At 42.3% G+C, this 144,179-nt stretch overlaps 1 protein-coding gene across 2 annotated transcripts; it reads left to right on the top strand.

The window, feature by feature from the left end:
• Positions 1-22,931: 22,931 nt before the first annotated feature.
• Positions 22,932-135,982, top strand: LOC146075007 (bone morphogenetic protein 7-like). Of its 2 annotated transcripts, none has more exons than XM_083183804.1 (2): positions 22,932-23,017; positions 133,458-135,982. In XM_083183804.1, the coding sequence occupies exon 2, from the start codon at positions 133,473-133,475 to the stop codon at positions 134,745-134,747; it is 1,275 nt and encodes a 424-aa protein (XP_083039930.1). In that variant the 5' UTR covers positions 22,932-23,017; positions 133,458-133,472; the 3' UTR covers positions 134,748-135,982. The 2 variants fall into 2 exon arrangements, with proteins under 2 accessions (XP_083039930.1, XP_083039931.1); XM_083183805.1 differs by lacking the exon at positions 22,932-23,017 and adding an exon at positions 90,961-91,061.
• Positions 135,983-144,179: the final 8,197 nt, after the last annotated feature.

The raw sequence follows: 144,179 nt of genomic DNA, 5'->3' as shown, positions 1-144,179 counted from the left end.
AATCAGTGTGTGTGTATAAAAGGTCAGTGAGTTGCTTGTCTCCTGAAAGACCCTTGCGTCTTTCATCAAGTGCTTCACTGACGTGTCTGGAGTCATGAGGAAAGCAAAAGAATTGTCAAAGGATCTGTGGGAAAAGGTAATTGAACTGTATAAAACAGGAAATGGATATAAAAATACTCCAAACAGCACAGAGACAAGCCTCAAAACTTCTGGAACAAAGTCATTTGGAGTGATGAGACCAAAATTTATCTTTTTGGCCACAACCATAAACTTTACATTTGGAGAGGAGTCAACAACGCCTATGATGAAAGGTACACCATTCCTACTGTGAAACACGGAGGTGGATCCCTGATATTTTGGGGATGTGTGAGCTACAAAGGCACTGGAAACTTGGTCAAAATTGATGGCGAGATGAATTCAACATGTTATCAGAAAATACTGGAGGAAAATTTGCAATCATCACTCTGGAAGCTGCGCATGGGACATGGGACATGGCAATGATCCAAAAACACAAGGCCAAGTCGACCTGTCATTGGCTAAAGCAGAATAAAGTGAAGGTTCTGTAGTGGCCATCTCAGTCTCCTGACATCAATATCATTGAGCCACTCTGGGGATGATCTCAAACATGCAGTTCATGCAAGACAGCCCAAGAATTTAGAGGAACTGGAGGCTTTTTGCTTAACTAGAAATGATCGCAAAATCAGAGAACATATTAAATTAATGGACTTACAGTGTCATCGCATGATCCAATAAGCCTCACATTGTAACACATTGTAACAAGCGTAAAACTCTATCACCCTCTCTCAAGGATGTGGATACATTGTCAATCGTCCTATACCAAATTGATGCAATGCTATGACGAGCCTCTAGGGAGTGCTACGCAACAGGTTGATAGCTTTTACCTGAATTGATCACAATTTTGATTGCTCACCAATGGGTGGCCATACGCTCGCTCAGTCTTACCTATATAGGTAAGCCCACAATGGCAAAAGATCTGGTAGATGGTAAATTTTGTATTACACGTTAGTGCATATCTAATACTTAGCGAATGCCCAGTATAAGGATAGTAGAAAACCACTCCCGGTATGAGGTAGGGGCTTAGGGGCATACAGCGCTGCAGCCCCTCTGGCAGCCACAGCACTAAGCACAGGCTCTAGCGCTACAACTCATGGTCGGCATTACTGCTGGTGGGCAGGCACTGGGCAGGCAGTTCATTTAAGCTCAGGAGCGCTAACAAATGGCTGTTGCTTCACTGATCATAAATGTTAAAGGAGGCTTCCCCAATGTTAACGGAGGCTTCCCCATTTGCTTAGTGTTCCTAGTACAGTATGTATGGGTGGGTCGATTCCATGCTTGGGGCAGGTGGCTAACATCACATGATGTCAGCACCTGCCTGCCATCCCCAGAGGAAATAAGGGGGAAATACTATAGGATGAGATATTCAGAAAGTGAGAGATTTACACTGCAAAACCAGCTGAAGATTTCTTACCAAATTTCACCCTATTGATTTATCTCCCCTTTGGCCACATGAGAGGGGATGTGTTCTCATATACATCCCCTTGCATGCTAGCGAGGGGATGCGGGCGGCTCATTGTGACATCTAAAATGCAGGCCTTTCACCAAACCTGCAGTAGGCGCATACAGTATTCCCAAATATGCCATGTATGGAGAAAAATAATTGACTATATGTTTCTCTTGCATTATGCAGAGAAAATGCTTGTTCTTTCTCCAGGCAAATTTAAATTGTTTCACTGTGGTTTCTACCGGATTTGTTTTTTAACATAATCTTTCAGCAAAATAATAGTTGTTCTATTTCACTTTCTACAATCTAATTTTGCACTTGACATTTCTAAAAAAGATTATTATAAATTATGAGTTTAACTCTTTATATAATATATACTTTATGAGTATTTGGTATTTTCTATAAGTTGATTTCTCCATTCTGCAGATAGTAAATATACAACATTTGCTTTCAAATACAGTTTATATCGCATATAAAAACTAGTTAACAACAATTAAATATTACAGGGATTTACATAGTTATGTATGTTTTGTGATAGCAGGTGGGATGTATGAGCACATCACAGCCCCATAGAATAGTAGTGAATACCGTACCCTTGGAGCACTGTAATACATTTGCGGAAACATGTATGTATTATGGCAAACTGAACATCCGTAAACTGCATTTTTCTGAGCTTTGATGATCACATTATGTTGCTTGGTCCATCCACCCATATTGGCAAAAAAACAAAACACTAAAAATATATTTAATGATGAAATAAACAGAGAACAGGTTTAGGGAGGTATTCAGTGTCTGGGATTCCGACTGTAGGATCGTACAGACAGTCGGAATCACGTCCAGTTTTTTTTTTTCGCTCGACAGAAACTTGACAGTCAGAATTCAGTTTTCAGACAGTTGAGTGTTGGAAAGTGGGTTCGTCGGCGAAAACGGTGACGGATTATTGAAAATCGGCAGTGACTTCAACAATCCATTGCTGTTTTCGTCAAAACCGCATTTACTTGTTTTGAAGTCGGATCTGTTTTGACGAAATCTGCCTTCAATGCTGTCGGAAGCTGCAACATTGAATAAACGGGGGCCTCTATCTCCCCTGTCGCAAATAGTGGCCGGGATTGAATACTGCCCTTAAAAATTATTTTTCATTAAAGAAAATGGATATAAACTAACATTGAGAGGAGAGAAATATATATATATATATATATATATATATATATATATATATATATATATATATATATAACAGCAGAAATACTGGCACTCTGATGCAAAAGTAGTAAGGGTACAAGCGTGGAACAGGAAACAGGATGAGGCGGCACTCGACAGACTGAAATGATGAAGTTCTTTATTCCGACATGTTTTGGGGTTGCCCCCCGTCGTCAGGGACAGAACAGCTTGACAAACATGTGCAATACAAAACACCATATATACCCAACCAAGACCGGAAGTTCGGCTGGGAACATAGACCGCAAGGACGGCAGAGAATGGTTGTCATAACAACCAGATAACACAAAGCACGTAATTAAACAGTGCTAGGTCCAATATGATTACATTAGAGTGCATGGACATAATAAGTCACATATATACATAAGAACCTTCACATAAAGACAAACCTATAGAAAAAAAAACGTAAAAAAGACAAGAAAAAAGACATGAAAAAATAGTAGAAAAACCCACCAGGCATTATGTTTGATAAATATGGGAGACTACATGTTATATCCCATATCATAAATCTCACACACATCGAAACATTAATATTACTGCACTAAGGCATGCATAAACCCAGGAAACAACAAAACCATTAGAAAAAAAGCACAGTATTAGAAGACTAATAGGGAAAACCCAACCTGTCGACAACTTAGTGTCGACAGTGGACAACAGGCCAATAAACCCAATTATAGGTAACACTGGAGCCCCAAGGTCTCGTTGAGGCCATTGGGTGCCAGTGTCCCCAACATGTAAATCCACCTACTCTCCCTTTGAAGAAGAGCCTTATTCCTGTTCCCTCCCCTGAGAGACTTAGGGATATGATCTATAATGAGGGACCGGATTTTATCCACAGGATGTCGATGGCTCATGCAGTGCCTAGCCAGTGGTTGGTCACTGTAACCGGACTGTAAAGCCTGGTTAATGGCTGTCCTATGTAGGGCCATGCGCTCCTTGAATTGGCGCTGGGTCTTCCCCACATAGGACAGCCCACAAGGGCAAGTTAAAAGATACACTACATACATGGAGCTGCATGTAAGGGGAAAGTTGATGGAAAAAGTTTTGTTATTATTGTTGGGGTGTTTAAAACTATCCCCCACTACCAATGTCTTGCAGGTAATACACCCCAAACACCTGTAGCAACCGTTCTTCCTGGTAAGGAAGTGGGATGGTGCTACCTTGTCCCAACCGGTGATGTCCAGCTTAACCAGGTGGTCTTTCAAATTGGCCTGCCTGGAATAGCTGGGCATCAAATTGGTGTTATGTAATAAGGGAAGATCCCTGTCAGTAGAGACTATGGGCCACCACCTCTTAGCTTGTGCGGTGGTGTATCTGCTATCCATGGTGAATTTGTTAACCCAGGGAAATTTCTTAGAAGCCTCTACCTGGGTCTGTCTAGGCTTACTGGTCAGGGTGTCATCCCTTTTAATCTTTAAAACTTTATCCCTGATGGGGGTAAGCAAAGTACGGGGATAGCCCCTCTCAATAAATTTCTCCACCATAATGTCAAGGGCGGCTGGCACCTGTGCGTCATCCGAGGTAATACGACGCACCCGCAATAATTGCGAGTACGGTAACCCTCGTGTGACCGCAACAGGGTGTAGACTGTTATGGCGTAAAAGGGTGTTCCTGTCTGTAGACTTAGTATACAGGGCTGTTGTAATGGTGCCTGAACTAATGGAAATGTTAACATCTAGGAACTGTACTTGATTAACATCGATGGTGGACGTGAATTGGATGACACTACCTGTGGTGTTATGATCTAACAACAAACAATTAAGTAATTCAGGGTTTTTGGACCAAAAAATCAGAAGATCATCGATGTATCGGTAGTAGAGTACTACCCCATACACCAATACATCGCCTTGGAAAAACAAAGATTGTTCTACCCCATACATAAAAGTGTTGGCGTAGGCCGGGGCCACAGCAGACCCCATGGCCACGCCCAACCGCTGAATATAAAACCTGCCATTATGTAAAAAAAAAAAATTCTAGTTAAAACTAGTTGAAGTAGTTGAATAAACAGCTCAATAGAGGGTCCAAGGTACAAAGAATTGTCCGTGAGCAACTGTCTGACTGCCTCTACACCTGCATCATGGGGGATACAGGTGTAGAGGCTAGTCACATCCGCGGTACATAAACATGTTACTTGAGTCAGGTCCTGGGTAAGATGTAAGTCTCTTAGAATGACTAAAAGTAAAGTAGTGTCCTTCAGGTACGAGGGCAAGGCTTGAACACAAGGATTAAGCAGGCTGTCTAAAAAGACCAAAACCGGGTGATATAGGGACCCCCTGGCCAAAATAATAGGTCGACCAGGCGGGTCCCTAAGAGGGACCCTAGGAGGGACAGCTATAGCAGCGGGACCTTCCTGTCCACGCTGCATTGTATGGCTTGGACCCTTTTGCCCGGAAGGTGCAGGGAATTGGTATGTAATTGCTCAGACTGGGGGTGGGGTCTGTTTGTATGTGTTGGTATATATGGTGTTTTGTATTGCACATGTTTGTCAAGCTGTTCTGTCCCTGATGACGGGGGGCAACCCCGAAACATGTCGGAATAAAGAACTTCATAATTTCAGTCTGTCGAGTGCCGCCTCATCCGGTTTCATATATATATATAGAGAGAGAGAGAGAGAGAGAGAGAGAGAGAGAGAGAGAGAGACCTGGTACTCCTCCAGCAGCATAAGTGACCCAGGTGCCTTCCGGAACAGAAGTACAGATCGGTGGAGAGACAACAGCGGCACTCTGGGATTTTTTTGAAAAAGTATATTTCAGCAAACAAAGCTTCCAACGTTTCGGGGTATATGACACCCCTTTGTCAAGGTTAATTGTGCAGTAATAACAAAGGTTCATGTGCTTACCTTTATCATAAAAGTGAGGAGGGCGAGCAAATCACGCTTCACCGGCACGCTGGCATCAAACAGGAAATGGACACAGATGGGAAGTGCTGGGCGGCGGATATCCTGCCGCTGGAACGCGGCGTGGAGCGCAAGCTGATGGTCTCCTAGGAGACTGATTGTGTGCTCAGCGTGGGTGTCCGGTATACTAAGATGCCAGTGTTGCCTGGCGTGACTGGTTCACCCTAGAGTGAACAATACAATATTTAGTGTACATCTGATAATAAAAACAGTGTTGTATCTAAACGAAGATGCATTCTGCAAAATGCAATTGGGTGCAAAAGGAATGTGAAAAAACAATAACATGCAGTGGATATCTAATGTTCTAAATTATCATAATGGTACATATAACATAGACAAAAGGCACCTCGTTGTCCAGGCATCTCGACATAAATTCTGTCAGGTTCATTGATAATGTGGTCTCCCGTGCTGTTTTTTGTTACAGTTTTAGAATAGTGGGAGTCAACACTCAACTGCGTCGACATATCAAGGAGGTAACTGAATATATATAATGAAGGACAAATTAATGAAATAGAATGGGAAAAGGATAGTAAGATCAGAGCAAGAGGAAGAAAAAGCACACTACGGTCTCCCGTGCTGTTTTAAGTTACAGCATTAAATTAGCGAGAGTCCATAGACGCATATGTCGACATATCAAGGAGGTAACTGAATATATATAATGAAGGACATATTAATGAAATAGAATGGGAAAAGGATAGTAAGATAAGAGCAAGAGGAAGAAAAAGGACACTACGGTCTCCCGTGCTGTAATTTGTTACAGCTTCAAACTAGCGAGAGTCAACAGCTGCATCTGTCGACATATCAAGGAAGTAACTGAATCTATATAAGGAGGGACAAATTAATAAAATAGAATGGGAAAAGGATAGTAAGATAAGAGCAAGAGGAAGAAAAAGCACACTTATATTGTCTGAATACGTTCTTTTATAATATACCTGTCTCCTGGTAAGGAAAACTAAGAATAACTAATGGGACAACTCAAGTCTAATCGGAAAGGGGTAAAGGGACAGAAAGATAAGCGGAGAAGAAAAGAAAGCACACGTTTAGGTTGAAGGTGACTCTCATGGATGTCGACTGCAAATGTGTACCATGAGGGACTCGAGTCTTACCTATTGGAGAAAGGATACTAGACTATATGAGCAGTGTCAAGAGGAAATCTATACGTGTCTAATACGTCTATTAAGGCGTGTTATAGGGGACAACTAAAAGTATCTAATGTGGGACAACGAAACATAATAGAAATGGGTAAAGTGATAGTAAGATAAGTGGAGAGAAGAAAAAGCACACATGTTCCCTAAACCAGGGCAATATTCTTCAGATATAACATATCTATCTGTATGACTCCCGGAGTTGCTGGATCAGGCATTCAGAAATGTAAAGGGATAGAGAGAAAAGCGGAGGAAAGTAAAGCACACTGGAATAGACCATATCTAAAGGCAAATGAGTCAATTAATGGATTGATTGGTCAATTATAAGAAAATCGCATAGCTGAACTTGTCATTAAGTCCATTAGGTTTGACACTGTTCAATCTGTGGATCCATGATGCCTCTCTTTTTAGCAGAAGTCCATCTCTGTCACCTCGACGTAAAGATTCTGGAATGTGGTCCACAATCATGTGCTTAAGGTCATTCAGGCTGTGACCCATCTGTGCAAAATGTTTGGCCACTGGCTGTTCGTTATCTTTGCCACTAAGAGCTTTGTTGATTGAGGACCTGTGAAGGGCCATCCTAGTACGTAGTGACCTGATAGTTTTACCCACGTACAATAACTTGCACGGGCACTGGATGACATATATTAGATGGGTGGTAGTACAGGTGACGACATGCCTGATGGGAAACGATCTACCATCTACTGGATGGTTGAATTTAGAACCTGTCAACATGTGTTGGCAGGTGGTACAATGTAGACATTTGTAACACCCATTGGGGCGCTGTAGGAATCCGTTCTCATTTGCTGTAATCTTCTTAGAGAAGCCTGTAATGTCTCTATGTACAATCTTGTCACAGATGTTTCTACCCCTTGTGTGGCAAATTAAGTTTTTTTTTTCTCACAGACTGGTAAGACTGGCGTCACTTTTAACGATGGGCCACAAGGCTCTGGATGCTCTCGGTAAAACATATGAAGCCGTGTTGAATCTTGATACAAAAGGTAATGCATGGTCATGCTTTGATTTTTTTGTGTAATTTGTAGACAGCAAGGTTCTTCTGGACATCTTTAGCAATTTTTTGGGACTGTAGAATATCGCTTTTATAGCCTCTTTTCTCAAATTTTACTACCATGTAATCTAGAACTTAAGGTAGCTCTTGGGCGTTACTCACGATTCTGGCCGCTCTCATCATTTGCGACCTTGGCAATGCTTTCTTCAATGAAGTAGGATGGAAACTATTGCCTCTTAGTACATTATTTTTGTCAGTTGGTTTGACGTATAGGCCGGTGGTGATATGCCCATCAGCAAGGTTAATTTGGACATCCAAGTAGTTGATAGTACTAGATGATGACTGGTAAGTAAACTTTATGGGGGAATCCCTTTTGTTGATGTTCTCCATTAAGAGACCAAATTCGTCGCTATTGCCATTCCATAACATAAATAGGTAATCTATGTAGCGTGTTATGTTATTAGTATAATTTTACCACTTGCTTCCGGGTTGTCTGAGAACATCGACGTTTCTTGAAACATAAAAATGTTTGCGAATGAAGGGGAAACATTGCTCCCCATCGAGCAACCCGATAGTTGCTTGTAGAAGCCACCGTTAAATAAGAAGTAGTTTTGAGTAAGAGTTAATCTCAACAGCTCCAAAAAGAAGTCATGGTCAAGCGTTTGCATCTTCGTGGATTGTAAGAAAGACTTAATGGCTTTCAGGCCATCATTGTGGGGATGCAAGTATACAAACTGCTGACGTCCATGACGCATAGCAGAGTATTTTGGAGTACGACCTGGAATTCATTGAGAGTATTCAAAAAGTCGGTGGTGTCCTGTATGTAGGTAGGTTGTGTTCTGATTAGCGGTTGTAGTATCCCTTCTAGAAACTGGGAGATAGGTTTAAAAATCGAGTTACGGGCTGATATAATTGGACGCCCGGGTGGATCCTGAAGATTTTTATGGATCTTAGGCAACGTGAAGAAGATTGGAACAGTGGGGTGCGGTTATTCTTAGTTTTCCTTACCAGGAGACAGGTATATTATAAAAGAACGTATTCAGACAATATAAGTGTGCTTTTTCTTCCTCTTGCTCTTATCTTACTATCCTTTTCCCATTCTATTTTATTAATTTGTCCCTCCTTATATATATTCAGTTACTTCCTTGATATGTCGACAGATGCAGCTGTTGACTCTCGCTAGTTTGAAGCTGTAACTTAAAACAGCACGGGAGACCGTAGTGTGCTTTTTCTTCCTCTTGCTCTGATCTTACTATTCTTTTCCCATTCTATTTCATTAATTTGTCCTTCATTATATATTTTCAGTTACCTCCTTGATATGTCGACGCAGTTGAGTGTTGACTCCCACTATTCTAAAACTGTAACAAAAAACAGCACGGGAGACCACATTATCAATGAACCTGACAGAATTAATGTCGAGATGCCTGGACAACGAGGTGCCTTTTGTCTATGTTATATGTACCATTATGATAATTTAGAACATTAGATATCCACTGCATGTTATTGTTTTTTCACATTCCGTTTGCACCTAATTGCATTTTGCAGAATGCATCTTCGTTTAGATACAACACTGTTTTTATTATCAGATGTACACTAAATATTGTATTGTTCACTCTAGGGTGAACCAGTCACGCCAGGCAACGCTGGCATCTTAGTATACCGGACACACACGCTGAGCACACAATCAGTCTCCTAGGAGACCATCAGCTTGCGCTCCACGCCGCGTTCCAGCGGCAGGATATCCGCCGCCCAGCACTTCATATCTGTGTCCATTTCCTGTTTGATGCCAGCGCGCCGGTGAAGCGTGATTTGCTCGCCCTCCTCACTTTTATGATAAAGGTAAGCACATGAACCTATGTTATTACTGCACAATTAACCTTGACAAAGGGATGTCATATACCCCGAAACGTTGGAAGCTTTGTTTGCTGAAATATACTTTTTTTAAAAAATTCCCAGAGTGCCGCTGTTGTCTCTCCACCGATCTATATATATATACATACATATACTTATATTTATTTATTTAAAATGCTGCAATCTCATCTAGAACTAAAGGGGTTCCATTTACTACCTAAACATCAGTCACTTTTTCATAAAGTGCCAGAACATACAATTAGTTGGATGCAAATATTTAGCATTTTAGCCAACTCATTTTGCTTGTCAGGATAACAGATGACTTGCATTCCATATTCATCTAATCTAAATAGCTGAAGGCACTACAATGATTCATCAATTCAGAAAATGCTGCAGGGGTAAGAAAATAAAACATGTCTTATTAATTCTGTGAAACGACAAGACTCTGAAGAGATAAATACTTTATTGCTTAGCTTTTTCATCATCCTTAATATTAGTGGTATTAGCATGAAGATCATATTTTAAATTATCTTCACTGTTACAATTATTATTTTAGAGTTTCAGCTCTGGTTTCAATATCACAAAGTAGGATGGTTGAAGAGCTGGAGAGTCACACAACTTTTATTTCTTGCTGAATACAATATGCTGTAGAATACAGTATAAAATAGAAACAACTCACATCTCTAAACTAAAGTATTATATGTGTTTGAGAGAAACCGCGAAATGTGTTACATTCAAGAATGCGTGACTCCTCATATCTCCTCATATCTCATAAACCAAGATACGAGGAGTCACGCATTCTCAAATGTACCGTATATACTCGAGTATATGTCGACCCGAATATAAGCCGAGGCACCTAATTACCACAACAAAAAACTGGGAAAACTTATTGACTCAAGTGGGACCCTCACTCGAGTATAAGCCGAGGGGGGCTTTTTCAGCTTAAAAAATGCTCTGAAAAAGTAGGCTTATACTTGAGTATATATGGTAAGCATACAAGTAAGCATATCAAGTATAAAGAAACCTTGATGTGTTTTATCGTCATTTTCCACATGTAAGCATACATATACGAATACCTTATCTTTGGTGACACGTGGTGAACCCATAGAATCCACCTATCTGAAGCAGGCACATAAGGAAAGAGGAAAGAAGGAAACCATAAAGGGATTTTTTTCTACCCTGAGTGACCCCATGAAATTTTAACTATTTTAGTATTTACTCTGTTCTCGTTTTTGTCGATTCTGTAAAGTTTTTAAATCTACACTGCAGTTCAAAAGTTTGGGGTCACTTAGAAATGACCTTATTTTTTAAAGAAAAGCACTGATAACATTACATTAATCAGAAATACACTCTATACATTGTTAATGTGGTAAATCCTAGCTATAAATGTCTAGTTTTTATAGGAATATCTACATAGGTGTATAGAGGCCCATTTCCAGCAACCATAAATCCAGTGTTCTAATGGTAAATTTTGTTTGCTAATCACATTAGAAGAATAATAGCTGATTAGAAAACATTTAAAAAACCCTTGTGCCATTATGTTAGTACAGCTGAAAAAGGGTTTGCTCTTTAGAGAAGCTAAAAAAATGGTCCTTCATTGAGCTAGGTGAGTATCTGTAGCATCACAATCGTGGGTTCGATTAAACTCTCAGAAAAAGAGAACTTTCATGTGAAACTCGACAGTCTATTCATGTTCTTTGAAATGAAGGCTATTCCATGCGAGAAATTGCCAAGAAACTGAACATTTCCTACAATGGTGTGCACTACTCCCTTCAGAGAACAGCACAAACAGGCTCTAACCACAATAGATAGAGAATTGTTGGAGATAATTTCCTCCTCCAACAGGACAATGACCCAAAGCACACTTTTAAATTATGGAAGAACTATGGAAGAACTATTTAGGGAAGAAATAGGTAGCTTGTATTCTGTCTGTAATGGAGTGGCCAGTGCAGCCACCAGATCTCACCCCCATTGAGCTGTTGTGGGAGCTGCTTGACCGAATGGTATGCCAGAAGTGTCTATAAATCAATCCAACTTGCGGGATGTGCTTCAGGAAGTGTGGGGTGACATTTCTTCAGATTACCTCAACACATTAGCAGCCAGAATGCCAAAGGTCTGCAATGCTGTAACTGCTACAAAAGGAGCATTCATTGACCAAAGCAAAGTTTGAAGGACAAAATTATTATTTAAAATAAAAATCATTATTTCTAACCTTGCCAATGTCTTGACTCTATGTTCTATCCATTTTGCAACTCATTTGATAAATAAAAGTCAGTTTTCATGTAAAATGTGAAATTGTCTGGGTGACCCCTAAATATTGAACAATAGTGTACATAGTTATGTCACTTAAAGTATATGTGATGTAACATTAAGATGTATTTTCCCATCGATGAGGGTTGGAGGGCTTTAGTGGTAAAGCTCTATATGTTTGTATATGTGAAATATGTTTAGGATTAAAGATGTATGTTGTATATGTATCGACAGAGTCTAAGTTACTAGATGAAGGGATTAAAGGAGTGGGAGGGCAAGAGGAAATTAGTAGAAAAGGGGGAAAGATACCCGGATGATAAACCTAATAACCATTAACGCTAAGGGATTAAATTCCCCTCAGAAAAGGAAAAAATTATGGAAATATTTATATAAGTACGAAGTGGATATAGCGGCAATACAAGAGACACATCTACCCAGAGTTGCCTCGCCCTCCTTACTTGATAATAGATATACGAAGGCATATTATTCAAATGCAATTAAAAAGAAAGCAGGTGTTGCGGTGATATTTAGTAGAAAAGTGGACTTCGACCTCAAAGCACAATACACAGATAAAGAGGGGAGATATATAATTTTAATAGGTACCCTGAATGGCAAAAAAACTACCATCGCTTCAGTATACGCCCCAAATACGTCCCAGGTAAACTTTATTAGAAAAGTATTGAAAGAACTCCAGAAAGTTGCAGTTGGCAGAATACTAGTCCTTGGCGACTTTAACTTAGTTAGAGACATCAGTCTCGATAAAACAGGAACTAGTAAACCAAAAAATCGACACATACTGACGAAAGCCGCAGAAGAATTTAATAAAGCACTGTTTAGCGCAGGAATTTATGACATTTGGAGAATTAAAAATCCAACGACAAGAGATTACACTTTTTTTTCGAATGTACATAAAACATACTCACGCATTGATTTTGCTTTTACTGATAGAAGTACCCTACAAAATATTAAAAAGGCCGAAATCCTTCCAAGAACATGGTCAGACCACTCACCCTTACTTATTAAATGGGAAGAAAATAATCCATGTCTAATCCCCAGAATATGGAGATGCCCGAATTACATTTTTGCATCCCCAGACACAAAGAAGGTAATAAAAGAGGCAATTGAAGAGTTTTTACTCTTCAATGACCCCCATCAAACTAACGCAATAAACTGCTGGTGTGCTCTGAAAGCTGTTCTAAGGGGTAAAATAATCCAAACTGTCGCGATATTAAAAAAACAAGAGCAAAAGGAAATGGAAGATTTAGAAGGTAAAATTAAGAAATTAGAAAAGGAACATAAGTTACATCCCCTTAATGAACAAACTTTAAAAGAACTGAATAAACTAAGAGAGGATCTAGAAACAATAATTATTAAACAAATTAATAGAGAGACAGATGCATTTAAACAAAGATATTATATAGAGGGGAATAAAGCATCTCGACTATTGGTTAAAAGGATCAAAGGCATAAAATATAGAAATTTGGTTAAAAGTCTGTACAATGAAAAGGGCACAAAGATAATAAACCCAGCAGAAATCCCATATATCTTTGCGGATTATCTGAAACATTTATACAATTTAAGAGAAGACGGTAACATAGCACAACCTACATCAGAAGAAATAGACGCCTTTTTAAGTAAAATAAACCTCCCAAAGATTAACCAAACAAGGGTAGATAAGCTCAACGAGCCATGGAGCCTACAAGAAGTAATTGAAGCAATAAAAACCCTAAAAATAAATAAAGCCCCTGGCCCAGATGGCTACATAAATAACTTTTATATTTCATACCAAAAGGAGATTGCGCCAATATTACTTCAGGTATTCCAAGAAGGAAGTCAGAAGGGAAAATTCGCAGAAGAAATGTTAGAAGCCCGAATAGTGCAGATAGGCAAGGAAGGTAAAGACCTAACTTCTCCAACTAACTATCGACCCATAGCACTCTTAAATAGTGATATAAAAATATACGCCAAAATGATAGTAAATAGATTAACACCAGATCTGATGGAATTAATTAAAGTCGAACAGACAGGATTTATACCAAACAGACAAGGACCGGACAATGTCCGCAAAGCACTAGATATCATGAGAAATGCAGCAGTAAGGGGAGTTCCGCTAATGGCCCTATCGTTAGACGGGGAGAAAGCCTTTGACTGCCTACATTGGATTTATATGGAAAAAGTGCTTCAAAAGTTTGGAATTAGAGACAGCTGCCTGAGAGCCATTATGGCACTATATAAGGGACCTTCGGCGCATGTATCTTGTAATGGATTTGTCTCAGACAAGTTCAATATTACAAATGGAACAAGACAGGGGTGTCCCCTGTCCCCATTAATGTATGTACTGGCGATAGAGCCATTGGCGGAACATATCAGACAAAACATAAAAATAACGGGCCCAATTATTGACAAGACTCAGAATAAAATTTTATTATATGCGGATGACGTCCTACTTCTTCTAACAGATCCAAAAAATTCAGCTATAGAGGTATTAAAAATCCTGGATACATTTTCAAAAGTTTCTTATTCTAAATTAAATAGAAGTAAAACGGAGGCGATAACAATAAATGTTAATAATTCGGATCTGTCGGCATTGAAATCAGAGTTCAAATTTAGCTGGAAAGCCACATCTCTTAAATACCTGGGGATCCAATTAGTTACAAATGATAAAGAAGTAATAGACTGCAATTACGGACCTTTACTACACCACATAAACCAAAAGATAAATGACTGGATGAGGACAGAATTATCTTTATTTGGTAGGATTGCAGTAGTTAAAATGTTCTTACTGCCTAAAATCCTTTACCTTTTTAGAGCAATACCAAGATGGCTCCCTAAGTACTGGTTATATAGATTTAATATGATATTTAATAAGTTTATATGGTGTAATAAAAAAGCTAGAATCCCCAAAAAATATTTGATGCTACCAAAAAACAGAGGGGGCCTCACCCTCCCGAGTCTGGAAGACTACCAACTAGCGGCTCTATTAGACCAGATAAGCCACTGGGAAGGATATATAAGTGAAGTAATGGAGGCAGGAGCGCAACATGGAGAAATAGGGAACATACCGTTGAAAGATATAATTTGGTTTCCCCCTTCCTTTTTGGAGCCATATAAGCCTTTATTAAGATCAATAGAAGTGGTGTTAAAAGCATGGTATAAATTCCTGGGACAAATTAATAAACTGGGAGCCCCGATTGGACATCTACCCATTGATTCCATAGCTAAAAGTATATCAAATTTAAACCTAAATAGCTGGAAGAATAAAGGAATTAATATGCTATCTGATTTATTTTATAACAAACAATTAATGTCCTTCACACAACTTAATGAAAAATTTGGTGTTTTCAACACAGATTTTCACAAATATTTACAATTAAGACACTGGATGCAATCCAATATTTTTCAGTCTAGAGAAATGGAGTTACTCCCAAGAGAGATGGTGACCCAAATATTGGGTGCAAGAAAGAGGGGGGGGGGGACTTCCCTCTGGTATAAAACTTTAATGCAAGGGAAAGAAGTAGAGAAAACTAACTGGCAAATGAAATGGGAACAGGAGCTAAGTTTCTCCCTAGAGTTGAAACAGTGGGATCATCTATTTGGAATGGTGCACCAAATGTCAAAAGCTGCTATACACACAGAAAGATATTTTAAACTATTCTATCATGCATACTGTATTATACACCAGTTAAGATTCATAAAATATTCAGGGAACAAACAGATGTGTGCTGGAGGTGCTCCATGGAAAGAGGAGACCTCATACACATCTTTTGGTCCTGTAAGAAATTAGAAGGACTCTGGAGAGATATCGAGAATTTTATATGTGAGGCAGTGGGGATGAGGCTCCAGTTAAATGCTCCATTGGCCCTCTTACATATGGGAATTTTCGATCTTGATCCACCAAAGAGGTACCTAATAAATCAAATCCTAAGCACTACTAGAACAGCTATAGCCCAGTTATGGAAACAAGAACAGCCTCCGTCCTTGCAGATGGTTATAAACAAAATAAAGTTTAACTTTAAAATGGAAACCCTAAATAGACCAGGAAACTCCAAGATACGTAAGCTGTGGAAGGAATGGGAGAACTTCCAGATAATAATATAACATTAGAACAACACAGATAAAACACACAGAGAGTAAGAGAAACTAGACAATAGGGATACTAAGAAGGTCCACTTAACTCTCGCCTTTTCCTCTTTTTCCCCTTCCCCTCTTTTTTTTTTTCCCCCTATAATATAGAGATAAAGCTAGAGATATGTATAGAACTGATTATACTTATCAAGTAAATTTGATCTGACTGTCGAAAATTGTAAGTCTTGTATGTATGTATGTATTGTCTTGTCTAAAATGTATATAAGGGAGAATATATCCCTATTGTATGTAATGATGTTTTGAAAACTGAAATAAAAAAAAAAAAAAGATGTATTTTTCTGCACACTCCCATTGAGGTGATGTAATTAAGTGAATCTGAGTGATGTATTGCTGCCATTTTAAGCACTTATACACCTTTCCAGTGCCAAATCATGAGCAATGCTCCAACATGTTGAATTAAATTGCCCTTTGATTCTGCACCTCCAATAAGTCATTGTCAATTGCTAGTGACACACTGGATCCATTCACATATACTTTATTGATATCTTCTGCTGCCTGGGTCTCATTGAAGCTTATTGAAGCTTGTACAACAAAAGTTTATTGTCAGACTGCAAATGTGCTGCAGTCCCAATGCCACTGCAATCCTGCTCGCAACGAGGATTTCATGGAAAAGGTAGTGACCATTTGGAGGTGTTAGAGAGTTTACAGAGAGAGGCGACAACCACGCAGGTGTGTCATTGGCATCTTGGGACATGTACTGTATACATCTGCCCCACCTGCAGGGGACATGGTTTTGCCCATTTTGAGAACAAATTTGTATTGCGATCAGATCTGAATAAGGGCCTACGTACGCAGAGAGACATGCATCCAGTCTGTATAGCCATATGGCTACCTTAGCAGTCAACGTTCTCCATTATTGCCTGTAAGCTGTGGATGTGTACACAACTGTAAATAAGTTACCTCTTTTGGATGTCTCTGTTCATTCCTTAATGGCAGCTCCACTTGCTAACATTAGCAGCTCCGTAGCCGAGAAAATAGCATTTGCAAATGCATTTGTGTACAAACATGAATTAAGCCCTCTGTGACAGTTTATACGTCATGGAATCTGCTAGCAAAGTAATTGCTTACTTTGGATAATCATCGTGTGGAGATGCAGGGACAATTAAAACCAAATCATCAAGATAGTACTAGATATGTATACCCATTTTGCTTTGCTACATCTGTAGAAATGCAGTTTCAAGGGTGCTAGCTGTGCATTATGTCTTTGCCACCATATCATCATGGGCTCAAAAGGAGTTTCCACAACCTTGGAAGCTTTAGAAGGGAGGCCGGTACTTGTGGATTATCACGGCTCCCATTTCATGTCATCGCATGCCATATATAGTGGCATGCGATGGAATGCGATTGGATGCGATTTTTGCCATTTTTACAGGTTTTTACAAAATCGCATGCGATCGCATCGCATGCGATCGCATGCGGGTTTTTTAACAGAAAAGCATCCAAATGCATTGAAATTAGTATGAAACATGTTCAATGGCCCCCAAATGTCATTTTTGAGGCTGTACCACCCCCACTATCAACGCGAACCCGAAGCGTGGCGAGCGCAGCGAGCCCGCGAAGGGCGGCGGTACGCGTCCTACGACCTTTTCATACCCCCACTATCCACGTCGGCGTGGAGGTGAGAATAGAAAGTGTGGCGAGCGCACGCGGACACCTGTGAAGCCCGCAAGGGGACGCGTATACCTGTGAAGGTATCCGTGTCCGCTCGCCACGCTTCGGGATCGTTGGCTCACTGCGCTCGCCACACTTTCTATTCTCAACTCCACGCCGACGTGGATAGTGGGGATATGAAAAGGTCGTAGGGCGCGTACCGCCGCCCCTCGCGGGCTCGGGTTTGCTTTGATAGTGGGGGTGGTACAGCCTCAAAAATGACATTTGGGGGCCATTGAACATGTTTCATACTAATTTCAATGCATTTGGATGCTTTTCAGTTAAAAATCGCATGCGATTTGATCGCATGCGATCGCATGCGATGTGATGCGATTTTTTTCCCCCCCATGCGATGGCCATCGTGGGAGCCGTGATACTCCACAAGTACCGGGAAGCCTTACTTTTTTTTTCAGTCTTTTCGGGAATAATGGCTTACACAAAAGAAATATGGCAGTATACAGTAAGTTATGCTCAGATCAGTTTATATACATCAGACACCATTTGCAGTCTCAAGTCCTATGAAAGGCTGGTGAACTTTTGTCTGCCTTACTTATACCATATATTGGATGTTGGCTGCCAGACAGTAACCCATATAAAGATGTAACAGCCACTGGCTAGTACCAGTGCTTATCTCTCACACACGCTCAGTAAGTTCTAGCAAATAACCATGCCTTTCTAAAGCCCTTTATGTAATGCTTAGGTGTCTAATGGTCATTCTTGGAATATAGCTAAATGTCTCCTAACACCATATACAGATGTCACAGGATTCATCTTATGCAGCTATTTGCTGCAGGTTAGCTGCGAATAGTGTGCCTACGGCTATGCGGGGGCAAATACATACACACCAGTTTCCGTAAGAATGCATGGTGTGTATACCCATTGTGACTAGTTGCAGCAAGAAACATATAATTGCTGATACAATGTGTATGCATACGGCAAACAATTATACTGTATATTAGATGAACCCTGTCACAGCTGTAAGTACTTCCTATTAGATGCCATAAATGCCAATGAAGGGTAGAACTAGGCCTCTCAGTTTATGTCTGTTTGACCCGAAAGGTTACAACCGTCTTGATCATGCATATAATTATCTTAAGCCTCAAGGGGCCCTACATGGGTATTAGAACTCTATGATACAAATGTGTCCTCTAACATTGTTGGGCTAACGAGTGGGGGAGCCATAGGACATACTGTAGCAGACAGTGGTATTGGCTCTGCCTGATCAAGAAGGGAGTCGGCACAGGGTAATAACTATGGTAACGGGAGATTGTGCTTACACTACTATTTAATGGTGCAGTGGGAGGGCAGGCTCCCACTAACAAAAAAACAGACAATGGGAAACCTAAGGCTGTGGGAGACTACACTATGCAGTGCAGCAATGCCATGATATGCAGCAAAGATGTTACACATCAGTATAATGAAGTCAAATAATTAACCCCACTGGTTACTATCTAGTAATTCACAAGTTTTAACCAAAATATGACCAAATCATAAATAATGGGGTTGCTATGAAACAATAAAGATTCCAGTTCATTAAACATAAATATAAGTCAAATTGAAAAATATAATGCAACAACTTTCACATACTTTTTCAGAAAACTATCTAATAGCTAACACTGAATACGAGTTAAAAGTTGATTTTTATTATTTAAGAACATCAAGCATAAACTTCAAAATATAGAGAAGAAAACAATAAAATAGCAAACAGAGGATATGAAGTATAATAATGCGTTATGATACATTACAGTGAAACAAGTCTTTCAAAAAAATTTTTATGAGTAATGTATTTCCTCTACAATGAAAGTTTGAAGATTGGCTTGCCAGAGCCGTGAAGTAATGTTGCATATCACAACTTAACAGAAATCTCTGGAAATTAGTGAACCTTGTTATTTTATGTTTAAAAAAAACTTCTGTTATGAAAAACACATTAAGTTGTAAAAAAGTGTTATTGTTGTATAGCTGTAAGAAGCTTGTATTCTGCCTTTGGGGACTATTTATATTATTAACCATTTTAAGTAAGGAGAAAACAGTTACATACTGTAGCTTCAGCGTGGACTTGGTATCCTGGAATGCCATGGTCGGCATAAATTAAACATAACTGCAGCATTATACGAGCGATACACCAAAGTGAAACAGAAGGACTGAAAACAACAGCAACTCAGAAAACCAAAGACTGCTTTGAGTGAGCTCACTTCATACTAACAGCATAATCCTCCTGGCCGCTTAATCTGGCAATTCAGCCAGTGTTATCACCATGTCTACATCGGCTAAAACTTTGAATATCACTCTTAAGGGCCTTATTTTGGTTCATTCTTTCTGACAAAATCCTTCTTAGATGGACAAACCATGTGCACTGCAGGGGGGGCAGATGTAACATGTGCAGAGAGAATTAGATTTGGGTGAGTAATTTTGTTTCTGTGCAGGGAAAATACTGACTGCTTTATTTTTACACTGCAATATAGATCTCACTTTGAAGTAAAACCCCACCCAAATCTAATTCTCTCTGCACATGTTACATCTGCCCCACCTGCAGTGCACATGGTTTTGCCCATCTAAGAAGGATTTTGTCAGAAAGAATGAACCAAATAAGGCCCTTAATGCTTGTATTTGCACTGTCGTTTTTCAAAATGCCCAGCTGTACCTCTAATGACTTCACCTCTCCTGCTCTTCCATTGATAGTAGGTGTCCTCCAACATTTTATTCTTGGTCCTCTTCTTCTCTATCTCTATATGTCCTCTCTGGGTGAGCTCATTTGCTCACTCGACTTCCACTATCACCTCTATGCTGATAATACTAAAATCTACCGCTCCTTTCCTGATCACTCTCCCTCTATCCTTACTCATATTTCCAACTGTCTCTCTGCTATCTACTCTTGGATGACCCAGCACTTTTTTAGACTTAAAATATCAAAGACTAAGCTGACCAATTCCCACCCTCCAGCATAAAACCTGACCATCTCTCATCCTAACCTTCTGTTTATGCTCGCTTCAACCCCTTCTGTGTCACCGCTGTCTGTCTAGAATGTAGCTAGAATGTAAGCTCTCACAAGCAGGACCCTCTCTCCTCACAAGCCTTTCTTAGAATATATACAACACTGCCACCCTGATGATTGCTTCAGTGTCCTGTCCCCTGATGCAATGATCCATATTTACCATGGACTTGTCCTAAATTGTCATGTACTGTAATTCGGTATGTGTTTTTGCTCATTTGTGTATTGTTAGGTGCTGCGGAACCTTTGTGGCGCCATATAATTAAATTATGATAATAATAATAAATGAACCGGATGGCCCCTGGTTTGACTTAGAAAAGAGTAGTCATTATTGTTAATATTTTTGGTACTTGTGTATTATAGCGGCGCCCCCGATGTACATCGTACGATGAACGTATCGCATCGCATCGCATGCCATGTACCCGATGGCATGCGATGCGATGCGATTTTGACCCCCTATACGATTAAAAATCGTATAAGCACCCTAAAGGGTGCTTTTGAGCACCCTAATGGGTGCTTACAACGTTAAATGCACCCCCACGCCACCCCCCCACTATAAACGTGAACCCGAAGCGTGGCGAGCGCAGCGGTACGCGTCCTACGACCTTTTCATACCCCCACTATCCACATCGGCGTGGAGTTGAGAATAGATTAGTGTGGCGAGCGCAGCGAGCCACCGTGCCCGAAGCGTGGCGAGGGGACACGGATACCTTCACAGGTAAACGCGTCCCTTCACAGGCTTCACAGGTATCCGCGTGCGCTCGCCACGCTTCGGGCTCGGTGGCTCGCTGCGCTCGCCACACTAATTTGTTCTCAACTCCACGCCGACGTGGATAGTGGGGGTATGAAAAGGTCGTAGGACGCGTACCGCCGCCCCTCGCGGGCTCGCTGCGCTCGCCACGCTTCGGGTTCACGTTTATAGTGGGGGGGTGGCGTGGGGGTGCATTTAACATTGTAAGCACCCATTAGGGTGCTTAACATTGTATAAGCACCCATTAGGGTGCTTATACAATGTTTAATCGCATCGCATCGTATGGCATTGTATGGCATGTACAATGGCATACAATTTGAAAATTGTATGCCATCGTACACTAACCAACGAAATCGCGTCGCATCGCATACCATCGCATGATTATGGTATGCGATGCGATGGGCGCCGCCAAAATACACAAGTATCATATTTTTTGTTTAACCCCTTCAGTGTCAATCTCGAGAATTTTCTGGGCTGTGCCTCAGTGTCCAGTCTGGCAAGCCCGGAAAATTCTCGGGATTGCCACTGTTTAGAGCCGCGCAGCGCTGCTGAGTTCAATCACTGAACTGAGGCAGCTTCGGCGCTGCCCGGCTCCCTCCCCTCTGCTGCGCCTCCTCCTCCCTCCTTCTTCCCCCTCCCCTCCGGGTTTTCTATTGAAGTCCCCGGCGCCGGCTTATGACAAGCCGGCTGCCGGGGACAGAGACGGGGTGCGGGTGCACAGGCCCGGGCAGCGGCTGATTGACAGTTCAGCGGCTATGCCCGGACCCAGGGAGGCAAAATAAAAAGCACCACTGAATATATATATATATATATATATCAATCATACTTGCCTACCTGACCCTCTCCATGATGGAGAAAATGCTCTGTTTCTGGACTTCCCTGGTAATGTATGATTGCCATCACCTGTGGGGAGCTAGGTAAAGGTGTTTCACCACAGGTGCTGGCAATCACACATTACCAGGAAAGTCCAGGAGCAGAGCATTTTCTCCCTCATGGAGGGGTCAGGTAGGCAAGTATGATACATATACTCCTTGAATACATATGTTGCTAAAAAGATTTGGGCTTTTTGTACAACAGTTAAAATGGTACTTATGTAATATCTGGGCTCCCATTTTTCTTATGAGACCGCGTCCGCTCGCCACGCTTCGGGCACGGTGGCTCGCTGTGCTCGCCACACTATATAAAATCAACTCCATGCGTAGTTGGATAGTGGGGGTATGAAAAAATGGGGTGCATTTAACATGGGAGCCCAGATAATACATAAGTACCGTTAAAATTATTTAATGTGTATACTTAAACCTTGATCATGAAGCTATTTCATTTTTTATAAATGTTATGTATTTTTCCTATTGTGTGAGTGGATATTAACAAGGATAACTATTTTACTTAGCATGCACTTCACAAGAAAAGTTACAATGCAAGTGTATGCAGCTGAGACCTTTAGGTGTCATGTGCTTCTGATTTTGCTAATTTGATGCCCCTGATGCACCTGTGTGACAAGTGGATTTCTGGGAGGTTTTTTTATCTGTGGCTGTTAGAGCTGGAGGCATATAGTGTGGTCTGCTGGAATTATGTTTATGCTGTCTAAAAGTAAGTACATGGGCTTTCTGTATACTTATGTTAATGTGTTACATTAGCCTTTTGTTATGCTAAATTCATTTACAAACTTCTGTACATTTTATGTTTTCATCTGGTTATAAATGGCAAATAAATGTCTGAATTTCTAACAAATAAATACGGTACATTATATATACTTAATTAAAGTTGATATTACAATTTGTCTCCAGTTCATTAAATATATGATTGACTCACCTTCTACTTTTAATTAACCATGGAGACCTAATGAAATCACACGCGGCATTCTGTGTAAAGTGTATGCTGATGCAGTTTAAATGTCGCTCTGCAGTCTGTGTATAATTATATATAGGTAAAGCCCCGTACACACGGGCGAGATATATTGCTGAGCAATATATTGCTCTGTGTCTCCTGTTCATCGGCGTCCAGAGATGTTCGCTGATGTAAAAGAAACTGCCTGGGGGAGCCCAGCAGTGGAAATCAGCTGATCGCATGTTCCTGTGACCAGCGATCACTACAGGGGTAAAAATGGGAGCGCGCACCCGGCGATATATCGCCGGTGCACACTCACATCGCGGGCACGACCATATTTCCCGAGATATTACACAATCGCCCCCGTGTGTACGCACCTGAAGACAGAATATTTAGCTGGCTTGGTAACCTTTGTGCTTTTTGACATCATTTCTGTGTTTTTTGCAAAGTGAACCTAACACTACTGTATAGTAAATTTTACACTGTAGCTTGATGCTGCGCCCCCATTAAAGGGGCATACACAAGGTGCGATGTGAACTACCGATATGGACTATATAAAACATATATTACCATGTGTATGCATCTTGCGATGCTGAGCAGCTCATTTTTGACTACAAAGTGTTCAACATCTAGTATAGTCAAAATAGCACCATGTGTATAGTCCATATCGTGGTTCTGGGCTCAATGTTATGCGTATGCGCAGCTGCATTTCTGCGCATGTGCATATGCCAGGTGTGTGCGGCCATGGCGAAAAGACTTAAACATTCATTCACAGCCTGTGCGTATGAATGTGGCATGTGAGGGGGAGTGTGCATATTGGCATTCGCGGGGCGGCATCTGCAAATCAACCAGAATAAGATCCATAGTTTCATACATTATATCAGACAGTACCGCTAATTGGAAACTGTCCCACCCGCTGGTCACAGTGTCCTACAGGCTGGGGGACGGTTTGGGGTGCAGGTCATCTACATTGCTCTGCAAAGCAGATGCTGATCGCTGAATAGATGTGCATGGCTAAATGCAAGGAGGGGAGCCGGGAGCTGCTCATAGAACGCTAGTTGCACCCACAAAATGCTGAAAACAAGGATCTTGGCACTAGGACACACTTAGTCAGAGGTTGGGAGGTATGTGTATATTTAGAAATATTATAGTAAGCGAGAGATTTTGCTTTGGTATTCCTTTTGTGTGTATAGTATAACTATAGTAAAACCAATCATACAATTACACTAGCCAGTATGATATTAAAGGCCCATTCACACTGGGCGACTTTGAGCTGAAAGCTGCTCAAAACATCAGGTTTGAGCGGCTTTCAGAAGCCGCCCAATGTGTATGCCCCAGCGATGAGCGGTGAGCGCTGCTGCTCGCTCCAGCATCATCGCTGGTAATACCAGCAGATGGATGGCTTTGCATAGCTGCCGGGCAGGGGGAAAGCCGCTCAGTGTGTGTGCACTGAGCGGCTTTTCCCGCAGCAGTGATTGTCATCATCGCTGTCCATACACACTGGGCATAGTCGCCAACTAGCTCCCCAGAAAATATTGGAATGCATTGCCTGCTTATAATTTTAAGCAGGGGTTACAATGTAACAGTCTAAGAAAAAATATATAGTTTTTTTTATTTATTTACATTCAGCTGATACACAGTTCCTTCTGAGACAGATTTAGTATGGCTCAAGTAGAGGGAAAGCTGCAACGTGCACTTGATATGTCGTTCATTCCAAGCCAGATTAATGTAGCTCAAGCATAGAAAATGCAGCAGCTTTCAAAAAGGTGCATTGGTGATCGCAACCATTTGCATGCAAATATTTTAGTTTGGAAAAGAATGCAATCAATTCTTATTCCATTTACCTCCATGGTCTCTTTCAGTTAGTTCTGACTGGGCAATTTTACATAATAAAAGTATCTTACTACCTTTTTTGGCTCTCCCTACAGGTGATCCCAACTGCCTAGGCCCTCCTTGTATCTCAATCCCCTCGAGAATTCACCATGTGAGAAAGAGGGGCGCCCCTTCCAAGACCCAGCCAGTGTACACAATAGTACTTTGCAATCTTAATAAACCCCCCTTTTGTTTGGCACAGGACCACATGAAGTCCTGCTCTGCTGCAGTCTCCACTTTCACATTAAATGGTTCCCCGCAGCCTGTAGTGCTGTTGCAGAGCTGTCCTGGGTGTCTATTAGAAAGATAACAGTATGAATATTGACGGTTGTGTTTTCACAACAAGATGCAAAGCACATAGGGGTTTTGAAGATGTGGGTGTAGAAGAACAGGAGCTACTTCAGGACTAAAGCAGAACATGTTTACTCGGCCACAAGGTGCGTACACACTTACAGATTTTCTGTCTGATTTATCTGGTGGGAACAAAAACCTGGAAATGTATGGGAGCATATGACAATCAAAAATTTCCACCCAAATGCAGGAAAACAAAAAATATATGCTTTGATAAATTTGTTATATCAGAATGATTTAAACACTTTGTCTGACTGATCACTGTCTGTTTTTCAAGTGTTTGGGAACAATTTTTTGATATTTGCTCCCATACATTTTCAGGTTTTTGTTCCCACCAGATAGATCATACAGAAAAATCTGTACGTGTGTACGTACCTTGACCTAAATAGCCAGGGAAACCAACAGCCATGCTGCACCCAGGTACTGGGAGGAGATGTGGCAAGCCACAGTCTCTAAAGCCGTGTACACACGGCTGCGATAGGGGCTGAAATTGCTGGGAATATGGTCGCTGGCAACCATATTGCCAGTGATGGGAGTGTGCCCCAGCGATAAATCGTCGGGTGCGCGCTCCCGTTTTCAGCCCCGTTCTAATCGCTGGTCGCAGGAGCTTGCTATCTTTTCTTCAGCGACCATCACTGGTCTTTCATGAGTTGTTAATGCCATGTGTTGCATAGTGTTTCTTGAGTTTGGCAATAACAGTAAAACTGGTGAGATTAGGCAGGTAATTAGTTACAAACCACCCTGAAGAGGAGTCCACCAAGAACTAGATGTTCTTCATTTCAGCACATCTGCATCATCAGGAACTTTGTGGAGGAGCAGAGGTCCTTCAGCTGATGAGCGTTGAGAGCATTGCAGGAACTACATATGGAGAATTCTCTCACAAAAGTTCAATAGTATGAAACCTTAAAAAGAGATAAAGTGGACGGTGATAAACATCTAGCCTAACTGCTCATAACTATCATGTTACTGGCTGGGTTTAAAAAATGGAAGTTTGGAGTTGATGGCTGGACATTTAGCACTATTTATCACCATAAAACTTCTCAACATGGTGGTCCAATGTGGTGATTCACTGGCCTGGAGCTTGGTGGCTTCATGGCCTGGATAGTCCTTGTGGAGCTGGGTGTACAATCTTTGACCTCCCAGGACTACTTCATCAGGCATGAGCTTAACTCTCATGGCAAAAAAATAATGCACAGATCCTGGGAGTTCTCCATAAAGGACTGGGTCCATCCATGTAGTAACATTTAAAACAGTTGCTGCCCCTGACCATGCACTAAGGTTTCACACTAGCTCATCCAGTCATTTAAAGAATAATATTTGTACATATCATGGCTTTGTCTCTGAAGCATGATGTAACTCCTGCCAGCACCATTGTGCATCTAGATGTAGATATTCTTAGTGGCTTGATTGTCTCACAGTGATTGGTAAGACATTTGGACATGTAATTTGTAACTCACAGGAAATGCTGAAGCGTTTATCTTCAGGGGATGGCATTTGCTGAATGACCTCCATCTTCTCAGGGTCTGGTTGACCACATGATCATAGAGGTTGTGACCCACATATGGAATTTCCAACACCCAGAGCCTCCATTTGTCTGGGTCGACTTGATGGCATGAATACTTTCCAGCACCTGTCAGAGGGGATACGGTCATTAGGTCTACACCAACTAGGTCGACATGGGTCTAGGTCAACAGGTCGTTAGATCGACACAAGCATTAGGTCGACATGGGCTAGGTCAACAGTCAAAAGGTTGACATGGGGTTTTTCACAGTTTTTTGTGCCACCAGGTGGTATTTCATGCCCTGCCATCCACTAGGGCAGGCATGTCCAAAGTCAGGCCCGGGGGCCATTTGCGGCCCATGCTGTCATTTCAAATGGCCCGCAGCCTCCAGCTGGAAGCGCGCAGAGCATCAGATGTGGGAAGCACAGCACAGAACACTAAAGGTGGGGCCCCGGCGAGCGCGCCTTTACCTTGCAGTCTGCTGCAGTGAGGAGGTGCCGGCCTCCACAGTCAAATGTGTTTGGCGTCCTACCCCTGCTGCTGCAATGGTATATCACCCTGCTCCACAATCACAGTGACAGCAGTGTTTGGGGAGGGGGGAAGCTTGCAGAGCGGTGGAGGACAGCAGTGGGAGCCCAAGCGTCTCCTGTCCTTGCAGTGCCTGCTTTACCTCTCCTTCCTCTGGCTCACACAAGAGGCTGGGAAACATACAGAGAAGGGAGGGGGCAGAGTGGGGGACATACAGTGAAGTAGGGTCAGCTGGGGGACATACAGTGAATGGAGGCAGTGATGGCCATTTAGAGAAGGGGGAGCAGGGGCAGGCTGGGGGACATACAGTGAATGGGGGCAGAGTGGGGGACCATTTTGATGTGATTAATGATTCAAAGAATGTCAGGCTGAATGGTCGGCCCCCCACACATTTACACTTCACCAAATGTGGCCCTCGTCGCAAAAAGTTTGGACACCCCTGCACTAGGGCATGGTGGGAGAATAAAATCATGAATTAAACCATGCCTGAAGCAAAGCAAGTGATGCGGTGCACTTCAAACGGATTCAGTATTGAATCCCGGCGGTCGGGATCCCGGCGTTCAGAATCCCGACGCCGAAATGCCGACAAGGGGGGGACGTGGATCGCCCCCCCTTGCGGGCTCGCTTCGCTCGCCACGCAGCGGGCCCGGTGCCTCGCTACGCTCGGCACACTAATTTATTCTCCCTCCAGGGGTGTCGTGGACACCCCTGGAGGGAGGATGTGTCGGCATTCCGGCGTCGGGATTCTGAACGCCGGGATCCCGACCGCCGGGATTGTAACTGCATCCCCTTCAAACTGTGTCGAATGTCGACAGTGTCGATATTCAGGTGAAAAACCCCATGTTGACTGTCGACCTTGACCCATGTCGACCTTTCTTCCTGTCAACCTAGTGGTGTCGAACCAATGCTTGTCGACCTAGTTGGTATAGACCTAACAACCCCACACCCTGTCAGAGGCGCTCATTGTGTTCTTGCATGTTGAAACCCCTGATGATGATGATGATCTATTTGACAATGAATTCACATGGGTATCCTGAAAACAGCTATTACATGCATTGTTGGAAAACACTACTACTAGAAATCAGGCCATAATGAATATGTAAGAAAGCATATCATGTAGCATGTGTGATGAATGCAGTGAGCCTTGATTCTTTGTCCAGTGGTACAGTATCTGTGAACAACCACATTTACTGTAGCGTCTACTCTAGTGTTATTGAAAGTGTTCTCACCTACGGTGTTCTAGTATGGTTTGGCTCCTGCTCTGCCGCTTACCGCAAATCTCTTCAGAATGTGGTATCATTGGCAAGCAAAATAATTGGGGTTGCATTACCAAGTATCCAACATGTATATAGGAACTGGCTCCTCTCAAAGGCAAAGAGTATTTTGAGGGATCCTTTACACTCCAGTGGAGAACTGTTCTCTTTATGACCATCGAACAAGGCGATTTTAGAGAGAGAGTTTCTTCCCAATGGCAATTCGTACTTTGAATAATTAGTGACCTTATATTCTGATGTCACTTTCTTCTTCTTTTCCTACACTGTACTGTTCATACTTAAATGTCCTTAAGTGTTCATTGCATATGAGCATTTGATGACAATAAAGATATATTTGATTTTGATCCAGGATCAACATTTTTGCCTCAGGTATGTCAGCAATAACTTGTTTGACTATTCTCAGTGGATTTCAAGGACATTAAAATTCTTTGCCGAGGTGAGTCTAAACCAGGGGTGGCCAATTTGTCTTCGAGATCTGCAATTGGTTCATGTTTTCCAAACCTAGCTGGTACACACATATAGTCCTCATTAGCTGTTACATTATCAAACATGCTTTGCTCTTTCCTACTAGATATCCTCAGGTTGTCTGATTAACATTAACTATTGGTAGGTCTTGAAGACAGGCTTGGCCATCCCTGGTCTAAACATATTATGGAAGAACTCCCTTTTTTTTTTGCAGCCACCATGGCTGGGATCCACTGTGTCACTTCCTGTATAGGGATAATTACATTAAGCTTGCAGTTTAATTCAGCAAGTAATTTGTCTTTCATAACAACCGGGATGCCTCAGTGTGTACAGACTGTGGGGACAATGGATTCCTCCAGTTTTATGAGACAGAACCCCCTCCACTAGAGTCCCTCGACCTCTCCCTCCAATGCCATCTGCCTCATCCCATCCCAACCTATGACTCTGTTTCCCTCCACCACCACCCTGTGGAGGAAACTAACTGAAATCGGAGTTCTATTTCACATGACATAGATAATACATAGTATCTGATTGGTTGCCCATAGAAACATCTCATGTGAAATAAAACTCCCATCTTAGTATATTTCACCCTCTGTCTCGTCCCACCTCACATGTGACTCCAGCAACCCAGCAATCCTACCCAGGTAAAAAGAAGGGTTCCACCCAGGTTGCTGGCAGTGAGAAAGGGGAACTAGGATCGAGAGACTGGGGTCCCGCTCATTTCTATGGATGAGGCAGCAGCTTTAGTTTATTGCTGCCTCTAGGCCTAATCCCCCACTCCCTTTCTGTGGCTGTCATCTGCGCACGCACACACTTTTTTGTGAATGTTGACCTCACCTGCTGCCCCCAATATATCTCAGCCATTTATCTGCCCCTCCTTTTTGTCTCCCCATCACATCTCCCTCTGTTTCTCAAGCTCTAGCCCTTAGCAATATTCACCCTTCTTTTCTCTAAAACTCTATCCCCACCCCACCCCCTCCCAGCTTAAGTCCATACTTAAATTCAGATGCCTATTTCTCTACAATGCAGTGATGCAATGTCATGCTATTATGAATGCTGTACCAGGAATACAAAAGAAAATGTGATTGAGCTGGCCATCACCAACATGTGGGGGGGCACAGGAACTGGACTCCCAAGATTCCTAAGTGGCTGGGGCTGCAAAGATATGTGTGCCATGGTATAAGTTTTATCTTTCACCAGTCTTGCTAAGAATCTCAATACTTTTTACACTTATAGGAAGTTTATATAGGATAATCTTTAACACCATCCAAAATCTATTGGTCAAATAAAAAAAAAAGTTTTGGGCATTGTTTTCAAAGAAATAATTGTTCATTTCCCCAGATTCTGTTTAAATAAATGTCACTTCTATTGAACAATCTTTCTAACGTCCCCAGATAATAAGTGCTGCACAACTAGCCATGTCTGACAGTATGTGGAGGCATCATGCTTGAGTGCGAAGGACACAACAGGGCATAGATTTTATCTGGTTAAATAGTGACAGGTAGCAGCTGAGAATAACATTTTGCAAGATGTGCTCTGCATAGTACAATGTAAATCATTCTAAGCAATGACAGAGCCATCAATTCTGAATGCATCACTTGGTATGAGAAGTCAGAGGGTTTATTGTGTTCCAGCATTGCTTCTAGACAAAGATTGAATGTTATACCTTAGATAGCAATACCGAATGATGGATGTATTTCACGTGTACTATGAGGTGTGTTGGCATCTCTAATTACAAGAACTGGAGCATCTAAGTGTTATCTTTAATACATTGGGAAATAAATTTATTTTTTCCATAGGGATGTGTGCCAACCTTGTTTTGGATCTATATTCATTTCATGTTTTGGTTTTCATTTGGCAAAAACACTTTCATGTGTACATATTGTTTTAAAAAAAAGAAAACACACTAAAACTATGTAATCTGACCCTGCTTTTGTTCCTACAGTATTATTTCAGTCATATTAATTTACTTTAATTTCCAGAAATGTAATGCCTTCACAGTTTACAACATTTTGGCCAAAGGATGGCTGGCTAAACTAAGCAGGGCACAAACACACAGCATTTATATCTGTTTAGATATGTATTGTAATTTTAGTAATGTATCAAAGCTCTAACCAATAAAAACCTCTATGCCAAAAAGAATATCAGCAATACCAAACCAAGCACTTCAGGGACTGGCACTTTTGTGGATGAAGTGCTGGTTTTGTTTGGGCCACCAAAACCAGTCTTGGTAGGATGATCTCCACTCGCTAATAAGGAGGTTGATTAGGTGGGTTTATTTACATTATTATTATTATTATTATTATATATTGGTAAATTTATATTCATTAACTCAATGCAAATGACATATAGTAACATGGATAATGTGCCTAGATGGTTAACGTCCCTACCTCTACTAACTTTGGCCTCATAAATGGAGCATATGCCTTCACAACATCTTCATCATCATGATCATAGATAACATCATTAATGTCTGACAGTACAAAAATATTCCTCTCAAACTGTTGCACTACCACACTAGCATCCTCAATTTCTATTTGTCATTATCCTCATCCTCTTTACTTGTACTGCTCAGCTCAATATTTCCAGAGGATGCAGAAATATTGGAAGGAGGCTTCTCTACAAGCACAGTATCGGCAACGTCCGAATTACACCTAGATAATTGGACCACCATTGACTCTCCCCAGGGATTTGTGAAAATTTTTTGTTCTATTTATTATCAAATGACAACTTCAAAAATGCTTACTAGTAACAAGGTGGCATGGCCTGGCCATCAAACGCACAAGTCTTTCTTTGTATATTTATTAATTTACACACTGCTGTGCATCAAATTAGAAAAATGGTGGCACACACCAAAAACTTTAGGGGCACCAGTGTGCATAAGTAAAGGTTTAGTGCTGCAAAGAGCACACTATGGGCAGAAGGTATTGGAGCTGACTATAAAGGAGAACATTTTAAGGAGGGGGTATGGATCTGGCTCCAACTGAGCACTTTATGGGGAGGGGGGTATGGGCATGACTATAGTGGAGCACACAATGGTGGGGTGGGGGGGTTATGGGGCTGGCTCCAGTTGAGCACACTATGGGGAAGTGGTATGATGCTCACTTCAAGGGAGCACACTATTTGGGAAGTATGGACACTGCTAACTTACCACAGTACATTGTTACCAGCCGCCACTTGAAGGTATAGGTAGTAGGTTGGTGGAGAGCCATGCAAACCTGGGTCTCTTAAGATTGCAGGGCCAGCTCTTGATGATGCCAGTGCCACCCCTTCCTGACATTTGTGGCAAGTGGAGGAAGCTGTAGCTCTAGATCACTGCAGCAGCATTAGCACTGCAGGGAGAGCACCTCGGCTCGACACATTTAAAAATAAAAAATTAGGAAAACTTTTAGAGGTTGCAGATAGAATGCCTTTGCGGCCCCCCAAGCCACCAGGCCCTCAACCAGCTGCATGCTCTATAGTTAAGTTACTGCCACTCACCCTGCAAGAGGTGTATGAATAGTACAGGCAGGGTTGGGCTGGTCCACAGGGGCACAGGAGAAATCCCCGGTGGACCCCACTGCCTTCGGGCCCTTCTCATCCTCTAGGGATCAGGTTACAGCCAGTGCAGTTGAATTATACATGTTATCTCCTAATGCACATGACTATTGTGTATTCTCTACAGTGCACTGAAGTTATTAATCGGGTATATCATCATGCATGAACTGGGAAACCTCTATGACAGCTGGCCACACACCTAAACATGGGCCCCTACCACTAAACTTCCCCGGTGGGTCCTTCCTACCCCAGTCCGACACTGAGTACAGGTGAGATCCTGCCCTCTGACTGTCCCTCTCCTGAATTTTTTCAAGGGGAATTGGGAGCCTTTTGCACTGGTTGGTACTCAGTGTACACATAGGTATCTCCAATTACTGTTATGTATTATGTTTAGTTATTAATTTTGTGGGTGCTGACAAGGACAATAAATATAATGCAACAGAGAGAAGCCATGCCTGCAATCTAGAAGACCTAGAAGGTGAAGGAGACAGCAGTCGAAATTTGAATCTGTGGATACTTAGTTAGTCCCAAGGAGACAGTTTAACACCGCCTTAATATAAACTAGAAGCCTGCTCATAAAAGCACAATTTAATGGCTGTCACTCCTTGATCGACCTAAAGCTGTGTACAGGCGCTCCGATTTTTCCCTGCAAAATCGAATACACATCGAATGGTTTTTAGGACAGTTTCGATCTGCATTCGATGCGCGCTCCAGTTTTCTCAATCTAAAAGAAAAATAGACTGTGCAGCCAATGAAATATCGAATTTGATCCAGTAAATTGAATGTGTACAATGTACCATGAATGTAAATCGAATTCGATATCTAACGAAAAAGTACAGATCTGATGCCAAATTGAATGGGAAGATCTAATAGAAAATCGAATCAAAAGAAAAACGAAGTGTGTGTACACAGCTTTAGACTTTAACTATCAACAGAAAAAGCTGTAACCAGTACTGCTAAAATAAAAAAGTGTGCTTCTATCCTCCTTAACTCATGCAAGCTCTTGAACATTTAAAGCAGGCATGTCCAACGTTGGCCCTCCAGATGTTGTGAAACTACACATCCCAGCATGCTTTGCCACAGTTTTGCCATTAGAAAATGCTAAAACTATTGCAAAGCATGCTGGGATGTATAGTTTAACAACATCTGGAGGGCCAACGTTGGACATGCCTGATTTAAAGGATGCATGCCCATTTTTCTTGGGAAGTGCTACCATGCAAGTGCTATTTGGGAATTGCAGGCTCAAATTATATTGTAGAAAAGTGAACAAACTCTTCAATCATGTATAAAAAGATTTTTAATCACATTTTTATTTTATATTCTAGGTATATTAAAAATGTATTGCAAGAGGGCACGTAATAGGCAATGTCTTTTATTATTTTCTTGTGATGTTGTGTTATTATTCTGTCTACTTAGATAAACAGAGTTTTATTTCCTCTGGACTCCATGAGGTGATACTGTGTATTTCATTAGAATGTATTTCTCTGAGGATGTCATGTCACCAGGAAATCCAATTAATGTACCACAGATTTGCAAACAAGGCACATATTGATTACTTTTAAATGTGTCCTCATACATAATTGCTGCAGTCATGCCAAATGGAGACCCTCTAAGTGTGCCAATTCCCATGAGACTTTGCTAGCATAGGACATGTATCTTGCCAAAATTACGCCTTCATCGCAATGTCCTGTAACTAGGACGCACCAGTAGATAGTGCTGATAAATTTGATGTAAAATACTTTCATAATTGTGCAATGGAGTCTGTGTATAGTAACATAGTAATTGAGGCTATATAAAGACATTAGTCCATCGAGTTCAACCTATCTAATTTGTAACTACTGACTAAGTAAATCATATCTATAGTATTCGGTACTTGTTTCCTAGCACGGCGCCCATCGCATACCATATGGCATACGATGGTACGCGATGCGATGGCAGCCGATGTTGTACAATTTTAAATTGTATGCCATATACAATGGTGTATGATTTTTTTTAATTGTATAAGCACCCTAAGGTGTTTTCAATGTTAAATGTGCCCCCTATAAGATAGTTAATTGTATAAGTACCGTAATGGGTGCTTACAATGTTAAAAGAACCCCCACGCCACCCCCACTATCAATGCCAACCCGAAGCGTGGCGAGCCCGTGAGGGGCGGCGGTACGCGTCCTCCGACCTTTTCATACTCCCACTATCCACGTCGGCTTGGAATTGATTTTTATATAGTGTGGCGAATGCAGCGAGCCACCGAGCCTGAAGTGTGGCGAGCGGATAAGAAATACATGTCAAGTAATACGCGTCCCCTCGCGGGGTTCGCCACACTTCCGGCTCGGTGGCTGCGCTTGCCACACTATATAAAATCAACTCCACGCCAACCTTCGTGTAAGCCCTTATTAGGGTGCTTATACAATTAAAAATCGTATAGGGGCTTATACAATTTATGCACATGTTACATCTGCCCCGCCCCCTGCAGTGCACATGGTTTTGTCCATTAAAGAGAGAATTTGTTTTTGCGAGTGAACCAGAATCAGGCCCTAGATGTATGAGGATGAATCTGTAGATGTATGAAGCTGCCACTGAATCCAGCAGGGGTAGGTAGGAATAATAGCAATCTACCACAAAGATGACAAAGGAAAACATATATTTTTATTTATTTATTTAAGAAATTAATATTTATACAATAGCTAGGAGCTTCCAAAAATTGTAGCCAATATTAGTGGTCTGTATGCAGATTGGGTGTGATCTGGAAATTGCTAGGACTTGCTTTAATGAAACCTGTAACGCTTGTATTAAAGCTTAAGGCAGGCCCTAGAGTAGTCTTGGGGGTAAGCTGTGGGGATGGAGTGTTGAGGGATGGCAGGAAGAAGGTAAGCGTATCTGTCTGGGTTTCCGTCTTTTGGGATACTATTGTCTGTATGCTGACTGCGAGCATCCCACTGCTAGTAATCCATATGTATTCCATTAAGGGGACCTGTAGCTGCTTCCCTAATTAAAAATGGTGGCATAAAATATACGATAATTGCATTTTACAATGGGCAGGCTCTACACAAGGCATGTCCAACGTTGGCCCTCCAGATGTTGTGAAACTACACATCCCAGCATGCTTTGCCACAGTTTTGCTATTAGAGAATGCTAAAACTATTGCAAAGCATGCTGGGATGTGTAGTTTCAAAACATCTGGAGGGCCAACGTTGGACATGCCTGCTCTACACTCTCATCAGGACAGGGTGATCTGCACGACTGCAGTACTGACACTTGTGTGATACAATATATGTGAGTCAAATTACAGTCTATTCAGAGTACAGTACAAACATGCATGAATACCTAAAGGGGGCCCTGGCAGTATATCTAATTGTATATCAGACATACTACCTGTTTGCGGCTTAAATAAATCTTATGCGTAAAATGACAATGAAAATGTCTTCATATTCATAAGAGTTTACAATTCAATGATTACAAAGGTATTTTGTAAACTTTAAAATATGCATCTCTGCAAAAAAAAAAAAAAAAACATGGTTAAATGTTCAGACTTAGCACCTTACTCTCTTATTCAGGCACAATCCAACAGTCTTCAATCCTTGAATCCTCACTTAGGCCCTTATTCTGATTGACGCGGACTTTACCGCATACTTTCGGATCGCGTGTTTTCGGCGTCTGCGCATGCGTGGAGAACGCAACGCGCATGTGCCACGCCTTGACTCCGTACCAGTTCGGCCAAATCCCGTCCAAAACTGTTCCCCGCAATCAGTCGGGAAATATGGGCGTATTATGGGCGTCATGCGGAATGACACATGGGCGTAGTTTCAAAGTGGGCAAAACGGGGCGGAAACATGGGCGGATACGGGGGAGTACACTTATGTTGGGGGGCGTACATTCGGATAGCACTCCGAATGCACGCGATCAAAAAGGGCAGAAATGTGCGGTGTCCACAAGTGTACTATTGCTTAGCGGACACCACTCGTTCATGCGGTAGGCGAACGTACGCCTAATGACTACAAGCATTAACACCTGAACCCAATAGAATCGACTCCTTTACTCATTACTCACTAATAGGACGCTTGTCAGTGCTTTAATTGAAACCATTGCACTTCAATTGCTGTAAGGGTTAATGTGTGCAATGCATGTGTTAGGCATGCTTGTAAGGATATATTGGCATCTAATTGATTCCAATTCCAAATAAGAAGTTTTTTATGAGGATAGGTATTTGAATAAGTGGGTCATGTGATGTCTTGCAGAAGATACATAATAGTGGGTTGTTTGGCGTAAATACTCCGCTTACGTGCGGTAGCACCGCTTGGCTCCCGTTCGGATGCGGTATTCCCGAGCATACTCTGTAATACTCTGTAATACCGTGCAGAATCGGAGTGTTTCTCCCGCACACGCATGGTTTGTATGTCGTCCGTAAACACGCCCTGTTCTTAAAGAGTGAGTCCGTCCGAATGCGGAGGACCCGTGGGCGTTTCTACGGACGATGGCCGCACGCGGCAGAACACCGTGGCGTGCGGACCGCACCGTAAGAATGCGGGAATATCCGCACCGATCAGAATAAGGGCCTTAAACAGCTTGCACAACCTGAAAGTTCATTTTGACAGAGTGTGACACCTTCCTGCACCTAGCAAGAATCGTCATCCCTTCAGCCATCAGGAGCAAAGTTTCAGAAGGTAACTCTTCACTATTTGAAAGTACTTGTACTGTTTTTATCCCTGGTGTACAAAAAGTATTGAAAACCTCATCCTTTGCCTTACACCTGCCATATACAGCTTAATTTTATAATTGATCACTCAACTATTATTTTTTTTTTTTTTTACTTTTAATTTATTCACATTTATTGGCAGCCAACCATTGATGTGAATGTGAACACCTGGCAGTACGAAGCATGTTATCTATGCGTAGGTACCGAAGACATCTACAATATCAGTCTGACTTATTCCCCAATTTGTGAATAATATCTCAATGCACTTTAAATCTGAAGATGGATGAATCAACCATTTATCAGCAAAGATGTATTTTCAGTGACAATATCCTAGCCACTTACAATACCTGCTAATTGCACATTATGTGATTCTATTTTTTTTTTCCAAAACTGATGGTTTTCTAGACAGACATTTGTCACAGTTAATCAAAAGGGTTAATTGACAGCAGTGATTTACAAAAATGGCTATTTTATGTGCAAAATCAACCACTAGTAATTTTTGTCTTTGCATAAGTACATTACCAATTATTTATCCAGCTATCCTTAAAAGAATGTGATAATATATGTAAGGTTCATCATAAGCAATTTGCCCTGTTAGATTATACATTTTAGAAAGGGAGATGTCTTGTTTAAGCAGAATAAGTGATTTATTATCAAGTGAAAGCATCTCCTACCATTTGATTTGCATATATTTGGAAGATTTATGTACTTCTTTTTCCAGACAAAGAAGATTAAAAAAAAAATTCCGTGTTTAGACAGTACTAAGCTTTTCCGATATAGCCAGATATACGGTACTTCATAAATGTGCTTTAAATATAGTCATTTATAAAGCATTATTCCTCCCCTCAACATAAAATGCCATGAACTACAATTAATCCTGCTTGGCAGTTTTATTTATTTATTAATTAAAAATAGTTGAAATTATATCTTAAAATATGAAAATTGTGATTTTAGGATTTAATATGGTCTACAAACCCATCATATACTTCCTTCTGCTATACAGTTATTGAACGTTCTGGTCTGACTGACCCTATTCCATGTGTACTTTGCACAAGACTTGTTGACCTTGAATATTTCAAAAGAATGGTTGAGTATTCTGCATTGGGACAATGGCGTAGAGACAATCCCGGATAGGATATGCATATGCTGTATGTACCATTCTTATGAGAAACTTTATCTTATTAATGCCAACATACACAGTATGGTCAATAGGTCCATATGGTTATAATGTTGAGATGTTTGAAATGTTACCATTCACCATGTTGACACTGGTGAAATGTCAACCAAAGCATGTGTCCTGGTGCAACTTTTATATTTGTCTGGTAGTGTGTGTCGTTCAGGTATTTCAAGTGGCAAGTTTAGGACAAATGATGGCTGTCAATCTAGCGATGTCAGTGGTCTTAAAATGAACCTCTAACAAGCCGCATTAGCGGTCTAACTATGATGTAACCCTCCCCTAATGTTCCAATTCCTGCAGAAAGTTCACATTAGATGTTACATCAAAGACCGGCTACACAGTGATAACCTAAGGTGTTAATTACTATCCCTGCAACACCGCAGCTAAGGTAACATTTAGCCTGTAACTTTTTTGTTTCCAACAGCCCTATCAAAAACTTTTTTAGAACAGGCTTTAAAGTTCTAGGCAGTCACTATACACTAATTGCATATACTGTAACTAGTAAGAACGCTCAAAGTAAAAGCTTAGAAAGCTAGTCTGCTACCTTGTGATTGCCTCTGTGTTTGTGCATGTGTAAAAGAGATGGTTTCACTCGCTGCCAACAAATGGCAGTGTTTAGGAGACAAGGACGATAGATAGATATATTATGATACACCAATCTGTAAATCTTGAGAGGTACAAATGAAATGAGGTAATTTACTTGACTCATCCAATCTTGGGCTTGATTTACCAGCCCAGCAACTTCTTCCTTGGCATTGGTGTTGTGATGTGTGTATCAGCTTTATGAGGCTGATTCACTAATAAGTGGATAATGAAAATACTATATGCATGCTTGATGATGACACAGAGATTCTGTATACACACTGGTAGATGGAGAGGAACTTGAGCAGAACAGGGTTTCATAGAGCACACCATAATGAATGTATACGGCTATGGGGTAGTAGATCAGGATCAACTGAAATGCTTCTGGAAGGTCTCTCTGGAGAGAACTAGATTCGGTACTTATGTAGTATCTGGGCTGCCGATTTCTAAATCGGGTACATCGCATCGCATCGCATGCGACCATCGGATGCGATGCGATGCGATGCGATGACCCGATTTTTCCATAGGAATCAATGTTAAAATGGACTGAGTCCATTTTAACATGGAATTCAATGGGAAAAAGGGGTCCTTTTCATACCCCTACTATCCAAGTGGGCATGGAGTTGGATATAAACTTGTGGCGAGCGTAGCGAGCCACCGAGCCCGAAGCGTGGCGAGCGGACACAGAATACCGTCCCCTCGCGGGGCTCGCTTCGCTCGCCACGCTTCGGGCTCGGTGGCTCGCTGCGCTCGCCACAGGTTTATATCCAACTCCATGCCCACTTGGATAGTAGGGGTATGAAAAGGACCCCTTTTTCCCATTGAATTCCATGTTAAAATGGACTCAGTCCATTTTAACATTGATTCCTATGGAAAAATCGGGTCATCGCATCCGATGGTCGCATGCGATGCGATGCGATGCGATATCGCATCGCATCGCATCTGATTGTATGCCTTAACTTAAGGCATACAATCAAAAAATCGGCAGCCCAGATACTACATATGTACCCTAGATTCTAAAATCTCATACTGTGGCACTTTAACACAGTGACAAGAAGGGAATGTGTATGACCAGTGCTTAGGTGCTGTTCATCTTAGTGTAGGGTATGACTCATCCCCAGGAGGAACAATAATCAGTCTGTCCAGTAGCACACTCCAGTCTTATAAATAAAAAAATGAATCTGCAATAATACTTAAGAAATAAAATGTGTTCCAATGAAATGGAAACAATTGGAGACTACCCCCTTAACAACCCAGGTGAAAGCAAAGTTCATACATTTTTAAAAATCCTGAAATGGAACTATAATTTCACATACACTTGAGATTGGGAATTGCAGCCAGTTGACATACAGTACTATATACAGATAATCTGGTGGTGACAACTAACAAAAAACAAAAATAGACATTTTTTTCTTCAATAAACCATTAAATAAATTACACAGGCAACAAATTAATAAAACTCCCAAGAGTGGAGAAATATATAAAATGAAACATTGAAAATGCTATGCAAGTAGCAGACAGGAATAGCTGTAAATCATACTATGAACCCATTATCTCCCCCCCCCCCCTCTCAGCAGGGTATCCAGACCTCACAGGTGGTATTTCATACCCTACCATCTCCTACGTAGGGTGGCCAATCATGGGATCGGCGGGATCCCGGGATTTGGCCTAAAAAACGCCGGGATTCCGGGATTGGCTGTGTATGTGCATATCAAAGCCGGGCAGCGTCTGAGCGTGCGCTCAGACGCTGCCCAGAAGTTCCCGATCCCCGGCCTGCAGTCTGGAGCGGGTATGTGCAGTCCAACCTGCGCAGCGTGACCTCTGAGGGTCACGCTGCGCAGGCCGCACCGCCCATATCTGCTCCAGAGTGACCTCTCAGCCCTCACCATAGTCCTCAAGTTGCAGCTTCGGCTGCCACCGACGCCGTCACCCGCCTGCTCCTCTCATTCCCGCTGCCTGCACCCGCTGATGTCTGCCCTGCTTCTGGCTGCCCGCCCTCCCATGCTCTCATGTAAGTAAATATGTGCGGGCGGCCGGAGTGGGGGGGGACAGGGCTCCTTTTTTGCCTATTCTACCCGTGCATACCGCTTAGAGATGTCAATCCCGGGATCCCGGGAATCCCGGGATTGAGCATTTTTCAATCCCGATTCCCGGGATTGAGAAAATGCCCCGGGATTGGCATCCCTACTCCTACGGCATGGAGGGAGAATATAATAGTGTGCCAAGCACAGCGAGACACCAAGCCTGAGGCATTGTGAGCCTATTGAGGTATACTTAGACAGTGACCATGTCGACAGACACCAAAAAAAACATGAAAAACATGTCAACCATTTGACCCTGTCGACCATATGACTGTAGACCTAGACATTGTGGATCTAATATACCATAACCTCTGGGATGCAATGGGCTCTCTTATACTGCATGCGGAACAAGTTGTGCAAGGTTATGCAGTTCTGACAGTCCTATTCGGCTAATATGTGGGTGCAGCTTGTCAGTGTCGATATCTGAAGGGAATCTGTGATTTCAACGCATTTCTCGGCACAAAGCCATTGACGTCAGGGATTCCCTTTTAAGAACCAAGTCATAACTACGCTGACCTAGTTATACCCCAAAGTACAGATGGATTTTTAACAAGAGCATCCACGGTAACCATAAGTAAGAATTGCCAGTGATCTAGAAGTATGAAGCGGTGAAAAGAGTGACATGAGGGAGCCAGTGGAGAAGTTACCTATGGCGACCAATCACCTTTCGAAGTAACTTATCAAGTATATTATATAAAAAAATACAAAGCAGCTGATTTGTTGCCATGGGCAACTTCTCTACTGCCTCATATTATCCATGAATGACACTACAACTTTGTCCCATTATTACAAGCTGGTTACAATAGTATGCAGGAATAGAAACCAGCACCATAGTATGATTTATTGTGGCTGTTCTCCATACATGTGTCCTGATTTATTTTTGTATGTGTAATATATTTAAGTATTTCTATATAAAAAAAATAGTTTACATGTTAATGGTGTAGAAAATAGTACCACCTGACTTCTGTGCATATAAGATTGGAAAAACTCCTCCTTCTTTTTGGAGAATCTGCTGTCATTACATACTAGCTACATTCTTCTGAACTTATTCACTGTTCTATGCCAGGATTCTATAAAAAAAAATTGGGTCCCCCCTCCCAGCCTCCTGTAAGGGTGGGTTATCCTCCCACAAGCCCTTAACCACACATACTCCTCTCACATCCTCCTACACCACAAGTGAAATACCAGCATTCGCGGGTCTATGTGGAGTTGGCAAGGCCTCTAAAGCACAGCTGATATTTCCCTCTCCAGGCTTTTCCAGGAGAGGAGAAACACAATGTTGGCAGGTATGGTACGGGCATCACGGATGGTGTAATGGTTTGCATTACTGCCTCACAGTGCTGAGGTCATGGGTTTGATACCCACCATGGCCCTCACTGTGCAGAGTTTGTATATTCTCCACGTGTTTGCGTGGGTTTCCTCCGGGTTCTCCAGTTTCCTGCCACAGTCCAAAAATATACTGGTAGGTCAATTGGCTCCAAACAAAATTAACCCTAGAATGTGTGTGTGTGTGTGTGTGTGTGTGTGTGTGTACATGTGGTAGGGAATATAGATTGTAAGCTCCACTGGGGCAGGGACATGTGAATGTTCAACTACTGTATACTCTGTAAAGCAGAAAATGTATGCGCTATATAAGAAACTGTTAAATAATGGTTACTGTATATTGTATTATGCTAATATAATCAAATCAAAATGATCCATAATTGAAGAAAGTACATGGCCTGTATTTACATTATTCAGTTTGTTTATATAGTTATTTAATGAAATTGGCTCTCAATCTTTTAGAGCATACATTTATTAACTACTAATTTCTGTAGTGAACATTTTAAGTAGCTAGACTCATCAGAATTAGCACTGTTCCCCTGATATTAGTATGATCAATGTTTAGTCACACACCAGTTAAGGTAGCACATCCAGTGTAGCGTAATGCTTGTTTAACAAGATAACATTATAGTATGGCCTGATTGAGGTCCTTCTGGAAACTTGTGTCATTACTTATGCAAATTATTAATGAAAGCGGCATCAGTCAGCTTTAATGTATGTATATTACCCACATTTTCCAATGGAAATGCAAATTAAAATGATAATTAGTGTAAATTGAGCCACTTAAAATGGAATAAATCTAATCTCAGCATTGGACTCTGTGTTCTAATTTGAAAAATTAACACTACTGAAGTCAGAGATTGCAAATGTTCCCATATCCTTCTAAAAATTGTAAAATGTATGTAAAGTTTATTTAAAAAGTTCTTCGATAAGCATACAGCAATAAAGGAATTATTTTGGATATATGCATATGTGTGTGTGTGTGTGTGTGTGTGTGTGTGTGTGTGTGTGTGTGCGTATTTATGATTCTGGGGGGTATTCAATGTAGGATCACGGCTGACTATCCCCGCCGACAGCCGTGATCCAGGCCGTTGCAGTCAGATTGACCGCAGAACGACAGGCGGGATTCAATGTCCTGCCTGCCACTCGGCGCAAAGGGGGAGTGACCACGAAAACGGCCGTGGATTGTCAATCTGCGGCCCAGATAACGACAAGCCACGGCCGGTATCGGCAGAACGGGCCCGACAGCTTCTGAAGTCCCACGTCCCTCTGACTTTAAGTGGGCTTCTATTATTTACTGCAGAAACTACGGCATTGGTAATAACTTAATGTTTTATCTTTACAGTATACTGTATGTAGCTATATAGATTTATGTACAGTATTATAGACATTTGAGAAAATTGGATTCCAAAAGATCATCATATAAAAGTCATAGCAGGTATCTATTTAGCCATAAGGGATCCCGGGGGCTATCCAATTACACCTGAGTAAACAGACTCTTTGATAACCATCCCTAGGACACCTTTTTTACACCGATTTAACATGGACATCCATGAACTTATTGAGGATCCCAGTGGTGAATTCAGGGGGACAGCAAGGCACATGTCCCCTGTGTTAGTCATGGGCCGAGCCAGACCCATGGCTGAAAATAGAGAGGGGGGATTGCAGTTGCTACTGCTAGGAGCCAGGTCCCAAGCAGAGTCATTAAATTCAGCGAGCATCGAGGAAGGCCGGACCAGTTTCCCATCTAGTGTCTGACATCCTGCAAGCCCACTGATTACATCTCGCTGCCCCCTGTCCAGACCAGTCACAGTGATCTCATATTCATCAGTGTTCCCTCCTCATCCTGCCCAGTGTGTGTAAACTCTTGGAGAAAAACACAATTTTAAATAAAATTGTTATTTTAATTAGAAGTAGAACTCAAGGCTTGGTCATTAACCTTTACCTTGCAGTGGGTCTCTTCTACTGACTTCTATATGGTCTTCATTCTGAACGTTCCCCCATGCATTTGCAGAGCTACTGTACGGGCGCCTTGCATAGTCTCCATGACGTTCACTCAATGGGGGGGGGGGGGTCGGAGGTGAGCAAGTTAAATGCTGGGTGCACCCAAGAAAACACTGGGCGTCCCCATGTGAACGCCTTCCCGGAGCAGACATCAGCCACCCACCCAGTTCTCCGAGCACTATGCTGCAAGTCAGCAGAGACTGACTTAAGCTATGTACACGTGCTTCGTTTTGCGTTAGATTCGATTTTCTATTAGATCTGGCATTAGATCTGTACTTTTGCATTAGGTATCGATTTTGATATCTTATTTCATTTAGATATTAGATATCGATTTCGATATTTACATTCATGGTACATTGTACACATTTGATTTACTGGATCAAATTCGATATTTCCTTGGCTGCAAAGTCTATTTTTCTTTTCGATTTTGAGAAAACTGGAGCGTGCATCAAATCGAGTGTCCTAAAAATCATTCAATGTGGATTCGATTTTGCTTCTATAAGCAAAATCGAATTGAAAACAGGGAAAAATCCAATCGTGTGTACACAGCTTTAGTTTTGCGTGCATTGTAAAAATCATTTGGTCGGCGACTATCTAATGATTTTGGGCCTGCACGCTAGCCTGCGAATGAATGTATGTGCAAATCGTCCATCTGCAGTGCGGCACGTAAGTTCACAGGAGAGCAGGGGGTGTTACATGGCTTGCTAAGCAGCAAAATACTGCTGCTTAGCGAGTCAACCAGAATTGGGGCCTATGTAAATTATTCAGCACCTATGGCTTCTGGATTGGAGACCAACTAATGGTACTGTATTGTGGATAGCAGAAGTTCCATCACTGCCATCCATTTGAATTGGTGACCATTTTAGTAATGTCTCCTGCCAGCAAAAAACACATTTCTGTAATTGTTCTGCAGTGATATTTATCTAGTTCACTTTACATGGTGTCAAAGGTTTGGCAGAAGGTCTGCAACTCCTAAATCACTTGTTTTCATTAGCACCATTGTTTATTCACAGCTTAAATATAAAAAGGTATGACCTGTTAACTGCTGTGGTGATTTCTCTGGCAAATCCAATACAGGCATATACTTGCAGGTGTGGACAGTAGTGTAACAACAAATTACGGGCCTCCCTGCTGGGAAAATATGGGCCCCCATCCTGCCTTTCCCGTCTGCAACTGGCCTGCTGCTGCGTCTGCTGAGGCTGGGAGTTGGGACCCGCAGATTTACCAGGGTTGCCGACCCTCCCGGAATTTCCGGGAGTCTCCCGAAAATCGGGTACCCCCTCCCGGACCCCGGAAGGGTGGGCAACCCTCCCGGATTCAGGGGGGACCCCCGCATTGCGGCATTAAAATGCCGCAATCCTCGGGTCTCAGAGGAGGGGGCGGAGCTAAAACGGCACAATCGCGTCATTTTAGCTCCGCCCCCTCCACGGAGATCAATGAATTAGCTGCTTTAACAACATGGGGGCGGGGCTTAGTGATGTCACTCGTAAGCCCCGCCCCCTGAGCGGCTGCTGAAACTCTCCTCTCCGGGCTTCTCCCGGAGAGGAGAATCTCAAAGTCGGCAACCCTGAGATTTACTAGCCTGCATCCCGGAACTCCTCCTGGCTCAGCCAAAGCCTCCCACAAAATGGCCGCCCCCTAACAGCAGACCGGTTTTGAGGAGGCTGCCACCTCATCTATCATCCTGAAAAACTGTCTTCTGTAAAGGGGCGGCCATCTGCAGTGCTTGATTTCCTTAAAATGGATTTCCCCAGTCACCGATTTTAATACAGTAACTCCGTTCAACACATCATACAGGGGATGCGGTCATTTGGTCTACAGCATGATGGTCAACAGTCATTAGGTCGACATGTGTCTGGGTCGACATAGAAAAAGGTCGACATTGTTCTAGGTCGAAAGGTCATTAGTTCGACAATGTCTAAGTCGACAGTCAAAAGGTCGACATGGGATTTTTCACTGTTTTTTGAGCCGACGTGCCAACAGGTAATATATTTCATGCCCTACCATCCACTAGGGCGTGGTGGGAGAATAAAATAGTGTGCCAAGCGCAGCGAGGCACCGTGCCCGACGCATTGCGAGCTCAGCGAGGGGATGCGGTGCAATTGAAACTGTGTCCATGTCCTGTGTTGACATCCAGGTAAAAAAGCAGTGGGAAACCCCATGTCAACCTTTTGACTGTCAACATAGACATTGTGAAACTAATAACCTGCCAAACTAACGACCTGTCGTACTAATGACCTTTTCCCATGTCGACCTAGACCCATGTCGACCTAATGGTGTCGACCATAATGCTGTAGACCAAATGATCCAAACCCTCATACAGTAGGTATAATTGCTCTTTCGGCAATTGTTCAGACAGATCATATTCCTGTTGTAGCTTCACAGGAGTACTCACATTTGCAACCTAATGATGATCGTTTTGATAATTTTACATGTGTAAATCTGTTAACAATAAATTCTGTTTTGCATCGTTCTAATGGATACAAAGTATTCATAAAAAAGCGTGAGATTGGTGTCACATGGCTGTAACTGTACTCTAGGAGCCAATATCCTATTCTCTCTCTGACTCATTGGGGTTTATTAACTAAGATGGGAGTTCTATTGAAAATGGGATGCTGCTATGGGCAACAATCAGATTTTTATGTTCTAGAAGGTGCTAAATAAATAAGTACATTGTGACATCCCAAATAATTAGTTGTGGCATGTTGTTTGCTGTGCATGCATTTGACTTGGTAAGCCATGCTGCTGCATAAGTCACACCATGAAATTCTATGGGATTGCAGGCAAGACTGGTAAGACTTATTCAGTCCTGCATTTGCAGCATGCATGCTGTTACTAGTTGCATTGGCAGCCAAAATGTAACTGGGTGCATTTACATTCAAATGGCTCTTCAAGAACATTTGGGAGTTTCAAATTTACAAACTCTGCACCAACGATCTCTTAGACCAGTGAAAGCCAACTCCAGTCCTCGAGAGCTACCAACAATTCACGTTTTCCATGTCACCTCGCAGGTGCCAGTGGCGGATTAAGCATGGTGCGACAAGGGCGGTCGCCCCAGCGCCCCCAGACACGGGGCCCCCACACCGGCAATGCTGCCAGTGTGGGGCTCCTGTCACCCTGTGCTTGGGCAGCGGGGTTGGGCAGGGGGTTGCTGCAGCGGTCTGGGCAGTCAGCACCTGGGTCCCTGTCACAGATGGGAGTCAGTGGCAGGGTCCCTGCGGTGGATGGGAACTTGTAGCCAATACCTCCTACTAGTTCCCATCTGCTGCAGGGACCCCACCGCTGACTTCCCATATGCTGCAGGGAACGCCTCGCTGCACAGGTAGCAACCTCCCCTTGTGGCAGGTAAATGTGTCTGTGGGGGTCCTCACAATATTATTGTTCAGGGCCCCCACAGACCTTAATTTACCCCTGACAGGTGCACTTATTACTGACTAACACATTTTAAAAGATCCACAGGTGGAGCTAAATACTTCACTTGGGATTTTGTGAGGAGACCTGGAAAACGTTGTTGGTAGCTCTCGAGGACTGGAGTTGGCTACCCCTGTTCTAGATGTTAGGTAAGTAATGGTCCCAAATGCAGTCCTCAAGGCACCCTAATAGTCTAGGTTTTAAGGATATCCATGGCTTATTACCATACTTGCCGACCTGACCCTCTCCATGCGGGAGAAAATTCTCTGTTCCTGGACTTCCATTAGACTTTTCATCTATCGCTCCTTTACCTAGCCAGCACCTGTGGTGAGCTAGGTAAAGGTGTTTCACCACAGGTGATGTTAATCATACATTGCCAGGGAATTCCAGGAATAGAGCATTTTCTCCCGAATGGAGAGGGTCAGGTCCGCAAGTATGGTAATAAGCCATGGATATCCTTAAAACTTAGACTATTAGGGTGCCTTGAGGACTGCATTTGGGAACCATTACTTAACTAACATCGGGAACAGGGGTAGCCAACTCCAGTCCTCGAGAGTTACCAATACCAACAGTTAACGTTTTCCATGTCTCCTCACAGAATCACAAGTGAACTATTTAGCTCCACCTGTGGATCTTTTAAAATGTGTTAGTCAGTAATGAGTGCACCTGTGTACATGTGAGGTGAGGTGAGGTGAGCTGGAAAACGTGAACTGTTGGTAGGACAAGAGTTGGCTACCCCTGATCTAGGACATATTCTTATAGAGGCAACACATTCTGTTTTTATTTTAGGGATAATGTATTCATGTAACGCAAACATTTTAAATATATTTATGGAATTTGTCTCTATAATTATGGCTCACCCCCCACTACATCCTCTCTATATAGAGTGGCAAATTTAACAATAATACTTAATTTCCTTGGCCAATATCTGGTTCAAAAGTGTGATCCACAAAATGCATCATAAGGATTATTATTAGAGTTTTTTTATAGTCTGCCAAGACCGCATTGTAAATGACATGCTTGGATGCATTGAATCTGCAAATAATTGGAAGTGTGAACGTGCCAGGAGTTTGATGCATACTATACACTTGACTGCCTGTAAATAAAATAAAAGGCAAAATACTGTGCAGCATTTAGCACTGTTGCTTGTCCTACAGGTGTTAAGGTGCGTACACACGGTGAAATTTTACTTTCTATTCGTTCAACTCCTATTTGATCTGGGCCAGTCATAGTGTTTATATTCGATGTTGACTATGTAGTACAGATTTGTACTATACAGTCTTGCCTGGCACACATCAAAGTCAAATCTGTATCTAATGCTGAAAAACCATTCAATGCCTATTTAATTTGCTATTTAATTTTGATTCGAATTTGCTTCTCACCTTGTGTACCCACCCACTATCATAGGTGCCGATTTATCGTTTTGCTGGTGGGTGCTCAAGCCAAAACTATAGGGGAGTGGCTTCACAGGGAAGGGGCGTGGCCACAAAATAATACCAATTTATATTACGCAGCACAGTTTTCTCCAATATTCAAATTACAGCAGCAGAGTTCCCCTTTTTACACATTGCAGCACAATGTAACGATACACACCAAGATATTTTTATTCTATGGAATTAATCAAATCTAAATTATTTTACATCATTTTGTGCCTCCACAATGCTGCTATATATGCATGTGCTGTCTGCTGACTACACGTCACATGTGTAGTCAGCACACCGCACATGCATGGATGGCAGCATCGTGGAGGCACAAAATGATGTAAAATAATTTATATATTATACAGCCAGATTCCATAGAACAAAAATATCTATCAACAGTTATCTGTGCATCATTTCTCATTCTGAGGCTCAGGATAAGAAATGATGCACTGATAATTGTTGATAAAGATATTTTTGGACCCGAGTCCTGACTGAGCACTGCAGTGAGCAGATATTTAACGCCCGGCCTGACAGGAGTGGACTCACTTACTTTAGTTAGATGCATGCCTCAGGGCCTGGTCTGGGAAGGGGACCAGGTAAGCTGCTGCCTGCCTCCTCGCACTGTAGGTGGCTGGGCCCGGGCGTGCTGTGTGATCGCATGGAGGAGAGGGAGGTTGGCGATGGCGCCAGACGGCCCCGGATGAGCAGGACGCGTAAGACCAAGTGCGCGGCCGGGGCGTGGACTGCAGGGAGGGTGGAAGTACAGTAGAATGGCCGTGGCATGGGTATGATTTGATTCAGCACTGCTGCAGTCTACCTACGGCGGCCCAGCAGCGGCCAGAGGGACTCAAAGGGCGGCCAGTGGGAGCTCATGAATTTCCATGTGAATTTCAGCGCCTATGCCCACTATTCATTATTTTATACTTGTTCTATGTACTCTCACTATGGTTAGCAGTTGTGTGCAGTGCCTACATGGTATGCCCTGATACTCCCTAATATTTGCATTGTTTAAGGTTTATCCCACTGTGACAACTTAAACAACAAATTAAAAATACAAATTTGCTAACAGGGCTAAAATGTTATCTACAGATGTGTCCACGTGCATCTTGGTTTGATTGTGATATGTATGGCACAAGTTGGCACACCTTGGACTCTGTAAAAGTCACACTTTTCTTTTAAGAATCCATCTACTGTATTTGCTACATTTGGAAAAACAGCTATGCCGTGTTTTGCATGTTGTGCCAAATTGATAAAAATAGCCAAGATGTATGTGGAGACATCTGTATATGGTGGCTGCATACCACAATAATTGTATTTCTTGACGCCTTTATCACTATTAACATGGAAGAGGCCCATAAACCTATGCTGCATAGTATTGCTTACCTCTCCAACTGTAATGATTGGATGCACTTATGAAGGTACGCTAACTGCTGGGATGCAGTTAACATCCCAGCAGCCTGGCACAGGAATCCATCATTAATGAAAATGTGGATGCCGGAATCCCGACTGCCACCATCCTGTATACGGGACAGGTTAGTGTAAGCTTGGGGGCTTAGGTTTAGGCACTAGCAGGGGACCTTGGGTTATGCTGCATGGGGGAAGATGATCGAGGCTGTGGGGGTATGAATGTTAGGGTTATGCACTCATAGGGAGGGTTAGGCTGTGGGGAGGGGGGGATAGGGTTAATGGGCGGCATGGGGAAGGTATATATATATACATGCTCGACCCCTATCGGGATTCCCTTTATCGGGATGCCAGCATCTGTAGTCTAACCAGCAGGAATTTGGCCACCGATCATCTGTATGTGTTCCAGAATGATATGCACAACTACTGCTTGTTTGGTAATTCAAGAGTATTTCATACCAGAATATGGTGTGAATATGCTCCATTTGAGGTGTGTGTGTGTGTGTGTGTGTGTGTGTGTGTGTAGGCGGCTGTTTTATTTATAAAGCATTCTGAATGAAAGCAATGTTTGCAGTCATGTTAATGCTTTAACAATAGTAGACGGTCCCTGGGTCGACCTTGTCTAGGTCAACCACTATTAGTTGACAGTGACTTTGTTGACCCCTAAGAATGGTCGGCCTACCTTAGGTTGACAATGACAGAAGGTCAACACAAGGTTAGACACCAAAAAAAGTGAAAACCTTACATTTATAGTTCCTCTCTCTAAAATAAATACGGTGAAAACGTATTGTCTGATTTTTCAGACAAATTAAACTTCCAATCAATATGACCTTTTGTAAAGGATCCCCAAAACAAAATGATTGATGATGTTTTAACCTGAGCTGGTAAGCAGTGCTACGGTCTGCATTAACCTTGGTGTGCAGTGATTGTTTACATATTCTAGTTTTTAGGAACAAATGTCAGCAGTTCTAGAGTTATTTATGTAGATAGAGAATCTCGCAATACACATTGGGCCTTGTTCAGGTCCGTTCGGACTCCTTCATTTTGCAAGGTGTCCAATGGTGGGCATATGTGCATGCGCCCACGGCAAACAGGGTGTTTTGCTGGCCGCATGCGCCCAAGTGTGCAGGACGGGGGGTGTAAAGGGGAGGGTTGGTCCATTTACATATGGGCAGGGCTATTTTTGTGCAGGCTCCAGCAGGAACTGTGGCCCTTATTCTAGTTCACTCTTTCTGACAAAATATTTCTTAGATGGACAAAACCATTTGCACTGCAGGTGAGGCAGGTGTAAAACCCCACCCAAATCTAATTATCTCTGCACAAGTAACACCTGCCTCACCTGCAGTGCACATGGTTTTGTCCATCTAAGAAATATTTTGCCAGAAAGAGTGAACTAGGATAAGGGCCACAGTTCCTGCTGGAGCCTGCACAAAAATAGCCCTGCATATGGGAACGCCCAGCGTTTCATGGGCGTTCCCATGAGAATGCTGGGCGATCTCATGCAAATGCCCCGATGGTGTGGGGGGCGGCAAGCTGACATCACAGGATGTCAGCTGCCCGGCCACTTCCTCACGAGCCTTCATGCATATGTGAGTGACTCACCGACCATTGAATGATGTGGGTGGATCTCACTAGGCTGCGAATGGATGTTACTGGCCACCATTCGCAAGGCGGGATTTGGTGGACCTAAAGAGGCTTTATCTATCGCAACTGAGAACCATACCTCCCAACTTCTTGGGAGCCAGAGGAGGGACAGGGGACTGCACGCCGGACGCTATGGGGGCCAGACCCAGAGGCTCTGTGAGCCTTTAGCCATGCCCCCAGCGCCCTGGCTGCGGGAATAGATGCTGTGTGCATGCGCACAGCGTTTATTCACCACTGCTCACCAGCCGGCAGGGGGGACTCCCAACAGCCCCCCTCGCCGCGGGACACTGCCGGCTGCGGGAATGTCCCCAAAAACAGGGACATTCCCGTGGTTTTCGGGACAGTCTACTTTACATACGGTTCTGCAGTGGAATACTGCTTTGAAACTTCAGTATGGTACAACTACTTAAACATTATGATTCTATGTCCTGCATAATTAAAGATAGTTGCGTAGGGCCTCAATTGATGTAGCTATCTGCCTATATTCACATTTCGGGTGCCAGATGTCCTTCCGATGGTCAGTAGACCGATGTCGGAATCCTGACTGTCAAAAGCCTGACAGTCGAGATCCCAACTGACGGGCTATTCTTCCTCGTGGGTGTCCGCATTGGGCTTCGTAGCACTCGGCCCCAGGTATGAGTCCCAGCATTTGGGATTATGATATCAGTTTAACGACGTCGGAATCCTGTCTGTCGGCAGCTCATACCAAACATTTCATATGCAATATTACTGCATCCAGCCCACTGGCTGAGGAAGTAGCCAACATCACTTACACCCCCTCCCACATTGCTTAGCACAGAAGTTGCTACTGAGATTGGTCACAACTTATTTGGAGTTCTGAATGCCAGTGACAGGTCCAGATAATGTGCTGCAGCACAGTCTGAAATTCAGATAGTGCCAACTGCCAGTGAGTTCTATTTGGCAGTGTTTGGGGAGGGGTTGGGAGTGAAGTTGGTGTGGCTTCCCTATATTTTTTTGTGGGTGCTTGGGGAGGGGGGGGGGGAGGGGCCTGGGTCCGGACACACACATCGTTTTTTTTTTTTTTTTTATGGCAAGTGCGCTGGGTCGGAGTGTGCCAGAGCTGTGTAGCGGTAGCAGAGGGAGCATTGTTCAGAACCCGCCACATGACTCGGGAGTTTACCGTGGCTCGGCGACAGGAGGATACTTGAATACTTGGGGTATGTAGTCCCTGGGTGCTGGGAGGAACACCACAGCAGACGGCGACACCCAGGAAGGGAAGAGGAACTGCATGGGTTTTCAAAGATGGCGGGTGCTAGAATGAACACTATATAGGGCCAGATGCACCCAGCTTTATCACTTTATGAATCTTGGTGCATCTGGCTCATAAAGTGGAGAGAGATAAAGTACCAACCAGCTCCCAACATTTCTCAAACACAGAGGTGGATGGAACAAAAATAGTTCTCTGAGCTTTGGCTGCTTTTCTGTTCTGCACCAAGCTCTGGGACGCAAAACTTCCCAGAGCTTGGTTACAGTGGGACTATTGGCTTCTAGTTGCATTTCCACCTGGGAGGTATACAGTTGAATCAATACCAGCACCCCCATGCCACATGCATCCCCCCCCCCAGCCACATGTGCAGCAGAACTTCCGGGTCCTACACCCAGAAGTCATTCTATTGCAAAGGACAGATCTTATCGGGAAATCTGGGATTTTTTGTGATTTTTTTTTTTTTCAAGCATATAGTGTTAATACATCATGTTATGATTGTTATGACTACTTAGAGTACTTATTTTTACTTTTTCTATGCTCTCAAATTGAGCAAATGATTGAAAATGTGAAACCCAGTGTTTGGAAAACTTTTAAAGCACTTTAATTTATTTCAGGGCCGCTTTACAGTAAATTATTTTAAGTACAATAAATATACTTGCAGATGCTGCAGTGATTGGTTAATCAATCTATGCAAATGGGAAATTCTACAGTATAATTTTTAGGTCTTTGTTTTTACATTAAGCATTTTAAGTAGTTTAAAGGTGCCCATACACGTTACAATTATTGTATACAATATTGTATACAATATCAAATCTCATCGCATCGATTTTGCGATGAGATGACATGAGATGAGATCTAGTACAAAAAATATTTGTGCAGCATATACTTTTTGTACTAGATCTCATCTCATCGCAAAACCGAGATGCGATGAGATGCGATATTGTATACAATAATTGTAACGTGTATGGGCACCTTAATGGAGAGAAATAGTGGTGGGCAGTTGCAGATCCAGGGGTGGGGCTGCAGCACCGTTCCAAATTCAAATGGGGGAGCCACAGCAACTGCCAGTGAGAGATTCTGGATTGGCAGTTGGTGACAGTGGTGTTTCTACCCTATTTGAATTTTGCTACAGCCCCACCTCTGGAGCCTCCCCTGGTGGTGGTCTGAGATTAGAAAGTTGGTTAGACATGTGATTTTATTCCTGGAAAATGTATATTTGATCCATGAAAAGGATGGCAGTAAATATGAAAATAAGTTGCTCTGTGTTGCTCCTGAGGTCCTAGATGTGTACACCCCCCCCCCCCCAAAAAAAATGTTAGGTAGTTTCCTGACTGATGAGGTCACCTGCACTTATGGCCATAACTATGCAAAGAACCTTGCCCAAAATGTACAATTTTATTGCAATGATTGTTATTAATAAATTGGTTGTTTTGCATTGTGCACCTGCAACCTTGTCTTTTGTATGGAGTATGTATGTATGTATGTATTCAGTACTACTGAAAGTTCTCCGCAGGGTCGCACCTCTCATTTCTGGTGTGCACCCCAATACCCCACCTCCTGGTTATTATTCCAGACATTGTAATTGAGACTATTGAATATGATTTGGACTATAATTGATTTGAGTATTTATGCACCAGGGTCCATGAAGTGTCTGTACAAATACTGGTGGCCATAGTCTTCTCTATACTGGGTGCGGTGGAATATGCACATGGGCCCCCACCTCTCGTAAAATGCCCCTGCTGATGGCATTGCTTTTATACAGTTTTATTAGTTTGTATTTACTTAATGCAGCATTAATAATAAAAAAATGATAAATTGTAACTGTCATATTTATATCCTTTTGTATGTTTAATAATTATAAAATGACCAGTATTTTTTGTATTCTTTTAATTATTATTTCATTTTATACCATTTGATTTCACCAATAATTACCTTTTATGGAATTTTTATTTATGCTGTTCTCCCTTTTCTTTTTTGAGTTCTAGATGTTGCATGGCAATTACAGTAGTGTGTATACAGTAACAATGTATTTATTTGCAACACAATATATACACCTGAGGAAAGTGAAACAAATTAACATTTCCCACAGTGCAGTCTCTGGTAGTCTGGAAACGTTTCTACGTTTTAAAAAAAATAATTTATGAAGTGATTTTCAAAAGGGGGCAAAACTGTACGCTGTAATTTGTAGTTAATGACAGTACTGTATCAAACAGCCTGTTGACCTATTCTTTCATCCAACTCTACATCACCATTCCCCACAGTGCACAATCTCACAGCCTGTCATTGTTTCCCAGCAGTATTCTCTCTTAGCTTGGCTCTGCGGTAGCGTTTTAATAGCCAAATAACCCATTTTACGCCCTTTCTACGAGAGGCAATGTTGATTTATTTATTTCTATTTTTCCAAATTGATATACATAATACCATAAGTTTTAATTTTAATGTCTACTCTTCAATTTTTCTCATTGATGGAGCCACAAGTGGTGGCTGCATCACAGACCAGTAAGCTGAAATCCTGCTGAGAGTATAAGAAAAGAAAGAAAGAGACCGTGTCAGCAGGGAACCTCTCCCATTCTCAGATATGAGTGTACTTTCTTTAGAGTCTGTCTAAATGTGATAAAAGATCTTGACTTAACTAGAAATATCTATTATGGCTTCATCAGAGAATTCCCCAGTGTATGGCTCACGGTCTGTCATTGTTCTCTGCAGCATATTCTTGTGCTTCTCTGTCGGTAGAATTTAAAAACCAAATGCTAGCACCTCCCAACAAGCTGCTCATTGATTTCTAATTTCCAGGCCTTGCAGTTTCTATATGACTGCAGTATGATTGAAAGGTCCCAGCAGTTTAGCAATGAAATGCTGCATTGAATTTATTTGGCTTTTCAACTTTTCTGAGCTTGCCAAGCTAAAAGTTTAAAGGGTGTAACTGAGATATGAATGGGATTTCTGTGTTGTAAGCTATCTCCCAAAGGAATCCTAGAATGCATCTGAACAGCGCAGTCATTATTTGCTCTCACAGTTTATAGTGATATTATACAATGTGTGTCGCTATATAAAATCCATGGCCGTAACCACACAGTGGAGTGCGAAATGACATCCTTTATTGTGGAGTGCACAATGGCCTTCTACAATTTATACTTGATAGTTCGATTAGCAATCTGCCACATTTTAACAGATTTAAAGGGTCTGGTGTGGGATCTCAGTGGTCGAAATACCGATGTCGGGATCCTGACCACCACAATCCCGACAGGGAGGCGAGCGCAAAGCTGTGCTGCTCTGCACTGCAGGACCGGTGCAATGCTGCGCTCGGCACACTAATTTATTCTCGCTCTATGGGTAACGTGGACACCCACAGAGAGAGAATATGTCTGGATTGTGGCGGTCAGGATGATAATTTAATTTCTTCAGAATAACTCCATGGCAGCCTATAGATTCCTTCCCTTGGTTGTTTTTTTCCCATATTTGTATGAGGAGATACTCAAAAGATTAGGGAGGGGAGTATATGTATCCAAGGTGGGTGGGATTAGGAAAAAACTACATGTCAAGAGCTGGGGCATTAGATATTATCCAAGAGTAATGGCTGCCATGGAGTTATTCTTAAGAAATTCAATTTATTGTAGTATAATTTGCAATTATCAATTCCAGCTTTAAGGTTGGCTCCATCCTCTATCAAAATAATCATTTTTGAGACTACTTCGGACACGGCCGCATAAACATTAAGTATCACACAAGCTGTTAAGCCGTGGCGTAACTATGGTGGGTGCAGGGGGTGCAATTGCTATGGGGCCCGGCCGCTTGGGGGGCCCGAGGTCCCAGCAAGCAATCCCCTGCACCCTTCTGAAAGTTTTTCCTACTATTCTTAAAGGAGGTGCCGTGATGCGCAGCGCCGAGTTAGGTTTCCGTCAGGCAGTTACCCATCCTGGAAGCGAGGGAGGCGGGATAGGGCCAGGCCGCCGGCTGAGTGCGTAAAGTTCTAGAATAGAGGGCGCTGCAGCTTACTTATGTAATTGCCGGGCGCACGCTGAGATAATGACAGTGTTACCAGCAGGCACCCAGTGGTTCCTTCATCCTGTACTGCAGCAGGATGCGATGGGATGATGGACTCAGAAGTTCAGCTTAGCAGCGCTCCTTCCGAGCAGTCCGCACAGGGGGACGATTGGACAGACACTGGTGGCACACTCAGTCCCCATGGCAAGGGCATCAGGATGGCTCCCACAACACCCAGACAGGTAATCATATGGGGGTGGGGGAGGTGGGTGATTATACTTTCCCTCATCTGCACTACCAGGCTGCCTGCGACCCCTCCTCTGCAGGCAAGTGTCAGCCTGCCTTTTTGCTTCCCTCCACATGTGTCTGGCATCCTTCTCAAGTGACTGCCTGCCCCCTCCCCGTGCTCTCTTGTGTGTGTGTGCCTGCGACTCCCCTCTGCAAGTGAAAGCCTGCCTCCCTGCTCTAGCTGTGTGTGCCTGCTACTCCCCCCCCCCCTTGCAGGTGACAGCCTGCCCACCTGCTCCAATATGTGTGTGCCTGCGATTCCCCCCCCTTTGCAGGTGACAGTCCAATCCCTCTGGATGTCCCCCTCTTTCTCCCTGACACCCCCTCTGTCTCTCTCCCTCCTTTCTTTCATTACTTTTTTTTCTGGGGGGGGGGGGGGGGGCCCTATCAGAATTTTGCTATGGGGCCCACAGGGTCCTAGTTACGCCTCTGCTGTTAAGCCCCTCATCAGAAACACCCCTTATCAGAAACATGCAATCAATTTATTTTGAAATTACTAAACCTCTTATCTACACTCTGCCACTGTCATCCTCAAATCTTTAAGGACTGCACCGGGAAAGATCTATTTTTCCTTCCTCCATCTTCAAATAAAGAGTTTTGACCATCCGCTGGCTCAACCTCTTTATACTCCATAGACCTGTGTATATATTTCAGCAGATTATCCACAATATCCAGGTTAAATGACCTTTCACTTTATAGAATTTTCGAATTTTACTAAATTCTGAACCTGAATCATCCTGCATGTCATCAACCAACAACACTGGAGAATCAGAACTATAATCCACATCCGAACCAGGCTGAGACCTGGAACTTTTTGATCCCTGTACATCTCTCAGATCTGGTGAAGGATTTTTTTATCCACACCATTAGCTGTTGTATTTGTTTAGACTGAATCTCAGAGGCCTTCCAATCCTGACAAACAGTAATCCCTTTCTCAGCCAGAAAGATTTTAAGATTTTATCACGTTTCACGATTTATTGACAAGTGTTTTTTATTTTTTTGACACATTACAAGAAAACCTAAGACCTATCCCTAACTAACATATAAAGAAAAAAATATCCCTTGCCTCTGAGGACTTACCTCCCAAAGGCACTTAATGGCATTGGGGAGAATGCCCTATATACATATTCATCTTAGCAGCCCAGTATTCCTTTTGCAAACAGTACTCCCCTGCAAGCTATTAGAGGTGTGTATCACCATGTTTAAAGTCCTTTGCCCCCAGAGGGGGCAGGCACATGCGTAGACCTGCCTGGAAGGATGCCGTTGCGTCACTTCCACTCAACCTGGCCACACTTCTGCCCCTTAATACATGCTGTCTCCCAACGAGCGCTGCTGGCGGGAGCTGTGATCAGCTGTACAATAGCTGAACTAACTGACACAGCATGCCACCCTGATGCTACTTCGTCCTCCAGTGGTCAGGCATGATCCTGTCCCCCGGGAGCCACCGCTTCCAGCAGCGGCTACACAGAGGCGCATAAGCTGGGCAATAATGAGGTAAGCCTCTACTGGCAAAATAACAAAACTGCACTACCTAGTATAACTGGAGACAGGAAAAAGACTGAGAAGGAGAGGGAAGTATATGTACCCAAGGTGGGTGGAGTTAAGGAAAAAAAAAACACCTTTTATAAAACTGGGGGATGGAATGTTATCCCAGAGTAATGATGCTATGGTTTGTGAGGAAGAAAGACTTGCTTTCCACACAAACAAGGTCAAGAGGGCCCTGCTCAGATATTTAGTCTATATGCAAAAGAAGTCTAATTGGCAGTAAATGTAATGTGAACTACAGTATATAATGTTGAAATAAAATTTTGAAATTATTTAAAGACTGTTTAGATTTTAAATTTTTTACCAGTCTTACACCCTAGACATCTTGCTGTATTCATTATCTTAGTCAGAAATCAATTTAGAATAATAATTTTCTTATAGCAATGTCATAAAGGCTATTACCATTACTGTGTACTGCCCATAAGTATCTTTGCAAGTTATCTCAATGCAGATATTTCTGTTTTGCTTGCGACAGTAAAATTTAATCTCCCATGAAAAGTGTACAGCCATAAACATTTGCTTATTATGTGAACTGAGCTCATAAAGTTAGAGAGCTGTACAGTAGAGCTGGAAAGTAGAATGCATTGTGTACTACTATGTTTCATTGATATTAGGTCTTAGCTTTGGTAATAAACCATCTTAAACTGCATTTATGTACCGAGACGTTGGTAATTCCATGCTTCAATAACCAGCCAAATGAAATATAGCTAATTTTATATATTGAGAAGTTTTAGAATTGTTCTAGTTTCCTTTCAGGACAATGGTATTCTGAAGAGTTTTTGAATAAATATATTATGACTTTGAACATGGAAAGGATCTATGGGGAACTAATATTTATACCACTTTTTTTAAGTGGGTACCGAATGACGCTGCGACAGTCAGGATTCTGATGGTCAGTATACCAACATCGGAATCCTGACTGTTAAATGCCAACAGTTGGGATCCTGACTGGCAGGGGCTTTTCTCCCCTTTGCCGGACTCTTTGAGGGAGAGTAGAACTTGTGTTGAGCACAGCAAACCACCAAGCCCACAAGGTGGCAGGAGCAAAGAGCCTGCAAGGGGCTTCGTTATGATCACCCCCCTCTTGTTGGAGTACCGGCAGTTGGGATTCCGATGTCTGTATACTGACCGTTGGAATCCCAACTGTCAAAGCATCAGACCACACCCCTTTACATAAAATCCTAAAATATGATCGTTTTCAACATTAATAGGTCAGAAGGGGTTCTGACCTATTCAGTGTTTTTTTCAGCATGTCGGAATGTTCTGACCTGCCGAAAACGGGGTAGGTTGATAGAATAGCCACAAATCCACCTGCTTTTGACAGAAACACAGTTTATCTGACATTGAAAGATGCCAGTTCAAGGCAAAGAGAATGGCACCGGGTGAGCAACAGCAGCTTACACAGCGCCATCCTCCTGTCAGCCGCCTCCCATACCCACCTGCTGCATTCACCTGTCCTGCTGCCGGGCCGTATGGGAGCAGCTCACCCGGCCCAGACCTGGCTCCCACTGCCTCCAGCCGCGGCATTCACCCGGTCCCCATGCCAGCCGGGTGAGCATCAATCAGTGCCCAAATCCGACATTTGGCCACTGCATTGAATAATGGATGACAGATCCATTCTGTGAAAACAATTTCGGAATGGATCCGGCATCCAGTGAATATACCCCTATGACTGCAGCTCCTGTAAAGCGCACAGAAATTGTCAACAGACTATTATGTAGTAAATGCACAGGTGCAGTAACAATAAATTATACATTAGCAGGGCTTCTATCAGGAGGGAACTGCCTGCCAGGACTAGAACCCAGGCCCAGTCAGAGTTGGGTGCCTGCTCTCTGTCATTGGGATGGAGAAGGAGGAGGGAACAGTGAAACACTTGGTGAGCAGTAGCCTCTCTTGCTCCCACATAATGCCCAGCAGGGTGTTTCTGGATGGTAGATCAACAATTCCTAGATAAACAAACAACTTATGATTGACATGTTTGACATAGTCAAAAGGTCGACACTGCTATGCTTGTCACATGAAAAGGGAACGGTAACGTGTGCACCTATCCCGACGCATGGCGAGCAAAGTGGTAAACTAATTGCAGGTCCATGCACTCAGGTGTCAACATTGACACCAGAAAAAGTGAAAAAATCATGTCAACATTTCATGTGTTAACCTTTTTCCTTGTCAACCGATTGTCATTGTTGGTCATTCCTATGTTGACCTTTTGATTGTGTCAACCTTTTGTCACTGTCAACCTTGTGCATGTCGACCTTGTGCTGACCTAATCTACCATACCCACAACAGAGACCTGCCTTCATACCATTTCTATTTCTCTCTCTCTCTTTCCACGTGTCCTTTTTACCCAGTTACATTGTGTCATGGCTCCACTTTCTCTAACCTGTCTCTATACCCTTCACTCTCATGGTGAATGGTCTGAGTCAGCGTCAAACCTTGGACTAAAACTACAGTAAACTTATCCACCTCCCCTGTGGTTATTTCTTGCACAAATTGACTCCTATGCTCCCTCTCCACCAGAGGGGTCACCAACTGTGGTGCGGGTGCCACCTGATGCGCACTCTGTCTCCCTCGGTTATGCTGTGCTTCCTCTAGGGCAGGCATGTCCAAACTGTGGACCTCCAGCTGTTGTGAAACTACGCATCCCAGCATGCATTGCCATAGTTTTAGAATTCCCTTATAGCAAAACTGTGTCAAGGCATGATGGGACTTGTAGTTTCACAACAGCTGGAGGGCCATAGTTTGGACATGCCTGCTCTAGGGATTGGTCTGTTTTACACTGTTGGATACTGTCATAAAGGACAGGTGCCTGATGCTGCAGGAGAATGGGATACTGCAGCACATGGCTCCTCTCACTGTGGAGAGGCTGGCTTTTTGGAGTCACCCCATCTAAGGGTATTATCCATGTTCGGCGGGCACATCCTCCTGACCACTCCAATTCTCTCCACACATGCTGGTGCTATGTTTCTCATGCTCAACCATCAAGGATAAGTCTGCAAATATCATTAGTATGGTGCCATATGTCAAGTAAAGATTTCATATTATTGTGCAGTATGTTGCAGGGCAGAGACACACAGTCCATTTTAAATTGGAGTTTAAAAAGTTTAATGAGATTGCAGGTATCTGCTATATAACTTATAGTCAATCCTATTAATACACAGTGTGGTGTTAGTAACTTTATTTTATATATAACAGCATTTCGCTTAGATCTATTAAGTTGTTTTTTGTGTTTTGTGCTGAAAAGTAAAATGTAAAACTCAACGGGGGGATTGGATTCTGGCTCATGCCCCCTGGTGGTTGTTTATAGCAATTGGCGCCTATCTGAGTTATGCGGTTGTTGCTTTAATCAGACGCCCATTACCCGCAGCATACATGTTTTTTTTTTTTTCTCCCAGCCTCTGAACGTGCGAGGAAATGTGTTTTTAAAGTCTGTTGTTTGGGCTCTCTATGCCAAAATCTGTCAGCTGTGTAAAATACTAATGGGTGTCTGATCGGATCAACAATTGAATAGATCCAGTACAAGGACACACATTAGCATAGATAGCCAGCAAAGGGTGCACTGCAGAATTGAATTCTCCGTTGACTCCTATAAGGAGAAAATAGCTATATCAATATCATCAAAATAATTAGTGTTCATGAAATTTTTTTAAGCAATTGGAAGTTTAGGCATTAATTACCCAACTTCCGAAGTGGACTTCTATGTAGTATGTAGTATCTGTGTGAGTAAATATTCCCAGAGATGGCCAATGAAAAAACAATATCTCCTATCATCCCTGGAGCTTCCCAGCAGCACCCCTCCAGTCAGAAGATGGAGATGAGACAATTGGGAGCAACGCAAACTACCAGAAAGCAGAGTATCTTTTTTTATTTTTACAATTTTATTTTCTCACAACACAGGGTTTCAAGTCCTGAATATCCTCAAACATTTCATTGAATTGAATATTGCGGGTATCGGGAGCGCACGTACCCGTGGTAATCGATAATTGTGCATGAGGTCAGTGAGATTTACCTTGCTAATCCTGGTTCACAATTGAATTTCTCCCATACTGTCTTGTAAGCTGATTCATTTCTAACATAGAATTGCAAAATGAATTTGGGGTTTACTGTATATTGCTAATAATTGTCTGAAACCATTATTCTGATCTATACACTGAATCTTATAGCAATTTGTTTCTATTATCTGCTGCTAGTACTGCAAATTATTCCTTTGACTGGCAAGCAAAAATGGATCTATAATCTTTTGTAGATTCTCCTTCAAAATTGGAAGAGTTGATAATAGAGGTATACAGTAAGTAAAATACATTATTAAGCATTTGTACCTTTTCAAAATCGATCATTGTGAATGGGTGCTTGGCACCATATATAAGTACACAACAAGTTTGCATGAGGAATATGGCACTTCCTGGAAAATGTGCATCTACAGATGGAGCGCCTCTCATTCTTGCCGCCATCGCAGAGGTTTTGGCGATCCTCTCTTCTTTTTGCGTTCCCATCTGACAAGGGGCATGGATGCTCACCATGCAATACAAGTCGCCACCTCTGGGTGGCTAATACTCCACCAATATAGCGGCAGATTGATATACTGTACCGATGGAACGGTATCGACATTCGCCGGGCTGAGCGAGCCTACACAGTATACTATAGTATGAGACGCTCGTGTGTCTCATCCCCATGAACATCGCTGTGGGTCCAACTGTACTGTACAACTGACTGTACTTCTGCTGTGTGCTAGTATAATTGTGGTGTGTGTGTGTGTGTGTGTGTGTGTACTGTGATAAGTAATTTTGTCAATGAATACTATTTAACCATTGAAGTGTCCCAGCGCTAACCTTATGTACTGAGTCGGCAATAAGAAGGAGTCGAGGCTTTCATGAAATCAGCCCTCTCCTAACACATCAGGCGGCATTGACCACGTATTCGGAGCAAAGTGCATTAAAGCTAAATTGCACTTAATCTATTTGGTATACAGATAAGGGAACCAGACTATATTAGTGGTATATGGATAAATTAAAATTTATTTATTTATTAATAGTTACTTGTATAGCGCACACATACACAGCGCTTTACAGAGAATATTTGATCATTCACATCAGTCCCTGCCCCAGTGGAGCTTACAATCTATATTAAATGAGCTTAATTCTTAATTTATCTGGTTTTGGTGGTCCAATTGGCTCCGAACTGAGTTTGTATGGAAGAGGAGAAGTTTATCTACCAGAAGATATGAACCCCAAGTTTGAGCCCCCCACAAAGGGTATTTGCAAACATCAAAAGCCATGGTGGGTCTGAATTAATGGGTCCATTCTGGTCAATGGGGGAAAATTGTGTCTATTTTGCACCCTGATATCTCCGGTTCTATGTGTCCTAAAGACTTGAGACTGGTACCATATGAAAGAGGAGACACTGGAATCCCGACCGCCGAAATCCCGAAACTTTCTCCCTCCGTGGGTGTCCACGACACCCATAGAGGGAGAATAAAATAGCGTGACGAGCGTAGCGAGGCACCGGGCCTGCTGCGTGGCGAGCGCAGCGAGCCCGCAAGGGGGGGCGATCCATGTCCCCCCCCTTGTCGGGATTTCGGCGGTCGGGATTCCAGTGTCGGGATTCCGACCGCCGGGATCCCGACCGCCGGGAAATCATATCGGATCCCTACTGAGTACCGCAAATAGGAAATACTGTATAGAGAGGCTAAAGACAGTGTTTTTGCATCCAAGAACTTATAGAGGAGCTTTTATCTATCCCCATTACACTTATATTGCTATCACTTATAGCTGTAACTGTTACAGCAGAGTACAGAAAAAAGCTGTTTGTGCTATTGAGTACGCAAGTGCTACTTATTACTCAAATAGGAAAAACTCATTACTACTGAGTACCGCAAATAGGAAATACTGTATAGAGCGGCTAAAGACAGTGTTTTTGCATCCAGGAACTTAGGGGGGAGCTTTTTATATCTCCCTATTATACTTCTAGAGATATCACTTATAGCTGTAACTGTTACTGTACAATGCAATAAAAGCTGTTCATGCCTGTGCAAACGCACGGAAATCTTTATAGGGAGGCAGGGTTTTTTTGTGTATTAAATACTGTATGACCTACTGTACTGTAGCTGTGTTAAAAAATGATCCCTTTTATGAATCAAACTCAGGCATACTGTAAAACATGCAGAGTGGCATGCTTATCCACTACTTTACAAGAGCGGCCAGACTTTCCACTCAGATGCATCCTAGCGCCTTTTGACCAAAACTATGAGACGCATTAGCGCCGTGCCCATGCAGACACACAGAAAGGTTAATAGGGAGGCAGGTGTTTTTGTGTGCTAAATATACAGTAACTGACCTACTGTAAATTTGTTGGAAAAAAATAAGTTCCCTTTAATAATCAAACTCAGGCATGCTGTACTTTAATGTACAACATGCAGAGCGGTGCGCTTATCCACTAGCCTACACACCTGATAAGAGCTGTCTATCTACAGTACTGTAGCTTACTAGACAGTACAGTAGTAGCAAAGTAGTTCCTGTGCTACAGAGCTTTTTAATACTGTAGTCACTTCATGCACATGCTGCAGCACACATCACGCATGCACAGTGAAGATTTCAAAAAGTGACACCTGGTGGATGATCACTGGTATTGCACTCATCCGGCAATTACCAAGCTGTTAAAATGTAGTGGGATGCCTTGCACTGCCATGGTGGGCTGGCTGTAGAACCACCATGGGTAGGCTGAATGAGCGGCACTACATCTGTATGGGGCCCTTGGCGGCTGTATGTAAAATGTACTTCCTAAAGTTTAGCCTCCTCAATTTAGCATAATCACTGATGACTTCACCTTATTACTGGATTTATTTCCATATGTGTACAGGGTGGATTATATTAAGTGAGATTGAGGCATGTTATTTGATGAATTATATACCAATAACATCACACTATTTACCACCAAAAATGTATGCTCGTGTAGATGACAGAAAAAGGCAACCAATGATACACTGGTCAGATACAATAATAATTAAAAAAAAAAAAAAACTGAAGAAGAAAAGGTGAGGCCTTCCCAATGAATACAGTAGTAAAAATGAACAGCAAAAAAGTACTACTAAGGATACTCAATATAATAAAAACAAGTGCTGATAACAGAAATTGGGCTACTTAGTATACTGAGCCTTGACAAGTGATAAAGTGGAGAGTAGTAAAGTACCAGCTAATGAGCTCCTAAATGGCATGTTAGTGCTTTGTTTTGAAGAATGACAGTTAGGTCTTATTGGTTGGTACTATATCTGGTTACCGAAAGATAAAGTGAGAAGGAGGGAGAATAAGATTTTAGTTCTCCACCAATCCAATTCTACCCATTTTTTTGGGGATCTGAATAGAATCAAAATGGATGCAATCCAAATTGCATTTCGGGTTGCCATTTTTATCAATTTTGATTAATCATTATCAGCCAGTATTTCATTTTAACACAATAAAAAAAAAGAATCAAAGCCAAAACACTTGAGGGTGGTGTTACCAAAACACAATGATGGATTAAAACCAATACCAACAATGTTGAAAATGGAGGCTGGATTGTCGATTCGACAAACCACAGTTGGAATGCAATCTGGCTTTGGATTGGCCTATATTCCTTCTAAATCCTCACAAAGTAATTGCAGAAAGTAACCAAATATCTTCCTGCCATTAGCAGACTTTACTTTTGATTAATATCAGGTGCCTAATGCTACCACACACTAAATGAATGACCTCTATTGTAGTTATTTGAGCTTCCAAATACTACAGAACAATCAGTAATTTAGTGTGACATGAGGTTTTTTTTTTTTTAAGTTAGATTTTTCTAAATACTCCATTTAAATCAACAAGCAAATTTAGCATTCTGTAGTTTGCAATGTTTGGGCCACTGTCTAGACAAACCGTGCAATCATTTAGTGATTTAAACTCTTTTTTTTTCCCCCCAGAACATGATTGTGCTCATTTGTAATTATTGTACGATGTTATTGCAATTTGAAGCCTTAATCTAATAACATTCTGAGAGAAGATTACAAAGCCAAATGTCACTGGCTCAATCTTGGATTTTGATATTCTGCAACAAAGATAACTTTTAATGGGTGACCTACTGTGTTTCATTGGGATATAATGGTAGCAACCTGTAATTAACATTATTATGGATTTTTTTCCATAGTTTTAACATTACAATACTGCTTCATCATTCATTTATATTTTGGCCCTTGGTCTCCTCTCTAAATCCTAAAATTTGCCATTGCTTGTCAGGTATTGCTCTGAAGAAAGGCTTCATTACATTCTTTCTGTATTACTTTATTGCAAAGGTCACAGAAGAGACACATACTGTAAGCACAATTCAGAACCAACAGGGAGATAAGGAGGAGCTACTTCAGTAGCCGGCTAGGGAAAGATGAGGGAGAAATGACTCCAATGTTGTCTCTGATCAGTGTGGATCCATTAAGTTGACACATGAATGGCTTTACATTAACAGGGTCAAAAAGGTCACCACAAGCACTATGTCGACCTTGGGATGGTCGACAGTTAAAAGGTCGATTTTTTTGTTTTTTAACGTTTTTTTTCCCTGAATGTTGACAAGGACACCGAAAAAGCACGCCTCGCTAATCTCTATACATTATTATATTCTCCCTCCACACCCTAGTGGATGGTAGGGCATGAAATACCGCCTTTCCGAAATTGCTGTAAAATTTTGTCTTCTGCTGTGCTAAAGACCCAAGATTGTAATTTGTTAAAACCTCCACCATAATGTGCAGCAATGAAATGCAGCAATGAAATCAGGTGTGGTGGTGTTGTTTGAAACACACTGCTCCTGACCTTGATAGTTTGTGTGTGTTGATGAATTCCACATCCACTCCTGACATGTAGCACCTATGATGCATTCATTTTCTGTGTTTGTGTGTGTTGTACTGTTTTCGGATGTGTGTTGTTGTGAATGTGGGTGTTGTACTGTGAGTGGTGTGTTATGTGTAAAGGTGCGTACACACAGGGGCGATTTTGTCCAAAATCGCGGGAAATATGGTCGCTCAGCGACCATATTGCCCGCAATGGGAGTGTGCACCGGTGATATATCGCCGGGTGCGCGCTCCCGTTTTTGCCCCTGTGGTGATCGCTGGTCGCAGGAACATGCTCCTGCGACCAGCTGATTACCACTGCCGGGCTCCCCCCGGCAGTTTCTTTTTCATCAGCGACCATCTCTGGTCGCTGATGAACAGGAGAAACTGAGCAATATATTGCTCAGCCATATATTGCTCAGCAATATATGGCTGAGCAATATATCTCCCCCGTGTGTACACAGCATAAGTGTGTGAAGTGTGCTACGTATATATGTGTGTGCGCAGTGGGGTATGTCGCCCGGAGGCAAGATAAATGTCGGTGAACCTATCCAACAGATAGAGCAGTGGGGCAGCTCGTACAGCAATATTATTAATTGGGCTAGCTAGTATTGCTGCAGAACAGCTGACTGTGAATGGGCAGAAGCATTAAGGACACAGCGGCCAGGCAGCTGAACTGATTAACCACGTTACACTTCATATGTGCATTGGTGATGCCAGCCCTGCAAGTACAGTACCACAAAGTTAGGCTGGGAAGGTGGAGGTTAGGTGATAGGTTAGGGTAAGGTCAGTGGCGTAGCTACGTTTTGGGTGCCCCCCCGCCATTAGTAGGGGGCGCCCCCCACCACCCATTCAAACCCCCGCAGCCTTACCTTTCACGCTGGTCCCTACAGCTCTGTTCTTCTGCTGAGGACCACCACAAAATGGCCGCCCCCATACAGCAGACAGTTTCAGAGAACTGTGTGCTATATGGGGGGCGGCCATTTTGTGGTGGTCCTCAGCAGAAGAACGGAGCCGCCGGGACCAGCGAAATAGGTAAGCCTGCGGGGGATTTGGGGGGAGGTGTAACTATAGCACCGGCGCCCCCATATGCACAGCACCCCCCCCCCCGCGCGGTGGCGGGGGCTGCGGTGCTATAGTTACGCCAGTGGGTAAGGCTGCAGGAGGGAAGGTTAGGGGAGAGTTTAGGGTAAGGCTGCCGGAAGGGAGGTTAGGGTAAGGCTGTGGTAGGAGAGGTTAGGGTAGAGGTGGATACAGAAAGAGTGAAAAGGGTCCCTCTGTGCGCCTAGGCAGCCTGCGGGAAGGTACACCTAGATGATATCCCTTAATATCAAAAAACAGAACAAACACAAGCAAAGTGAAGGTGTTCCTCCCAGTGGCGCCCTATAAAGAAGAGTACGTCCCTGTAAATAAAGGGACGGTCCTCTTCTCCGTATAGACGTGGTAATGTATAATACCCCGGACTTCCCTCCTTTTGATAAAAGGATCCTCTTCTCCGTATCACAAAGGAAAGCCAAATGTAGATGTTAATCCCTTGGACCATCCACAGGGGGGCAGAATTCCCTCCAATAGTGTGGGTACCGGAAAAAGAGTGAAAGGAGGTACATAGAATAATACCCTTTATTTGAACACAAAATAAAATCCACAAAAACAGAGGTAAACAGTGGCCAATTACCCAGGTGTTGGAGAACTTAAGTGGGTACAGAAGTTCTCAAATGCGCATGAGAGGAAGGTGAATACCCGGGATACACCTTCACATCCAGGCCAAAAGGGTAACAGGTCCAGAGTCCAGTCCTCACTAGAACAATAGGCAACAGGAGCTCCAAACGTTTTCGATCATCCACTGTGATCTTCTTCAAAAGGGAGTGCTCCTGTTTGCCTCTCCTACCTATTTAACAGAATCTAAACCAATCAGATCCTGAAAACTAAAATCCTCCCATTGTCTACACCAATCATACAAATGTCCATGATTACGTGTATATTGTCATTCTGAGCGGAAGCAACCCACTTTCGGGTTGCGTTCCACCCGCGCTTTGTAGGGCGCTAACCCGGAAGACCCGTACTTCCGGGTTGCGTTCCAGGCGTGAAGGTTTCCGGCTGGTAGTGGACGCGTATAGTACATTGCATCACTTCCCCCGGATGTGTGGCTTTGTATGTCTGTCGCCATCTTAGTGGGGGAAAGGAAGGAAAAGGCTTCCAACGATGTTATAGAACTGGTGCGTCGCATCACTTCCCCCGGATGTGTGGCTCCGTATGTCCATTCGTCGCCATCTTGGTGTGGGAAAACAAAGGTTTTCTCACGATGATATAAGGTTTCTTGCTTTTTCAATACGATCTGTCCCCATACAGTTTATTCAGTCGCCATTTTGTTGGTTAGATGGCTGTTCAGCGCAGCTTGGTGACCTGATTTTGAGGCTGGTTTAAATGTTGACAGATCATAATGGAAGGAGTGGAGTATTTTCATCCATTTTATCCTCCATATACACACGACCAGATTTTGACCTCAAGAAAATATAAGGGGTATAAGTATATAATCCATTTATACTGTCAATCATGTGCAAAATTGCAATAAAGCTGTGCAAAATAGCAAGACAAGGAAGTTATTCTCCCACATACAGTAAGAGGCATAAAAATACATTTTAAAATGAGGTAGGATCGCATTCGAATACTAAGCTAAAAACAAGTGTGATAAAAACAAGAAAAACCCACAATATCCTAGTGCAAAAAAGAAAAAGGCAAATAAAACCCGGAGACCGGCCAGCAATGTAATGGAACAAGATGATAGAACAGTTTAAATGTTAAAAGGTTAAAAGACTTTAAAAGGCAAACCATTTCACCTCAAAATCCATATTCAAACCCCCAGGGGTGAGTGTATTCAGCTCATAAATGCACTTCATTTCTTCCCTTGCCAGGGTGCTGGCCAGGTTCCTATTCCGCACATTAGTGGTAATATGTTTGAGACCCACATATTTGATGATGTGGCTACATGAAGAGTTGTGTTTAATTTTAAAATGTTGAGGTAATGAGTGTGTCTCCAGGCCTTTCTTTATGTTATTCAAATGTTCACTTATTCTGGTCTTTAAAGGTCTGGAGGTACGTCCGATGTAAAATAAGTTGCACGAGCATTCCACGGCATAAATTACATTTTTACTATTACACGTAATAAAATCATCGATAGCAAAAGAGACTTCATTAACGGTTACTGCGGTATGTTTGGAGATGCCATTACTTTTAATCTCACGGCATCCTTTACATAATCCACACCTGTGGAAACCTTTGGTCAGTATCCTCCCCTTTTTTTGGGTAGTTAAAAGGGCGCTTCGTACAATCTTATTTCTCATATTGGGGGCTTTTCTATATATAAATTTTGGACGATCCGGTAAAATTTCCCCCAGGATCGGATCTTTCTTTAAAAGTTTGAAGATTGTCTATTGAAAACCAACACGTTCATTAAGCCCACTGACTCACAATCATATATCCAACGAGATAGCTGCCATCATTCTCAGTGGCTTAATGCCATACCTGGCGGACAATTCAAACGGTTAAGAAGAAACTGTACCGATACAAGTACTTATGAAATACAATCCAACAAAATGGCACAAAGGTTCATCACTAGTGGATATGACCCCTCTTTTATTGAGAAAAAAGTACAAGAGACCATAGAGGTGGAAAGAAATGAACTTTTAAAGGATTCTAATATCACCAAAACCAATACTGACAATTTTAACTTGGCTTTTATCACTGGTTTTAACGCACAGTTCAAACTCTTGGAGAGATCTTTTAACAAAAATTGGGGAATTTTAAAGAAAGATCCGATCCTGGGGGAAATTTTACCGGATCGTCCAAAATTTATATATAGAAAAGCCCCCAATATGAGAAATAAGATTGTACGAAGCGCCCTTTTAACTACCCAAAAAAAGGGGAGGATACTGACCAAAGGTTTCCACAGGTGTGGATTGTGTAAAGGATGCCGTGAGATTAAAAGTAATGGCATCTCCAAACATACCGCAGTAACCATTAATGGAGTCTCTTTTGCTATCGATGATTTTATTACGTGTAATAGTAAAAATGTAATTTATGCCGTGGAATGCTCGTGCAACTTATTTTACATCGGACGTACCTCCAGACCTTTAAAGACCAGAATAAGTGAACATTTGAATAACATAAAGAAAGGCCTGGAGACACACTCATTACCTCAACATTTTAAAATTAAACACAACTCTTCATGTAGCCACATCATCAAATTTGTGGGTCTCAAACATATTACCACTAATGTGCGGAATAGGAACCTGGCCAGCACCCTGGCAAGGGAAGAAATGAAGTGCATTTATGAGCTGAATACACTCACCCCTGGGGGTTTGAATATGGATTTTGAGGTGAAATGGTTCCTTTAAGTCTTTTAAAGTCTTTTAACCTTTTAACATTTAAACTGTTCTATCATCTTGTTCCATTACATTGCTGGCCGGTCTCCGGGTTTTATTTGCCTTTTTCTTTTTTGCACTAGGATATTGTAGGTTTTTTTCTTTTTTTTTTTCACACTTGTTTTTAGCTTAGTATTCGAATGCGATCATACCTCATTTTAAAATGTATTTTTATGCCTCTTACTGTATGTGGGAGAATACCTTCCTTGTCTTGCTATTTTGCACAGCTTTATTGCAATTTTGCACATGATTGACAGTATAAATGGATTATATACTTATACTTATACCCCTTATATTTTCTTGAGGTCAAAATCTGGTCGTGTGTATATGGAGGATAAAATGGATGAAAATACTCCACTCCTTCCATTATGATCTGTCAACATTTAAACCAGCCTCAAAATCAGGTCACCAAGCTGCGCTGAACAGCCATCTAACCAACAAAATGGCGACTGAATAAACTGTATGGGGACAGATCGTATTGAAAAAGCAAGAAACCTTATATCATCGTGAGAAAACCTTTGTTTTCCCACACCAAGATGGCGACGAATGGACATACGGAGCCACACATCCGGGGGAAGTGATGCGACGCACCAGTTCTATAACATCGTTGGAAGCCTTTTCCTTCCTTTCCCCCACTAAGATGGCGACAGACATACAAAGCCACACATCCGGGGGAAGTGACGCAATGTACTATACGCGTCCACTACCAGCCGGAAACCTTCACGCCTGGAACGCAACCCGGAAGTACGGATCTTCCGGGTTAGCGCCCTACAAAGTGCGGGTGGAACGCAACCCGGAAGTGGGTTGCTTCCGCTCAGAATGACAATATACACGTAATCATGGACATTTGTATGATTGGTGTAGACAATGGGAGGATTTTAGTTTTCAGGATCTGATTGGTTTAGATTCTGTTAGGTAGGAGAGGAAAACAGGAGCACTCCCTTTTGAAGAAGATCACAGTGGATGATCGAAAACGTTTGGAGCTCCTGTTGCCTATTGTTCTAGTGAGGCCTGGACTCTGGACCTGTTACCCCTTTGGCCTGGATGTGAAGGTGTATCCCGGGTATTCACCTTCCTCTCATGCGCATTTGAGAACTTCTGTACCCACTTAAGTTCTCCAACACCTGGGTAATTGGCCACTGTTTACCTCTGTTTTTGTGGATTTTATTTTGTGTTCAAATAAAGGGTATTATTCTATGTACCTCCTTTCACTCTTTTTCCGGTACCCACACTATTGGAGGGAATTCTGCCCCCCTGTGGATGGTCCAAGGGATTAACATCTACATTTGGCTTTCCTTTGTGATACGGAGAAGAGGATCCTTTTATCAAAAGGAGGGAAGTCCGGGGTATTATACATTACCACGTCTATACGGAGAAGAGGACCGTCCCTTTATTTACAGGGACGTACTCTTCTTTATAGGGCGCCACTGGGAGGAACACCTTCACTTTGCTTAGGTTAGGGTAGAGGTTTGGGTAAGGCTGCCGGAGGAGAGTTGTGGGTTAGGGGAGAGTATAAGTTAGGGCTGTGGGAGGGGAGGCTAGGGATAGGGAGAGAATAATGTAAGCTTGTAAAAGGAGAGAGGTTAGGGAAAGGCTGCAGGAGGGGAAGCTAGGGTTAGGGGATAAGTTAGGGTTGGCTGCAGGAGGGGAAGCTAGGGTTAGGGGATAAGTTGGAGTAAGGCTGCAGGAGATGAGATTAGGATAGAGGTTAGGGTAAGGCTGTAGGACGGTATCGGGTTATATGTCTCTGGCTGTAGCCCACTCCTTCTCCTCCCCTGCTCTGTATAAGTTCCATTATGTGTGTAATCTCACTGACCTGTGTGAGCCATAGGCATGGGAAATGATGGGGGTAGGAGCTCCTGACTGTAGCTGGTGGTATTTGCTCACAGTGTGGGGGTCTCTTCCTGTGCTGGAAGCTGCATGGGTGCAGTGTAGAGATGGTTCGTTGGCGAACGAAGCAGATTTTTTGGACGGATCCCATGTAAGAGTGAGTGAGCCGTCGATCCCAAAAAGTTTGTTTCGTTTTTCATTACAATGCATTTGCCTAAGCTCAGCACTGCCACCTGTGGCAGCAGAGATGTACTAACTCTGGAGACTGAGTACAGTGCTGTGACTGCAAGTAAAAGAAAGACTAACAAGGCTGCTGCCACTAGGGATGACCATCGGTGCAGACGCCATCGATGGTGATTCTGCAACCAGCCATCGATCAATGTTTTACTCGGTCATGTGTATTTGTTCAGCTCACTGTTAAAAAAAAAAAATAATAAAGTTTTAAAATAATGGCAATAAATGACTGTAAAACAAATTTATGCTTCGTTATAATCAAATTACCCCTTTTTTTTTTTTAAAGTGAGCCGAGGATTTGTCTAAAAGATCCTGATCTTTTCACTGATTGATTGATTGCTTGATCTCAGCTCTTCCTAGTGACCATCTCGGGTCCCATTTCTTGCTGCTGCTGAATATCTCCAGAGGTCAAAGGAGCATGTGCTGGGATCTCCTCCAATCAGAGCTCAGCATATGCTCCTCTGACCCCACTGCAGTGCCTCTTGGGATGTTTTACCCAGTAGTGCCATGCAGATTGCTATATGCTGCCCCGACCACCTGGAGGCTGCAGCTGAGGTAACCAATGGCACAAGACGGGTCCCTCCTGCTACTCTACTCTGAGAAAGAGGGAAGCAGGGGCCGCCGCTGGCTGCAGTGGAGCCAGAGACAATGGAGGAGATGTGCGCAGACGCCCGGCGGCAAAAGACTCCATTGCTTCCAGCAGTTCCTCCACTGTGTGTGTGTGTGTGTTTGTGTATCTGTGCAATGTTTGTGTGTACTGCTTTTGGGTGTTTGCTGTACTGCCAGTGGCGTAACTATAGTGCCGCAGACCCTGCAATGGCGGGGAGGCGCTGAGTAAGTGTGGGCGCCGGGGGTCTGCAGGCGCTATTGTTACGTACCCCCGCCCCCATCTGCACACTGCCTGTATATGGGCAGCGTGAAGCAACAGTGTTCAAGTAAGTTCAGTGTCCGGAGACAGAAGTGCCGCTGAGAGCAGACACTGTGGTGGATGGAGACAGCACAGAGACGGCCGATGCCGCTGATTGGCTGAGAGAGAGCGCACACTCAGCCAATCAGCGGCCTATCTTTTGAATTTTCAAACTCTGCCACTGCTGTCCGTCCGCAGTGTCCACTCTCAGTGCTTCAGTTCCTGACACTGCGGATGCAGTACAAGGGTCCCCCAGCACCCTTCAGTTTCCTCCTTGCCCGGAGCAAGGGCGTATTTCGCACCCCCTGATTTGTAGTAGGCGGGCTCTTGTGCATATAACCCCCTCCCCCTCTGGGCATATAAATCCTCTTGAAAGGGGCCCCCCACCCTCACCCTTTTGGCATCACAGGTTAAAAAAAATACATATTGGTCCCCACATGGAAAAAAAAAACATACCCAGAACTCTAGACTATCAGCACCACATTGTAGTGCAGTGATCAGTATAGTTATGTGTGTGTGTGTGTGTGTGTGTGTGTAATATATATATATATATATATATATATATATATATATATATATATATATATATATATATATATATATATATATATATATATATATATATATATATATATATATATATATATATATATATATATATATTAGGGCGGAGTGAAAAAACTGAAATTGAGAAATTCAAAATCGGCTAGTGTGGAAAAGTTGTGACTTGACTTGAATAAGAAACGTGCAAAAGCATTTTGATCTGAGTCAACATCTTCTGTTCTGGCAAGAGGCCTGAAGTTTCACTTTTTTGGTGAAAATTACGAAAACTATGAAGATGCTCCGATCTAGTTAAAATTATGTCAGGATGTCTTAGAGTGGTTCATTAATATACTTTAGCATAGTAAAAGAGAGTACGAGCTTGTCTTAGTGCAAAGTGAATGACTTTGGCGGGAGAAAAAATCCCTATTAATTGACCCATTTTCATGGTCACAATTGTGAATATTGTGTGTTTTCTCCTGAACGTGTTTATAATAGAAGAAGCACAAATACTCTAAATGGAATTTCGGTGACACTGTGTGAAATATAACACTGCATAATAGCCCTTAATCAGACCTGATCCCAGTACAAATTTGTTCTCAAAATGGGCAAAACAAATGCTGCATTGCAGGTGGGGCAGATGTAACGTGCTGAGAGAGTTAAATTTGGGTGGGGTGTGTTGAAACTGAAATCTAAATTACAGTGTAAAAATAATGCAGCCGGTATTTACCTTGCACAGAAACAAAATAACTCACACAAATCTAAAGGTGGCCATACATCTACAGATCGATTGTCAGATTGGGCCGGTTGGAACAAACAGCTGGTAATATCTGAATGACAGTTTTTCAGCATTTCAAAGCAAATGGTCAACTGTCATTTGCTCTCATCTTTTACCAGGATTTTTTTCCAACCAGACAGATCGGACAATAAATCTGTAGATGTATGGCCACCTTAAATCTCTCTGCACATGTTACATCTGCCCCACCTGCAGTCCAGCATTTTTTTGCCCATTTTGAGAACAAATTTGTACTGCGATCAGGTCTGATTAAGGGCCATTATGCAGTGTTATATTTCACACAGTGTCACTGAAATACATGAAATTGGATTTATGCTGCTCTCTTTGCAGTGCATATACAAAGATAGACAATCCTGTGTATATAAATAAGAAATAACTGTTGCAGTCTGTTATTAAAAAACAGTAACTGTTACAATAAGTATTACAAGTAAGTGTAAACTGTCTAATGTATCATTTTACATATCACTTCTGTTTATTGACAGAAAAACAGTGTTGCATCCCCTATACTGGGAACATGATTGGGCTGCATTACAGCATATAATTATGCCAAAGATAAGCCAATATATTAACTGTTAAATACGTTGAAGTGTATTATGATGTAATAAATTGTAAGCTTGCAGCAGGGCCCTCTAACCCCCAAGTCTGTCTGTCATTACCTAGTTTGTTTTATCACTGTCTACTATTGTAAAGCGTAAAGGAATCTGCTGAGCTATATAAGAAACTGTAAATAAATAAATAAACAAATACATCTAATGTTTAGGGGAAAAAAAACAAGAACATTGATTCAAAAAATAACAGGTTAATCATTCTATGAGTGGTGTCCAGCAGTACATATATGCCAATCACTGTGTTCATTTTTAGGCAGCAGGGCCATCTTAACAGCAGTGTGGGCACCTGGGCAAAGCAATGCACTGGGGACCTTACCCATTCTCCCCTCCTAGGGGTGGGGGGTGGTATCAGCAACAGCTTTGATGTCCCACGGGTGGCAGGGGGTGCTCTATCATCCATTTAACATGTAGGACCTGGAGCAGTAACTTCTGCTAATTACTCCTTTACTGCACAGGTGGTGGGAGGGTGAACACTAACGTGTGGAAGGGGGCACTGAGCTGTATGAAGGGTCCCTTGTAAATGACTTCCAGGGAGGTAGGGGGTGTTTTATACACAGGGGACGGTTGGATAATGGAGTGGGCTTAATATTCGTCATTTTCCGGTGGAAGGGCAGCTTGTTTGACTGCAGATATCGCCATTATCTGGAAATAGATTTCTTAGCCTAGTATAAAAACCTAGAGTCCCAACTTTCAGGAGGTGCTGGGAACTTGGGTATCAGAGATCAGGAGCCAGAGCAATCCATTGACAAAAATATAAAACTACACCAGACGTTTGGAGCTGGAGCAGGGACCGGCTGCTTGAAGGCTGATATCTATGGTTCTGGGCATGATAGAGACAAGCCGCTAGTGTCAGAGAGAACCTGAGAAATATGACTGGAAATTGTAATTAACAGGTCGGATGTGGACTGCTGCTTTGAAGTTTGATATCTGCAGTTCCCCAGGGCAGATTTTCAAAATTTTGGTATCCCTGGAAAAAGGGGATCCTCAGCTATCAACATACAGCCCTTATACGCTGGGGGGCCCTGGGCAAGTGCCCATTAAGCCCATACAAAAAGACAGCCCTGCTAGGCAGGATTGATCAGCAATACTTATTACAGCATAATGCACTTTAATGTATTTAACTGTTAATATATTGGCTTATCTTTGGCATAATTATATGCTGTAATGCAGCTGCAGGTGGGGCAGATGTAACATGTGCAGAGGGAGTTAATGTGGCGATACATCTACAGATTTATTGACCGATCTGTCTGTTTGGAACAAAATACTGGTAATGGATGAGAGCACTTTGCTTTGAAATGCTGGAAAACTGCCAAAAACTGTCATTCAGATATTACCAGGTATTTGTTCCAACCAGCCAGATCTGACAATCGATCTGTAGATGTATGGCCACCTTTAGATTTGTGTTGAGTTATTTTGTTTCTGTGCAGGGTAAATACCTGCTGCAATTTAGATTTCAGTTTCAACACACCCCACCCAAATTTAACTCTCTCAGCACGTTACATCTGCCCCACCTGCAATGCAGCATTTGTTTTGCCCATTTTGAGAACAAATTTGTACTGCGATCAGGTCTGATTAAGGGCTATTATGCAGTGATATATTTTACACAGTGTCAATGAAATTCCATTTAGAGTATTTGTGCTTCTTCTATTATAAACACGTTCAGGAGAAAACACACAATATTCACAATTGTGACCATGAAAATGGGTCAATTATTAGGGATTTTTTCTCCCGCCAGTCAGTCACTGCACTAGGACAAGCTCGTACTGTTTTTTACTATGCTAAAGTATATTAACCCTTTCCCGATGGGGCGTTTTTTGTTTCCTCCTTGCGTTCAAATAAGCGTAACTTTTTTAATTTTCTATAGAGACACATGAGGGCTTTTTTTTTGCGGGACAAGTTGTACTTTTTAATGGTACCATTTACTATACCGTATAATATTCTGGGGAATCGGGAAATAATTCAATGTGGGGTAAAAAGGAAAAAAAACGCAATTCCACAATTTTGCGCTGGTTACGTTTTTTTTGGAGTTCATAGTTCGTTTAAAATGATGGGTTATCTTTATTCTATGGGTCGTTACAATTCCGGTGATACCAAACTTATATAGTTTTCGTTACGTTTTACCACTAAAAAAAAAATAGAAAATTTTACGTTTTTTCTAATTTGCGTCGCGTCGCCATGTTCTGCGGCTTATAACTTTTTTATTTTTCCACCTACGGACCTGGGTGAGGGCTCATTTTTTGCGGGCTGAAGTGTACTTTTTAATTAATACCATTATGGGATATGTGCGACTTTCTGATCTCTTTTAGTTACATTTTTTTGGGTAGGCGATGCGACCAAAAAACGTAGTTTTGGCGTTGGGAATTTTTTTCCGTTTACGCCTTTAACCGTGCGGGATAACTAATGTTATATTTTAATAGATCGGACTTTTAGGAACGCGGCGATACCAAATATGTTTATTTTTTTTATTTTTTATTTATTTTTATTTGTGAAATGGGGAAAGGGGGGTGATTTGAACTTTTAATATTTTTTTATTTTTTTTATATTTTTAAAAAATTATTTTTTTATTTTTTTACTTTTACTACAAGGCCCCCTAGTGTACTTGACCACTAGGGGGCGCGATCGCCTGTACTAGGTTCAGCCATAGAGCTCTATGGCTGAACATAGTGATTTTCAGCACTTCCTATTACATCCTGCCTCAGGCAGGATGTAATAGGAATGCTGACATGGCCAGCACAGGGGTCTACATTAGACCCCTGGCTGCCATGGCAACCGATCGGCACCCTCCGATCTCGCCGCGGGGGGCCCCGATCGGCGCCGGAGGGGGGCGCCCCCCCTCCGATCAGCTATTTAAGCACTGCGGGCGCTTTGCCCGCGGTGCTTAAAGGGTTAAACGGCCACGATCGGCGAACTCGCCGCTCGTGGCCGTGAGAGCAGGTACCTGGCTGTAATATACAGCCATTACCTGCTCTCTTTCAAGCCAGCTCACTCCGTGAGCTGGCTTGATTCCCCCGCAACCGACATATGACGTACATGTACGTCATATGTCGGGAAGGGGTTAATGAACCACTCTAAGACATCCTGACATAATTATAACTAATTGGAGCATCTTCATAGGTTTCTTCATTTTCACCTAAAAAGTGAAACTTTAGGCCTCTTGCCAGAACAGAAGATGTTGACTCAGATCAAAATGCTTTTGCACGTTTCTTATTCAGGTCAAGTCACAACTTTCCCACACTAGCCGATTTTGAATTTCTCAATTTCAGTTTTTTCACTCCGCCCTAATATATATATATATATATATATATATATATATATATATATATATATATATATATATATATATATATATATATATATATATATATATATATATATATATATATATATATATTACACACACACACACTGGTACAGCGGCGGCTCGCAGACGACTGAAATAAGCTGTGTGTGGTCTCTGCTTATTTCAGTAGTCTGAGTGCCGCCGCTGTACCAGTATACATTTGCCAACCCTGTCCAGGGATTGAGTTTGGGAAGGCACCGTGCGCACATTACACACTCAAGCAAGGGAGTGCCGGCTATTCAACTACACTAGTGTCGCATACATGAGGAAAGTGGGGACTAACTTAAGGAAGGGAGAGATGATAGGAGAAGACATAGTGGGAGGGAGAGCAGGGGCAAACTCAGGATTGTGGGGTGGATTTGGGGGGTAGTTTCCACATGTTACATGGAACACATACACTGTGCACACAAACAAATAGAAGATAACCCTTACAAATGTATTGTAAGTGCAGTACTGGTCCTGTAGCCGGATCACGTGCACTGTGCGCCAGGAGTTCAGAAGTCCGGCATCGTTTGGAGGGTCACAGATGGGCAGACACTGTCCTAGCTTTACTGACAGCCGGCAGATAGATCAGAATGCGCAGCCGCAAGCCCCCCGGAAGAAGCGGGGAGTCCGGGGGTATTAGTGTCTGGGCGGGGGAGCCGGCGAGCAGGGCGGGGGAGCCTGTAGCAGAGTGCACGGCTCCGACGCCCGATGACATCTCGGCACCTGGAGCGTGTGCTCCAACTGCTCCGCCCTAGCTACGCCTCTGCCCGCCACTCACCACCTCTGCTGAGAGCAGCGTGCGGATCCCGTCCAGGGCCCGCCCACTCAAAGCTGCACGGGCACCATCTCTGAGTCCCGCTGTGGTACTCGACTGGCCCTGTGCGGGATGTGGCAGTGACGGCAGAGATATGGGGATGCAGAGCTCCCGGACCCCACTGTTCCTCCTTCTCACTTTCCTTACAGCAGACACACACAGGACATTTCAGCAAAGAAGTATCTTTGTGAGGAAGCGAGGGGGATGCATGTCTCTGGTCCCTGTACGATGTACAGTATGTCATAGAACTTGGTGAGTGCACTTACAATTTATGAATGTGTGTGTGTGTGATATCGTGCCCTTTACAACTTATTTGTGTGTGTTTGTGTCATAGTGCTCTTACAATTTGTGGTCGTATGTCAGTGTGCCCTTGGTGCAGTGTTACCCTGCTCCCTGTACAATATAAGTGAATGTGTGTCGGTGTGCCCCTGGTCCCTATTCAATGTGTTCCTTACCCTTGGGGGGGGGGGGGTTGCTCACCTGGGGTGAGCAAACCCTGCCCTAAAAAAATCATAGAGTGAACACGCTAAAGTGGCAACTTTATTTATTTAATTAGTCAAATGTATACAAAAAGGGGAAAAATCATTCATATGTTTTTCTAGTTCAATAAATATTTCCTGCCCAGCATTACTGAGGATTCTTTGGGATGCTAGATTAATTACTCATTCCATTAAATTACACCGTGGAGATTAATTGACTGATATTCACGTGGGATGATAAAATTGCTGCATTGTCAACTTGCTGGAAGGAAATTGTCACACTACAAGTGATTTAAACAATTGCTTGTGTAATAAAGCACATAAACATTACAAAACTAATGATCCCTGTTATTAGATCAATCTCCTCAAATTGTACAACAAGCATTACCAGTAAGGCATAGCTTATAATGTACAGAAGTATTAAAAAGAAGTAACAGCATTTGGAGTAGGAAATAAACAAATCATTAGTCAGCTTTGTAAGGTCAATATCTGCTCAGCCATATTCACAAAAAACAATTGCACAAGTACTTTGGTCTCAGAGTAATGGATCATAATGTTATACTGTATAACAGATCTAGAAGTTACCAGATTAATGAGTGAGGCTGCAGGGTCCTGGGTCACTGGGACATTTTAGTGGTCAACCAAAAGTTCCTTTACAATGGGGAGGACTTACCACCTGTTTTCGAGGTGATTTGAAAAGTTGGGTAAAAAGGTTTATATACAGTATACTGTACATAATGTAAATATTTAATACATTTATTTTTATTTGGGCCAGGTATGCAGAAGGAATCATATGGGGGAGGGGGGGTTGCAGTGATTAACTGCCCCCAGATGTCCTAGACATTCTGGCTTAACCTCTGGTTGCAAAGCACCTGGATGTGTGGCACTAGCACATCATCCCGTATGCTCCTTGTGTGCTCCTTCAGTCACAGCCTCTGGTCTACGGAGGGAGAGCCACAGCGGATTCTGGCCATAAAGGCTAGCATCCGTTCCCCCTTTTTGCCTCCTCACAGATCCCTGCGGCCTGAACTCCTGGCCCCTTACCCCTACTCACCTCCGGCTCTTCTTGTCTTTTGGCGCACTGCAATGTCAACATCTTCTCTGCAGGCCAGCTCTTGGTCCCAATTCTTCTGTACTAACGTGTCCTGTGACCACAGCCATCTGGTGTTCTGTGTGTGCTGCTCCGTGAGACAGAATGACACAGGAGTATGTGGGGGACCCAAATTTGTGGGGTCCCAGGATGGCCACCCATATTGCCCCTCCCTTAATCTGGCCTTGATAGTCCTCAGTGCACATGAACAGTCCAAGTTTTAAGGACAGCCATAATTGAGCACAGGTGACTTAATTAGTACTTCTACTCGGCAATCGTGGAGTACAAGAGGAGCAGAAGCTGTTGCTTCTCTTCTACTCCGTGATTGTCAAATATGTGTTAAGCTCATCGATCATAGTCTGCTATGGATCCACCAATGAGGGGGACAGACGCAGGCTACAAAGCGTGGTGAGGATTGCTGAAAAGATCATTGGTACTGACCGCGCTTCTGTACAGGATATGTACTTAGTCAAGAAACACCCTGGTAAAATTGTACGAGACCAGCTTTATCCTGGCCACAACTTGCTCAAAATGCTTCCATATAGATAGTGGCAGGCTCTCAGTTAGCTTAGTAATACCATTCTTGTGCATGGAAAGGAGAGGCAATACTGAGTAAGTACAAATCCATGGTTTCCCTCAGCTCACTGAATGGTATTAGTAACCAGTCTGGAACGCTACATGATAATAGAATTCAGAGATATTGGTTACATATATTTTGCACAAAATTATGTGTATGCCCCCAAGCCAATGTCAAGGCTTCTCTGTATATTGGGAGTCCCTAGCGCTATATCTAGGTGCAGGGTGCGGCACCCCCCAAAAAAAGCATAAGTTAGAAAGCCCAGAGTAGCAGTCCAGTGACTATACTAAAGTGTTAATAGAAATCAGTGAGAGGAAGCCGAAGCAGAAAGTGAGACAGATTAAAAAAATGACATGTAGTTAAAATATTAAAGAAATAGTGTTGGTGAGAAAAAAATGTGCCAAGTGTTAATAGAATGTAAAGATATGCCCCACTAGAACCAACCAGACCAGGGGCACCGCACACCCCACCACCGTTACCCTAAATTGGGTCTATAATTAGCCAGCAAGGAGCCACATGATAATGGCTCCTTACTTAAATATATCTAAACTAGGAGCCAGGGACGTTTCTAGACAATTTAGCGCCCAGGGCAATGAAACAAAAATGCGCCCCCCCCAAATACATAACATGGTATTGAAGAAATTGCATGTGCTGAAATAGGGGGTGTGGTGGCTTAATTTGAAAAGGGGGTGTGGCTTAATATAAGGGTGTGGTCTAGCAGGTAAACAATTACCTTACATCACACTTTTGCAACCTGCAGGACCAGACATTGGTTACCGCAGGAATTTTTATTGTCCTCCCGCAAGTTGGCGGGCTGAAGGCCACACAATGACCTAGTACGCCTGACAGATCAAGGCCAAACAATGACAGGCTACTTAAATCATTATACACTGTTTATCCGTGATGACAATTACAAATTACGCTGCACACTGTGATGACTATTGCATATTGCGCCGCACACCGTGATGGCAATTACACATTATGTTGCACACCGTGATGCCCATTAGATACCACACTGTGATGGCAATTACACAATACTCCCCACACCTTAATGCCCATTACAAATTATGCCCCATGCGCCGTCAGCCATTCATACCTTGCGGGCTGGCTCCTGCTTGGCTGCAAACTCTGATTTGTGACAGCCCAGTGACACAGTGAGCGAGGGGAAGGAGAGATGCGCAATGCTTTCCCCTCCCCTGGAAAATCAGCTGTGCCTGTGGTGGATGGGGAGAGGAGGAGGAGGAGGAGAAGGAGGAAGGGAGGCGGCGTTAGGGGGAGCTGCCGGGCGCCCCGGCTGTTTAACAGAGGTGGACAAGCCGTGCGCCGCCCCGGGCAGCTGCACGGCTTGTCCACCTCTAGAAACGGCCCTGCTAGTAGCTACCTACCTTGGAGCAACCCCATAATACTCCATGTAGCATATCAGGACCTGCATCTCCTCCTAATGCAGGCTCCTTCTGCCTCTCACAACATACATATTGATAGTGGCAGGTGCTCAATTAGCTTAGTAATACCATTCAGGTGCATGGAAAGGAGGGGTAATACTGAGTAAGTAGAACCCATCAAAATTCTTCCATCTGGCAGATGCTTCAGGGCTTCGAAACTTCTTTACTTTCCTTCTCAAAACTTCTCACACAAATCAAGTCAAAAGCTTTTTATGGTCTATGACCAATAACTGTTTTTACTATTGACAGGGAGAACTAGAGGGTTGCCTTCCATCTGTGGTACAGGGCTACTGAGTTTTATTTTTTCCAAGGTGTGAGATACAGAGCCTAGCTCCACTCCCTAATGCCTGCAATGTCCTGCTCCCAGCTAACTGCACCCTAAGCTGTGGTGACTATCGGTCTGCAAAAACATCAATGGTTCCCTCGTTGATGGTTTCACACCAACATATTTTCTGCAAGTCTAATATGGTTTATCTGCTAAAAACATATCCTTAAATCACTATTGCAAGTGATATGATTTCAAAGAAAATATTTTCTTGCTGTCCATATTCCATCACCGTAAGGGTGTCCGAAAGAGCGGAACAGCTCAATTTGATTTAAAATAAGGATTGTAGACAGACAGCAGCAAAGAAAAAAAAAAAAACTGCTAAATTATATATTTTATGCTAGTGTTGCGACTTGAATAGCCAAGTATTTCAGAGACATTCAGTCTGTTATTAGTAACCAATTTAATGTTATTTTGCATTTCATAACCTTGTCTGTTACGATTATGGGATCGAGATGAATTATTTTTCTTTTTTCAGGGGAATGCTGAAAACAAAAATCTTTCTCTATAGGGCAAAACCATGTTCACAGCAGGAGGGGCAAATGTAACATCTGCAACAGGCTGGAAGTGGTCATTGGCTGGCATGAGACCCACCCACCTTGGCACACCTGTGCTTTGACAAACACACCCTCAAAATTCCATGTTCCCTCCCTTTAAACGCTGGCTTCCTGACAATCAAAATGTGATTGCATTGAAGAAAATTGCGTATGCAGAATAATTAGCAATTGCATCCGCATATACACAATGTGAACACACATGCAGCTGTTCAATAATACGCTATTTGATCACAGCAACTGCTTTTTCTCAACTCAGTGATCCATGATGATTTTGGCCCTGTGTCTGGTATGTGGGCAATAGGTCACCAGGAAAGAGATTTAGTGTCTTGGGCACTACTACTCCTGGTGCTGGTAAATAGCAATTTAAACCACCTATGTGTTCAATTGGAAGAATGAATAATAGACAAATAGATTGGTACCCGCTGCAAGTGATCAATAGGATTTGGCAAAAATCCTGCAAACTAAATAACAACCAAGAATGCATGTAACCACTGCGACGTAGATCAAATTTAAAAATATATAAATATCTAAAGACTTGCTTGCTCTCTCAAAATGAACCAATACCTGATACTTTTATAGCATCATTTATTTTTCCAGTCTAATGCAATTCATATGCGTTTAATAAACAAAAGGTTAAGTACACATAAAAACACAAATGTAAAAATATTCTGTTAATGGAGTGTATAGAAAAACATCCAAGGTAATAGGGGTGTAACCTTACAAAATGTAAGAACATTTGTGTATCTGTATACACAATAAATTCAAATATAGTAGCATAAATATCTACTAGCTGCATATCATTTATAATCTCCTTAATTTCACAGTTAAAATTATAAAGCGGCTGTCCCGGGAACAGAGGACGATCGGTATTATTAGTCCTTATTTTAATAAATATATATGTGGAACGTTTCTTGATATAGGTGAAAAAGTGATCAATACTCAATGGATGTACTCACAGCACGTGGGACACTTAGTAGATCTCATAACTCAGATTTGGCAGCCACTGGTTGTAGAAGAAAAGTTGGCTAGTAGCTGTAAGCATACAGTTTAATCTGTGGTTGCCGGGAATGTGCCACCTGGTACAGCAGCGACTGGAAACAGGCTGGCGTGCCGGAGTGAGCTCAAGTGTGTACCTAATGGTGCGTTCAAACGGTGAGATTTCACTTTCTATTCAACACCTATTCGATATGGGTCTGGGCCTGTGTCTGAATCTGGGTTGGTTACAGTGTTCACATTAAATTTTGACTATGTAGTACAGAGCTGTACTATACAGTCTTGCCTGCCAAGACTAGTTTTCTATTAAATTACAATACACAGGAGCGTGCATCGAATGAAGAAAAACTATTCAATGCCCATTCAATTTTCTATTCGCTTTCAATTCAATTTTGCTTCTATAAGCAAATAGTGGAAAACTCATGTGTGTACCCTCTATTAGTCCTGCCTTGCTGCAGAGTGGGGTTGAAGTCAGCGTTTGTGTAGGTTCTGGTGTCCTTGCAGCATCTGGACCACTATAATGGTTAATAGGCAAGGTGTCCTTTGTTGTAAAGTAGCTGCCCTGGGGTGTTTGTGAGCGCAGTTGGTGGTGGAATGAGTAGCGTCCAAGCGTTTCGCCCTCTAGAAGAGGACTTTTTCAAGACTAAAGGCTTCAAAGTCTGTCACCTCCTTATATTGTTCCCCTTAATTGTTTAACATAAGCTAGCTGTATCTGAGTGTTTCCATTAAGTGTGCACAATAAGCTTGATACTTTTATATTTTGATTATGGTTTCACAAAAGCACACAGAAAATAAGGGGGCATCACCTGGCGGCTGGAGCAGAAAGACGTGCCTCTTGAGAGTTCCCACACACGAGCCCTAAAAAAAGCAGATTCCCCCCTTTTCCCTGACACCCACACTCTACCCCCTCACCTGTCCATCGCAGACAGAGCAACCCGGGAAGCTTTGTGGCGCTGGGAAGCCACCTCACTGGTGCCTCCACACCCCGGCCTACTGGGGAGGAGAACCGGGGGACTGGAGTTGTGGGTGAATCCCAGCCGGGTCCCCCGGACCGCCATGGATGCCCCGTCAGCACAGACAGATCCTGCTGCTGCTCTTGTTACGCCCCTGGTGCTGGGTCTTACTCATAAACCAGTCTGGGGACTAGGAGATTGGGGAGAGCTGTGCCAGTAGCACAGAAATCACAAACTTATTATGCGGGTGGACCCTCTTTGTGCACTATTAGTATTCAATATTTCGATAAGCGAGTGAGTGCTACCATAGACACAGAATTAATATATTGGGGAGGACAGAAAAAGGGTGTCTTTGGTTGGTGCACCAAAAGAGAATTTAATAATAAAACATGACTTTTATTGGTTTCATTAGGGGGGACTAGGAAAATATTATTCACTAGGAATAATCAGGCGCTTGTACCGAGACTGTGTTCCCAAGAAAGCTGCTGCTCATATGTGGGGGTAGTCACTCCCCACTTGTGAAAAGGAAAAAAAGGAGGGTGACAAGCCAAAGGCAAGTCGAGCAGCGCTCCAATAAAATGATGATGACAAATATTTGAAGCTGTATCACAATTTTACTCAATAAAATATCATTTGAATACAATGTTACAATAAATAATACATAAATGGGTAAAGGAAGGGAATAAAAAGTAAATTGGAATGAATGATAAAATCAATTAGCCAAGCCTTGATGGATGGGTCTGGTAATGGTATTGTGATATTATCACTGATGGAAAAGAGGTAAGTGCACGTTACCGAGTGATGGGTTCAATACTCTCAAGGATATCCAGGTTAATGTCCTCACGATGGTTACGGTATGAAGGATAACCGCTGGAGGGTCAGGGGTTAATTTTTATGCTCACCAGAGTGTTCAGTCCTCCAATAGGGGTGAATGGATGGTAATTTGTATCACCGGAGGGAGCCTGGGAACGATGTACCCCAAAAAGTTGTCACTGGATGATGGTGATGAAGAGGCTTCCCTGCACAATGGTCCTCATGTGAATAGGTGGAGGATGGAATCCAATAATGTTTACCTGTATTTGAGTTGTGCACGGTGTCCGCCAATGGTGAAGGGTGAGAGTATTGGATGTTGGTAGTAGCAATGTCCACACCACAGGGAAGATCCACACACTCTAACCAGGCTGGGTACTGTCAACTAACGCGTTTCACTGCGTCCTGCAGCTTTATCAAAGGAGATTTGATAAAGCTGCAGGACGCAGTGAAACGCGTTAGGTGACAGTACCCAGCCTGGTTAGAGTGTGTGGATCTTCCCTGTGGTGTGGACATTGCTACTACCAACATCCAATACTCTCACCCTTCACCATTGGCGGACACCGTGCACAACTCAAATACAATCGCACAAGACTCCAATCATATTTGGAAATATAATAATTTACGGACCCCTCTTTTGTATTCTGTAATGGATCACTAGAGTGATACTTTTAATGATTTCAAGGGGGTGTGCTATCACTGGACAACAATAGATTGATGCATACAGATGGAGCCAGCCTTATCTCTGCAGGGGCTGGCAAAACTATCACCAGTTAACAGCTCCTGCCAGGGGGCGCACAAGACTCTCGTCCGCCCCGTGGCAATGGAGCTCCTCTCGGGTCCCCACCACCTCCGCCCGACCCCCCTAACCCTGCCTGTCTCCCTGAAGCAGAGATGGGCAGGGACCCTCTGTGCCATCATCAAGAGACTCGGACGTGCGTGCATGTGAGACGCAAGCGCGTCCCAGTTATATGGAGCGCCTCTCCACAGGCGAATGCCAGTGTGGACATTCTGGCGATACCCGGCACTGAAAGAGAGGCGCTCCATCTGTATGTAAAGAGAAAGAATTGTCAATATGTGATGCACCTATAAAAAATTGTACACCTAAAATTTACCCTTTTTAATGTGGTATTTATTTAAAAATGTGAAGTATAAAAAAAACTCACAACAATTTAAGTGGGACAAACATAATGGGGATGTTATTAAAATTAACTGACATGGGCGCTTGGCATAACACACTTAATACAAATTATAATCCTCATATGTTTGCTGAAAAGCAGGTTATTCTAAAACAATCCACACATTGAATGTTGAATAAGGTGTGTTAACAGGAGTGTTTTTGTACTACTTAATTAGTAAAGAGCACTTCCAAGCACCAACGTCAATTAATTTTAATCACATCCCCATTGTGTTTGTACCACTTAATTGTTGTGTTTTTTTTATACTTCGCATTTTTTTTTTAAATACCACATTAAAGGTTACATTTTATGTGTACAATTTTTTTACAGGTGCATCACATACGGCCTTATTTTGGTTCATTCTTTCTGACAAAATCCTTCTTAGATGGACAGAACCATGTGCACTGCAGGGGGGGGCAGATGTAACATGTGCAGAGAGAATTAGATTTGGGTGAGTAATTTTGTTTCTGTGCAGGGAAAATACTGACTGCTTTATTTTTACACTGCAATATAGATCTCACTTTGAAGTAAAACCCCACCCAAATCTAATTCTCTCTGCACATGTTACATCTGCCCCACCTGCAGTGCACATGGTTTTGCCCATCTAAGAAGGATTTTGTCAGAAAGAATGAACCAAAATAAGGCCCATAGTGACAATTCTTTCTCTCCTTACGTATGCACAGGGGAGGACGGCAGCAATCTTGGGACCATCTCCAGCATTACAACACACTGCAGTGGCCACAGAGATTGACAGGCCTGGTGCCTTGGACACCACAACAGACTGCCAGGTAACTGCACCCTTGTGGCCCCTATCTGGCCCTCATACACCTGCCCCACACCACTGCTGATTAGAACTGCTCAACATTCTAGAAGGTTTATACTGCCTGGAGGAACTGAATCTAGATAATTATAGGGGTCTCCCCCCTTATGGGCCACGGGAGAGGATCCCTCTTAGAATCAAAATCAGTGACACTGTTACTGTAGGGCAGGGCTGGGCAACACAGGCCCTCCAGATATTAATGAACTACACATCCCAGGATGCTTTGCATTAGTTTTGCCATGCGGCCATGCTGAAACTGATGCAAGGCATGCTGGGATGTGTAGTTCATCAACATCTGGAGGGCCGGTGTTGCCCAGCTCTGCTGTAGGGTCAGGACTGTGTGTGTCCATTACACCATTGGGAGTCCCCACAGCCTAGCCCCACTCTTAATTGTTCATACACTACAACTGCTTCACATCCCTGTCACGCTACTGCCACCATGTTGCCTAGCTCCGCAACGTCCACCTTCTCAGCTTTCACTTCTCCTAAAGCTGCAAGGTGTCTCTCTGGATCTGTTACAGTTTCTGTTTCACCCCAGCGATTGTTTTTATACATATCTATGTTTGTTCACATGTAGTCTCTACAGATTAATACACATTTATTGCCTGTATATTAATCCAACCATGTCTAAACCACTAAATAAAACAAAACAAAAAAAACACAACAGGGCATCATGCAACACCTTTCCCGTACAGCCTCTGGCAGGGCTGTCTTTTCATATGGGCTTAATGGGCACTTGCCCAGGGCCCCAAGGTATATAAGGGCCCTATGCTGATAGCTGAGGATTCCATTTTTCCAGGGATACCAGAATTTTGAAAATCGGCCCTGGGGAACTGGAGATATCCAACTTCAAATCAGCAGTCCACATCCGACCTCTTAATTGCATTTCCCAGTTGTATTTCTCAGGTTCTCTCCGACTTTGAGTTTTTCTGAGAGTATTCCAAAAGCTGGGACTCTCCCCTTTCTGTCGACACTAGTGGCTTGTCTCTATCATGCCTAGAACCAGCGATATCAGCCTTCCAGCAGCCGGTCCCTGCTCCAGCTCCAGCTCCAAACGTCTGGTGTACAGTTTTATATTTTTGTCAATGGATTGCTCTGGCTCCTGATCTCTGATCCCCAAGTCCCCAGCAACTCCTGAAAGTTGGGACTCTAGGGTTTTATACTATTGAAGGCTAAGAAATGTATTTCCGATAATGGCGATGTCTGCAGTCAAACAAACTGCCCTACCACCGGAAAATGACGAATATTAAGCCCACTCCATTATCCGACCCTCCCCTGCGTATAAAACACCCCCTACCTCCCTGGAAGTCATTCACAAGGGACCCTTCATTCAGCTCAGTGCCCCCTTCCACATGTTACTGTTCACCCTCCCACCACCTGTGCAGTAAAGAAGTAATTAGCAGAAGTTACTGCTTAAGGTCCTACATGTTGAGTGTAAGATACAGCACCCTCTGCCACCCGTGGGACATCAAAGCTGCTGCTGATAGCACCCCCACCCCTAGGAGGGGAGAATGGGTAAGGGCCCCAGTGCATTGCTTTGCCCAGGGGCCCACGCTACTGTTAAGATGGCCCTGGCCTCTGGCCCTTCATCTGACTCCCCTCCGTCCTCACCAGGGAAACCCAATGGAAATTCTGTTCCCTCTGACACCTCCTTCACTACCAAAGAGGACATCCAGGCGATAATGACGGAACTCAGTAAAGCTCTCACCAACAACTTCCAACAAATGTTTGCCGACTTAAGAAAAGATTTATCTTCCCTCTCCACCCACACGACTGGACTGGAATCCATTGTGGAATCTCATGCCAAAGAGTTACACCAGATTTCTCTTAGGATATCAATTATTTGTACCGAAAAGTGGAAATATTACGCGACAAGAACGAGGATCTCGAAAACAGGGAAATACTTTGTAATCACCGCATTCGCAACATCCCGGAGACCATCTTACCAAAACATCTCGAACCCTACATAAATCGGCTATTTTACAAAATGGTCCCCCACCTTAAAGGATCAGCCCCTACACATTGAATGGGCACAGAGCGCTTCGCCTGAAACCAAAAGATGGGGAAACTCTTCGAGATGTCCTGCTGAAATTCCTTTCTTTTAAAATCAAGGACCAGATTTCTTTCTCCTGCAGATCACTGCCTCACATCCCATTTGAGGACTCCCAACTACAGATCTTCCAGGATTTGGCCCCCTCCACCATTATCAAAAGGAGAGAAATCAGGGACACCACTAAGGCTCTCCGTGATAATGGATACAAGTACAAATGGGGGTTCCCATTCCGACTGATGGTCGAAGTGAATGGCCGCCATGTCAAGGTGAGGGATCCAAAGGAAGTTTCTTGTCCAGTGGTAGCACACCCCTGTCAAATCGAAAGCGATTTAACCGCCAGGAACAATTTACTCATTAAGTCATAAAATCTAAGAAATATCTCCATTAAAGTTCTGTGTGACTGACCCCCCAAACCTTCCCCCATACTCCAAAGGAAGGGAAAGAACTGCCCCACAAACTTAAACTTTCAGAGGTCGACACCAATTTGGTCTCCAGCAGCCCCCTGAGATCTTGAAACAGATCAACGCGATTCTCCTAGAAATTGAAGTAAAGTATTAATGGACTTTACTTAGCCTTTCATAGGCTTTTCATAGCCTTTTCTTATCCTGCTCACCCCAGAGACCTCGGTTCTTCTTTGAAGTGACTGGTTGCTCCCCCATTATGACGTCTCTGGGGTGGAAAGTATCGTTAGTACCCTATGCACCTCCTATACTTAAGTTGGTTTTTAGATCCCACCCTGTTGATTTTCTCTCGTACATTTTCAGATGTTTTCTACTATTATTAAGTTCAGACTCTATTAACCTGCTCAAGTTTTGTTGTTAAGCTAACTGTTTTTAATTGTTATATTAGCTTCTTAATAGCTATACAGGCTATGTTACAATTTTGGCTTCGGGTGGACGGGCTGAGGCACTGTCTCCGCTTGTGCCACCCCCTGCCAATAATAGGGACCTACTGTAAGTGAGGGCAGGGATTCTCCTTCCTACCCTTCAGATTTTCTATAGGTCACAGTTATTAAGGACTCCCAGTTAGTGGGTCCACTAGGTTTGCTTTTCGTGTTAAGCTTACCTGTTCTCACTAAGGATCCGCTCAAGGTGAACTTCTTCAGACCCTCAATTCAGGGCCTACAAGGTTCATATCTTCTTCTAACTTCCCTTCTTCCTTTCCTCTTTTTCTCTTTTTCTCTCCATTTCTCCCCCTCTCTATCCTTCCCCTTCACCAATCCGCCCCTTAGTAGCCAGTACTCGCAAACCAAGTAACCAGTGATTTTCATTTATCCAACATGCCTATTAACGTGATCTCTCAAAACGTTAAGGGGTTAAACACTCCACAAGTGATCTTTTATTCTGTATGCTTATTTCAATGCATGGTGACATTGCATTTATACAAGAAACACACTATAATGCACATCCCTCGCTAATTTCAAGGCGTTTCCCCACAGTGATATACTCCTCCCATTCTATCAAAAGGAATGGTGTATCAATAATGTTTTGCTTCGCAACCCGACTACAGATTATTACCACTAAAAGGGAGGGACGTTAAATTATCCTGGTCTGCCAGATGGGCCCCAACTAATGACTTTAGTGAATCTTTACGCACCAAACTCTGGACAGGGGTCTTTTTTCCGTAAACTTTTCCTAGAAATTCAAACTATTCGCAAAGGCGCTCTTTTAGTAGGAGGCGACTTTAATTCAGTTATTTCGCTATGCTTAGCTAAAAGTAAGCCCATGTGCCCGTATCAACATAGTCACCCCCCGGGTAATCTTAGAAAACACATGACCAAGGCTGGTCTCTTCGACACATGGCGTGCTCAATACCCGACCTCCAGAGATTACACTTACTTTTCAAACCCCCACTGAACTTTTTCACGCATAGACATGATTCTGGGATGTTGTAGTATATTTCAGTCACTGTTGAAAGTGGACATCCTTCCTAATGTTTGGTCAGACCACTCAAGTGTTTCAGCTAGATCCATTGGGTACTCAAAAAGGCTGTCAGACTTGGAGACTGAATGAAACTTCCCTTTGAATACCCCAATTTAAAGAACAAGTTATTACCCAATGTCAGCGATGATGTTCCTATGTCCACAATATGGGAGGCACACAAGGCGGTGATCAGACGAACTATAATTAAATACGCCACACACAGAAAAAAACTCCAAAATAAAAAGATCTCCTCCCTCACCTCTCAACTCTCCCAATTGAAAAATATACACAAACAATCCCACTCCCCTATCATACTGTCACAGATTCAAGGGGTTAGGGGGGAATTGCAATCCATTTTAGTGGAACGCACAGAAAAATCCCTATGGTACCTAAACCAAAGATTTTATGAAAAGAGTAATAAATCAGACTCACTCCTGGCAGCTAAACTTAAAGCTCAGAGAGCCTCCCAAGTAATGATCAACACACCCTTAGCTATGACCCAGGTCTCATAAATGACTCCTTCTATAAATATTATAAGTCCATCTATAATCTGAAGGAACCGGCTACCGGCCCTTCTTTACCATCAGTTATAGCACAGGAATACCTAGACATGTGTCCCCTTCCTACACTCTCGGACTTACACTCTAGGGAAATTTGTCAGGCCACAGAGTGAATAATTTAAAGTTAGAAGCACTAGCTTTTCACCTACCCAACTCCACTACGGAACTAGAGTTACATTTCAACTACATTTGGAGAGGAGTCTCTGGCGAGTGCTGGGCAAAGTTAAAGCCGCCTCCATCTGTACATCAGAATGTCTGTAATAGCACTGTTCAGTTAACTGACTTTTCATACTGTGTTGTTTGCCACTGTAAAAATAAAGAGTTAAAAAAAATACACAGAAAACACAAAACAAAAATAAATATATATTTGTTTCCATCGAAAAAACATAAAGGTTGTTTCATTTCAGAGGTCTTAGCAGAAAAGCACTTTCATTTAATTCTTAGAGACCGGGCCTTTATAGACCCACAGATATATAGATGCAAGTTTTGTTGGTTAGAAGACCTCCTTTACATATGTATAAGCAGGGGGTTAAAGTAAGAGTAAATGGGGTGGAATGGAGTTCAACCTCCTCTAATGGTAGGGGAGTTCCACCTCTACTACAACGCTGAACAGTAATTCCAACAGAAAAACCTGTCCCAGTGGCCATCTCCGGCGCTAAAGTGAAAAAGTGCCACTAAGAGGAGCAAGCTCTGTGCTGGAGGAATACAGGGCATGGAGCTACTGAGAGACATGGGCAGTGAGCTGCTGGATTGACAGACAGATGTGTCTCTCTGTGCACCCCAGCTGTGGACATTATGTGTATAAGGGGTGCTACTATGTGATATAATATTAATCAAGGGCACTACATGCGGGGTATATGATTGTGCTACTGTGTGTTGTAATTTTAATTGGAGTTATTGCGGGACCATTATGCCTTTATAGGAGGTAGGACACAAATTCCCTGGCACTTGTCTATGCTCTACCTAATGAGGAGGGGGTAGGGGAAAGGAGTTTGACCACCTCTCCAGGACCACTTTAAACCTGGTGCATAAGTAATACTAAAGAGGGAGAGGCCAAGGGTGATTACCCAGACAAATTGTACTTTAAATGAAGCAAAGCAGATTAGTTTATTTAAGAACAAATTATAAATATATAAATAGGTATATACCAATATAGTGCATCATAAAGTATGACGGGGCTAATGCAAATTTATATAAGGGAAGCAGATGGAAATATTTTTCTTAGATAACCTACTATCTCTTAGACTTAGGTCGCCATGAAAAGGTTTGACATTGGTTTTTCATTATTATTATTTTTAAACTGACTTGTTCATACTTTATCATCCCAATGGGCAAAGAGGGAGAAGAAAATCAGTACTGAGTGCAGTGAGCCCTGTTCGGGGATACAGTACACTTACACAGTGTATACCTAGGCACTGTTGACCTAGTGACCCATACACCCCTTTTTCTTACACCCCTCCCCCATACCATTTGCATACTCACCTGTTCCCCTGGTGTCCATCTTGAGAGGAATTCCCGGTCCCAATGATGCATTGCATCAAGATGGATGCTGGGAGCCAGTTGAGTATTTAAATAAAATCCCAAATCTGAAATTGGCCCTTATCCAAAATGCTCCTGGTTCTGAGCATTTCGGATAAGGCCTACTCAACCTGTATATAGAATACTATGATATTCCTGCTGGTCAGCATTGTTAGACTGTGAGGTACACACTTGTGATGATTGAATCTAATTCAGTAGCCCACACAAGTGCTAAAATCTTAATCATGCAATTTTATCACTTCTGTGCATGTGCAGTACCCATAGCATGCATGCAAAAAGCCCAAAGTGCAATCGCGTAACAATGTGATTGCAGTCAGGGCTGCCCTAGGAATTTTGGGGCCCAGGACTGATTTCTAGTCTCCCCCCCCCCCCCCCTCCCTTCACTTACCACCCAACCCCTGCTCCCTCATCCCCTCATGCTTAACGCAACAGGTCCCCAAGATGTCTTCAATGCAGGATGCCAGCGGCCAATTAAAATTGAGAGCTCTGATTGGCTAATGGTACATGAGCTCTGATTGGCTCAAAAGCTGGTGCAGCATTTTATGCATCCTGCATTGAACAAGCCTGTGCTTCGTTCAGTGCAACGAACGCAGTGCAGACAGCACAGTGGAGGCAGTCGGGGGGGGGGGGGGGGTTGTGGTGGGCAAAATGAGCTGTCTGGTCCCTTCCTGGGACAGCTGTACCCACAGCACCCCCCTATTGGCAGCCCTGATTGCAGTTTTGATGGGCAGCGATGGGGAAGCAACACAAAATTTTAGGGCACAGTCAGTACAACACAGGCGTGTCAACACAGTTTTCGAAAAAATGGCAGTGCTGTGAAGGCAGGGGGCCACCTGTATTGCTGCAAGAGCAGTGATTTTTGCGATCGCAGGGCAGCATTTTACATGCTGGACGGCCTTGCCCTGTACTGGGTGGCCCCCAGCATGCAAGAGAAAGCAGTTGCAAAACTATAACTGCTGCTGAATCAGGCCCATTGTACTTTAGATGATATAAAACTGAATAACATCCCCCTGGTCATATACTGTATATTTGAAACTGTGTAACTTGCTAATTATATTATCGACTGCTCATAGGAGACAGATCTCGTTGTTTAGAATGCATTTTTCAAGACCAAGATATAATGTCTGATTTTAGAATACAAAGGTTACTATGCAACTTTGTTTCTACAGACACTGACACACTGTATACATTTGCTCCTTATACTGGCAGCTGTAATAATATTTAGCCACAAGCATTAATACAATATGTACACAACAAAAAGAGGAAATTCACTCAGTACGGACTATGGCTCTTGTTGCACTATCCATAGGAAACATCAACTGATATTTTGGAATATGAAATCTAGCTATTAGCTCTGTTGGTCACAGACCGCAATGAAGCTATATAGACATTTCAAATTATATTAATATTTTTATATTATTAAATATGTATGTATATGTATAGGCGGCACCTGGATACATGTGATAGTACTGTCAGCCTGAAATGTACTAGTAACTGCAAAATATCCACTGTACGGTACCATATTCCATCCAGAATAGAGTTTAAATGAATAGGACATGCAGATACTGCCCCTGTAAGTTGTCCTACTTAGTAAATATGTATACATAATAAAAAAAAAATGTTACAGTTGTTGGCTTTTTATTATTATATTTAATGGGCAATCATTAAATGAGGGCTTATTACTAATCAATAAAAATAATACAATTAGGCAGGGGGGCGGCCATTATTGTTGTGCCTACAGGCGCCCTCACCCCTAAATCCGCCCTTGGCTGTAACCCCTTTCCAGAAACTTTTCTCTCATAAGTGTTAGTTGGTGGTGTTAATCATCTATGGAAGAACATATTCTTCATACCCTACAATATTGTAAAAAGGGTAATCCTTTTTTTTGTAGGGGATCAGGATGGAAGCTTGTTGAGAGAAGTAGCGAATTACCATCTGTTGGTAACCGGGTCACAAGGACTTGGTAAACTGTGAGCTCTACAGCTTACTGAGCCAATTAGAATCACCTCCTAGCTCCCTGTGAATCCTATTATCTAATCCTATTTCATGTTCAATGCAGTCTCCAGTCAGACTTCTTAAGCAATGAGGCCTTGAACCAGGACTGACACCATTGACATGAGGGAGGGAATAATAGCTACTGGTGCCAACCAATGATGCTTAGCAGATGATAAGAGGTGGAGGGATCAGCAGCCAAATCTAGACCCAACGGCTGTCTGAAAAGGGGGTAGGGGTTTAATATGTCCAGAAAAAGACACAGGACTAGAGCAGGTCGAGACTAGTGAATAACAGTAGAACGGGTGGTGTTGGTTGTATCCTGGTCTGGACAGCTCTAGCTCTGGGGGCACACTTGGGAGAGCAGCAAACTAGTGTGCCACTGCACAGTGGTGAAAATAAATTGACCTATACTTTTATGTTGTGTCTATTATTTATTTTGTTTACTTTTTTTGTTTTACTTGAACAATTTGTAGGCATGTCATAAAGTGATGTAATGTATGCATTGTGTGTTAGGATTCAGGGCCCTAACCACAGGAGAAATTGGACAGAATTTGCTTCGGGCACTGCCCCCACCCCTAACCCCAGCTAAGCCACCAACAAATGTAACTTTTGCAGTGGCACTGCATCATTAAATGCCACGGAAGGCTCTTTGCAAATTACCGCATCCTTGACTTTTGCTCCAAGCTTTTTGCCTCTGGGTTCTGTCACAGAGACTCTGTGATGTTCAGACCAGAAGTACAGTGTTTGCATTGCCATGGTGCCTCATTGTAGCAGAGTAGAAATTTTACTTTGCCAGGGGTGACTTTATCAATCTTAGTATTACAGTGTTTAGAGGTAAACAACTGACATTTATTGGCGTGATGCTGTTTTCTATAAATAGTGCCATTTTAAATACCATTCATTTGATATAGCCTCCTGTGAGTGTAAAATTAGACTGCATAAAGTCAATTCTGAGTCATATTGTCAAATTATGGAAGTGACAGACAACTATTAACTGCTCACTAAACGTGGTTATCCACATTTTATGCATTTAAATTGTAAACCTCAATTGTGAGGCCTGTCCTCTGCTGACAGATTACATCAAAGCCATAATAGATTATAGGACATTTTATTTGCACAGCAAATCTGCCTGAAAAGTAAACTTCATATTATTCACTGCTAACAATTAGAAAAGCTTTTAACTAAATCTATGAGGCATTGATTTTCAACGGGTGGCTTGCAAATACAAAAAGAAATGTCCTTGTCTGTCATGCATGAAGTTATGAATGCTGGGGCAAGAACTTTACACAACTTATTACATAGCCAAATAGCACTGCTGCCACCTGCTGGCTAATTAGAATACCACAAGGAAATTCATTTTTGGGGAAAATTGTTCTTTCGGAAAGATCAAATTGATTGTAGCAGGGTGCTCTTAGACCACGGTATGAATAAAGGTATAGTGTGGCCAAAATATATATATACTGTCCCAAGACCACAACATGGTGTGTTTGTACCAAATCCAAACCCAGGGTCCACATTTATTTATGAAATACTGTCAGTTTTATTATTAACATTTCCTTATTCAGCACCAGAATATTACATCGCACTTTTAAATTAAGAATAAACACATAATTAACAGAAGTCTGAGTATTAACAATCTGACAAAGAGGTAAGAGGGTCCTGTCGTCGGCAACTTACAACATACAGTATATTATGTAGGTTAATTTGATCAGTAACACACTGATTTCTCTAGATGCAGAATGGACCTGCCATAACCTTGAGCACAAGCAAGAACATTATTTTGCAGCCTGAAATGGTATATCTGCTCATTGTTAAAAATCTATAAAATGTATCTGCCTATGAATTGATATGTTATAGTAGATTCCAGTATAGCGACTTCCTATATAGCTACAGTTGCGGTCATACACAGAATACAGGCATGCTGCACATCCTTTTAATCAGCAGAAGATGTTTGTGTGTCCTATTTGATTTTTGATGCAGTGGCTTAAGTCATCCCAGGTGCCCGGAGGCAAGATGAATGTTGGTGCCCCCCATGAGGCTGGCCATTTATTTACTAATGTAAATATATAAATATATTTTTGCAACCCCCTCTTATATTTTTATTTGATTTTTGTGGGGGCCATAAGATCTAAAATTAAAATACAAACATAAACAGGGACTTTGAGCGCCGAATGCCCAAATGTAATTCCACACACTGTAATGCCCATTACACATAATGCCAACACCATAATGCCCATGAAACATAATGCTATACACCAGTGATTGCCAACCCATCGCTCGCAAGCTATCGGTAGCTTGCTTAAGCAATCCGGGTGGCTCGACCATTATTGTCCGGCCATCCGGCCGCCTTCTGCCCACCCCTGCTACTTCACACTACTGGCAGCCCCTGCTGCTTCCCCTGCACACTCCTCGCTTCAAAGGGACAGACGCTAGAGGTCATATTTGACCTCTAGCGTCTGACCAGAAGCACAGCTCTAAGCGCTCCCAGCACTTCCTGGTAATGCTGCAGCGCTGTGCTCCCTTTCAGATGCTAGAAGTCAAATATGACTTCTAGGGCCAAATGTAATAGGGTGAGCGTTTCAGAAAGTGAGAGATTTGGGGAGAGTTTTCCCATGTTTTTTAAAGCAGCAATCAATTACACTGCAAAACCAGGTTGATTTTGCCATGTAATTGATTGCTGCTTTAAAAAACATGGGAAAACTCTCCCAAAATCTCTCACTTTCTAAAAACTCTCACACTATTACATTTGGCCCCTAGTGTCTGTCTCCGAATGCGGGAGAAGAAGGCAGAGGTGAACAGTTTCTCAAAAAGTGGGGTATCCTCTACAATCTTTATTTCAGGATATGGGATACACCACCAATAGGTTGCGAAATTATAGAGGTTAACATTTTTTATTTACAACATGTGTGTGTATATATACAGTAAAGTGAATAAAGATTGGAAAAAATATTAGTGAAATATACTTTTAAAATGTAGGCAGTTGTGGCTGGGCGGGGTAGTGTTATTTCACACTTGGATTGTGTCTGGTCAGACGATAGCGGAGGTAATATTCTATAAACGTGTATTTTACAATATTCTGTAATAGTGCCTGTATTGGCTTGTTAACACGTATAGAAAGGGGTAGTCGTGGAGAATCTTAAAAGGGCCCCAGGTTAGTGCTCAAGTATCCATGTGGGTGGCATTGAGATTTGTATTAGCTTATACTGTATATGCCCTCTACACAAAATACACTATTTACTTAGACAATGGGCTGTATTGGCTTCACCATTTATGTTCTAACATAATAGACCTATATTGGCTTATTAAGTATTGTTGGTCATACACGATTCGCCTATAGGTTGATTTAAATGTGAAATGGTTGTACACACTTTGCCTATATCTAAGCCAATAGAGGCAAAGTGTGTACAACCATTTCACATTTAATCAACCTATAGGCGAATCATGTATGACCCCGTGTGCAATACTATGACTGGAGGTTTGGAGCAGTGAATATCTAATGAGCGGGGACCCAGAGCAGTGCATATTGATTGAGCGGGTGCCCACTCATTTGATATGCACATTGTGGGGACCCGCTCATTCAATATGCACTGCGCCGGGTCCCCGCTCATTAGATGTGCACGAGCAGAGACCCACTCACTGCTGCCTGAGTGAGACGCCGCTCATGCATATCTAATGAGCGGGGCACTACATACAATTAGTGGTCTGTTTGTTTCCAGAACATTGGGAAGCAATGGAGCCAGTGCCCCCGTTAAGGCTGGTGACTGGAGACAGATGACTCCGGGAGTTCCGCCACTGGTAAGATGCATTTAAATGCAATGATGGTCAGTGCCACTGATTCACGCAGCACTTACACATTATGGTCCTTATTCTGGTTGACTCACAGATGCCACCCACAGGGATGCCCGCGTCCCCCAACCATCGAATGATTTCTTCAGAGATTGCAGATCTGAGACACCTCACCTCTATGGTGTCTCTGATCTGCGGGGAACCTGTGCGATGACCGGGCAGGCAGCTGACGTCAGTTGTCCGCCCCTGCACCCGCGTCATCAGGGAGTTACCATGAGAATGCCCAGCTTCCCCACACCCCTTTGTGCCACCTGCCTGGACTTCTGTGTGTAAGCGCTGTGGGCGCTCGCACACTGTGGCTGCACATGTGCGTAAAAACCTATGCGTATGCCCAGACGTAAACAATCGGCTCCTCATGAGTATGCATGGGACACCGATTTGTATTAGAATCACCCCCTATGTGTAATGAAACGTGTAGCGCACGGAGGATATATGTAAGCGGACAAATATACCATTCATCTTTTTGCTCCTTCTAACAGGTGAAATGTCAATAAAGTGGAAAAAATATAAACTATGCTTAATTTTTATATATTTATATTTATGATATTCTTGTCCGTGTGTGTGTATATATGTGTATATAATTATGTATGTATTTGTGTGTATTTAAATATCATGCACTGTACAGCTTCTATAGTAGTACAGTAAAGCTCTAATTTACATGGAAACATTTTGACAGCAACATAAAAATCTACAGGTTCTTCCATTTAGTCTGTTAATTTTTTTTTTTTTTTGTCTTGCTTCTGGTATAATCAGTACTCCTTATTGACTACCATTCCTCTCTCGTGCCATTCATATTGCTAAACATAATGTTGAAGTCTTCAGTCTGGTTTGCAAAGCAATAAACTTCCCCTACATCCCCAGTAAAACCACACCATTTCATGAAAGTAATTGGAATTATTTTTTTTCTCCTCAGTGTAGTCTGATCTTCATTAATTTGCAATAACTTGTCCCATCCGGCATAGCTCAGTTAACTTCAGGGTCTTATCTAGTGCTGACAGGAAAAGTAATTATACAGAATGGAGGTCAAGCTGATTCACAGTGTCTTGACATCTATAAAATATGCTGTCTGTGAAGCGGTGAAATTTCCATTACTATTGTCACTTTACTGGGGTTAATTATAAGAGTTTTATATATATTCATTCATTTAAACATTTATATTCCCTGACTTAAGGAACTGTTTTTTTTTGTTTCAAATATTCAAGCCAAATTTGCTTTGGTTTAGGGATCTGTAACAAAATAATTAGTTAACGGTCCCATTAATAGGTTAGAAGGGCATGTCTGAAAATGGAAAGTGTTTTAAAGAAAATACATGGTTTTTAGAATTATTTAAACTTTAGTAAATGTGCCAAATTATTACCATTTTTTTCCTTTGTATATTTGATACACTTGTCAGTATTATTGTTTTATATTTTATTAAGATTCAGGTGTGGCCAGGGCCACCGAGAGGCACGCTGGGCCCAGTAAATTTTGGGGGCTTGGCCTAATTGTGGGAGGCGTGGCCACCTCCCGCAATTAGGCCACTCCCCCAAAATGTTTCGGAGGGGTGGAAAAAAACACTCTAAAGTCGAGGAGGGAGTGTTATTGTCATCGTCCCCCCTCAACAGCAGCAGCACACACCTACAGTATGTGCTGACAGCAGGCTCCGCACGAGCTCTCACGCTGTCAGTGAGACGCTCATGCTGAGCCTGCTGTCAGCACAGCACATGCTGTAGGTGTGCGCTGTTGCTGCCCATGAGGGACTGATGGGAAAGGGGGGGTTGGACCAGGACCCCCCCACTGGGTTTGGGTTATTAGTACCCGCTCCCCTCTCATCGGCCCTGGGTGTGGACACTTTATTCTTTCCCACAAATGGATTGTGAAGAATGCGATTTTTGCTGCAATATTGACTATTCATAGCAAAGTGTGCCACACCCGTCAACTCTCAATGCATCTTCTACATCTAAGTATTCATCTGTTTACTATGTTTTAAAAAAAAAAAATAAGTTAAGTATTGGTGTTTCAATTTTTGCATTGTAGTGACCAGTAAGCAGTTTCCTGATTCACGTTGGTCCCCAGTGGCCTATAAACAGTGGTGCAGGAGAATAGTATTGGGCTTAGTCAGGTACTCACAACAAACAGGTAGCCAAATTGGGGGAATACAGTGAAAACAAAAAAATTAATCAGTTTAGTTAGGACGCACTCCTCATCCACATAGTCTCATTGAGACTTGTTGCTAAAAAATACCTAATACTAGGTGTATACTTTATTGGTTATTAACTTGTTAGACTAGTAGGCCATCATGTTGTATAATAACTGTCAAATTTTATTAATTATGTGTGACCTTTATTGAATAATTCCCTGTACCAGGGATATTAAAGTAGCAAAGAATATTAAAATAAGATAAAGATAAAACGTGAAATATTCTCCGTGCATGGCGAGAGATTTTTTCTCTCGCCATGCACTTGCCCTGTTCCAGAGGGCTCGCTGCCTCTCCTGCTCCCACTATTCAATATGGTTAAGACTCGCTGCCACTCGTGGCGAGTCTTAACCCATGCAGCGGACGAGCGTCCGCGGCAGGGAGCTGGCAGGGAGCCGGGGGCTGGTGGCAGCCAGGGAGATTAAAGTCTCACTGGCTGCCCCAGAACATATGTGGAGGGGAGGTGGGCTCCCCGGGACCCAGGCAGCACAAGCTGCCCCCCCCCCCCCCCTATAGCCAGCGGGGGACCCAGTATTCACTGCACCTGATCGTGCATATGTAATGATCGGATGCAGTGAATATATGAATATCAAATGAGCGGCTCGAGCGCTCCGGCCCCCTGCTGGCTGCTCTGTATAAAAATTTTTTTTTTTAAATTAAATATATATTCATGTGCTATAAGCACATGAATAAAAATAACATGCCCCTTCACAGAAAAAAAATCCTGATTTTTTTTTTTACACCAAAATAAAAAAAAAACCTTTTAGTTTAAAAGTTCACATTCCAGTTCTCCATGAAAAGATGGAGAATTGCTACACGGAGAGACACGGCGAAAATCACTTAAAAAGACGGCGCAAATATCACATTGAATAGGGTGGTTCACTTTTGGAGAGCAAAATGCTCCTTCCAACGCGAAAACAGCACAAACTCGCCATAAAACAAGTCGAATTTTTCTCATTGAATACTGGCCATAGAGAGAAAAGAAAGAATTTTAAGATTAAAACAAATCTGTGTGATCTGTAGCTTGATCCTTTTACTTTGTGTATCGCTCTTTATTGCAAATACTTCATTTTTAACCTCGAAGCCTGTGTTTGTTTGTACAGTAATAAATATTGATGTTATTACTGTCTGTTGTAATAAAATGTTTCTAGTATCACAGCTTAAATGTATTGTGTCTTATTTTGTTACCACATGTTTATATCATTTGTTCTCTGATAACTGATATCTTGGTGTATTGTCACAAGACACTTGGAGGTAGGAGTGTTTGCCGCTCAGCCTAGCACCCCGTCTTCAAGTGAAATGACATTTATCGCACTTCCAGCTATCTGGGCTAGTCTATTGGAAAAGGTGCTGTTATGTTATATTAGTTCATTCCTCATATACGTCAAGTTGTCACCCATTTATCTTGTGACACTATGTGCATACAAGAGGATTTTAATCAACAGCACAGCAACAGGTTCTGTTATCCACCTCTTCCTGGTTGGTTACAGTCCTATGGTTTCATATATATGAGACGGTCCCAGAATTGGTCCTCCCACTTGATCCACTGTGTGTAATTTTTTACAATATTTACTGCATGTTGTTTATCCAAATAGTTATACAGTACACAATGTAGAGGAGGTTTGGTAGCTTACACTGAGGGTTAATCCGTGTGGCAAACAATATTGACCGATGTCACAGTGTACAGTGATACTCTAGGTTCGTAGCAGCTGCGGAGCACAGAGGGTTACATTGTAGAGATGGGAAACTCTGTAAGGGATTCTTTGGCAGAGTGGAGGAACTTGGAAGGAGTGCAGGATAAGTGGGACAAATTAAAAAGTGCAATTCTAAAAGCAACAGAACTTTGTGTCAAAAGAGTTAGGAAAAACACACGAAAAAGGAAGCCATTGTGGTTTGCAAAAGAAGTAGCAAGTTATGTGAAAGCAAAAAAGTTGGCCTTTAAGAAATTTAAGAAGACGCAGAAGAATGAGGACAAAGAGGTGTATCTTGTTAGACAGAAGGAGGCTAATAAGGAAATCAGATGTGCAAAAGCACAGGCTGAAGAGAAAATGGCCCAATCAGTGGGTAAAGGGGGGAAAACTTTTTTTAGGTATATAAGTGAAAGGAGAAAAACAAAAAGTGGAATACTAAGACTAAAGACAGAGTGAAAGTTTTCTTGAGAGGGACAATGTAATAGCAGATAATATTAATAATTATTTCTGCTCAGTATTCACTGCTGAAAGAGAGGGGAAGGGGCCACAGTTAAGTTGTAAGTATAGTCAGAAAACTGAGGGAGAGACAAGTACATTTACAGAGGAGAAAGTCCTCACAGAACTCTCAAAACTGAAAGTGGATAAATCAATGGGGCCAAATGGGATACATCCAAGGATACTAAAAGAGCTCAAAGGGGAGCTGGTAAAACCAATAACAGAATTATTCAACCATTCACTAGCTACTGGAGTAATCCCAGAGGACTGGAAAACAGCGAATGTAGTCCCACTGCACAAAAGTGGAAGCAAAGAAGAGGTAAGCAACTATCGACCAGTGAGCCTTACATCAGTAGTAGGGAAATTGATGGAAACACTCTTAAAAGAAAGAGTTGTAGAATATCTCAAAACCAGCAATTTACAGGATCCAAAACAGCATGGGTTTACTGGGGGAAGATCATGTCAAACAAATCTTATTGACTTTTTTGACTGGGTGACTAAAGTAATAGATCAAGGTGGGGCTGTAGATGTAGCTTATCTAGACTTTAGTAAGGCTTTTGACACTGTCCCACATCGCAGACTGTTAAATAAACTTGAAAGCTTGGGATTGGATTCTAAGATAGTTGAATGGATAAGAGCATGGTTGCAGGACAGAAAACAGAGAGTTGTAGTAAACGGAGTACAGTCAAAGGAGGGAAAGGTTACAAGTGGAGTACCCCAGGGATCTGTACTTGGACCAGTGCTTTTTAATATCTTTATTGGTGATATTGCAAATGGAATTGAGGGTAAAATGTGCCTTTTTGCAGATGACACAAAGGTATGCAACAGGGTAGACACACCAGGAGGGGTAAAACAAATGATTGATGATCTAGGTAGATTAGAGGAATGGTCAAGAGCATGGCAACTACAGTTTAATGCCAAAAAATGCTAAATCATGCACTTGGGTTGCAAAAATCCAAAGACTAAATATAGTATAAATGGCACTATAATGGAAACTACTGAGGAAGAGAGGGATCTAGGTGTCACTATTTCAGGGGACTTAAAGGCAGGTAGGCAATGTAACAAAGCAATGAAGAAGGCAAGTCAGATGCTTGGTTGCATAGGGAGAGGTATCAGCAGTAGAAAGAAAGAAGTAATAATGCCACTGTATAGGTCATTGGTACGACCTCATCTAGAGTATTGTGTTCAGTTCTGGAGGCCATATCTCCAGAAGGATATAAATACATTAGAGACTGTACAAAGAAGGGCAACTAAAATGGTGCATGGCCTACATCACAAAACGTACCAGGAAAGACTAAAAGATCTTAATATATATATTAGAGCAGAGAAGGGAAAGGGGGGACATGATAGAAACTTTCAAATATATCAAGGGTTTTAACAAGGTACAGGTGGGAGACATTCTTCACAGGAAGAGGAGCAGCAGAACACTAGGACATGCACTGAAACTAGAGGGAGGAAGATTCAGGGGAAATTTGAGGAAGAATTACTTCACAGAAAGAGTAGTAGATAAGTGGAATAGCCTCCCATCAGAGGTGGTAGAGGCAAATACAGTAGTACAATTTAAACATGCTTGGGATAGGCATATTGATATCCTTACAAAAAAATAAGGATCAAATATGGTTTGAGGTAACATGTTTAAAAAAGGGGCAGACTAGATGGGCCAAGTGGTTCTTATCTGCCGTAAAATTCTATGTTTCTATGTTTCTATGTTTCTATGTTATGAGTATTATACTCTGTACTTGCAGAAAGTGTTCGGTATATGGTAAGTCATTTGGTGCAGTTTTAGTATTAGTCCATTCTGCTGCCAGAATTAGTATACACAACAGGCGTTTTCGACACTCGCAGGTTTACAGCTCACAGTGCTTGGCGGTTATTCTATGCCTTCCTATACTGTAAAGTCATATAACCCACACTTGCGTGTTTATCAAGCAAAGCTGAAGTTCACTGTCTTCAAAAAGATGTTTAAGAACACAGCGTATAATTAGCAGCAATATAGATGTTGAAGGTTGTGTGTGTTAGTTTTGCACATACACCAGGCAATGTATAGATTGGGTAGTTTAATCAGATATTCAGTGCACTCTAGTTATATTGGCAATGCTTGTAGGTTATATGGCCCCCACTGGCGTATTTATCAGGCAATATTGAGGTTCAGTGCCTCCCACTGATATTAAGGACACAGCGTGTGTTTAGCAGTAGTATTGGTGTTTGAATTTTTGTGTACACACCAGGCAATGCTTGGATTGGATACACTTGTCCGATCTCCAATACACTTCTAACCATATGTTGGTTGTGTAACCCTTCTGGTGTGTTTTTCAGGCAATGTTGTGATTCAATACCCTCCAATGAAGTTCTGGACACAGCATATGATTTACAGCACTCTTAATGTTTGAGATTGTGCGTATTAATTTTGCATACACACCGGGCAAATTGGGGGAATGTCTGCTGTTTTTTTTCACAGTCTTGTCCCCATCATCTGGCACAAAATGGAGGAGGGTGGCCAGGCCAGCACATTCATCGAACATGTAAGTCATTCATCATGATTACACACATAATAATGTGTGCCAAATTCTGAAAGACAAGTCGTTATCTTTCTGTATGTTGAAGGAATCATCAGGCGGCTGGTATGTGCATTGCATCCTTATGATGCCCATACACACACACAGACCATTTTTAAATTATAGGTTCCAATTGGTCTTCCCAAGAACAGACTCTCACCACTGCAATCCATTTTAAATGCTGCTGCTAGGCTGATCTTCCTTGCAAGATGTTCATCGTCTGCTGATCCCAGGGGCGGATTGGCCATTGAAGTCACCGGGAAGTTTCCCGGGAGGCCGGACAAAGGTGAGGCCGAAAAATTATATGGCTCCACCCACTCACGGGTGTAGCGTCACTCACTCACACAATATGGCTGGGATCACTGCAGGACCAGGTCGGAGGCAGGGCTATAATTCAGCCCTGTCTCCTTCTGGGCCAGTATATGAAATTCAAGCATTTGGGGGTGGGCTGCCGCCGTCGCTCGCCTCTAACCTATTAGCCTATGACAGCCTGGCCTGCAAAGTACTGGTTAAAAGCTTACTGGCTGTGCAGGCTCCTTCCTCGGGCACCTCCTCCTCTGATGTGTGTGTGTGCACTCTGTCTGCAGCCAGTCCGGTCTCCACTCGGCGGCTCCTCTGCCCCAGCGCAAAAACGCTAAGGGCGCTCCATGCCTAGCCTATGGCCAGGGGAAGTGTGAGGGAACAGGAGAGCTGGCTGGCCGTCTACCGCTGTGATCGCGCAGCTGCGCCTGGCACCAACAGCTCCCGATCCGCACACGGGGGAAATGCCCCCCCCCCTGCTGCCGCGCCGCCCCCCACCCCATGCTGATCGGGCAGCCGCAGCTCAGTGACAACGAAGCAGGTTGTCAGCTGCGCCCGTGACCAACTGCGCCTGCCCTGCACGCAGGGGACACTTCCTCCTGTAACTCACAGCCGCTGCCCACACTGGGAATGGCATGCAAGCCCCCCATTTGTACTGCCACACATAGCACTAACATCGTGGCAGAGACTTCACAGAGGCCCTGCTTCCCCCACTGACTGCACCCGATGATGGACTGCTGGTGGAGTAACTGATCCCCCCCTCCTCTGCTGGCTTCTATTAGGTATGAAGACATAAATTATATATTCTTAGAATGCTACAAAAAAAAAAAATTATATATATATATATATATATATATATATATATATATATATATATATATATACAATCTTTAATATACTACAGTTCAACTGCTGATTCACATAAGTGTCATGCCTCCATTCTGCCCCCACTAATAAAAAAAATAATATATATATATATAATATATATATATATATATATATATATATATATATATATATATATATATACATATATGTATGTATGTGTGTGTATATATATATATATATATATATATATATATATATATATAGGAGAAAAAACCAGAAAGCGCACGATGTGATTATAATGTAAAGAACACTTTTACTGTAGTAATATAGTCACATACATGTAAGGTTTAAAACAGCAGGCATGCAGAGGTATATTAACCCGGAGAAGCAGTTCAGGCATCAACACGCTGACACGAATAGCGCGGCGGCAGCTGAGAACTCCAAGCCGGGACCAAGAACAGATCAGACAACGTCACAGCGTCAACACGTCATCCAGGACCGCCCCAACGCGTTTCGTCATGGGATGACTTCGTCAGGAGGCGTATCCCAACATAATCATGGATGCATTTAAATACCTTCAGCTAGCTAATTGATATGAGGTAAAATTTACATTTAAAGTGACCATGCATAAAAATAACAAATAATGTGCAACATACTGCGATACAATAATACATGAATGGTATCAAACAATATACCAGAAAAATTCGCAAAAACATTTAGATACCGTATATCGGAATAATTCACAAAATATATAAATACAATATATCGGAATAATTCGCTAAGTATATAAATACAATATATCAGAATGGTTCGCAGAATACAAAAATACATAAATACATATAAAAAGTACAAAAATATACAAATATACAAATATATAAAAATACAAAAATACAAAAATATCGAAATACACACAAAAAAAGAGAGATATATGCATAAAATCCAGCTAGGGTAAAAACGAAAGATGTCGACACAGAAACCACACGCCAAAAGTCACCATCTACAGACTATAGCAAAGATAAAGGGGTAACAACCCAACAACAGTATCCCGCCAATCTATAGAAGGCTTCAGATGGTTCAGTGTAGAAAAGGGACTATGTCGACACCCTCATTAAGACCGGCTGGGGACATGGTGTTCATAGTAAAAATCCAATAGGTCTCCCTACGACTTAATTTATTTAAAACATCACCACCTCTTTCGTCGAGGGTGACATGTTCCAACGCTTTAAAAGAAAAGAAATCAAGATTAGAATTACAACAAGATGCAAAGTGTCTAGGAACACTATGTAACAAAGATTTGTTTCGAATACTCCTAGTATGTTCAAGTATTCTAAGCTTAAGAGGGCGCTTAGTCTTCCCAATATATCGCTTACCACATCTACAGGACAACATGTAGACAACACAAGGTGTCAAACATGTCATTCTGCTTTTAATGACCCAATTTTTATTACCATCATTGCTAAAAAATTTTGTAATGGTCCTTATCAACATATTGGCACATCTTGCACTTATTGCAAGGAAAAAAACCATTACAATTTCTTAACCAACCATTATTAACATCAGTAATCTCTTTTATCCTACTAGGAGCCAACATAGATCTCAAAGAATTGGCTTTCCGAAAAACAACTTGGGGTTTGGGGGGTAACAGATCTTTTAAAAGGGGATCTAACAATAAGATATCCCAATGTTTAACAAGAATATCTTTAATGGCAGAGCTTTTAGAATTAAATTTCGTTACAAATGGCACAAAATTATCAGTTCTTGTTTCACGATTCTTATACTGTAGGAGATCATTACGATCTCTGTCACGAGCTTTCTTTTGACAGTTTTCAACCAGTCTGGGAGGGTATTTTTTATCGATGAACCGCCTGCTATAAATAGCAGATTGTTCATCGAATTTTTCCAGACTGGCACAGTTCCTCCGAACTCTGACAAATTGGGAATATGGGATATTGTTAACCCATTTCCCGAAATGGCAGCTATTAAAATGCACATAACTGTTACTGTCGACCTGTTTAATGAAAGTAGAGGTCTCTATTCTATTAGTAACAGGCCAATCAGAGGAATCTAAAAGCAAATCTAGAAATTCGATTTTATTTTCATGAATTTTAGAAGTGAAACGGAGGTTATAAGAATTAATGTTGATTTCAAACATAAATTGATTGAATGTATCCTCATCGCCATCCCAGACGATGAGAATATCGTCGATGTATCTATGGAATGATACGATGTTATCGCGATTGGATGGCCCCCCTCCATTAGATATTTTTTGGATAAAGACGTTAACATCCAGTCCGATTATAAAGAATTTTTTATTAATTGCATTAAGGTGGTGATGTATAACAATGTGTTTACTTTCCAAGGTGAATTTTTCATCCAACAGTGTGGGGTCGCAATGGGGACCCCATACGCACCTAGCTTAGCGAATCTATACCTTGGGAAATGGGAGGAACTCAATAATGAGATCAATCATAAATATCGCGATAACATCGTATCATTCCATAGATACATCGACGATATTCTCATCGTCTGGGATGGCGATGAGGATACATTCAATCAATTTATGTTTGAAATCAACATTAATTCTTATAACCTCCGTTTCACTTCTAAAATTCATGAAAATAAAATCGAATTTCTAGATTTGCTTTTAGATTCCTCTGATTGGCCTGTTACTAATAGAATAGAGACCTCTACTTTCATTAAACAGGTCGACAGTAACAGTTATGTGCATTTTAATAGCTGCCATTTCGGGAAATGGGTTAACAATATCCCATATTCCCAATTTGTCAGAGTTCGGAGGAACTGTGCCAGTCTGGAAAAATTCGATGAACAATCTGCTATTTATAGCAGGCGGTTCATCGATAAAAAATACCCTCCCAGACTGGTTGAAAACTGTCAAAAGAAAGCTCGTGACAGAGATCGTAATGATCTCCTACAGTATAAGAATCGTGAAACAAGAACTGATAATTTTGTGCCATTTGTAACGAAATTTAATTCTAAAAGCTCTGCCATTAAAGATATTCTTGTTAAACATTGGGATATCTTATTGTTAGATCCCCTTTTAAAAGATCTGTTACCCCCCAAACCCCAAGTTGTTTTTCGGAAAGCCAATTCTTTGAGATCTATGTTGGCTCCTAGTAGGATAAAAGAGATTACTGATGTTAATAATGGTTGGTTAAGAAATTGTAATGGTTTTTTTCCTTGCAATAAGTGCAAGATGTGCCAATATGTTGATAAGGACCATTACAAATTTTTTAGCAATGATGGTAATAAAAATTGGGTCATTAAAAGCAGAATGACATGTTTGACACCTTGTGTTGTCTACATGTTGTCCTGTAGATGTGGTAAGCGATATATTGGGAAGACTAAGCGCCCTCTTAAGCTTAGAATACTTGAACATACTAGGAGTATTCGAAACAAATCTTTGTTACATAGTGTTCCTAGACACTTTGCATCTTGTTGTAATTCTAATCTTGATTTCTTTTCTTTTAAAGCGTTGGAACATGTCACCCTCGACGAAAGAGGTGGTGATGTTTTAAATAAATTAAGTCGTAGGGAGACCTATTGGATTTTTACTATGAACACCATGTCCCCAGCCGGTCTTAATGAGGGTGTCGACATAGTCCCTTTTCTACACTGAACCATCTGAAGCCTTCTATAGATTGGCGGGATACTGTTGTTGGGTTGTTACCCCTTTATCTTTGCTATAGTCTGTAGATGGTGACTTTTGGCGTGTGGTTTCTGTGTCGACATCTTTCGTTTTTACCCTAGCTGGATTTTATGCATATATCTCTCTTTTTTTGTGTGTATTTCGATATTTTTGTATTTTTGTATTTTTATATATTTGTATATTTGTATATTTTTGTACTTTTTATATGTATTTATGTATTTTTGTATTCTGCGAACCATTCTGATATATTGTATTTATATACTTAGCGAATTATTCCGATATATTGTATTTATATATTTTGTGAATTATTCCGATATACGGTATCTAAATGTTTTTGCGAATTTTTCTGGTATATTGTTTGATACCATTCATGTATTATTGTATCGCAGTATGTTGCACATTATTTGTTATTTTTATGCATGGTCACTTTAAATGTAAATTTTACCTCATATCAATTAGCTAGCTGAAGGTATTTAAATGCATCCATGATTATGTTGGGATACGCCTCCTGACGAAGTCATCCCATGACGAAACGCGTTGGGGCGGTCCTGGATGACGTGTTGACGCTGTGACGTTGTCTGATCTGTTCTTGGTCCCGGCTTGGAGTTCTCAGCTGCCGCCGCGCTATTCGTGTCAGCGTGTTGATGCCTGAACTGCTTCTCCGGGTTAATATACCTCTGCATGCCTGCTGTTTTAAACCTTACATGTATGTGACTATATTACTACAGTAAAAGTGTTCTTTACATTATAATCACATCGTGCGCTTTCTGGTTTTTTCTCCTACATGTGCTGCTTCTTGAGGTCTTGGTGTCACCTCTCGCCAGAATTCAGCTGCACTACATGACCTACCAACATATGGACAGTTCTCCTATTGTTATAAGGGATCATTTGCGCTCATTAACCGGATCCTTCTGTATGTATATATATATATATGTATAGGCAATGTAAGCGACACTCCACACATAGAAATAAGAGCAACCCAACATTTCATTTGCAAACATACAATTTTCATCAGGAACTAAAGGTGCGGCCATACACACGGGGGCGATTATTGCAACTATCGCTGGCAATATGGTCGCTGAGCGACCATATTGCCAGTGATGAGAGTGTGCACCGGCGATAAATCGCTGGGTGCGCGCTCCCATTTTCTGCCCGTTGTGATCACTGGTTGCAGGAGCTTGCTCCTGCAATCAGCTGATTTCCACTGGCGGCCTCCCCCGGCAGTTTCTTTTTCATCAGCGACCATCTCTGGTCGCTGATGCAAACGAGACACCGAGCGATATATGGCTCGGCGAGATATCGCACCGTCTGTACAGGGCTTAAGTGTCGCTTATGCTGCCAGTACCTTTGGGGACTGTCTCTGTATCATATCCAGGAGGGAATCCATGTAAATATATTTTTTGGTCTGTGGAATGTGCTTTTTATATATATATATATATATATATATTTATTTCACAGTGGGACCGGCACTCCCATTGCTGGTGTTATCTGTGACCGGTGTTTTCACAGCTCACGGATTAGCAGATTCAGATATGTAGGTGAGGCACTCGGCTCCTTCCAAAGTATTATTAATAATTTTGGAAGGAGCCGAGTGCGGCACCTACATATCTGTGTGTGTGTGTGTGTGTGTGTGTGTGTATGTGTATATGTATATATATATATATATATATATATATATCCAGCAGACAACAGCATGCACTCAGACGGAATTTCAGCACTAGAACACGGTTGAAAGGAAGACACAACCTATGAGGAAGACACAACCCATAGGTTGTGTCTTCCTTTCAACCGTGTTCTAGTGCTGAAATTCCGTCTGAGTGCATGCTGTTGTCTGCTGGTTATATCTCCTATTCGAATAGGATTGCAAGCACCTGGCCCGCTGGCAAGTTTGGCCTTGAGTGCAGGGCATCTTACACACATATATATATATATATATATATATATATATATATATATATATATATATAAATAAAATATGATAAATGAAGCGGCACTTCCTCCGAGTACCGCTTCATTTAACATATGTTTGTAAGGACCACCATGTACTTTCTAAGAAGGCACTGGAGCACAGCAAAACTGTGTCCCAGTGTGGAAGTGACTAGAAGTCCTTAGGGCCGGGTCCATCTACTGAGTGACCTGCAATGTGGGAGTGGTGGTTAGAATACCAATGCCAGTATCCCAATGCAGAGAATTTCGACATGTCAGGTAATGGTAGTTACCCTCCCACTGTTCCCCCTCTAACTCTCCGTTCCCACAGCCTAACCCTTCCCCCTAGTGGAATACCCCAAACCCTGTAACATGCTGCCTAAACTACTGTGCCCTGCAGCCTACCCCCCCCCCCCCATTCTAAGTACCTAAGCCTCAACAAAGCCTAACCCTAACCTCCCCCCCATCCCTAAGGTGCTGAGGTATAATATGTACCTGGGACACTTCAAAGTGGCATAATGTATCTTAGGGCCTGATTTATAGTCAAACGCAAAAGCACCGACAGCAGCGTATATTGCCAGCAACCTGCTAACTCGGGTGTACCATTTTTTTGCCGTCGTTCCTATTCAGAGGTGCAACCGGTGGCGGTGCTAGGGGGCTCCAGCCAAAATTTGCCTAGGGCATCAAATTGGTTAAGGCCGGCTCTGGCTGCGGGTGCTTTCGAGAGGGCAACCTGCTGCTTGCAGGAACAGCGAACCTGCATTCACATCGCGGAATGCAAGGAGAAGGTCTGCAGCTGCCTGCTTGTGGAAAAGATGGCAGGCGGCGGCAGGGGGTTTTCAGGGGGGGGGGGCGCCTTTGGGTTGGGGGGCACAGTGCAGCTGTCCTGCTGTTGCCGCGGCTGTATCAGAGATCAGATCCTATTTCAAATGTCCCTCTGGCTCGCGAGCCACTTGAAACTCGCAGCCCGCCAACCAATCAGGCAGTGGTTGCTCCTGATTGGCTTCTGGACTGTGTGCTCCAAGCCAGCGTGACATTTGAAATAGCCTCTGGGTTGCCCACCACTCTGTCCAGCTGTAATGGGGACAGCAAGTGCATTGCTCTGCCCAGGGTGAACTCGCTGAAAGGATGTAATCCCCCATGGCAACCTGTATTTAACTCCCCCTGGCATCAAGCAGGTATTTCCCATCCCCAGTGGTAACGAGCATTTAACCCCCCCCCCCCCCCCCCCGGCAAAGACCATGTAATCCCCTGTAGCAACGAGCATTTAACTCCGCCTGACATCAAGCATGTAATCCCTCGTGGCAAAGAGCATGTACCACCTGGCATAGAGCATGTACCTCCTGACAGCGAACATGTAGGTAAGCACCACTTATGTGGCATAATATGCAATATGCATTACGGTGTGTGGTATAATGGATATTACGGCATGTGGTATTTGCAATAGGCATTATGGCATATGGCATAATTGTGTAAGGGGCGTTACCATGTGTGGTCTAATGTGTAATGGGCATTATGGTGTCAATGTGTGGTATAATGCGTAATGGACAGTGCGTTTAAAAAATTTTGCTGCATGCCTCTAGCAGGCAGCAGCGGGTGTAGGTGCTTCTACATTTGCGGGGTCCAGCTAGGAAAGGATATGACTGCACGGGCTTTTGCTCCTCCTAGACATTTTCTCTGTAGTGGACTCCTGGCTACACACTGTGCCTCTGCTGAAGTTTGCAGTCTGAATCTGTGTCCATGGGTCTTTTGGTGGTAGTGGTGTGGGTCCTGCTCATCTCCACATATATATGTAGCTTGTGTGAGTGCAGCAGGGACAGCAACTATGGGTGACACCTGTCCCTTGACAAGGGCAGGGCTGTCAGGGACTTGCGCACATGTGCAGTGGTCTTGGCTGCACCTCACGTGGCATGTGTGTAAGCAGCACTACAAGGGGCATTGTGTGTGTGTAAGCGGCACTGCAGGGGGCATTATGTGTAACCTCGCTGGGCATTATGCATGTTAGCAGCAATAAAATGTCATGGGGGGAGCAAAATGTACCACCAGGAAAAGATGCATCTTTTGCCATGAAACCCCCAGCATAATATGTAATTGGCGTTACAGTGTGTGGTATAACATGTACTTGGCATTATGGCATTATGGTGTTTGGTATAATGTGTAATGCACATTACGGCGTGTGGTATAACATGTAATGGGCATTGCGGTGTATGGTATAATGTGTACATGGCATTACGGTGTGTGGTGTAATGGGTATTAGGGTGTGTGGCACATTGTGTAATGGCATTACGCTGTGTTGCACAATGTGTAATGGCCATTACGGTTTGTGGTATAATGTGTAATGGGCATTATGGTGTGTGGTACAATGGGCATTACGGTGTGGCATAATATGTAATGGCCATTACCTGGGCACAATGTGTAATGAATTGGGCATGCCTTTTTCCAGGCTAGGATACACCCCTTGTAATTAGGCTCCGCCCATTGTTGATTTGGTGCCGCCCACATGAGGCCACTTCCAGATATTTTCCAGGGCCACTTTAAGTCCCCAATCCGCCCCTGGCTGATCCACTCTGGCAGTCCCTTTATTGATTGCGTGTATCTTACCGTATTCAATATAAAACACTTCTACTCGCATATAAAGCTATTAACCATACTTCACCAGCTTATATCTCTTTACTTATCACAAAATATCTCCCATCTCGACCACTCCGCTCTGCACAAGATCTGTGTCTCTCTTCTGCACGGATCACTAGCTCCCATTCGCTACTACAGGACTTTCATTGGGCTGCTCCCATCCTATCGAATGCCCTACCACGCACAATAAGACTCTCCACCAGCCTCCAAACTTTCAAGTGTTCCCTGAACACTCACCTCTTCAGGCAAGCCTATCATATTTAAGTTCTACACGCATAACCCTCTGAGGCACTTATGTATTATATAGCTTCCCCTCTGGACTTGCAACTAGGCAGGACTGCTATGCTATTACTGATACCTGTCCTTGTGTTTCCCTCCTATGTCCCTATAGATTGTAAGCTTACAGCAGGGCCCTCTAACCTCCAAGTCTGTTTGTCGTTACCCAGTTTGTTTTATCACGGTCTACTATTGTAAAGCGCAACGGAATCTGCTGCGCTATATAAGAAACTGTGAATAAATAAACAAATTTACCAGTGTGTGTGGGCACCTTTTTAAAGATTTATCTGTCAAATCAATCTGGTAATGTACAGAAGCAAATCAATTTAACATTCGCTCCCAACCATTGAAAAACAGCATGTGTACTAATTAAATTTAATATTTTGATAGGTCAATTATCCAAATCTTTACTATAAAAATCTCATGATTTATGATGTACTGTAGTTTCATGATCAGTCATTTGTTGCTCCCTGTGAATTTTCATTATTTTTCTTCTTTGATCTACAGTACATAGCCGTACCAGAAAAGTCTGCGCACTATTGGCCTCCTCATTATTTATGATAATTGCAGAAACCCATTTCACAAAATGATGATTGTGGTTATAATGTCTTTATCCCATTATGATCATTATTTAAAATCAATAACTAGAGTGTAATTAAACAGATCTCCATAATGTATGTTGTCAGTGGTCTTGACATTTGGAAAGTGAAGCACGCTCTGTTTCATTTATCTAATGAGCAATGATTAGGTTATTGATATTTTGCTGAAGTAGTCTGTGTATAGGTCCAATATGCTGACTGTTATTAATGCTAGACCCGAGTTCTGTCACCCAAGCCAACTTCAAGTTGAGACCACATAAAACATCCCGGGTGAAATTTAATAGCGTAGGAGATTCAGAAAGTGAGAGATTTGGTAAGAAATCTCCAGGTTTTTTTTTTTAAAGCGGCAATCATTTACACTGCAAAATCAAACTGGTTTTGCAGTGTGAATGATTGCCGCTTTAAAAAAAACCTGGAGATTTCTTACCAAATCTCTCACTTTCTGAATATCTCATCCTATTAAATATCCCCCCCCCCAAATCTTCTCTTTAGTAATACAAAATAACACAACTATAAGTAGCAGAATGGCTGACTGACCAAGATCATGGTTCCAACAACATGAACAAACATCAATAATTGTACAGTTAAATGGCATTAATTTATTCTTAAACCAAAAGATACATGGGTTTAAATCAGGTTCATTACTTTTTCCTCTGTTATCATTGTACACCTAACATCTTTCACACTGTAGATCTTATAGTGTTAACGCTTGTGCCGCCTGATAGTGTGTACATTTATTTTGAATCGTCCTTGAAAAGTACTGTTGTAATTAGTTTCCTCGCAATGTTTTTGCACTTTGTGAATCAGTTTGTACACATTGAAAGTTTTAAATGACAATGAATAAGAGAGCCATTGAGTTCTCTCCCTCCAAGTGTTAAACAATATACTGCATTCAGCTACATTCAGCTATTGTTCCTGGCCTTAAAGCTATTTAAACTGAATATTATTCATTTAATGTTAATCTTATTAAGCACAAACAGTAGCACAATGTGTAATCCAATCAGTTTATACAATGCTTTAGTACAGTTAGAATCTACATGTGTTTACTTACTCCAGCTCCCTAAATAATTCCCCAATTTACTATAATGAATGCTCTACCATCATGTGCAATAATTGGCACAGAACTCTATACTTTACTGTGTCTGTTTTTAAAGTGTCCATTTTTGGTTTACTAGTTTGAGGAACTAAAGGAAAGTTTAGCATTTTAATGAACCTTGCCTTAGAATAGCCAACTTCTCCATTGTAGTCCTTTTTTAACCTTGCTGTGAACATTGTCATGCCTGATAACTGGGCCTAAGTTTTACAGACTGCCACAGAATGATATCAAAATAGGTGTTAATTGATAGTGTTTGTATATAGTACTAGGTGTCTACGGTCTTGCTAGTTGGAATCTGGTTTTTACTTCCGTACTATGACGTGCTGTGAACACCGTGGTCAGGGTTGGACTGGCCCTGGTACAGGGAAACGCCTGTAGGCCCTTATTGACTGTGAGCCTTCCTCCTCTTCCTAAGGATGAGATTCTAAGGATAGACTCACTGTGTGCATGAATTACATTCTATATATGTTACCTTATACTCCCAGGACTGCAATGTAACGTATTTTGTTCCCCACAGTGGGCCTGATTCAGACTTGCTGCATTTATTCAGAGCCTAGCAAACAGGTTATTGCTGTCATAGCAAACGCATGCCCCCCTGCCGGCTGTACCCCCTCACTATGCTGTGAGTGGATGTGTACACTTACACCTCTGCTTGCAAGTGCCCGTACAGAGGAGAAATCATTTGATAGTTGGTCACCATCAAATTACTTAAAAGTAGCCTGGGACTGGCTTTTGTGTTGCACGATTTTCTCTGAATTGGGTTCGGGCGCTGATGTCATATGATGTCATCCGCCTAACCCGGCAGGCAGGGGAATGTCTGCGTTCCCTGCTGTGACCCGCCCAGCATTTCCATGGGCGCGCACATAAAACCCTGGCTGCCAATCAATATGTGAAAATCTCATGGAAGGTGTTTGCTGTGGGGGTCTGCACATGTGCATTACCACCCATGTGCATGTGCAGTCCACCGCCATCGGAGACAGGGCCAAAATCGGTCCTGAAAGAGCCAGTCTAAATTGGCCCGTGTGTGTGTGTGTGTGTGTGTGTGTGTGTGTGTGTGTGTGTGTAGTGAGATGAACAGCGGCACTCCGGTCTTCAAACAAATAACAACACCAGCCTTTCAAGGCTTTTCTCAAAGCAGCATACATGAAATGTAAGTGACAAACCTACCCTTAAGTAGTGCAGTGCCGTGTACCAATTTTATGCTGGGATAGCATTCACTTACGGAAACGTGCCGTCATCTCCCCCAGAGTTGCCATAGCAACCTTACAAAACAAATTACATTGAACATAAACTACTATATAATGTAAAAATCTGTGTCCACTATACACCGCAAAAACGTAAGGCATACATACAGAATAAATACATAGTGAATAAGAACATCAATAACAGACCACACACAAAATAAGCATACTGCATAATAGAAAATGAAATACTGGGCCAAATGTAATAGGGTGAGAGTTTCAGAAAGTGAGAGATTTTGGGAGAGTTTTCCCTTTTTTTTTTTTTAAGCAGCAATCAATTACATGGCAAAATCAACCTGGTTTTGCAGTGTAATTGATTGCTGTTTTAAAAAAAAATGGGAAAACTTTCCCAAAATCTCTCACTTTCAGAAACTCTCACCCTATTACATATGGCCCAATGTGTAAATAGTGATAAATGTGTCTATAATCACAGTGTATACGTAAGAAGAATAATACATCTAAACAATATTAATAAATGATATAGAAAGAAAAGACACTTATATGTGAAAATATATTTTTATATGTATCACTTTACTTAAACTTTACAAATATTAATGAATCTGTGAACCCTTCATCAGATTGACCCATTTGTATTAAATATACAGTATACATTGTTCGCCAAACCTATTGCCTTCTATTCCACTCTGCATTATAATATATTTACTGTCCACAAACTGAAAGGTACCTAGTTATTCCAAAACAGTTATTTTGTTTGTTTGTTAATTGATGCCATTCACTCGGGAGACTCTGACCTCTACATGTTACAATATCTACATAAGCACAACTTTTTCATCAACGCCACCAAATTCATAATTCTATAAGAAGTGGTGGAGACCTAATTGCTCATTAAGCCCCTTTGGGGCCATAGAACTTAATCTATGGATCCGTCTGGTCTCCAATTGTAAGAGCCTTTTGGCTCTATTACCTCCTCTCGTCATGGCGGGAATATGGTTGATGATCAGCATTTAATGCTGGCCAGTAAATGTCTCGCTCCACAGAGTGGCGTGCCACCGGTTGGTGGCTGGCACCCTTAGATAGAGTTAAACCTGATGCCAGAGTGGAGGAGAGCCATCCGCTCTTTGAAAGGTCACTCTGTCTTTCCCACATACAGTATATAAGTCAGCATGGGTAAATCATCATATATATGACCTATTTGGTGGAACATCTCTTGCCATAACTCCCAAAGCTGTCAACAGTACTAGCGCTGCTTAGAAATGATGCCCAATGTTGCTGACCGTAGTTCACTCACACTTTATAATCCTCATTCTGGCTGACCGCTTATACTCTTCTCCTTACTTTAATCATCCCTGACCCAGTTTAGCCCTGCGAGCTACATGAGATGGAGGATCTCATGTAGCTTGATCCCATGTAACGCCACCCCTTTATCAGGCCCTCCTACTTATGTTCTTACAAGGAGTTGGAAGCCGGGAGGGAGTTTTATGCTGCCAGTACCGCTGCCTGTTATACAGTGTAACAGGTGCAGAGGCAGCCAGAGGACAGCAGCAGGGGATGCAGAGCAGGGAAAGTGCCTCCCTGCACTGCATCCTTTGCTAAGCAGCTAAAGCTGGCACTGGTGGCAGGACTGTGGCTTCCTCTACAGTTTCCAGCTCCTGGAGCTTTTGCACCAGTGGAGCCGCCCTCCCTATGCCCTTGCCTTTGGGGACTGGCCACACCCCTTCACATGGGTCCACACCACTGCATTCCCGCAGTGTCCCAATTCAGCACTGACCTTGGTTATTTGATTTTAGGGCTATCTGTAAATAAACTTGTTCAGATTTTCCACCAACCTTGCCACATTTAAGCAGTTCTCCTAAAAGTAATTCTCTTTTGAGAAGCCTAGAATTAATTTGATCTTTTACTCATTTTGTGTTACATAGCATATGAGAAGAAGTGTGCTCTTTACTAAAAAAAAACAAAAAAAAAAAACACCAGTTTTTCCCAACATGTCATATATTTAGAATTTCTGTCTGTGAAATCAATACTGACCCAGCAAACAACATAGCTCACATGTGCACGATTAAAGAATGCCACAAAACATGAATCCTTAGTTGTGACACCTGTAACAAAGCGCAAACAGTAACTCAGGAAGACTTTACAATATGTTTTTGGTACTAGCGTGTGAAAGCTGTCAATAGTCATATGAATGAAGTTATTTGCCCTAAGAATGATGCAGCAAGACAATTTTTCATTTTCCCACTCGGTCCACAGTACGAGGCTAGCCCATTCAAATCTTTACAGGTTAAGTGTACAGGATAATGTGGCCATTAATTCAAGCAGGCAGATGATGATCATCATAAAAAGGAAAGTTCATTGCTGCACTTGAATATCAATGATGTAGCACACTTATTTACCGAGCCAAAATGCATAAAAGCTAATATATTTGGCCCCCCTGCAAAATGATAATCCAGTAACAATGCCCTTTTCCTAATACCTTTTAAGTCGCATAAGGGCAGGAAAATCAGATTTATGTCATGCTGCTTTAAATACGAATAATAAACGAAGTGCCCTGGCTTACATTTGCTTTTGGCTCATGCAAAAAAGAGCTGACTTACTGCCAATGCTTGTCTGTAGCCAGCGTATTTTACATCTTCATAGCGAGTTTATGCAAAATTCTCAACCATTCCTTTCTCCTTGAAACAAAGCATAGCTCATATTTACCAATCTGCATTCTGGCTCTATAGCTTTGTAAGTCGGTCGTCATTTCTATTAGTACCTCATGAGGTCATAAGACACATTCTTAATAACTTATTCTCATGTGATAGAACAATGGGGGTTATTCAGATCTGACTGCAAAGATGATTTTGTTCTCAAATGGACACAACTATGGGCATTATTCTAGTTCACTCTTTCTGACACAATCCTTCTTAGATGGACAAAACCATGTGCACTGCAGGGGGCAGATGTAAAATGTGCAGAGAACACTAGATTTGGGTGTGTTATTTTGTTTCTGTGCAGAGTAAATACTGACTGCTTTATTTTTACACTGCAATATAGATCTCACTTTGAAGTAAAACCCCACCAAAATCGAATTCTCTCTGCACAAGTAACATCTGCCCCACCTGCAGTGCACATGGTTTTATCCATCTAAGAAGGATTTTGTCAGAAAGAGTGAACTAGAATAAGGCCCTATGGGCACTACTGTGGATGTAATGTGCAGAGAGAGTTAGACTTGGGAGGGTAGTATTGAAACTGAAATCTAAATTGCAGTATAAGAATAAGGCAGTTAGTTTACTCTGCATGGACACAAAATAACTCACCCAAATCTAAATTTCTCTGCACATGTTACATCTTCCCCACCTGCAGTGCAACATGGTTTTGCCTATTTGAGAGAAAAAGCAGCTTTGGGGGTTATTCAGACCTGATGGCAAAGCTGCTTTGTCCTCGAAAGGACAAAACCATGCTTCAATGCAGGTGCGGCAGATGTAACCTACAGAAAGAGTTAGAATAAGGTAGGGTGTATTGAAACTAAAATCTAACTCTCTCTCTACATGTGTTACATCTGTTCCACCTGCAGTCCAACATGGTTTTGTGCGGAGAACTGATTACAGTCTGTTAATTGTTAAACACTGTACAAGCTATCTGACGTGTGCCACCCAGAGAACGATTATGGATCACTATGCACCAGTGCCATATATACCAAAATCTCACATCTGTTTTGCTCTAGTGTCCTACTGTACCCAGTGTTTGATTTTCAGACCTACTTCTCTGAAATGTTGATTGTGAAGAAAGAAAGCCTGATGCACACATTAAATACTAATTTAAAAAAAAAATATTTATTTTAATATACTGTAGGTCTGACATAGCATTCATTATGGTGTTCATTCTAGCACCCGCCATCTTTGAAAACCCATGCAGTTCCTCTTCCCTGCCTGGGGTGTCGCTGTCTGCTGTGGTGTTTCTAGCACAGGTCTGGTTTGCATATCAGTGCTGATATACAGACCACACTGTGCTAGAAGCACTGCAACAGACAGCGACACCCCAGGCAGGGAAGAGGAATTGCATGGGTTTTCAAAGATGGCGGGTGCTAGAATGAACACTACATTACACCAATAAACAAACATACGTTTTAACCAGTTTTCTTTAATAATGTAGAGTAAAATACGCTAAACACATTGCTTTTCAAACATATTGTTATTCGCTTTAAATTAAAAATCTAATTTACATATATCTATTAATACATTTTTTTTAGAGAAGGTGGTTATTAAATTGTTCATCGCTGTAAGTGGTCATTGTATTTGACAAGACCCATGTAGCAAGAATGAGAAAATGGTGACACTGGGAGGAGTGAATTTATTAGTAGAACAAATAAAGTTTTGCTTTTCAAATATTTACAGTAACATGCAAATAAATGTCTAGGGCCATTCATACTTTTCTTACTATAATTATATTGGTTTATGCATTGCATCCAGTAAAAAGAGGCATATGTACAGTATTACTATCAGTTAATGAACCCTGAATTAAACAAAGTAGCATTATTGCAAATATTAGGTAAAAGTTTAAATAAACAGCAGATCAAAACTTTATAGATTCTGAATGTGTGGATGCACAAAAAAGAATTCGTTTTTATGGTATATATGATAAGTTTTCCATTAAGTCTTAAGGCCCCCATACACTATGCGATTTTGGGACGATTTCATCCGATTTCGGCACTTTGTGCCGATAATCGGATGAAATCGGCCCAAAATCGTAGGTATGTGACATTTGATCCGATCCGATGCGCGGTCCCGTGCGCATCGGACCGGATCAGGGAGGTCGGACGGTCTGTACATACGATCACGTCCGACCTCCCTGTATGCATATGCCTGCCACCTGACAGGCATATGCATACAGACACCGGGGGAGTAGTGGGGGTGGCCAGCGGCAGCGGTGGTGGGGGCGGCCAGCGACGGTAGTGGGGGCGGGCAGCGGCGGCGGGGAGGGCGGCGTTTGCGGTGAGCGCAGTGTACTTACACATAGCAGCAGCGGCGGGGACGGGACGCGCAGTGGCGGCTATTATATTTTTTAAATACTTGTCAAATGACCGGCCGCTCTCTGATTGGCCGGAGAGCTCTCAGCCAAACAGAGAGCGGCCGGTCATTTGACAAGTATTTCAAAAATATAATAGCCGCCACTGCGCGTCCCGTCCCCGCCGCTGCTACTATGTGTAAGTACACTGCGCTCACCGCAAACGCCGCCCGTCCCCGCCGCCGCTGCCCGCCCCCACTACCGCCGCTGGCCGCCCCCACCACCGCTGCCCGTCCCCACTACTGCCGCTGCCCGCCCCCACTACTGCTCACCGCCCTGCAGCTCCCCAGGGTTTTTTTTACATAGGATAAATAGCATCCTATGTAAAAATGGCACATCAAGTGCCAAATTGTATGTGAGCCTCCCGGGGAGCTGCCGGGCGGCTCGCAGGTAAATTGGGTCCGACTTGTCCCTAGGACAAGTCGGCCTAATGTATGGGGGCCTTTACTCCTTCATTTACAATCCAATCACATGGCTTCTAGGTCTTCAAATGCAAATGATACATCACACCTTTTGATGTATTGAAGTGTTTAGTATTTACAGAGGCGTGTCTCTGAGTTCTCTTCACATTCTACCACTCTACTGTATGTATAGTATGCATGATGACCCTCACCTGTTCCAGACAGAGTCTAAAGAGACCTACAGTTCAGGACAACTCGGACTCTTATGGAAACATATTGCAAAACCCCGAACCATCTCTGCAGAGCTCAGCTGATTCTAAATCAACATGAGCAATTGCCAGCTTAATCTCCTGATCTTCTTATTTATATATCTTGAGGAGTGTAAATCAAGATATAACTTGCTCCACACAAAGTGATTGTACTTGGCCTTTGTTTGAAAGCGGTCTTATTGCTGGATAAGTAAGATTTTTCTGGATTACCTGCAACTGTCCGCAACGCTACAACGTGCACACAAAATGTAAGTATGACTCGCTTCAGTTCTGTACTGTTTGGCAAATTTCACATTAAGTTAATATTAACATGGTATATATTTTATTTTTAAGGCAGCCAATACCTTTTTTTACTCCAAAAGTGAAAGTTTGCAACCAACTTTTATATATACCCAATCTTTTAAAATACACATATATATACTATTTGTTGGCTGATCTTTTGTAAATCAAGAATTATACAAATACACAATTGCCATGTTAATTTAGATAATAATGCTACTATTTTGCTCTGTAAATGTATTGAAAACATGTCAGCTTTTTAAATTGTGAAATGCACATTATTACTGAGGTTGTCTCTGCAGGAGTTTCCATGATCCTGCTTACATATAGTACTGCTTTTTGTGCAAGATAGAGATAAACTCAGGACTTAAAGTGGTCATGCAGCGGTGGGGTAACTCATTTCTCTATGCCACCTAATTACCCACCCCCCCTCTCTTCCCCCCATTAGGCAGACCTAATTAAAACTAAGCAAACAAAAGACAGAACAAGAAGGGAATTGCAAATGTAATTATAACAATACATATTTAATCAAAAGCAAAAATAAATATTATGTAGCTAATTATTAACTATAAAAAGGTAGCTGGTACCACAGTTAAAATATAAGTAATTTAAAATACTTTGTCGCAAAACGTGACTCCAGAAAAATAAAACCGGTTTAAAGACCACTCTAAAATACATACAGAGTAGCAATCAATGAGCTCATTTCTAAGTAAATAGCGACAATTTTTCAGTAAATGCAAAAGTGGTTATGGAATTGAAATAGTTATGCCACGTACACACTGATGGGTGCTGCCAACAGATCGATTTATTAGATTGGTGTTTACCCGATCATGTTGAGAAATTCCGTGCTCAGTGTGCACTTTCCCTATCATGTCTTGAACTGGAGGTCGGGATCGATATTGCATGTGTAGCACACGTGATATTCTTCCCCAGATCTGACATTGCAGGAATGTGGGAAGCCACTTATTGGCTGCAAACACTCCAATGCTCCTGAATGCACATTATCCCATTATTGGGCTGATCAACCCAATAACTGGATAGTGGGTACCCAGCATTACATGTTTATTATATATTTCAAGGAAAATCTCAAACTATATAGTAACCTGGTTACTATATATTAACCAGGATTGTGGAAAGAAGCATAGAAGAGGTAGGGAATGCAGTGTATAGATTGTGAACTGTCCTATTTCTCTGTCAATTACTGATCAAACTAATCCTAAAAGAAAATGTTTCCTAGTTGTGTATTCTTCCCATTCATGTAGTGCTATATGATACGATTCTTCCCCAACCTCCCTCTTGTGTACCACTAAAGGTGGTAACACATAGCGGTCATCTGGTATTTCAATTGAATACATTATATTAGTTATGCCTTGCTTGCTTTAAGGAAAAGAGCTAAGTCAGATAAATTGGGACCATCCTCCAGAAAAGTAAAAAAAAAAGTATTTTAAAAAGGTATGTGACCGCATCAATTCAGTATCCGGAAATAAGATGTGATTTCCCCAATAATGCATTGCTAAAACAGAAACATTGAAAGGAGATTAATGGTTCATTGAAACCAAGAAGCATAGGGGGAAGCTACAAAGGGATACATTACAGCCCCAAACTCAAAATAGATTTATTTTAATGAGATGCCTTGCTAGTGAATGTATGAGAATTCCTGGCCTGGAGATTAGCAGTTTCATAAAGTCTCTTTCTTGTGTGAACAGATGTTGATGTTTGCTGTTTCATTAGAAAGCAGTATTGTAGTTGTGGCATCAGATTTGCAGTTCAAGTCAACAGATGCTTATGTGAAACTGCATAGGCACAAAAAGCACTGATGCCAGGATAATGTTTTGGGGGATCTAGCTCATTTGCATTGCAAACTTTTAGGAACATTGCACTCCCCCCACCCCAACTAGCAATCTAACCAGTTTTGGGACAAAGCATTACAGACTGTGTATCCGCTCTAGTCTGAGAATAGTCTCAGTGCATTGTGAAACTGAATTCCGTAAGTGCATACAATGCAAACTATGCTAGATTGTGAAGGTAGCCATTTTCTGCAAGTTGAAGTGTCCTTGGGTTAGTCCATTGCCAATATTGCTTCAGCAACTTTATGCCAATACCACTACATGTTATGGTGTACATCTGTGTGTGCACCTCTGTGAGCATATTCAGATACTCCGATAACACTTGGGGGGTGATTCTGGTTGGCCCAGTAAGATGCGAGAATCGCAGCTTACCAAGCACCAGATACGTTGTCCATACGAGATGGTCGCCGACCATCGTATGATTTCTCCTGCCTTCACAAATAAGTCTGTGGAAACTGACTTTTATTTGTAGCCGTTGGGACGGGGTGAGTGGCTGATGATTGTGATATCAGCCACCCACCCCGGCAGGCATCGGCCTGCCTGCGTACCCATGGGAATGCCCATAAAACACTGCGCATTCCCGTGGGCAACCACCATCCCGTCCGCCCCCGTCCCAATGTATGCAAATGACTCGGCAACTATGCAAGTAACCAAAGCCATTCGCAAAGTAGAGCTGCATATGCACATAACAGACCATGCGAAGAGCTACAAACATCAGAACAGGGATGAATTTGCCCCATTCCAAGGCAGTCAGAATGAGTGCCTTAGTTTGTCGGTTGCATTATAAAGTCTTGCAGACTCTGAATGTGGCCTGCTATGTTAATGATTCTAGATCGGTTTATGCAACTACTACTGGCAACATGCCTGGGCCACTCCCTGGACATACCCATAGGACAAACCATCTCTGTGCATCAACTAAGCAACCTGCATGTCAATGCCAACATTTTCTAAATATTTCTGAGACCGTACATTTCCTGTGCACCTCATTCACAACTGAGAATCTAGGTATAATTCAGATGTGCTTGGTGTTGTAATTATAGATGGAGCTGCTCGCCATCCGCCAGAAGGGGGCGCACAAGATGTTCACATGCCCCATTCTGAAGGAGCCCGGCACTCCCCCGCCTTGCCCGTCTCCCTGAAGCAGAGACTGGCAAAGATTCCACTCCTCGCCTCAGTGTGGGATCTGCCTGGCAATTCCAGAGCAGGCTGAGAGGCGCTACATCTGTACTGCTGCTTTCATTGATGGTAGCAAAAAAGGCTGCAGGAGGAATCTACTACAAGAAGATCCCTTCTGCTGCAGTAGTGATCCAACCTGCATTCTAGGATACAGCATCAGATCCCTCAGTCATTATAAAGGGTCTTGTAGAACCCATGGAGACATGGAAGCCACTCAATGCAGAGGCCAGAAAATATCTATGCAATCACAGAGATCCCTGGCTACTTTCCTTCATGTAAATGGAGGCAAATCGCCGCCCCGCCCACAAAATGACATCATACTGTCAGTAACTGGTAGTCTGTTTCCAGACTGCATGCTATGTCACAGGACCTATGTGTGCACATAGATAAAAGGTCCTCCACATGCACAAGGTACAGAACATCAGAACTTTGTGGCCTGCACTGCAATAACGGCTTGACATGAATTATGTACATTGTGCAATATTTCCATTGCGGAAAATAAAACAAAATATGAAACATACTTTTTCTTCCATAGATACTATATCTATAGATTCTAAATCCACAAATGGCGGCAGACTGCTGTCCTGCTTCCTACATCCCAGGACTCATTCACAAATGTGCGGAATAGGTCTTGCGCAAGGTACTGATTTAAGCTAAAATTTGTAATGATTATAGAATTCACACTATGAAATGCTTAGGAGGGCAACAAGCACCTATAAGGCCAGATAACAACATTCTCACCAAAAGAAAAATCTAGAGTACAAGAAATGGTCATTAGGTGATGCATCAAACTATTTAGCTTAGAACAAAGGTTCTCAGCTTGCGGATCATGTTCCCTTCTTAGAGACGCAATCTGTTTCTCCATCCTTTGCTATTACATATACATCGGAATCTCCCTTTTTTGGGGTCCTATAACAATAGTGCACAGACACTGAGAAAAAGATTCGTACCACTATTGTATCATATGTTTGGACAAGGCTTAGGTATACTGTATGTTATTACTACCATACTCTTAGAGATTTTATGAATGTAACACATCTAAAATATACATTTACATTACATTTATAAATTTGTATATAAAAAGGTTAATAGAATTTCAATTTTTTTTATGCAAAATAAAAAAAATGTTTATTGGAACATCTGATATTTAACATAATATGGATTATTCTATATAGATGGAGCAGCTCATTAGAGCTGCTCGTGGCGATAGAATCGCCATACGCCGCCTTTCGCTAGCCACAGAAGGGGCACGTGTGCAAGAGATGCATGCGCACCCTGTTCTGATGGAGCCGGCCGTCGCCTCTCCGCTGCTCCCCCGTAGCTTTCCCCCCCCCCCCCCTACAAACCCTGCCCGTCTCCTTGAAACGGAGATGGGCAGGGAATCCGCTCCCTGACGCCATGTGAAGGGGATGTGCAAACGTGTGAGATGCTCACGCTTTCCCGTTAGATGGAGCACCTTTCCGCCAGCTCGGGGAATCTCAGGGATGAGGCGCTCCATCTGTTCCTTGATTATTTTTTCTCTTTAATAAGGGAAAATGTATCAAATTTTCAAAAGCGATAAAGTGGAGAAGTTGCCTATAGCAACAAATTATCTTACAGCTATAAACCCTTTTAGAATGTAAGCTTAAACGAGCAGGGCCCTCTTCCCTAATGTGCCCTTCCTTCTTTTACCTAAACCATCTCCATGCTTCCTTCAATGGCATCTAATCCTTCAGTTTTATGCCACCCTAATACTTATTTTCGTATTGTCTGACGATGCAGACATTTTTACCCTGTACTTGTACTACACTGTCTTGAACTGTAAATCATTGTTTTCTTGTTGTGCTTACTTGAGTATGAACTCTAACCGGGTGCTGTGCATCCCTTGTGTCGCTATATAAATGCATAATAATTAATGAAGCCTACACATAGATCAACAGGCCCATTTCCCCAGTAATGCACTGTAAATAACTTGCTACAGTAGATCTTTGATATGTTCTCTCTGTATTGCAGCAAAATCCTGTAGAAATGAATGTAGTGCAAGCCATCAGAAGAACCTACACCTATGTATGGATATGTTATATTTCCTTGAGAGTAATAACATCGGATACAAGTCTTGAAAATGATGTTCATTCTAGTTTTGTCCTGAAAAAACTGAGGGGCTACGAACGAAGAGAGATCCAAAGAGAAATCTTATCTGTGTTGGGTTTGCCACATAGACCTAAACCTCACTCACATGAAAAACAGACTTCTGCACCAATATTTATGATGGATCTGTACAATTCAATGAATGTCAGAAAGGAGACTGATGTTTTTCCGTACTTCAAACCGTTTTTCACCACAGAAGAGCCTCCTCTGGTTAGTCTCCAGGAAAACCACTTACTTGAAGATGCTGATCTGGTCATGAGTTTTGTTAATTTGGTTGAAAATGACACCGAATTCTGTCATCAGTGCTATAGTAAGGAGTTAAGGTTTGATCTTGTGGATATCCCTGTTGGGGAAGAGGTGACAGCTGCTGAATTAAGAATATATAAAGAACAAATTCAACATAATGAAACCTACCAGATCAGTATATACCAGGTACTTCAAGAATACCCAAGTAAATTGTTCAAGCTTGATACTTTGATTATCTTGGGGGCAGACTTGGGATGGCTGACATTTGACATTACTTCAACTAGTAATCACTGGGTGGTTAATCCACAGTTCAACCTTGGCCTACAATTGACAGTTGAAACTATGGACTACAAAAGTGTTAAACCGACACATGTAGGTTTAGTTGACAGAAGTGGTCCACAAGAGAAGCAGCCATTTATGGTGGCATTTTTTAGATCAGCAGAAATACAACTTCGTAGCATTCGTTCTACAAGTGGTAAACATTGGAATCAAGATACAGCCAAGGCATCAACAGAACAGGATGATCTCCCACTACCAAATATTACAGATAGCTTCAGGAGTAGCAACAGTCATAGTGGTCACCGTTTCTGGAAGCAATCATGTAAGAAGCATGAACTGTATGTCAGTTTCCGTGATCTGGGCTGGCAAGACTGGATCATTGCCCCAGAAGGCTATGCTGCTTATTACTGTGATGGAGAATGTGCTTTTCCTCTGAACTCTTACATGAATGCCACTAACCATGCAATTGTCCAAACTCTAGTTCACTTCATTAATCCTGAGACTGTTCCAAAGCCATGCTGTGCCCCTACAGAACTCCAGGGAATATCTGTCCTATATTTTGATGACCGTTCAAATGTTATATTGAAGAAATATAGAAACATGGTAGTTCGATCATGTGGCTGCCACTAGATTATTTACTGGTGACATGGAGTTAGAATGAATGAAATTGGAACAACGTTATTTTTACCTGTTTGGTGCACCTAAATCAGTGATTCACAACCTTTGTCCTCAAGGCACACTGAAAGTCCAGGTTTTGTGGAGATACTTTCTTGAGCATTGATGGTTCAACCAAAAATAAATGAGGTACTGTAATAAGTCACGTGCTCAATCTGAACTGTAAGTGTACCTTTAGGACCATGGCTGTGAACCCGTGCCCTAAGTACTTGTTGAGGTTTTAAGAGCTTTTTTTATTTATTAAAAGTAGTGAAACAATAATCAAGGATATTTATTTTAATGTGAAATAATGCTTTTTTTATCACTTTCATTTTTGGAATTGGTTTTATTATTTATTTTGAGTTAGTTTTCATAAACCTTGTATAATGTGGACCATACATCTACATGGCATTTCCTAGCTTTCTGAAAATAATTTGACTTGCCAATTCCAATAATTTTTTTAGTTGGAGTCTGTGAATAAAGGCTTTCTGTTTTTTTTCTGGGTGTGGATTACTATGTTGACAGTCATTATGTTGGCTATAAATGGTAGACAGTGAAAAAGTCAACATATAAAAAAGGTCGACAAACAATCAACATGAAAATGGTCAACACAGGGAAAAGGATGACATGAGTTTTTCATTTATGTCATCATGAGCCCAAAACTAGTGTAGAGCTCACCATGCTTTGGGCATGGTTTCTTGTCCCGCTTCGCTCAGCACACTTTACAATCGTATTCAATATGGATAATAAAGTATGATAAAATTCTCAGAACAAAGTTAACTCGTGTCAACCTTTTCAATTGTCGACCATTGTCATGTGAACCTATTGCTTTTTTGCCATTTCTCAATGACGAACCAGTGCATGTCAGCCCTTTGCCTGTCGACTAATAGTGGTCAACCTATTAGAGGTTGATCGAACAACTAGAATCCTAAAAATTTCTAACAGCCTGTGGAAGCAGAAAGATCCTGCTAGAATATCAGTTTCAGATTTTTGGTACCTGTAACTCAAGAAGTATTGGACATAGGGTCCCAAAAAATATTAATTGCTGTATTTAGTGTATGCATTCCAAAATATATTTTTAGTTTTTATAATTAAATAAACCTGTTGTAGCTCATATTTTTGTTTATTGAATACATTAATTACTGTAATAAAGTCTTTATTAATTTACTTTTTTAGATATGCTAAGTAAAAAAGCATTTTTTGTTTAGGTTCTTAAAATAAAGATCTGGTGCTTCCCCAACATTAAAAACTCTGATTATTATTATTATTATTATTATTATTATTATTATTATTATTATTATTATTATTTGTATTAAGCAATGGAGATGGTTCATTATTGGATGATACTACAAAATAATAAGCTAAGATCTAAAAAACCTATACATTTTATAAAGTTACGTTATGTCTGCTTGATCTATATACTGGCTAAATGTCCACATCCATATTTTCCAATGTTCTAAGTAGAAACATTTTAATTTTAATAGTTTACATCTGTGGTTCCCAAAGTTTTCTGAATTATGGCATTGTGGGGGAAATTTACTAAAGGAAATTTGTAAAAAATAGGTGTACTTGTATCCAGAAATACTTATTTTTGACATTTACTATCCCAAAAATACAGCATTTCTTATTCGTATCGATAGCACATCAATACGACTACGAATTGCTGTATTTTCGGGATAGTAAATGTCAAAAGTAAGTGTATTTCTGGATACAAATACACCTATTTTTTTACAAATTTCCTTTAGTAAATTTCTCCCTGTATCTCTAGTTTTTTATCTCTAGGCCCAGATTATTATTATTATTATTATTATTATTATTATTATTATTATTTATATGTTGCCACAAGGGTTCCACAGCGCCTGCCAATACATAGATGAGCAAAAATATCTATATATATAAACTATAATATAAATATAAATTACAGTTCTAGGCAAATTCGGTCCACGGCATTGCGGCGGTCAGAATTCCGGCGTCTGTATTTCGACTGCCGGGATTCCAACCGCTGGCATATTATACCAGATCCAGTAGAAGTGAGCCTAAGTAGAAGGGTAGAATGAGTGATGGTTAGATTTAATGAAGTGGGTCTTGAGAGCCCATTTAATGTTTTGTAGGGAGGTGGAGAGTCTGATGGGGAGGAGTAGAGAATTCCAGGGTTACAGAGCACAGCAGCCAAAATCTTGGAGGCAGGTTTGTATGGAAGTAATTTTTTGGCAGGAGAGGTAACGTTCGTTTGTGGAGTGAAGAGGGTGGGAGTGTAAAAAGAAAGAAGGTTGGATATGTAGGTGGGAGATGAATGGGTGATGGCTTTATAAGTGAGTGTGAGGAGCTTGAATTGTATTCTGAAGGGAAAGGGGAGCCAGTGTAGGACTTGTTACGAGGAGAGGTGGACTTGATACATTGGAGAGAAAGATAAACTGGGCAGCAGCATTAAGGATAGATTGGAGTGGCCAGAAAGGAGGAGATTTCAGTAGTCCAATCTGGAGAGGACTAGTGAGTAGATAAGAGTCTTTGTAGAATTCTGGGTGAGAAAGGGTCTGATCCTGGAAATATTTTTAGGTGGAAACAGAACTTTGAAAGTTGTTGAATGTGTGGTTTAAAGGAGAGGGCAGAATCAAGAATAATGCCAAGGCAGCGTACTTGGTGACTAGAGGAAATATTTGTTCTATGGAAAGACAGTGAAATAGTTGGGAGTGAAGTTATGTGGGTGGGTGAGAAGATGATCAGCTCAGTCTTAGACATTTTAAGTGCTGGGACATCCAAGAAGAGATGGCAGAGAGACAGTTGGAAATCTAGTTCACTCTTTCTGACAAAATCCTTCTTAGATGGACAAAACCATGTGCACTGCAGGGGGGCAGATATAAAATGTTTCTGTGCAGGGTAAATACTGACTGCTTTATTTTTACACTGCAATATAGATCTCACTTTGAAGTAAAACCACACCCAAATCTAACTCTCTCTGCACATGTTACATCTGCCCCACCTGCAGTGCACATGGTGTTGTCCATCTGAGAAGGATTTTGTCAGAAAGAGTGAACTAGAATAACCCCCTAAGTTACATCTGTAGATGTATGTTGCATTGTTTTAATGTAGCGGGCAGGAAGTTCATCACTAACTTCCACTTGTTAATCAGCTACATTGGCAGCTATTATACAGCACGATGCAATGAGTAAAGATACCCTTTTGAAGCTCTTCAGGGACCTGTCTTAATTTTTACATATTGCAATTGGGTAAAGATTAGTATTGCTCTAACATCAATGTATCCCACAATTGTGATATGTAATAAGATTGGGATGGTTTGGTTGACAATACCCTATATGACACTAAAGAGCATTCTAAATATTGGGCCTGATTCATTACAATTGTTGCTGCTTACTGAGCCTTACAGAATTACCCCATTGTCCTATCTCCCCAATATATGTCACCTATCACACCTGCTGTTAAACATCAGTACTTTTGTGTAGTAGGTGGACACAAGAATTAATTAGCCTGAAATGTCAAGATGGGTGGCCATCATCAATTATTTCTAGCTTTGCAGGATATACCATGATGAAGCATGAATTACTGTATGTTTAAATAACAATTTACACATTGGAACAAATTCCATATAATACTGTACATCTGTGTCTATCTTTCCATGATGTGTTAGAGGTGAGAATAGACACTCCCTCCTTGAACATGGAAAGCATTTAACTTCTACTGAGGAAGGATGTGGCAAACAGCTTGTTGAGTCCTTGGTCTTTTATCTATTTATTATTATTATTATTATTATTATTATTATTATTATATTTATAAGGTATCCTAAGTTGTTTACAGCGCCATGCATATGGCACACCTTAAAACAGTACATGGTACACAGAACTACAGTAAAGTTACCAAACTAAACAGCAAGTAAAAAAAAAAGGTACTTGTGTAATAACTGGGTCCCCGATTTTTTTCATCGGGTCAGAAAAATCGGTCGCATTGCATCGCATGCGTCCAAATCGCATGTGATGCGACGCGAATGACCCGATTTTTACATTGGATCCAATGTTAAATGGTCCCTGAGACCCGATTGTACATTGAACCCAATGTTAAATGCCCCCCAGATTCCATTTTTAATTGTATACCCACCCTGATGGGTAATTAATATGTGAAATGCCCCCCATTGTTAACCCCACAAAGCGTGGGGAGCGCAGCGAGCCCGTGAGGGGCAGCGGTACGCGTCCTACGACCTTTTCATACCCCCACTATCCACGTCGGCATGGAGTTGATTTTAGATAGTGTGGCGAGCCCGAAGCGTAGCGAGCATCGCTTCACATGTATTATGCGTCCCCTCGCGGGGCTCGCTGTGCTCGCCACGCTTCGGGCTCAGTGGCTCACTGCGCTCACCACACTATATAACATCAACTCCACACCGACGGGGATAGTGGGGGTATGAAAAGGTCGGAGGACGCGTACCGCCGCCCCTCGCGGGCTCGCTGCGCTCGCCACGCTTCGGGTTGACGTTCATCGTGGCATGGCGTTAACAATACCCCCATTTGACATAATAATTAACCATCAGGGTGGGTATACAATTAAAAATGGGGTCTGGGGGGCATTTAACATTGGACCCAATGTAAAATTGGGTCTGAGGGGCCATTTAACATTGAGTCCAATGTAAAAATCGGGTCGGTCACATCGCATCGCATGCGATGCTATGCGACCGATTTTTCCAAACAAAATGGTCTCATCGCATGCCTTAAGTTAATGCATGCGATAAAACCATCGGGCGCCCAGAAATTACACAAGTACCAAAAAAAACAGCACAGGTAACAAGTAGCATCACAATTTATAGTAAAAATACAATGGAGCATGCAGACTACTTCTTTGCTTTGCTACAGCTACCAGAAAAGGTTGCTGTTAGTAGGAATGTTTGAAAACAAGTGAGAAGAGATGTAGGTATAGATGGTAGCCAAGTAAGAGAGCTGTAATTGAAGTGTGTGAGAAGAAGGCACTGGTACAAGGAGCTAACAGCTACATGAGGCAAGGTGGCCTGAAAGTAGGAAGTAACCATGTCCAGGGCCGGACTGGCCATCTGGCACGTCTGGCAAATGCCAGAAGGGCCGATGATCAGCTGGGCCGATTCTGTCCTTACTAAAGCACTCAGCAGCAGTGAGCATGCTTCCTGGGCTTCACTGTGCTGAGCGTACGGTGCCTTAATTTGCATATGACATCATGACACAGCTGCGTCATGACGCTCCCGTACTGAGCCGCCCTCCCTTCCAGTATTAGCTTAAGGCCAGCTTGAGTGGGGAGGGGCAGAGGCAGAGCTCAGGGGCGTAACTACAGGCGGTGCCTGCACCGCATCCTGATGGTTTTTTTTTAATGTGGCGTCACTGGCATGGGTGCAGGCCGGGGGTCTGTGTGGGGAGAATGTTGGGGTCTTGGGGAACATTTTGCGCTGCGGGGGGCAGCCGCTGGCGCAGTAGATTCAGCGTAGCTCTGACGGCTCTTTGAATGTGCAGCCTGCGCCAGGAGCTGGCTGCACGAAAGAGATCAAAGCCTGCTGCCTCCAAACCAGCTAACCTTATCCCGCCTGGACCGGCTCCCCTGATGTGCTGCCAGGAGACCATGCAGCTGCAAGATAAAGGTTACCACCTGAGTGTGAGATGCGGGGTGTGTTGGAGGGTAGTTCTGGCATGTCATGTGAATGCTGGGGACAGTCAATGGGTGTGTAATGGGAGTAGAGGAACATGGAGCAGTATGTGGGACGAAGAGGGGGAATTATGTGTGTATGGGAGAATAGGATTTTAGGGTGTGTGTGTGGTGGGGATAGAGGGTTATGGGGTGTATAATGGGGACAGGAACTGAAGTGCAGGATGTGTTGGGTGTAGCAGTATATGGGGTATTTGTAGGAAATAGGGGGAGTAGGGTTATGGTCTGAAGGGTGTGCAGAAATCAGGACAGGGGGCTGTTAATATAAATAATACTACAGGGAGGGGACTGTTAATTATAACAAATTGTGTAGCCTTATATGTAATGGTCATTACGGTATGTGTCATAATGTGTAATGGGCATATCTGATTTTCATATTCTGTAATGGGCATTACGTGTGTGGCTTTTGTGTAATGGGTATTACGGAGTTTGCTCAAATGTGTAATGGGCATTACGGTGTGGTATAATGTGTAATATCACGTCCCCTAAAAATTTTCCCCTGCTTGCAAATCTAAGTCAGTCTGGGTAGACTTCGACTTGCAGCGTCCAGTCCAAGAACAGGGCGGGCGGCTGACGTCTTGTCACATCAGCTGCCCACCCCCAGCAGGCATCTTCCCATCGGCATCCGCAAGGGGATGCCCAGCATTTTCCTGGGTGCACTCAGCGTTTTCCTGGGTACGGCCAGGAAACGCTGGGCGTTCCCATGCGCACACCTCCCACCCCTGTGCGAAAGCCATGCCGAATGCACCCCCACAGGAGGCCATGCCCCCCTTTTTTCCGTGCAGCTTTGCCGCGCAAAGGTCCCTCCGTCTACAGTGCTTAGATCTGGAACCACCCATTACCATTTTTCTAGATTCACCAGTGACCCACACTGCCCCATCAGCGTGCCACAATATCATGAATGGAGGTTACAATCAGATGGGCCTGTGTGGCCATAGCAGGCGGGCCTGTGTGCTCAAAATGCCAGGGCCGATTTTTGGTCCCAGTCCGGCCCTGGGTGAGTCTAATAAAGAAAGGGAGCTCGATCCTGGCTGAAGTTCAAATAAAAAATTATATTTAATACAAAACAATTTATAAATATGTATCACGATATATTTAAGACATATAGCTAAAATGTTCGAGCTATATTTGTTGTATAATTGAATTGGACGTGAGGTCACAGCATTCAAACGGTACATATGATGATTGGAATATAATTACCATAGTGATATGCTTGCTGATAGGGTCTGGAATTTGTTTTGGAGGTCATGTTGTATATCTCCCTCAGAACCATTGGATTGCTCTGTAGTTTGCAAGAGCTCAGGACGCCTTGAAATTAGATCCACTGTTTAGAGGAGAGGTGCAGGGATTTGGAAGGGAAATGGGGTCTGATATCTAGCCATTCATTGTATACTGTATATATAAATGATTATTGAACGGCAGCACTTACTGTAATATAACATGAAACCTTGCCAAGGTGCCCTCCAAAGTAAATTCCTTGACCACGCTGTAAATAGCCCTGTGAATGCTGCCTGAAAAAGTGTGCTATTACAGAGCCAATAATATCTGGCAAAAGTACGTATGTGAACCTTTAGGCTTAGCACTTACAGATGTGTGATATTGGTTCATTGACCTCAATAAAACAAAACAAAATAAATGTGCACCTCCAATTGTTTTGGTTCTCTTTATCTACTTTATACTAGTACCAAGAAAATGGCTATGGTGCTAGTGACATAACTCCCAAGGCAATGGAGGTCTTTGCATACAGGCCCCAGCTGTAAAAGAGCAAAAGAGGATGAGGAGAGGACTCCTCTCTGTACGCAGCGCAGTGAAGAGAATCAGAATGTCAAATGTTCTCTTTCTGGACAATGCTATGTTTCTGGACTTCCCTCTTAAGTCCACCTGTTTAATACAGGTTAATTGATAAGAAAGATGCTTCAACACAGGTGATGGCAACCATAAATTAAGAGGGAAGTCCAAAAACAGAACAATGTGTCCCTCCTGCAGAGGGTCATGTTGGGAGGTATGTAAAGGTGCGTACACACGGGGGCGATTTTGTGTAATATTGCGGGCAATATGGTGGCTGAGCGACCATATTGCCCGCGATGGGAGTGTGCACCGAGCGATATATCGCCGGGTGCGCGCTCCCGTTTCTCCCTCGTAGTGATCGCTGGGGGTGGCGGTACGCCTCCTCTGTCCTTTTTGATACCCCCACTATCCACGTCAGCCCAGAGTTGATCTTATGTAGTGTGGCGAGCGCAGCGAGCCACCGAGCCCGAAGTGTGCTGAACGGCCGCGGAATATGAGCCTGAAGCGTGGTGAGCGCACGCGGCTTACTTAACATGTATCACGCGGCTTACTTCACATGTATTCACGTTTCGGGCTCATATTCCTCGTCCGCTCGCCACGCTTGTGGCTCGGTGGCTCGCTTCGCTCGCCACACTATATAAAATCAACTCCACGCTGACGTGGATATTTTAGAGTATGAAAAGGTCGGAGGACGTGTACCGCCACCCCTCGCGATTTCGCTGCGCTCGCAACGCTTCGGGTTGGCGTTGATGGTGGGGTGGCGTTAACAATGAGGGGGCATACAAACAATGGGGGGGCCTGGGGGGCATTTAACATTGACCCTAATGTGAAATCGGGTCTCAGGGACCATTTAACATTGATTCCTATTGAAAAATCGCGTCGATCGCATCACATGCAATTTGGTTGCATGCAATGCGATCAATGCGATTTTTCCGACCCGATGAAAAAATCGGGCGCCCGGATAATACACAAGTACCATATATACTTAACCCCATTTATTTTTATGTACCCCAAATGTCATAAGAAGATTTAAAAAGCGTAAACACAGTTGTTTGACAATAAATGGCTTCACCCAACCACTAACCATGAGTGAAAGAAAAGTTTGTGAGTTATTCATATTCTCTGACAAATGGCCAGAAAATCACAAATTCTGCTAGGGTATGTACACTTATGAGCACAACTGTGTATCTTCCGAATATATTTTATTTTATTTTGTTGCGTATTATCAGCACTAAAGACCACTGACTTATTTAGAGCATAATTCATATACTCTCAGAAGTCTTTATGGACTCATGAATGCAGGTCTTTAAGTAAATTTAAACTGGTTAAAATCCAAAAGATCAAAAAAGATCAATCTGCTCCTACCTGTCATTTTTCACTCTCCATTTTATCACTTTTCAAGGCTTAGTACAGCTCACCCCTGGCTTGGTCACTACTTGGGATGGAGAAATGGTGGTATTGCAACAAAAAGAGGGTTTTTGTTCAGCAACTATAAAAGTCAAAATTGAATATAATAATCTACGCAGTGTTCAATATTGGTAAGCCTTAGCAGCTCCAAATAGGGAATGTCTCAAACTCCTAATTGAGCAATATATAGATGGGTGTGCTCTAGGCTGTAATATCGGTGCTTATACAACTGTTGGAGGGAATACTATAATATGAGTTTCTAAATGAGTAATATCTCCAATGTGTCCAGATCTTATTTCTTAATGGGTGTATGGACATCCCCTTAGATCAATTATTAATGCATACAGGAGATCACCTCAAACACAGAGATTGTATTTAATGCACACAAAGTCTGACCTATAATAATACATAATATTATAGTAAATCATCATATCTTCCTAGTGCAGGGGCAGCAAACTCCAGTCCTCAGGAGCTGCCAACAGTTAACATTTTCCAGATGTCCTCACAGAACTACAAGTGAAGTCGATCTTTTAAAAAGTG

The sequence above is a fragment of the Crinia signifera genome, chromosome 4, assembly GCF_055691185.1.
Source record: "Crinia signifera chromosome 4, ASM5569118v1, whole genome shotgun sequence".
Lineage (NCBI taxonomy): Eukaryota > Metazoa > Chordata > Amphibia > Anura > Myobatrachidae > Crinia > Crinia signifera.
This window is presented reverse-complemented; position numbering and strand designations above follow the sequence as displayed.

Excerpts from the sequence above, each read along its gene's own strand:
- LOC146075007 (XM_083183804.1), top strand. The coding sequence starts at position 133,473 with ATGAATGTAGTGCAAGCCATCAGAAGAACCTACACCTATGTATGGATA.